Source organism: Artibeus jamaicensis, unplaced genomic scaffold, assembly GCF_021234435.1.
Source record: "Artibeus jamaicensis isolate MK-2021 breed Jamaican fruit bat unplaced genomic scaffold, CSHL_Jam_final scaffold_1019, whole genome shotgun sequence".
Lineage (NCBI taxonomy): Eukaryota > Metazoa > Chordata > Mammalia > Chiroptera > Phyllostomidae > Artibeus > Artibeus jamaicensis.
This window is the reverse complement of record NW_026522025.1, coordinates 30,237,420-30,369,885: the sequence shown is the minus strand read 5'-3', so window position 1 is coordinate 30,369,885 and position 132,466 is coordinate 30,237,420. Positions and strand designations below refer to the sequence as shown.

General features: G+C 44.9%; 1 protein-coding gene across 1 annotated transcript; it reads left to right on the top strand.

The window, feature by feature from the left end:
* The first annotated feature begins 14,784 nt into the window (after nt 1-14,784).
* LPAR3 (lysophosphatidic acid receptor 3) lies at nt 14,785-84,554 on the top strand. Its single transcript, XM_037163958.2, has 3 exons — nt 14,785-14,865; nt 38,418-39,174; nt 82,816-84,554. Exons 2-3 carry the CDS (start codon nt 38,439-38,441, stop codon nt 83,139-83,141), a joined length of 1,062 nt encoding a protein of 353 aa, XP_037019853.2. The 5' UTR covers nt 14,785-14,865; nt 38,418-38,438; the 3' UTR covers nt 83,142-84,554.
* The last annotated feature ends 47,912 nt before the right edge of the window (nt 84,555-132,466 follow it).

Sequence of the window (132,466 nt, the reverse complement as noted above, 5' to 3'; positions counted from 1 at the left end):
ATAGCGACAGGCACATGATATTGGCGCGCTCCTTGTGGGTGATATTTATTTTAGTTGCTCAGGTAGGATGTGGTCTGCCTTTTCTATCATTGTGGTGGCCATAAAAATGTGGGGCTCAGATCCCTTGCGTTGAAAACCATAAACTGGCAGCTGCTGGCCTTACAGTCCTGCGTGGAGACCGCCCTTCCCATTGGCTGCTCTCAGCCAATGAGTGACTGCAACAGCGATCCTGAGGCAAGCTGGGTCCTGACAGACAGGGGGACCCCTCTGATGGACTCCTATCAACCTGGCTGAGTTCCTCCCAGGACCATGCTGCGTCTAAGACTCTCATACCCAATGCTGCATCTTTTACTCTCTTCCTTGAAGGCGAGGCCTACAGCACAGTCTGACAGCCCTCCCTGCCCCCCCACCCCCACTCCCTTTTTCCCTCAGGGGATTCTCCCTGCTCCAATTTCTTCTTAGCCACCTGCTTCTTGGAGGGTCTGCACTAACACAAAGGGATACCAAAAGAGGTTGGAGAAAACAATGGTAGATGGAGATTTGGGACTGGTTTACTGGTTGCTCGTGGGTAAAGAGGAATCTATCCTGGGTATCAGGTGGGGTACAGATGCAAGCTGGTAGCCTGGGTGGCAAACATTTCTGCTGGCGACCTGGAAAAGTGTCCTTGTGATAGGGAATGACATTGCAGCTGTGATGATTCTGGATGATTCCAGCATTTAGAAGATATGGGTAAAGGGATGCATACAAAGACAGAAGAATTGGCTCATTACTATTAAGTTGATTGACACTCCACAGAGGTATGAGAAACCGAGGGCTGAAGATGGGTAGTTGAAAGTGAAGTATGAGAACGAGAGGTCCCATTGGTAGCTTACAAGGGGGTCCTGTCTCCTGCAGTGCAAGAGCAGACAGACTGAGCAGTAGGCTAAGCGCTCTGACCAGTAGATTTTCCTACACATATTTTATTTTATTTATTTTTTATTGATTCATTTTATTTTTATTAGCATTTAGTCTCCTTATACCCTCCTCCCCCCAGCAATCACCACACTGTGGTCCATGCCCAGGAGTCCTTTTTCCTTTTTGCTCAATCCCTCCACCCCTTCCTCTCCCTCCTCCCAGATGTCATCCGATCCTCATTTATGAGTCTGTCCCCATTTTTCTGTTAGTTCAGTTTGTTTATTAGATTCCACATATGAGTGAAATCATATGGTGTTTATCTTTCTCTGACTGGCTAATTTCACTTAGCCTAATGTTCTCCTTGTCTATCCATACTGTCGCAAAGGGTAAAATTTTCTTCTTTTTTATTGCTGAGTAGTATTGCATTGTGTGAATGTCCCATGCTTGTTTTATTCACTCATCTACTGATGGACACTTGGGCTGCTTCTGTATCTTGGCCATTGTAAATAATGCACAATGAACATAAGGGTGCTTATGTTCCTTCAGATTAGTGTTTGGGGTTCCTTCAGGTATATTCCCAGAAGTAGGAAAGCTGGGTCAAAAGGCAAATCTATCTTTAATTTTCTGAGTCATGTCCATATTGCTTTCTGAAGTGGCTACACCAATCTGCTTTCCCACCAACAGTACAAAAGGGTTCCTCTTTCCCTACATCACTGCCAGCACTTGTTGTTTGTTGATTTATTGTTGATAGCCATTCTGACAAGTGTGAGATGATATCTCATTGTGATTTTAATTTGCATTTCTCTAATTATTAGTGACATTGAGCATCTTTTCATATGTCTATTGGCCATCTGAATGTCCTCTTTGGAGAAGTGCCTATTCAGGTCTTTTGCCCATTTTTAATAGGGTTGTTGGTTTTTTGGTATCGAATTTTCTAAGTTCTTTATACATTTTGGATAAAACCTTTTCTCAGATATATTGGTGAATATGTTCTCCCATTCTGTGGGTTGTCTTTTCATTTTGTTGATGATTTTTTTTTTGCTGTGCAAAAACTTTTAGTTTGATGAACAAAGTTGGAGGAATTACACTACCTAATATTAAACTATGCTATAAGACCATAGTAATCAAAACAGCGTGGTACTGGCATAAAAACAGACACATAGGTCAATGGAACAGAATAGAGAGCCCTGAACTAAAGCCAAACCAATTAATATTCAACAGAGGAAGCAAGCATACAGAATGGACTAAAGATAGTTTATTCAATAAATGGTGTTAGGAAAATAACACCATTTGGACAGATACTTGCCGAAAAATGAAACTGGACCACCTTCTTACACCACACACAAGAATAAATTCAAAATGGATTAAAGACTAAAATGTTAGACTGGAAACTATAAAAATCATAGAAAAAAACATAGCAAAATCTTGGACATTGCTTGTAGCAATATTTTATCACATGTATTTCCCCAGGCAAGGGAAACAAAAGAAAAAAATAAATAAATGGAACTACATCATACTCATATTTTTCAGACAAGAAGATAAAGACTCATAGAGATGAAGTAACTTGCCTTTACTCACTCAGCTTTGTCACAGGTCTGCCTACCTGCATAGCCCTCACTCTTTCTGCGGCTAATGTGTGTGGGGCTGACAGAAGAGGAAGGCCATGGCCTTGGGGGGAGGGGAACGTTGCTGTATTATATTCACTGTGTATTCTATCTCAATTCCTTTTCACTACAATTTTGAATAATTTTTTTTTGCCAGAGTAATGTCCTCCACTTCAAGAGTCCAGGGTTACCTAAATAAGCATAATGGATTGAATTGTAGCAAAGTATGGCAAGACATTCTAGTTATGCTCGCAAGAGCTAGAAAAGCCACTACTAAAAAAATATGTTTGTTTAAACACTGAAATGCAGTTCCTTCTTTTTAGGTGCACACACAGCCCTTGCTGTGCATGTCCAGTGAGAGACAGGGGCGTGCTGAGAACTGTTTCACTGGGCCAAGCTTGGATTTGTGTAAATACCTGAGTGGGAGTAGTTTACAGATTAGATAAAGCACAATAACAGATCATTGAGGATTGGCGAGTTTGTTTAAGAGATGGCGTGGAAAGCTTTTTAATACTAACAATCTGTCCTAGGACTGTGGATGCACAGTAATGCCTTACACTGACACGGTGCTAAAAAGTTTGCAAAGGGCTTTCTCCTGTATTATTTAGTTTTACTCTCACAATAATCCTTCACTAGGTAGAGCAAGTTCTATTACCCCTATTTTGTATGTAGTAAAATTATATTCTTTCACAAACAGAAAAACTGAAGTTAGCTGAAATGCCCTTGCATTGTAAGAAGTCTATCTGAAACCTGGCATATGAGAAACACACTCTCTGAAACAACCTACGGCTCTGCCTGGAAATGTCCATTTATTTTATAATATTTAATATTTAATATAAGTGCTAATACACTGGAGTCAGTGTTCTCAACCTGCAAATAACCCTCATGCAAATCTATAATTCCTTTCACTGCTGTTTGCAATCAGAAGTCTTTTTCCTTTGATGATTAAAAAAATTTTCAATATCTTCAAACCCTTTAGAGTATCATGGGATTAATTAAAAAGGAGAGAGAAAAGAACCAAACCTAATAATTCTAGATCTGATCTATTAGGGAGGTGGGATTAGTCTACTTCTCTGAAGGGTTGAAGGTTTGAGAAAAGCTTTATAGACAAAAGTCTGCTTTTTACAAAGTAGCTTCCTGGAGAATTATTTCTTTTGTATATGTGGTGATTGTCTTTATCCCAAATAGCACTTTTTGCCTTAAGGTTTCTTTTGTTTGATAGTAACTGAGTTACACGGGCTTTTTTGTTGTTGTTTTTTGCTTAGTTTATATTTCTTATCATTATGACTTAAATATATCTCATTCACACAATATGTAGGTAGATTTGTTGGTTCGATTACTGTGCAGTATCTCCATCTTTGAATAAATTCATTATTTTGTTTACATCATTGTGATAACAGATATATTTGTGTTTTCTATGTATCATGCTCTTTTTCTTGTTTCTTTCCCTTTGCCCTTCCTTCTGGTGGGTTAATGGAGTTTCTCTTTATTCCTTTCTATTTATTTTCTTTTAGTAGGTACTCATAACTTTTTACCTAAATTAGAAAAAACTGAAGTTAGTGGGAATCTCTGTGCTACTCTTCAATAATGTAAGAGTTCTAGATCTTTTGCCTCGAGTCACCCTCAGTCTTCGTTTATTCTGTCTTACATGTTTTTCTTCTCTACTATTTTAGTTCCTTTTTCTATCTCCTTTTCCTCCTAAATTGTTATTTTTTACTTCTTGTCTGGCATGGGCAATGCTTATTCAGATTTACTCATGTTTTTACCACTTACCTTAGTAAAAGCACTTTTTGCAAACCACTTCTTCTTTCTGGGTTGAATTTCCTTCCTTCTTTGGTAGCTCTTTTATTGAGGCTCAGTCTTCATCTAAAAATATATCATTGTTTCACCCCCAGTTTTCAATAATTCTTTAGCTGAAAATTAAATCCTAGGTTGCCCACAATTTTCCTTCAACACTTTGGTGAGGGCCTTTACGTTGGTTTCTGTTGTTGAGAAGTGTTATCAGTCTAAGTGATCTGCTGGTTCTTGCTGGTTGCTTTTCAGATTTATTAGTTTTTAATACTTCATTGTGTGCATGTATGTATTTTAAATTTTTAATTGTTTGAGGTCATTATACTTCTGCTATCAAAAAATCTTCCTAAGTCCCCATCAGTAAATGAGTGGATCAAAAAGTGGTACATTTACACAATGGAATATTATGCAGCAGAAAGAAGGAGCTTCTACCCTTCAGGACAGCATGGATAGAACTGGAGAGCATTGTGCTGAGTGAAATAAGCCAGGCAGTGAGGGACAAATACCATATGATCTCACCTATAAGTGAAACCTAATCAGCAAAACAAACGAGCAAGCAAAATATAACCAGAGATGTGGAAATAAAGAACAAACTGACAGTAACCAGAGGGGAAAAGGGAGGGGGATAACAGGACAGAGAAGGGGAAAGGTCATCAAGGAACAGGAATAAAGGACTCAGGGACAAAGACAGCAAGAGTGGGGGAGGATTGAATGTGGGAGGCTGGGGTGGATAGGGTGGGGGAGAGTCATGGAGGGGAAATGGGGATGATCATAATTGCACACTAATTAAAAAAAGGAAAAAATAAATAAATTGATGATACATTGAGGGAAAATTGGTCTGATATGCCAGGGTATATTCATCTTAATATTTAATGTATTATGAAGTATCATTTATAAGTTGATCATATAATTTGATGTCAGAAATTCATGAAAAATATTCATGTCTTTCTCTAATTCTGAAAAATGCTGAGTTGTTTGTTTTTTAAAAACATTATTTCCTTCTACCCATTCTCTCAGCTTGATTTCTGCAGCCGATTAGGAACATGCCGCGCCGTCTTGCCCTTCCTGCCGAGTCCCCTAACCTCCGAGTCACACCACGGCCTCTTTTCCCTTCCCGCTGCAGACTGGTGGGCTTCTTTCCACACATCTCTCAGCTCCTTCGTTCTCTCTTCAGCTGTTTTCAGATTTGCGCTTAAGGGGTTCCTTGAATCCTTTTTCAATTTCAATGACTCAGTTTTTCATTTCTAGGAGTTCTTTTTGGTTCTCTTTCTATGCTAACCTCTTTCCCTTCTAAAGTGTTTTACTTATATTTTCAGTTTCTTACATGAGCTACACTCATTAAGATGTAAACAGAATACAAATTTAATTTTTTCCAACTGTCCATTTAAACCTGGTATATGCCTGACTTTTTCCCTGCTTTATGGATGAAAGCTTAGCCGTCTCATAAATGTTCTAGCTATTAATTGTTGGATGATTAGGTGTCTTGTGGTTAGTGTTAGACACAGAAACAGTTCTATTTCAGTCATTTTAATTCCCTACCAAGTGTATTAATTAAATTTCTGAATTTTATTCGAAGTTAAAATTTTCCTCTTTCCAAGGTTTGAGTTTTTCTGCAGGGAAAGCCTGAAGTGGGGGAGCGGATCTGACTGCCATTGCTGTTTCTATTCCTTTCGGTGCCTGGCTTCTCAGTTGTGTTGGTTTCTAACTTCTTCGGGGGGAGCCCACGAGGTTGGGAGAATAGAAGACCGGGCACGCTCTTCTGTGGCCGGGCCTGTCTTCATCTGGCTTCAGGGCTCTCGGGGTAGCAAATGTTCACTAGCTGCCTCTTCATCTCACAGGAGGCCTTTCTGGGTCCTTCAGAGCCTGCCCGGAGCCCAGTCCCAGAGGCCTCAGGCTGTTCTAGCTGCAGCTCTCAGGAGTGGGCAATGCCTCTCTTGGAGCCGGTTCTTCCTTCTCCAGTCCTGGCTCTGCCTTTCATAACTTTTTACTTGTATGTTTATTCCCGCACATGGACCACTGTTCTTTTTACTGATTCTCATGCCTTCTTCCCCTCATTGTTATTTGCCTGCACAGCGCGTGTTTCCGCTGCAGCAGTAGAATCAGAGTAAGCTGTGCCCCAGTAAGGAACAGGAAACTGGGACCTGAGCCTCCTGGAACGTGTTTATTGTAGCGAGGTAATTTATCATGATGTGTTCTCTTGCTTGTAAGTGAAATATTTATTGATATTTGCAACACATATAAAATTATGTGATGTCACAATAGGTTTCTTCCATAAGATCATAGAATGCTATTTTATGTATTTATTTGGTTTTAAATTTTAGAACATTAAAAAGAAAGCTGAAAATTCAAGCTCTTGATCTTTCATTTTATATGAATCCTCCTTCTGTTTTGTACAGACTAAAGGTTAACAGCTCAGATTGCCTTTATACAGTATTCGTGTCTTACTCTATTGTATTAGTATCCAAAATACAAAAACATTAAATATTTATCTGGTCAGTATTCATCAAATCCAATTAAAAAAATCAATCCAGGAGATGAGATGTTAGTGTCATATTACAGCTGTCTTTTGCAAAGCAAGGAAAAAAGTTTAGTGCATAGGATGCAGAAAATTCTAACAAGATTTACTTATAACTATTTTCTTTTTCTTTATCAGGTTTACCAGAATAAATATTTGCACAGCTGAAAGTGTTGCTAGTAGCGAGTTGTCAGCGGCTGCCTAAGGCAAGGCAAATACCTTGTCCTAACTGGAGGATCAGGTTCCGGGGACGTTAGCCTATTATGTAAGGTGTTATCGCTGTTCACATGTGGCCTCAGCCTCACTTAAACACCAAAGTTTGTGATTTGCAAAAGGTGGGTTCTCTTTTGCACCCCACACTTTCAATACATGCAAACTCCGAGATGCCCTCTTCAAGTATCTTGGTGTAGTACCTACACATTTCTCAGGTTGCAAACTTTGCCAGCAAATGTATAACTATTTTTCTGCATATGGGCCTAAGTTGTATCTTGAACTTCCTCTTTCTGTCACTGACTGAAAATTGAATTGTCTTACTTTCTTGGTAAACTCATCAAATTCAGCAGTCTTGGTCATTTGACGTTTGTACTTAAGCTTCTGCCCCTCACGTTTTCTCCCTGTTGTGAGATTTGATTCTGAGTGGACTTTGCTGTGTTCAGGTGCTAGGGTGGGGTGGGTAGGTACACATGCCTGGTTCATGACACCCTTTGAGAAGTGACTTTGGCTCCTAATTCTACTGGCCTCTCTTCCTGCTGCATCCACAGTCCATATTTCCCTTTAGGTACTTTTCTACAAAGAACCCACTATAGCATGTATCACTCTGGGGCCCAGAGAAAACTCAAGATTTGGTTCCTCCTATGCCCAGCTATGTCATGTCACCTCTTCATACTGCTGTTCCCACATCACCATGGCAAGGAGCACTTATGCATGGATGTTTTCTACCCAAGTTGCAGATAGGCAGCCGGGTACAGTGCCACTAGTTAGAATAGGCTAGGTTCCTCTGTGTTGACAAATGTTCCCCAAATCTCAGTGGCTTAAAAAGACGAAGGTTTATTTGTCCCTTGCATGTCACCATGCCTCCATCAGCCTGGTGCTGCTCCGTGCCCTCTTTACTCCTGGGGCCAGGCTGATGGAGTGGCCTCCATCTGCCACACTGCTGGCATCAGGGCATAGGGAATGGGAACAGAAGGAGCCGTGTGCTGGTGAATGGGCTCCCACTTCGTTAGCCAAGCAGAGAAATAGAATTCTCCCCGAGGTAGTGGCAGCGTGTATTGTAAAATAGTATACTCCTGCACTGTTCCTGGGTTTCTAGCTTAAAGGGAGGATCTATGTTTCTCTAGTAACTTAGCCGGAGGCGTGGAGAGGGTCAGAAACCTCGTGCCCATGTCTATTGTTCTTTCTTCCCTCCATCGAATTCTTTTCCCGAGTTGGGAAACCTTATCTAGTCTTCAGGGAGGGTGGTGTGGTTCTTCAGCTGTTTTCTTCCAGTTGATTGTTTATGGAAAAAGAAAGTTTGTGTTCAGCTTCTGTCAGCATTTCGCCCTTTGAAGCTCAAGAGAACCCACCTTTCGCAAATCACAAACTTTGGTGTTTAGATAATTTTTTTACTAGTTATGAGTAACTATTTAGGAACCTGGGAGCTGAAAACTGTTTTCTTTTATTCTTTTGGGGTTTTTTTCCTCTTAAAGATTTGTTGTTTGTTTGTTCTGTGTCCTCCCTCATTAAAGGCTCTGCAAAACAGTGAGTGCTGAGGGGTCCAAGGGACAAAATAAGCAAAGATAGTAAGAGAAAGCCTCAATTATTATCTCCAAATGCTATTTTTTCATAGTTGTAAAGCAAGTGAAATGTTGCTAACATGAAGCCTGCTCGGAGGAGGAGAGATTTAGGGTGTTACCATCCTGAATGAGAATTTGAAGTATGCTTTCCTCGGTGGTGGCGGATGCCCACTTCCCACCCCATGATCTCTGAGGCTCATTGTAAAGGATGTTTGTGAGCAAGTAACAGCCTTAGCTTCCTGGCTTTTGCCCGGGATCTTTCGTCTGAGAAATACAAATGTGTACCTGTTTGGAAACTAATCCTCTCCCCTTAAATTCTGGTATCTCAGACCATAGAAAAGTGAACAAACCCTCAAGTCTCAATTTGACTATATACATTTTTTATCCATAATTATTTGTTTAAAAAGGCATGTGATCCAATAATAAATGTATTACTTTTAGACAATTCAGGCCATAAATGTCAGACATGTTCATGGCAGAATTTTGAAATTATGAAATAGCATACAAAAAATAAAAATATAAATATCCCACCTTCTCATAATATCTACAGGTAATATATAGAGATATTTATTTGGGGTACTTTATACAAACACATGCTTAAAAAAGAGAAAAGATTTAGTTATATAATGTTGCATCCTATTTATATAAAAATTCGGTATAAAATGATGAGCATGTTTCTGTCATTAAATATTCTTTGAATGCATGATTGTTGAGGCTGCAAACACTTATTCCTATAGATACATGATGATTTATTTGATCGGTTTCCTACTGGATTTTTAGGTTAAATGTATAGATTGTTCTTAACATGTCAACTGTATAAATAATACTGGACTGTTGATATTTGTATTAAAATCTTTGTGTACCTTCCCTGTTATCTTTAGGTTACCTTTCTACAGGCAAATTTACTGGGTCAAATGGCATGAACATTTTTAAGGTTCCTGATATATCACAGTATATTATGCCCAAGATCTCATAAACTATAAGGCACACAAATATTTTATGTAACATAAAGAAAAGGTTGCCAATTAAATATAATGCTTTCTTTTCACATATGCCTGTTATATTGTAATTTTTGAAAGAGTTTTTTGGACTTATTCAAACATACAATCAGCTTCGAGATTATTCCCATGTATCCATAAAAGAGAAGCAAAAACCCGGCTGAGGTTTTCACTCCTCAACTTTCTCATTTTTTTGGAGTCACTTTTTGTATCTGTGTGGTCCTTGGCCTGAGTTGCACCAGGAGAACTTGGAGGAAGCTTTAAAAAAACAAAACAAAACAAAACAAAACAAAACAAAACAAAACAAGGCCCTCACCGGTGTGGCTCAGTTGGTTGGGCGTCATCCTCCAAAGCAAAAAGTTGTCAGTTGGATTCACAGGCAGTCAGGGCAGTTGCCTAGGTGACGGGTTCAGTCCCCAGCTGGGGTGTGTGCAAGAGGCAACTAATCAATGTTCCTCTCTCGCATCAATGTTTTTCTCCTTCCCTTGCCCCACCTCTAAAAAAGGGGGTGAAGGATGCTTTACTTTTTGCTCCAGGATTTTCTTCCAAAGGTTGGCATCCATTCTTTAAAATTTGGTATGCCTGGGTAGGAAGTAACAGACTACGTCCCAACAACTGCCCTACTAACAGTGACTGTAAAACACGTCTCAGTTTAGAGATACTAACGTGTAAGGGGAAAAAGCAGTGTTTCTGAGAATGATTGAAAACTGCTATATACAGCAAATCGTCCATCAGAAAAGCTTTACCAGTGTGTATTCCCAGCAGCACTACAGGAAGGTGCCCATTTCCCCGAAACCTTGGTCAGTTTGGGGAATTCCTAAACTCAAAAACTTTTGCCAATTTGATAGGTGACAAGTACTATCTCACTTCAATTTACACTTATTTTACTATTAGGTCAGTTGCAATGTATTTTTATATATTTTTGGTCATTTGTTTTTCTTCTTTTGCTAATTCTTCATATACGTGACTTGTTTTTTGTTTTGATGTTCATCTTGTAAATATTGTGTTTCCTCAAAAACAAAAACAAAAATGAACTAAGCAAACAACTGGAACAGGAACAGAATCACAGATATGGAGGGTTATCAGTGGAGGGGGGAAGTAGGAGCAAAGGTACAGGGAATAAGAAGCATAAATGGTCGGTACAAAATAGACAGGGGAAGTTAAGAATAGTGTGGGAAATGGAGAAGCCAGAGAATTTCTATGTATGACCCATGGACATGAACTAAGTTGGGGCGAGAGGAATGTGGGTGGGAGGGCAGTGCAGAGCGAAGGGGAATAAAGGGGAGAAAAAAATGGAATAACTATAGTAGCATAATCAGTAAAATATATTTTAAAATAAAAAAAGGAAATATATATTGTGTTTTCTACATGGCTCCCAGTGAGTGATGGGGGGCAGGTGTTCATCTTCTACCTATTGTATACTGCAAATAGTTTTCTCCGCTAGTTGTTAGTTTGACTATTTATAATAAATTTACAGGATTATTTTATATGCAGAAATATCTAATTTGCATACAGTCAAGTTAATTAGTATTTTCTGTGGTTTCTCCCCTTGCTCTTATGTTTAAAAACATTCACCCCAAACTTCAAATCAAATAAATATTAATCTTTACTTTCTTCTAATTCTTTTATGGTTCTTTAAAAAAAAACAACACTTTAATGCATATGAAAATTACTTTAGTAAGCATCCAACCTTATTTCTCCCCAAAAGTCTATGAATAAGATCAGGGCCACTAACTAAATAAGCCTTCCCTTTCCTGCTTATTTAAGATGTCAGCTTCTTTAAGTATAAACATTTTTATATTTATGATATGTATATAAGGCAGCTCTTCTGGTGTTATGTTTCATCTAGTTTTGCACCATCATTTCGTCTTAATTATTAATTAAATTCACTATATAATGTATCATCCAAACTAGGCTGCTTTTGCAAGTGAATTATGCCTGGATGACAAGCATAGGTCTGGGCCCTGGGGTACCCTAGTTATTATGGGTTTATGATAAATTTTCATATCTGCTAGAATAAGCGTTCCATCATGACTTTTTTCAAAATTTGTCACTCTTTTCTAAAAAATATGCAGAATTAAGCGGCGATGGGATGAATGTGCAGGAAGTATTTTTAAAAGACTCACAGATGTCATGTAAAAATGGTTTGTTCAATTTAAATGAAATTAAGTTGATTTTGATTTTTGATTTTTTGGTCTTTGTTGACTCTCTCTGTGACTTCTTGTTGCTTTTCACTTGAAGGTACATGCAGTTGAGAGAGACACTATGGGCCGTCAGCTGGCCTAATGCCATCTCTCTTTTTCTTTGATTTCTGTAGTTAACCTTTTGCTCAGTTTCTCCTCGGAACCTTCCAGCTGACTGTTACTTCAGGTACCACTTACATCTCTCACTCCATAGCTACCATTCCACTTCCTCATATTCTTCACCTGCCGTAGTCATCCTTACGGCTAATTAGTACAGAAGGATGGGATGTAAGTGAAGTGAAGTTGTGTTACACTTCACTTCAGATATTTCAGTTCAGTTATTCATAAAGTTATGAATGCAAAATCTATGAATTCCTGTCCATTTGATCAGAGGTCCATGCCAAGTTGGAGGTAGAGAAACATGGGCCTCTTTCCATAAATCCAGGAAAGAAGTTGGCTGGAGTCCCACGTAGCTTCTCACTGTGGCAGGAGGCAGGCCTGGTTTTAATTTAATTACTTTATTTATTTTGCAGCATTTATTCTCTGCCAAGTAAAATGCTGGCTGACACAGGGTCTCCAAGGCCATCATAATTCTTCCCCACCGAGCATTCTGAAATGCTCCTTTTGTCCATTATAGAAACAATGTTATAAATCTCTGTGTCTCCAGGAACATAAAACACAACACCATATACAGGGAACTGATCCGCAAATGTCTGTTGAAAAAGTTTTGAATGACGTTCCAGATGGTGGTCTTTAAAACAAAGTATACCCTCAGGCTTTGTGTCTGCCATTTCTGATATTAATTTTGAACTTGGTTTTACTAATAAAACATTTTGGTAGAGCCTGGCTGGTGTGGCTTAGTGGATTGAGTGCTGGCCTGAGAACCAAAGAGTTGCCAGTTCAATTTCCAGTCAGGGCACATGCCCGGGTTGTGGGCCAGGTTCCCAGTGGGGGACGCGTGAGAGGCAACCGCACATTGATGTTTCCCTCTTTTTCTTACTCCCTTCCCATTTCACTACAAATAAATAAATAAAAACTTTAAAAATAAAACCATTTTGGTAGAGAACTGAGACACCACACCCCTACAAGGACTCAAAGAAGGTTCTGGTGGATAATCCTTGGGCGTCTTTCTAAAAACTAGGACTTGAGCCCACAGCCTTATTTGTACTTATCCTTCGCCTCTCCTCTCTCCTTTCCTATCCTTGGCTGCAGTTCTCTCTGTATGTGAGTTGGGCGGTCTCCTTGCCATCTTCTCTTTGCATCTTTTCTCTAGATCACTTCCTGGCCGTCCGCTCAGATATGACCCACATCTACATGAAGTATCTTTTTCTTTTTGCAGCACAGCTTCCCATATTCCCTTCTCCTTTCTTTCTTTTCTCCTTTTCTTTTTATTTATTTACTTAGGATTTATATGTGAAAGGCAGTCACATCTGGCTTCACAGACTCCCGGTTCTACTTTACAATGGCCAGGTTCAGGAAGTTCCCAAGTTATGATAATGTGTTTCCAAACTGCCTTTGCTAGTAAGTTGTTTGGAACTTGGAACAAATTTTTCCAGCAAAAGCAGTCCCTGATGAGTGTTTGTAGTTCCCAGTCCAGCCCACAACAACTTACTCAACATACTACACATTTGTTGAGTCAAGCATTTGCTAAGTGCTGGTGGTTGAGAATTTTTTTCTGTTACCAGGTTGCCCTTCAGCATCGAGTGCTATTTCAGTTGAGCTGTTCACTCCCCTGACCTCGTTCTCATATGTCATCTGCAAGGTTTTTGCTTGTTCTGGTAAACATGATCTTTCTGTGGTACCAGCTTTGCACGTTGTAGTCCTCTGTACACAGTTCATCTGTAAGGCACCACAGTCATTTTCTGAACACTCAGGTGAGGCAACAGTAATTGTCCAACGTTGATCACCATTTAGGCACATCATTATGACGGTCTGAGCACACCAGGCTGTCCTGGCCTATGGCACGAGGTCCACTGCATAAGGAATACAACATCATTAAAACACGATCTTCAGAGAGAGCAGGATTTTTTTGATCATAGGGGGCAGACCATCATTCAGGTCATTTCCTGGAATAAGGTTCCTAGCCGGCATACAAAAGTTGAGTGAATGAATGAACAGCAAAGGGTTACAGGCAGTCACATGTACTCAGTGTTTCCTACGGTTCTGAAGCATGAGGACTTCACAGCACAGTATTTCCCTTCTGCGTGGTCACCGGGCCCAACTTTGAGCATGTCTGTGACCTCATTTTGCTCTGCAGAGTTCAGAGAGAACAGTCTCCATGACATTGTTTTATTTTACATCTATCTCCTTTGCCAAAGGTGGGTCAGTGGAGGCTTTATATTTCAGCTTTGAAAAACTACCCCAGGAGGCCAGGAAGCCTCTCATAATTTAAAATATTTTTTGTTTCCTGTTTCAATCAAAAGGTGCCGGGTTATGCACCTTTCGGTAGCAGACTAGATATACGCGATCATCCTTTAGACTCTGGGGCTGCCTGCACCCTCGGGTAGCTTTGCGTTCAAATTTTACAACAAACGTTTGTCCTGGCAGTGAGCCTACTTCCCGCAGGGGTGGAGGGTGGATGGGCATGGGCTGTACTTCCATGCAGCCTTTTCAAAAGAATCTGAGGGATGGAGAAGGACAGCGCTTAGTACGGAACTCCCAGGTACGGTTCTGTAAGGCCTGCGGACGCTAGGGTCCTTTAGTTGGCTCCTCATCCTCCTTCTGGAGGACCACCCAACCTGAGGGCCATTCCCAGGCAGGAGAACATCTGCAGAAAAACCCAACCGTGGCGCGCCGGTGGGGGGCGCTCTCCCGTGGGAACTGTCAGACGCCTTGGGCAGGGCGGGGCAGGGAGGGGCAGGGCGGTGGTGCGGCCCCTCCGCCCCCTCAGCTCCACCCCTAGCTCGGCCAAACTTTCCCTGGACTCCAGACGCGTTGCAGCGGCTGCTGGAAAGTAGGCACGCCGCCGCCACCCGCCGTCGTCCTCCGCTGCTCCTCGCGCCCGGCGGGAGCCGGGCACCTGGTCGCCCCGTCGGGCAGGTCCCGAGGGCATGCGGCAGCCGCAGGGGCCCCGGTTCCCGGGCTCGGCGGCGCGGGCGAGCGTGAGCGGTGAGTGGAGCGCCAGGCACCGGGAGGGTTCCCGGGGCCGCAGACGCCCGGGGCGCGCGTGGGGAGGCCGGTCCGCTGGGGCCTCCGCAGGGTCCAGCTTTTCGGGGTTGCCTGACTTCTAGCCCTGGACCCAGATTCACTCCAAGCACCTGGGACAGGACCCTCCGGGCTGAGTGTAGCGCACCTTGCCCTTTCCCACTTTTTCCCCCGAAGAGTGAAAAGCAATCGGGATGCCAAAGCCGCTTTGCGTCCGCGCCCGCTGGGGGCTGGTGGGCTGAGCGCCGGGAGCGCCGAGAGCGCCTCGAGGCTCCGCTCTGCTTTTGCACAGGTGCTTCTTTTCTAAACTGTCTTCCTGCCGTCAATGAGAAAAACAGGTTTTCCCCGCGGAGCTCGGGGATGTAACCTGTACTCCTGGTACAATGGTATGTCTCGGAACAGCACGAACCATGCAAGGCATCAAAAAATTCGGGGAATAGTTATTATTAACTAGTAACACTGTTGGGAGGTTGTGCTTTGTGAGTTAAGTGAAGGCCCCGTGGCAGACAAAAGTGCTTTGTTCTGTAGCAATGTTACTTTATTGCTTTCCCTCAGCAGGCTGCAACTACCCAAAATTGCTCAGAAATTTCTCATGCATGTAATTTGAGGAGTGATCGTGTGACTGTGAGTATTGGAAACAATTTAACCTTAGGGTAATCATTAAAATGGTCCTCCAAAGTATGTGTAGGTCAGTTTTTGAGTACCTGGTTTCCACGATATGGCCCCCTCCCATAATTATTTGTTGTCGTTACAACACATTTACCTCCTCCCCCCTGCCACCCAGCATATATTACCTGGTGTGGGAATGTTACTTTAGAGGCTAAGGGATGCCTAACCTCTCACCGTTCCGCCTTGGGTTTTGTTTTTTGTAAGTTGGAGAATAAAGTAAATGTTCACCACAAACAGCTGGGCTCTTTATAAGCAGGTTATTATTCCATGCACTGCCCTGCATTTCATCAGTGCACGAACTTCTGTATTGCTGGGTTGTCAGTAGTTGCTATCCCTGCTTCCTAGGAGACATTGGATCTACTTCTGTGTGGTCCCAGTGCAGTAAGTAGAATTTTCCTCCCCCATCCCTGCCCCTGCAGAAGTGATACAGTTAGAAACGTACAACCTTGGCTCTGTTCTGCTTGTCTAAACAAACTGGGCTACCCAGCAAGCACACCCTGCCAGTGAGGCTTATGTGTCTGAGATAAGCTTCCAGAGTTGTCTTTCGTGCCTTGAGGGTGGGACCCACTGTCATGACCACAGTGCCTGGACCAACTGGACTTAACTTGCATCGATGGTCACTGCCACATAACCGGAAAAATAGATCATTTAGGTACATTTTTCTTGTTTTATATTTTTTGTCTTTAGAATTCAAAACTAGGTAATTTTGCTTTAACTACAAATGACACACCCTCTTTTCTAAATCTGACAAATGCATACAATCAACTACCAGACTCTTAGATCAGATCTGTTTTAGGTATCTGGCTGTTTTACAAGACGTTTGCTAGAACAGATCACTGTTTTCTATAAATGAAGACTGAAAAGACAGCACTAAAATACGGGATAGTAGTGTTTTGTGTATGTTCATCAGAACCTGTTTGAGAGTCTACAACATGTTCATTCTCTCATTTTTCTAAAACACACACACACTCAGGAACAAATGTGCACACAGCATTGTAGGCACAGGCTCTCAAAGTCATGTCCACGTGCCTGAGGCTGGCTGCTTCTCCCAGGTTTTCCATCTTCCTGCTGAGGAGCAGAAATCCACCATAACTTCAGCCCAACCTCTTATTTCTTTGGGCTAGGGCAAGAAGAATCGCTGTAACCCAAATGGGAATTACTATAGCTTAAATTACCCATTAGCCATTCTCCTGGGAGTATACATTAGTTCAAAATGCTTTCTGGCCTGTGATTATACCCAACAGGGTGGTTAAGTCTGATTGCAAGCTTCTAAACGGCAGAGTCCAGGCCCAGGGCATTAGGAATGTGGTACGAAGAGAAGAGCGGAGCTTTGCAGTCAGACCGGCCTTCATTCCAGGCCAGCCTTTGTGACCTCAGGTGCATTGCTTTGCCTTGCTAAGCCTTCATTTCCTTGTCTGCAAAAATGTAGTTTATATCCACCTCCCAAGATTAAAAGAGAAAAGCACTTAGTATGGTCTCCAATAGACAGGAAGTGCTCCTTAAATGCCGGTTACCTTCTCTTCTAGATGAACATTTAAGTATTGACATTTCTGGAACCATGGCTGCAGGTGTACATTGTTCCAGCAAAAAGACAGGTCCCCAAGCTGTAGGGGACTTCGGGAAGTTCTGCACACTCTCCTTACTCGCTTCCCTCTTTCCTGGCAGTGGTCCTTTTGCTCTTTTCCCCCATCATCCCTCCTGCATCCCTCCTGCATCATCCCACTGAGCCGCCTCCTGTCTGGCCTTGCTGATCCTTTGTCCCCAGTACTGGGTTCTGTGTGTGTGTGAAGGAGTCCCCTGGAACTTGGTCCCACAGCGGATGGAAAGCCCTGGAGCCTGTGCTTTTATAATGCTGGGTTAGAGAGGTGGTCGGAGTACAGGTTCTAATCCCAGCCCCACTTCTGTGAGTTCTCGTGCCCTTGAATAAATCATTTGTCATCCTCAAGTCAGTTCTCTCATGTACACAATGGGGGTAATAATTGCTTTTCTACCTACCTGTGTGGACTGTTCTTGGGTCCCAATAAGTTATGTATGAGAAGGAGCTTTGTACCCTGTGAGGGCTGTACAGGCATTGGAATTGAAGATGCAGGACCCCCAGAGGCGGGGCACCCAGGCGGGGGCTGTATGGGGTGGTAGGACTTCCCTGTGGGTGCCGGGTGTGCCGAGTGCACATGGCTGCAGTCCTCTGATGTCGAGGAGACATCAAGGAGGAAATCCTGCCAAAGGTTCAGAAACCGCTCTGTGGGGAATACAAGAGGAAGATAAGTATCAGGACTGAGATTATCCAATACTGTGTAATAGAAGACACAGGGCAAAGTTCCAAAGAAGCTTTATTTCCTTCTTAGAATTACCTGTACTGTCTGCTCATCCCAGGTTTCGGGGACAAAAACCAAGAGTGAGCTAATCGGCCAGTATGTCCGAGGAGAGTGTCGATGGCAGTGCTCAGACATTGAGGAGGGGAGCCCCAGGCCGGCCTCCTGCCCGGTGCCTCCGGCTAACTGGGGCCTCTGCCGTTCACTCTGCAGAACACTAAACTGACTCAAGGCATTTCCCCTCTCAAACAGTTAAGCTAATTATTTCATTTGATCCGAAAGGCATGTGTTGCTGTCTGTCTGACCTGCCTGGTGAGCCAGGTGAGTAGGAGCCAGCCAGAGGAGGGTTCTGATTTCCTGGGTTGTCTCCACCCCCTCTTCACTCCCCAGGCTGATCTCCTCCTCATTCCTCCTGACCAGGCCTCTGCAGTGCCTGGCGCCCAGCTCCTGTCCTGCCTGCCTGCTGCCTTGAACGCCTCCCTCACCTGTTTCCCAGTACCGTCCGAGCCCCATGGACCTTGCCTCTTCTCAGATGTGAATCGTTCACACACCTCAGGCTGGGCCAGGCTGGGTGTCACTCTGGAAATCAGCCCACCCAGTACAGCCTACCTTACCCCTTCCGAAGGACATTTGTCAGCCCTCCTAGTTCCCTCACCAGCTAGTCCTATGCCTTCATTGTTTCTGGGACATTAGGTGGCAGGTTTTACTTGCCTTGGCCTTGACTCAGCCATGTGCAAATTCAGTGGTATCATCAAGGGATGGCTTTCAGGTGGCAGGACTGGGTTGGAGGGCACTTTAGCCCTTCCATAAGCTGTACCAGTTTGCCCAAAGGCCCTCCCAACATGAGGTCTACATTAAAGCACTGTGCTTGCTTTGTTACTGCAGCTTGAAGGCAGCCCCCTCGGGTCTGAGCCTTCCCCTCAGAGTGCCCTGAAGCCCCTCCTCTGCAGAGATTCTGGAGCTGCCCCAAGATAAACTCAGACTAGGTAGCTCAGAGGTGCACTGTGGAGTCAGTCGGAGTCTTTCACGCCCCAAAGAGAGCTAGACATGCAAAGGTAGGTGCAGAGTCCTTTGTCATAATTAGTCATTGAAGGGATCGGGTATAGAAAATCACTGTATTAGTTACCTCCTTGCCCTGGTTGATTTGTAATAGGTCAGTTCTTTGAATGGGGACTTTCCCCCCCATTGGACTAAACTGTAGCATGGATCTAACAAAGGGAAAATAAGTATAATCCATTTCTATTTCCCCATGGCATTTAGATTCGTCAGCATTTGCCAAAGAAACAGAACCAATAAAATATATATGTTATTTATGTATAGCTATGTTAAACATATTATAGATGTTATTTATATATAAATATGTTATATATAGAGAGAGAGAGACAAGAGAGAAAGAGAGAGATTGATTTATTTTAGAAATTTGCTCTAGAGATCAGGGAGGCCAAGAATTCCCACAATCTGCCATCTGCAAGCTGGAGAACCAGGAAAGCTGGTGATGTAGTTTGGTCTGAGTCTGAAGGCCTGAGAACCAGGAGCACAGATGTCCAAGGGAAGGAGAAGACCTACATCGCAGCTCAAGCAACATGGCAAATTTGCCCTTCTCCCTTTTCATTCTACTCAGGCCCTCAGTGTTTCACAGGAGGCCACCCACATTGGCCAGGGTGCTCCTCTCTACTGAGTCTGCTGATTCAGTTGCTAATCTCTTCCTTGAACACCCTGAGGCACACCCAGACAATGTCCTACCGGCTGTCTGGGTATCCCTTAACCCAGTCAAGTTGGCACATACCATTAATCATTGCATGACTGAATCAGGAAACTGAACCTATGGTACCACACTACCGTCCAATCCACAGAGCCCATTCATATCCCATCAGTTTTCCCCCCAAATGCCTTTTTCCCTGTCTGACCTGGATCCATGTTAAGTTTGTCATGCCTCTCATGTCTCTCCTGGAGCAGTTCCTCAGACCGTCCCTGTTCCCGAAGTCCCTGCAGTTGCGCAGGTCTTTGCTTACAGCTCTTACAGCTGTAGGATGACGCAACCTGAATCCAGCAGGTATTTCTTCAGAACCAGACTCACGCCATGTGCTCTTGGCAGAAATATGTACTCTGCTCTTCTCAGCAGGTAACATTAGAGTCCAAAGCACCAATCTGTCCCACCACTGGAGTACTGGCCTCGGCTGCCTGGCTGTGTTGGTGTCTGCCACATTGTCCCACCTGAAAGTCACCATTTTGCCCCTGGAAAGGTATACCAAAAAATTTGTAGGAAAGTATTCTAAGGTTACGCTGACAGCCTGCTCCTCATTAAACCTCTATCTACAGCCTTATCATATTGATGACTTATGCCTGAGTCAGCCACCTCTCTGAAGGCTGCCAAATAGTGATTCTTTATTTCCATCACTCCTATATTTGTTAGTTGGCATTCACTCTAAGGAGCAAAGTTTTTCTTCTTCATTTATTTTTTAATTTATATTAGGAAATATTTGTGGATTTCCTTTGTATTCAATATGTTGACATCTTACTGTCACTGTTTATTTTGATGGTCACATGGTCCTCATCTGGGCCCATGGGAGTCCCTTCGCACTGGCCCTTTGACATCCTGTATCCTTTTGACATTGCTATCCTTCCCCGAGCACTTTAAACAATGTCCGGCACTACAGGATATTCCAGACTTATCTTGCACTTTCCCTGACTTAGTACTTCCTCTATCTTGGTGGAGAATGGTATTTAGAAACCAAGCTATGGGAGGCTGATGGGCCCATTGTTACTGGGGTGTCATTGCTTTAGGTCTTTGAGAGAACAGAGCTAGGAAATAGAAACATTTATAAATTTTCTACATGAGACCATGTATTATAAAATCATCCATTCATACTAATAGTGTACCTCCAATTCCAACCCAACACCCAGAGATCTTTCTGTTCTTTCCATGTTATATCTTTGTACATTTCTTCTCTGGAAGTTGGAAACTCGATCCCATTATCGTTAATATTTGTACCTATTTGCTCAAAGCAGCCCATCCCCCAACAGCGAAGGCCATCCTGCCTCCTCCGTGTCCACCTGCCTTCCCACTGGCTCTCGTCCTCGGCTGCTTGGCCTGCCAGCGCATGTGTCTTGTCGGCTTCATTTTCAGCCTCCTGTCCCTCCAGGTCATTGCTCTGGGTGGCTTCCCAACCAAGTTGTCCAAGGCTCTGTGCAATTCCCCAAACTCCCTCCCATCACGTTGCTTTCTCTGCCCCGTGCTTATGCCTCAGTTCCGGAAAGGGAAGGAAAGAGAAGGCAAAGCAAGAGAGAAGATAGGAATGAAAAAGGAAGCAAAGATAGAAATAGTTTATGCATTTTTAAATTGCCCTCCCCAAAAGTGGTATCAATTTTTATGCTCAGCAGCATGGTCCGAGAGTGCCATTTCCCCTACATCCTTGCCAGCACTGAATTTTACCCTCCTGTTTAAATGTGGTCAGTCTGAGCGCACTTCACTTTTGTCTGTCTTACCGCCCGTGCCATACCCGCCCCCGTGTTACATTTCATTCTGTGTCTCGCTGTACCCTGTCAGTCAGGCTTTCTCAGCCTTGGCACTGCTGACATTAGGCTGGACAGTTCTTTGTTGTGGACTGTCCTGTGTGTGCCTTGTAGAATGTGTAGTGATTTCGTTGACCTTGAGTCACTACCTCAGCTATCTCCAGATACTGGGAGATGTCCCTTGGGAAACTGGAGGATTAGCCCTGGCTGGATATGTGCTGCTGTAGATTATGAGCTTCCTGAGTGCATTTTACATCTTTATACACGTTTTTGTATACCTGTCCTTCCCCTGCATATAGTGAACAGTGGGAAAATGTTACCTGGACAGGGAAGGCAGGAGTCAGTGGTTGGGTCGACTCTGCTGTCATTGGCCCAATGGCTCTCGCCCATGACGTGTGTGCAGCTCTCCACATATGCCAAATCCATGAACGTCAGACAGAAGGAAGGGGACCGCAATGCTAGCAAGGATTGCTACTAGGTCGTTACTAGTTTTCCTCTGGTAATTTCCAGTCTGATTTCTTATAGGCAGATAAGGTTGATGGGGAAAGTAGCATGCTTAAGGAGAAGGTGTTTCTTAAATTACATCATTCCACATATCAGAAGTAAACCATTTGCTTGCTTTCTCCTCTGAGCTTTCTCTAAAACAGGCAAACTGGCTAATCATTGCCATTTTCTGTCATGTACTTAGAGTTTTATTCTGTCCTTTTTATTTGATTATGTGAACTTTCCCCCCATAAACTCTTGTCATAAATTCTAAGTAGAGATACACTTACAAATTTTTATTGACATTTACCATAATCATTTTGTATTTCTTCTAGAATCAGTAAATGTTTGTAAGAGGCATTAATGTTGTTATAGGGGACAAATCTGCGTATTTCACTCTCGGGGGGAAAATAGAATTAACCACTGAAAAAAGGCCATAGTGGTCAGTGTGGTGACAAGATCCCCGGGCCAGAATGATGGCAGCTGGCCAGAGTGAATTCGTCTCTCCCAGGGTCGGTTTTCTTCTCTGAAAAACAGAGAATGCTGCCCTGCCCATCTCACCACGGGAGCTGATGGAAAAAGAGGTGTGAACTCACTTAGAAAGTCATGCAGTGGTATGTCAGTGGAACTACTCTGGTGGATTACTCTAAGATCCACATGGAGTGAGAGGTCTAGAGGAAGTATAATAATAGAATCAGAAAGTTAGGCATGAAGCTTTCAACTCAGCCAGCTCACCTCCTTGTACACATTTCATCCAGGATTAACGGTTTTCGGTGGTGGTGAGAAATACCAGCTAATGACTCTGGACAGGGTAGTGGAGGAGAGAAGGCCTTGGCTTCGGGGTCTATGCCAGGGACCCACCCAGTCTGAGGGAGGGTGTTTCCCACTTTGGTCTCCCCTCCCTGGTAATCTCTATTGGGACCCTTTTTCCCCTACTTCTTGGGAATGAATGGGCTTGTTCTTTTGCTTAGTAGACTTGCCTGACTCTAGACCCAGAAGTGAGCCAAGGGCTTTATGTCAGCTCTCTCCTTCCCTTTGTCCCAATAACCCAACAGGTTAGAGTTTCTCTCCCTTTTGCAACAGAGGAAATTGAGTCTCAACGAGATTAAGTAACTTTCCTTAAGCCCACTGACAAATAGCAGTCAAGAAATTGAAACTATGAGTCAGAAGTCGTGCTAAGCATGCTATTTAAATCTCTAAAGAGTCTCAGTGGAAGATTCTCTTGTGATCCCATTTTATAGGTGTGGAAATTGAGGCACAGAGGTTAACTGACCTGCTGGTAAACAAGGCTCCAGACTCAGGCCTGCTGCCTTCAGAGGCTGCGCTCTTTGTGTGCGGCTGTCTACTTCCCCCCAAATCATTTGTTGAAGAGACTATCTTCTCTCTATTGTTTACTCCCAGCTCCCTTGTTGAAGATCATGTAACTGTATAAGCAAGGGTTTATTCCTGGGCTGTCTATTCTGTTTCATTGGTCTATATATCTGTCTTTATGTGAATACCACATTGTTTTGATTACCGTAGCTTTGTAATAATATATTTTAAAATCAGGATGTAAGAGGCCTCCAGGTTTGTTCTTTCTCAAAATTACTTTGGCCCTTGGGGATCCTTTGTGGTTCTATATAAATTTTAAGTTTTTTTCTGTTTCTGTAAAAAAATTCTGAGTTATTTAACTTTCTTGGGAAGTATTATCTACCATTTCCTAGGCATCTTGCTAAGCACTTTATAGAAATAAATTTAATCCTTTCAGCAATCCTTTATGGTAGGTGTAGTTACTATGACATTTTCAGAGAGGAAGAAAAAGCTCTGGCTGGATCAGCGGGGTACCAGGTTAGAGTCATTGCTGAAAGCGATGAACCTGCATCTGACTCAGACCCAGCCGATGCGTCTGTTCCTTTCCCCTCACTGCCCCGCCCCTCCCTGTGTATCACTGGCCACTGTGCATTCCCTGGAAGGGTCGAGTTTACCAGAACTCCCCAGGTCTGGCCTTCCCTTCTCCAAACTCTAAGTACCCATGCTAAAATGTTTGTTATTTCTTTATTCTGACTGAGAAACATCATTATATAATGGAGGAAAAGAAGCTAGAACCCTCCCGCCCCCCCCAAACCAGAAACAAAAACACAAAACAAAGCTCTCATTCAGAAGAATGGGAGATAGATGTGTAGCAGCCCCAGGTGCCTGCAAATGAAGCCCTGCTGAGCAGGAGTGATTCAGGCCTCCCTGCCCTGGCTGCTAAGTCAGCTTTGTGGCAGGTCCCCCTTCTGTCCTTAGGGAGTGGCCTCCCCGGGGCCAGCTCTTCCTCGTTCATTACCCTCTGTGTCAGGATCTGACATCCATATCAGAAAGTGTGTGCTTCTTGGAGGAGAATGAACACAGGCCTTTTCAAGCCCAGCCGTGGCTTCCAAGGCAATATAATTTGGTAAAAAGGTCATAGGCTTCTGATGGGTCTATTCGTGTCTAGTCCATCCCGTGTGCGAGTTACCACATCCAAATTCTGTTTCTGGCCCGGCGTGCCTTATTTCCCACCTTCTGTGCTGGCCTACCTCCCTCTTCCCTTCCTCACTGGCCTCTGCCTTGAGGTGCTGCAAAACACGGACTTAGGTGGGAAGCTGCAGCCTTTCTCCTGTATTCACTGAAGGCCCGTGTTCCTTTTGGGCCACGGCATCGTCTTATCGAGAGACCTTTGAGAGGCTGTCAGTGGCGATACTGTTTTCTGCTCTTTGGAGTTCCAGAAGCAGTTAACTTCCCTAATCTTCCAGGGCGCCCCCGTTCTAGATGCTGTGTATTCCTTTCCACCTTTGGTGACAAATTTACAAACAGTTCTGGCTTGAGCTCATCTCTTTCTTGGAAGCCTGGCTAACGCTGCACTAAGCAGCTGCCACATACTCACATTCTGCTTCTTCCCAGCACCTTCACCTAGAGCCACCGTCTTCTTAGGGAAAGATGCCCCAAAACAGTGACTTGAAGAAAACAAGAACAAAAGTTTATTCTTTTCTCATTCACAGTTCTGAGATAAGTGGTTCAGGTTTGAAGGTTTTCTCACCTCTTGTTTTCCCATCATCTGCAAGGGCCATGCTTCCAAACTCGCATTGTTTAAAGACTGGTTTCTTTATGTTCAGTGTGCCAAAGACCAGTACCCACGGGTTTATACCCACGGATCATCCACTCGTATTTTACAGCAATGTCCGGGTGCTGTGAACGTCTCTAAGTGCCTATTCACAATTTCTGTACTCGTCTTGTGGTTGATGGAAACTAGTCCATGCACCACTTTGAGTCATACTTCTGGGACTTTGCCTGGTCTGAGTGATCACAGGCTGTGTTCCAGCTTGCAGGCAGACAAAAGAGCGTGGCGGAGCCCACACTCGGTGTTTCAGGGCTCACCCAGAAGTGGCACACTTCACTTACACTCACCTCCGGTTGGGAGGAACTTGGGCACATGGCCATCCTAGCTACAAAGTCTGGAAAGTGAAGTTCATCACTCTATAAAAAAAGGAAATGCAATTTAGCAGTCTCTGCCGTAGAATGTAAGGCTAAATAATGATACAAAAAGTAATCACAGGAGAAGTCGCAGGGTATCGTACAACAACTATTCATGACTAAGAGCAGGAGCCGAGGTCAGCGCCTCACCACACAGAGCAGGATTTCTTAGGAAATAGAGTCTGGGGTCCTGCTGGCCCTTTTACTCATCCTGGGGCCCAGAGGCTGGTTGTGTGGTGAGGTTAACAAGGGGAAGTTCACGTGAAAAGAGTCTGAGAACCCTTATCAGGGGGAGGTCCAGGAACCACATACCCTGGCTTGGAACTGAGTTAGAATCCACAAGAGTGCTGGGCAGGAGCATCTCTGAAGGCCTGCAGCGTGACAGTAGTTAGGGCCCGGGCGGGCACCAGGGAAGGGAGCCCCAACGTTGTACCCTGTGCCCAAGCAAAGCACCGGGAAGAGGGAGAACTGACCCGTGTGAGTGGGATGAAGCCTCTCCAGTTCCAAACCTCTTCACCAGCTGGTGAGTGTTGAACTGCGCACAAAGAGTGAGACCTGCAGCCAGCATCATTTTAGCCGCCCACATTAAAAACCTGGTGTTTAAACTGGAAACGTTGTTCCTTATTGTGGCTTCATGATCTCCAACAGCGGACTTGAGGGAGATTGAGAGTTCTCGCCTACATACCTGCTACCCTTATGGAGACTTAAAAAAATTTTTTTTAATTTATTTTTAGAGAGAGGGGAAGGGAAGGAGAAAAAGTAGGAGAGAAACATCAATGTGTGGTTGCCTGTCATGTGTCCCCTACTGGGGACCTGGCCTGCAACCCAGGCATGTGCTCTGACTGGGAATCGAACCAGTGACCCTTTGTTTCACAGGCCCCGTGCTCAATCCACTGAGCTACACCAGCCAGGGCCCCTTATGGAGACTTTTATCTTGTTTATCTGGAATTTGGGAGCTTAGCATGAGAGAGAGAGAGGACATGCGAGGTGTCAGGGCTTGAGATAATTATTTGGGAGACATCACATAGAGGAAATAATGTAAGCAGTAGTGAAAGGAAATTTAAAGGGGAAAAAAGAGAGGGTGGAGAACTGACTCTAGGGTGCATATACTTCAAGGATGGTGGCAGAACAGGAGACAGAAGTCAGTACTGAGCACGGTGGGACAGGATCCAGGAGAGGGCACAGTCAGAGAGGCTTGGGAGGGGAGTTTTCAGAAGGGAATAACTATCAATTTCCACAGTGTAACCAAAGAAAAAGGGCTGGAAACAGGATTTGGGGAATTATTCAATCAAACTTTATTTCTTGCCAATTACAAGCAAGTTTTGGCGTTTGTGCTTCAAAGAACAGGGAGACGAACAGATACCAGTTCTGCTCTCAGTAGATTTCGAAGTGAGGTTAATGCAAATATTTAATAAAGTATATTGAATACTGTAGGAGAGTTTCCAAGGATTTTATCAGCCAAATTTCTTGAAAGAATAGCCTATACTTTCTTTCTACTTCCCTATCACCCAGGCATTACTCAATAGAGTGTGATCAGGTTCCCATCTCCTCTCCTTCCAACCAGCAAATTGAAACTAACCAATGGGGGAACAAAGCGTTTGTTGTGCATCGATGGTGTGCCCCCGTGTTGGGCATCGGGTGCACAAACGTGCCTGAGAGACTCTTCTAGTAGAAGCTCACAGTCTGGAGGCAGAGGCTGACACTGAGGCAGAGAATGCTTCTACAGTGCCAATCAGAGGATTTCCCTCTCCCCCAGTGGCTGAAAGAGAGTCTGAGTCTGGTAAATAAAAAGGCACTTTAGGAGAATCAGTGGATGCATGTATGAAAGTCCCAATTGTATAGATTTGTATAGGTTCCAGATCGCCTCTGATGTGTGTATTCACATTGGAAGAGCAGAGGTGAAGAACCCTACAATAAAATGAGGCTGTGCATGGAATAGGGATGAGCTTATTCCTGAGCACTCCTCCCCTGCTCCAAGGTTTTTTGTCTACTCAGGGATTAAGTCTGGCTCATGCTCCTGGGTTTCAAGACCTATTGCATCTATAGCATCTCCAATAGGGCTACAGACTGCAGCGCTTCTGGGAAAGCAGCACTCACTCAGCATCCCTCATGGCTAGCCATGCCACAGAAAATGCCACTCAGGAGGATGCATCAGTGGTACCCACCAAGATGCAGCCCTTGTAGCTACTGTTCATGTTGCTTTTGCTTCACATGAGGCTGCAGTGCCCCCTTGGCTCATTACCCTCCTCCTTGCCCTCCTCGCAGATCTGCTAAGGAGCAGTCTACTGCTTTTTTCTCTGAAGTGTCTTGTTTCAATCCTGGTTAATCCTTAGGCCCAAATTAACACTTATATCCATGTCATTTAGTTCCATGGTTCACAAGATTAAGAACACAAGAGAGAGTTGGAACTGACCCTGCATTGCACTGGACCTCTGAGCTAGACTGCACTGTGCAGGGATCTGCTGGAATCCAGTGCAGTCGTCTTTGTTTTCTATAACCCCTGCAACTGTGGGGAAGTCGCTCATTTATCGAAGCCCTGTGTGTAGAGAAATTTACTAGGGTGCTGGTCTGTGTAAGGGGGCATGGAGGGCATCACAAGAATTGTGCTGCTGGTCCACACCCAGGGTTTATTCCTCTTTCCTTCTCTGCGAGTTGTTATGTTTATAACCAGAAAATGTTATGTGTGCTAGATCTTACTAAAAGATTTAAGAAACTCCATAACATACTAAAACCTTAAAATAACACTTTCTGTTGTATTCCAATGTGCTGTAAATGACATCTGTACTACTCAGAGTTCCACAGGAAACCAATGATCCAGTCCAGCTGGTACTTGGAGTGGGGGATGGTCACTTGGTAACTGGGGGAGGGCAGAGTTCGTGCAAACCAACAAGAGAGGTGCAGCTACAGTACCCCAGAGCTAGAAACAGCAAAAAGCAATCAATGCCCCTCAACCTGAAACATGAGGGAGGGAGAGGACAAGTGGCCTGATGGGAGCCAACCCAGCCAACCTACAGTGACCAGGTAGGGAGGGAGCAGGGGAAATAATTTTCTCAGCCTCCTCTCTCCTCCAGATGGCTTGCTGTACCTCTCACCGTACCTGTCATTGGTAGGAGCCGGAAGGTGAGCGAGCCTGTTGATGCTGTCCCACTGGGTAAAGACCAGATGGAGAAGGCTGGAGAGTGGAGCTGGAGGGGCCAACGATGGGATCAGACACAGCATTCAAATGCCTTTTACGTGCATTGCCATAAGCTGGCTGTCTTTACACAGATGTGCTGTTTTACCACCAGTCCGGCCCGGGCTGGGAGAGTGAGGCAGGATGGCAGGGCGGGCTCTGAGCCTCTGCATTAACGATGAACCTGCTTCCTGACCAGTGTGGAATTCCTGCTGGGCCGCGCCTGGTTTGTCAATAGCACCACGTTCCTTGCCAGCCTCCGAAGCCTTGATTGAAACAACTGTTTTCCACTCTGGCCACATCTTTGAAAACATGATTTTCCTTGCTATGTAGTGTTTCAGGGTTCAGTCAGGCACTAACCTGGGCTGGCACGGTGCCCAAAGCGTGGAGGGATCTCTATAGGTCACTGCCGACCTACCGCTGGTAATGAGGAGGGATTATTTGGAACAAACCATGTAGAACAAGACCCTTGAACAGTGTCAGAACTGCAGGCAGAGGACAAGGGCATGAAATGGAATAAGCGAGGGAATGCAGAACCATGCTTAGATCAGAACGAACAGTTCGGGTGAACATTTTGTTGTCAATTTCACAACATAAAGACATCTTATTTTCTTCTCATGGGAAGTCATTTGCTTTGAACAAGCACTTTGAAATTTCTTAGAATATAGTTTCACTGAGTGACAACATTCTTTGAGTTTTGGCATTTTTTCCTCCTTCAAAGCTACTGACATGATTATACAACAGTCTGAGGATCCTTTTCTGTGTAATAGAACATATGCAGTTATGTTATTTATTCATATTATTAATTTTGAGGATTTTTAGTAGCATTTTTCTTTTAAGAGGGCCAAAGGATAAAATATATCTGATGAATTAGATGAGATTGAAATTGTATAATTAGGGTGGTGAACACACAATACAGTATACAGATGATGTATTATAGAATTATATACCTGAAACCTATGTAATTTTATTAACAGTGTCACCCCAATAAGTTCAATAAAAACGTGTAAAAGTTTTACACTAGAGAAAGTAAACACAATGAAATATTTACATTATATTTGGATAAACTAAGCCAAGAATTGCTGATCCATATAAAATCTGGGTCTCACCTCTTTTATTTGATTTAGTTCTATATGTTTTCAAGTTTGCTTTCCTGTTTAGTCAAGAGGTTTAAAATAGTCCTTAGTCATCAGTGAGATCCCAGGGACAATAAACTTGATTGTAGTTGTTTAGTAAACAAGTCCCAGGGTAGAAGTCCTGTGGCCCGTGTGTGTGTACACCACAGCCTCCTGTAAGCCCGCCCACTCAGTGGGAAGAGAAGGCGCAGCGGTTGACCCAGCTGACGGACCACAGACTGTCCTCCCTACCTTCAGGGCTCAGAAACGGGTGTCAGCCCAGTAACCTGTTGACTCCGCTAAGCTCAGGCGGCAGTTTTCCCGTGTGCCACCACCTCCAAGCTGAAGATGACTTGCAGCTTGGAAGTTTCTCTGTTCCCCAGTACAGCCTGCCCTTGCCCGCCTGTCTGTGCCGCTGTGTCTGTTCACCACCCAGCAGAGGTGCCGAGTGAACTGTGGGACCTGTTTCTGTGGAGAGAACGGAGGGCTAAATCAGACCAATGTAATGTGCCTGAGATTACCACAAATTCTTAAGCAACAGAGTAACAAAACTTTAGTACGTGTGAGTTTAGCTTTCTTAAATGATCTAGTGCAGGGGTATCCAAACTTTTGGTGTCTCTTGGGCCACACATTAAATACACAAACATTAATGAAAACTGATGAGCAAAAAGGGGTTTTAAGTAAATGTACAATTTTGTATTGGGCTTCATTTATAGCCATCCTGGGCCACACGTGGCCCGTGGGCCATGGGTTGGACACCCCTGATAGTGTATTAAGGTAACAAACAGAGCCCTGCACTTAACAGGCACCCCCAAAGTGAATATATGAGCTTTCCCTAATAATATCAGAGGCTTACAATGCTCTAATTACAGACAATATCCATTTAAACTGAATCTCAAACAGATTGCTACTCCTCTGTGTATTTTACATAGCAGAGAGTAAAGGAACTGCTCATGAAACATATGGGCTTTATTTATTTTTAAATTACTGCAGTATAGTAGAGTTGATAGTATCCTCTCCCCTCATCTTTAAAAAAAATTAAAAATGATTTGTAGAACAGTTTTATATTTACAGGATAATTGAGCACATAGTATAGAGTTCCTACATTATACCACCACTTCTGCACACAGTTTTCCCTGTTATTAACATCTTACATTAATGCACATTTGTTACAATTAATGAACCAACATGGATACATAATTATTAACATATCCACACCGTATTCATATTTCGTTAGTTTTTACCTCATGTCCCTTTTCTGTTCCAGGATCTAGGATACATATCATTTTTAGTTGTTTTGTCTCTTCAGCTCCCTCTTACCTGTGACAGGATCTGATTTTCCTGGTTTTTGGTGACCGGACGGTTTTTGAGTCCTGGTCAGGGATTTTGTAGACTGTGTCCCAGTGGGGCTTTGTCTGAGGTTTTTCTCACGATCGGGCCATCAGGCTGGGGCTATGGGTTTGGGGAGGAAGGTGAGGTAGTGCAGTGCCATTCCTAACCCATTTTATTAAGATCCCAGACGAGCAGCGTGACTCCTCCTGGTTGGTACTGACCTTGATCACTGTGCTTGTCAAGTTTCTCCAGCGAAAAGTGACTGTTCCCTCCCTCACCTTTCCATGCTGCCCTTTCGGGAGGAAGTCGCTGCGCACAGAGCACAGCTAAGGGGTGGGAGTTGCAGCCCCTCCTCTAGGGCGCGAGAGCTACATTTATTTGGATTTCTTCTGCGTGGGAGGTTTGCCTCTCCCTTCTCATTTATTACTCATTTATTATTTATTACTTCTCATTTACTTATATTAGTATGGACTCTTGGATGTTTCTTTTATAATGCTTTGATTTTGTTGCTCAAATTGTTCTAATTGTGGCCATTGAATTCCCTCTCTTTGAAATTTTGTTCCGAAGAGGGGCTGTAGTTTCTGATGTCCGTACTGACGGTGGGGGGTCTCATTGTGGGACTGCCCTTCAGACCACCCTGTCTCATTTGCTCTGATGAAGCTGCTGTTCAAGGGTGGCAAACAGCCACCGCCCCGCCCCACCAACACCTCTCAGTCAGCAGGGCTTGGAGCCAAGTCTCTAGAGGGAAATGAAAGAGTTATGAGACCCAAATTAGAAAGTATGCAGAAGAAGAAAGTAATAATGCTCAGTGTGGGTAAACGGTTAGGGTGCATGCAGGCACATGTGCACAAGGACACTTCATTGCATTCCCCACTTAACAAGTGCTCACTGAGTGCCCACTACGTCCTGGGCCGCATTCCAGGTACAGGGGATGCACCGTAACAGCACAAGGTCCCTGATGTCCTCTGCGCATGGGGAGATGGACCATCACCCCAAGTAGACAGCGTCAGGTGGTGAGAAATGCTCTGAGGAAAAATAAAGTACTAAAGGGCAAGAGTGCAGCAGGGTGGGGCAAGGTGCTCTTTCAGACAGTGGCAGGGAAGGGATCGCTGATGAAGTGGTGTTTGAGCAGGAACGAGGTGGAGGTATGACCTCTTGGGGTTTCTGGGGAAGAGGCTTCTGGGAAGAGGAAATGATAAGTTTGAAGGCCCTGAAATTAACGACTAAAATGAACCTGAAGGGTCATATGTGGGTTTAAATCTCCGATGCTATCCTGAATTTGCCATTAACGTGAATTATTAAAAAGAATTCAGTGAGCAAACGTGATTGCTTTTATGCAGGAGTGATCTCTTTCCTGTCGTGAGCATACAACTTACCTAACCCCGTGTGACTGGTGTTCCCAGAAAGCAGAGGACTGTTTTCCATCTGTGGACCACAGGGAAAGAGAACATGCACAGCTGCAAGGGACCTTGTTTGGGCTCCGCCTGATTCTTCCTCTGAGGAAAAGAAGACTTTTGAAAGCCAGCTGAAAGGCCCGCAGCAACTTGTCTCCGATGTAGATAGGAATAAAAGCTGCTTGAGTGGTTTTCAAATGTCTTAATTTTCGTAATTGTTCCCACATTATGGGCTGGCTGGACATTTTTTTAGAGCATCAAGTTTGGGAGAGTCTAAATGAAAGCTTTGCTCATGAAGTTTTCATTTGGATTCCACATATAGACTTTCTAAACCATCATTTTATGAAGGCTTAAATTACTGAAGTTTGAAGTTGTGGTAATAGCTCCAAAGTTTAACATCTTTTGTTTTTGGGTCAAAACTACTCAAGTCCTCTATACTTTTAGTAAAAAAGGGAAAAAAAAACCAGCTTGAAATTTGGCAGAATTAAAGTTTAGTGATCTTAAAATTGTCTTGATATCGACCATATTGTGTAGTCTATTAGCATAAAATTTGAAAATATATGTTCAGAAAAGTGTGTTTTCTGTGCTTATTTGGGTTATTAAAACAAAACAAAACAAACAAAAACCTCAAAGACTACTTAGAATACCCATTTTTTTTTCATATAGCGCAAGAGAGTCTTGGAATGTCATTTGACTGGGTCATTGTACTTCGGTAATTCTGTAGTGATCTGAAGTGTGATGCTTGGTCTGTCTGGCGTTTCTTTGTCTGCGGAAGGTAGTGCGGTGTTGCGGAGAAGCACGGGGGCCTGGGAGCACCGCTGCGTGAGTGGAGCCCAGGGTCTTCCACTCACTAGTTGTGCGGCCTCGGGAAAGGGCACTTTAGCTTCCTCATCTGCGAAATGGCTGTGATACGAACGCCTCCATCGCTGCGGGAGAGTTCAGTGAGATGACCCGTGTGAAATGGTCATCTGGCTCCAGGCACAGAGTAACCACTCAAAGATTAGCAATTAAAAAATACGGTGGTGATTCATAACGAAGTAGAGATAATCCAACAACACATAAGGAACAAGTGAAGGAGTTCTCTAACTGGCATAGTTGGTAGGTGATGTGTAAGTCAGCAAAAGCATTTAATTGAACCTTTTCATTTTAGTGGGGGAAGAGATAATGTAGGAGAGAGACTCATTCACTCATTCCACAAGTAGGAGCATAAAGAGCATGGCACCAACTCTGCTGGCGCAAGACTGCTCTAGGGTGGAGGTGGACATAAATGCATAAACACAAAAGAAAATGTGTGACGGATGGTAGTTGCTCTGATGAAGATAGAGCAGGGCTCTCTGACAGTGAGAGCTGTGTGGCTACTTTTTCCCCTCTCCCTTTTGACCAGCATGGGCTTGTTCTCTATGTCTATGGGTTTATTTCTGTTTTGTTTGGTTTATTCATTTTTTGTGTTTTTAGATTCCGCATATAAGCAAAATCATATAGTAACTGTATTTCTCTGTCTGACTTATTTCACTTAGCATAATGTTGTCCAGGGCTATCCATGTTGTTGCAGGTGGTACCATTTCATTCTTTTTTGTTGCTGAATGATACTTCATTGTATATATAGGGTGGGGCAAAAGTAGGCTTGCAGTTGTTTATATGGAAAATAACATAATAACCAATATATACTAATACAAGAATCAACAAGTGTGTTTTGCACACTCAGAACTGTAAACCTACTTTTGCCATCCCCCATCTTGTAGATACCACTTCTTTGTTCATTATCTATTGATACATATCTGGGTTGTTTCCTTATTTTGGCTGCTATTAGCAAAGTTGCAAGGAACATAAGGGTGCATATATCATTGCAAAATAGTGCTTTTGTTGTCTTTGAGTAACTGCCCAGAAATGGAATTGCTAGATTGTATGAGGGCTGTATTTTAAATTTTTTGAGGACTCTCCATACTGTTTTTCATAGTGGCTTTACCCATTTGTAACCCCACCAGCGTGTGGGGTACCCTTTTCTCCACATCCTCACCAACACCTGATATTTATTGAATTATCGATGGTCGCCATTCTGGCAGGTGTGAGGTGATATCTCATTGTGGTTTTAATTTCCCTGATGATTAGTGATGTCAGACGTCTTTTCATGCGTCTGTTGGCCATCTGTATGTTCTCTTTGGAGAAGTATCTATTCAGATCCTCTGCCCATTTTTCTAATTTGAATTGTTTGAGTTTTTTAGAATAAAGTTGTATGAGTTCTTACATATTTTGGTTATTAATCCCAAATATACATATCTAATAGATATATATATATGTCAATTACAAATATCTTCTCATTTTGCAAGTTGTCTTTTTGTTTCGTTTATGGTTTCCTTCACTACACAAAACTTTTAGTTTGATATAGTCTCATTTATTTGATTTTTCTTTTTTTGACTTGCCCCAGGAGACATATCCAAAAAGATATTGCTAAGAGAAATGTCAGAGTTTACTGTCTATGTTTTCCTCTAGTTTTATAGCTTTGAAATGTGGGGGGTTACTTGGGATTGGTCAGAGAAGGTATCTCTGTGAAGGGCATGTTCAGGCTGGGATCACAGAATCGTATTTTAAGGCTTGAGAGGGGTCAAGAGATGATAAATCCGATCATTTGTTGCAAGTTCGTCAAAGTTTTTGGTCATTTCCACTTAAGAAAATACAGTGATCTGTAGTTAATGTGTACTGGGGACTGTCAACAACCTTGGCAGTATATGGCAGAAGAAAAAAAATCAAAAGTAGCAATTTACAAAACTTCCAGTTATTCCTTTTTGGAGCTCTGGGGCAGTTGCATTAGGAAATGTTTTCCTGGGGAGCTGGGGGGAACGGTGTCCTGATTTGGTTAGCTGTCAGAATATAAGGGCACGTGGTTACCTGAAGCTCTAAGTAGAAAACCGTTTTATTTTCATTTTCACTGAATAACTACACTGTGCTTTGCTAGTCAGTGTAGTAATGAGAAGCGTAAGCGACTCCTTGAGTCTTTTCCTTTGAAGGTCAGTTTTGATGTCGCAGACTGCAGTGGTCAAAGAAAAGCACAACACACCAAGTGGAATTGCGCTCCTGAGACAGAATCGGTAAAGCAGCATTTACAGGCCCACTTACTTATTATGCAAAATGTGGAACAGAAAAATCTGGAAAGAATTTTTTTAAATGACCCACAATTCCATCATTCTTAATATTATACTTGGAGACTTTTTTCTTATCTTTTTTCCGTATCTTTAAAAAAGTCAAGACACTATACATATTTATATGTCTATGTGTGTATATGTATATAAATATGTGTGTGTATATAATTATTTGCAATTAAAATTATGGCATATGCTTTTTCTTATATTACCACAACTTTATGGTAATTGTGATTTTAAAAGGCTGCATCTAGCCTACATAATACTTTTTACCAATTTTCTATATGAACTTTTTTTTTGGCTCTTATTGTCTGTTTTACCCAAAAGTAGAATTCGAGGCTGAGAGGCAGAAAGCCGTTGGCAGAGCCTCTGGATGTTCGTGGTTTCTCTGCCTTTTAAGACAAAACTCCTTCTCCGTCTCAGGACCATTTTTGTTAAAATACGTCTAAGAATGTGCCATTTTAATTTGCATGGGGAAAGTTGAACTTGAAGATTTTTTTAGGTAAAAGTCATTGAGGTTTTTAGGATATCATATCATTACAAATTCAACCAAATTTGTGAATCAAAACTAAAGTGCTAAGACTCCTTTGAAAAGAAGTTAGGAAATTTTAAAGGGTTTTTTGGGGTAGTATTATAATTCCATAATTTTTCTTACATATTAATCTTCATATTGCTGATAAGTTAAGGATAATATAATTTTAAATTAGAAATGTGTTTCAGGTATCTACAGCAGATAGCAAAATAAAACATTATTTTTCAATAGTGAAAGGACACATTAATTGCATCATTAAATTTTTCATGTGGTTCTTTGATATTTTTCTTTTGAATTTCTATATACTTTCAACATTTTTGCAAGCTGAATATTTTCCTTGGATGTTTAAATTGAATTTTACTAGATTAGAATCTTCTACTCAATTCATACACTACTAGTAAGATTATAAATGCAATCTGTCTCAAGGGCAGTTTGATAATACGAATCAGAAATCCTGTAAACAAGTTTATGTCCTTTACTTCATCAACTTGAAATCTGTGGATTAGTATTAAGGAAATAATTGGCCAAGTATATAGAGATTAGTGCACAAGAATGTGCACCTTGGTTATAAAAGCAAAATACTGGAAACAATGTAAGTGTTCAGCATTTAGGGATTGGTTAAATAAAGTGTAGTATATTCAGCTACTGAAATATTAAGAAACTATTAAACTGATCAAATATATCTATACTTTAATTTGGGGAAATTATCACATTAAACTGTAGCTATATTGGCCTGTTGTATGGAGTTACCTGATACCGGCAACTAAATACTGGTGAATGTCTGTGAGAGTAACTTTTGTCATTATTAAAATCGAGTCCCCCTTCCTCATAATTGAAAGGCACTGGAACTATTTGTCTCTTGAGACCACGCTCAGTTGGCTATTTAAGCATGTAAAGTGGAATTCTTACCTTCCATTTGCTGTGGCAGAGAGTTATGTGTCTACTTCACTTAACAGTATCATTTTATCATTAAAATGTAAATTAAAAGGAAGACTACCTAAGATACATTTTGTACTACTTCAAATTGATATCCGATACCCGATACCCGTCTCCTGATTCTGCATGTGGTATTGGATTACAGAATTTGTAAGAACCTTAAAAGCTGTTCAGCTTTGGCTGTCAGAGCCACCTCATTCCCAGCAGTGAATGCCCAGGTTCTGAGCCTCCTGGGTCTCCAGCAGATAAATTGCAGCCTCATTCCGTGTGCTGGAGCCCATGGTTATCCTCCCCAGAAGCTAGATTTCCTGGCTTTCAGCCCATTTCCTTTGATAGGACCTTTCAGGCCTATATCCAGACCCTTGCGAGGCAGAACACCTGGTCTTCCTGCCAAGCATAGGTGGACGGGCAATCTCAGAGCCTCTGCCCAGCCTGTCCCTGGCCAGAGTCCCTCACTTTTGGGATCTAAGAGGTCTCATCCTGAGATTAGTATCTTCCCTGTCTGCCTGATAGTCCAGTTTGGGGTCTGCTTTCAGACGTGTGTCCAGAGGACTGGCCCTCACTTGGCAGGTATGTTCTCATATCCTTGGATGTCTGCCCACACCCCAGATCTCAGTGCTGCCAAGGGGAGGCCTGCCCTTCCGCCACCGCTGTGTTAAGGAGAGCCCAGGGAAGGAACCGGACCCACAGTGACCGAGTTGGAAAATCCAGCAAACAAATTCCCATTGGTACCATTTGGATTAAGAGAATAAGAAAGGAATTTTTAAAAAGGTCAGGAAGGAGTATTGCGACCAGTCTCCAGCCCTGCCCCACATGCTTATTAACAAGCGATTGTTGTCATGGTAGCTTGAAACCAAAAGATGGCAAAAGGAATCAGAGTGATGGAAAACTGATCTCACAGGGAAGCCATTTGGTCAGGTGAAAAGTAACTCAGCACCCGTTATCTTGGCAGCAGTGTGCCTGGCATTACCAAGCCGCCTTTGATTAATGAACAGAACCCATGAATAAGAAATGAGCTGGAAACCACCAGGAGGAAGCATTACCATTCTGTGCCGTAACCATCACCAGTGCCAAGTGGATATGGCAGGGCTTAGAATATTTGACTCACTGCTGCCTCCACCATCGTTTATTCGTTGATTCATTCCGCCACCGGTCAGCCACCATCCAGCAAATACCTGCTGGGAGGCAGTCAGGGCAAAGGGGCCCTGGGATTATAATGGGGACACTGAGCTTGCACCTGGCCTGGGACGCAGACCCAGTTACCAGTGTGAGGTGAGTGCTGTGATAGGAGGCCCAGAGCTTGGGTCTCGGAGCAAGGGACATTCACTGAGATCTGAGGGACTGAGAGGAAGTGGCCAGACCAGGGGCTTAGCAGTGGCAGCGGGGGCGGTTTATCGATTGATTTTGCAAAGAATGATGTTTGTCTCTTCTTTGCGTTTCTTTCCAGGATGTTCAGCTCTTCTCCACAATGAATGAGTGTCACTATGATAAGCAGATGGACTTTTTTTATAATAAGAGCAACACTGACACCGCCGACGACTGGACAGGGACAAAGCTTGTGATCGTTTTATGTGTTGGAACATTTTTCTGTCTGTTCATTTTCTTTTCTAATTCTCTGGTCATCGCAGCGGTGATTAAAAACAGGAAGTTTCATTTCCCCTTCTACTACCTGTTGGCCAACCTGGCGGCCGCGGATTTCTTCGCCGGCATCGCCTATGTGTTCCTCATGTTCAACACGGGCCCCATTTCAAGGACTTTGACCGTCCACCGCTGGTTCCTCCGCCAGGGGCTTCTGGACACCAGCCTGACAGCCTCCCTGACCAATTTGCTGGTGATTGCTGTGGAGAGGCACATGTCAATCATGAGGATGCGGGTCCATAGCAACCTGACCAAAAAGAGGGTGATATTGCTCATTTTACTTGTCTGGGCCATTGCCATCTTTATGGGGGCGGTCCCCACACTGGGCTGGAATTGCCTGTGTGACATCTCTTCCTGCTCTTCCCTGGCCCCCATTTACAGCAGGAGTTACCTCATTTTCTGGACTGTGTCCAACCTTTTGGCTTTCTTCATCATGTTGGTGGTGTACCTGCGGATCTACATGTACGTCAAGAGGAAAACCAATGTCTTGTCTCCACATACAAGTGGGTCTATCAGCCGCCGGAGGACGCCCATGAAGCTGATGAAGACAGTGATGACTGTCTTAGGTAAGGGGAACCAAGCGAGCCAATCTTCCCATGCATTCAGCAAATATCTATTGAGTACCTACTGTATGCAAGGCACTTAGTAGGTAGCAGGAATGCAGCAGTGAACAAGAACAGACCCCACCTGCCTCAAGGGTCCACTCCAGTAGGGGAAGACAAAATGAGTATTCTGATAGGGATAAACCAAAGAATTTTATTATAATGTTTATAAAGTAAAGGGTTGAGGAATCTAATTGGGAAAAATAAAGCAGAGAAGGCAGATGAGGAGTGCTAAGCAGGTATAGTTTGCAGTTTTAAGAAGAGTCGTGAGAGGCAGCTTCATCGAGAGGATGACTTTTAAGCAGGGACGTGAAGGTGGTGAGGGACCCGAGCACGTGGGTGTCTGGGGAAGGGTGTTCTGGGCCGGAGATGCAGTGAGCATCGGTCCCTGGACAGAAGGCCACTGTGGCCAGAGTGGAGTGAGGAGGGCCAGACTGAGAGGAGGTGAGGTCAGAGATACTGGGGAGCAGGATGGGGCCACTCAGACTGTGTAGGGCTGTGCACTTACTGTAAGGACTTTGGCTTTTCTGAGTAAGATGAGGAGCTGTTGAAAGGCTTTGAACAAAGGAGCGATGTGGTTTGACTTAGATATTAATGGCGCCTCTCTGGCTGCTGTTTTGAGAAAATACTGTAGCGGGCAAGGACAAAAATGGAGAATTTCTTACAAGGGTATTTCAGTGCTCAGGAGGGACAACAATGGTGAGGGCTGAGGGCGGCTTGGAGGTGATACGGTATGGTCCGCTCCTGCATGTCTCTGAAGGTAGAGCTGAGAGAATGTGCTGGCTGGTAAGGTGTGAGGGAAGGTGAGAGGAGGAGGGGAGGCGGGGAGCATTATTTCTGAGATGGGAAGGCAGAAGAGGGGCATTTGCAGGAAGGCCAGGAGTTCGGTTTCGGACAGGCCGAGGTTAGGGTCCTATTAGGCATCTCAGTGGAGTCCCTGGGTAGGCAGTTGGGTGTATGAATCAGGAGAACAGGAGTAGGTACGGGCTGGAGATTGATATTTGAGAGTCATTGAGGGGAGAAACAGTAATTTAAACCACAAGACAGGAGGAGCTCGTCATGGAGAAAAGAAGAGGACCCAAGAATGAGCCTCAGGACACTCCAGTGTGAGGAGGAGGGAGAGAGGGGGCAGCCAGCAAAGCGGTCCAGAAGGACTGCTCAGGAAACCCGGGAGAGTACGGTGTCCTAGGAGGCAAGACCGGGAGGCCCTGAAGGAAAGGGAGGGTCGGCGGTGGTCATCCTCCTGAGCGGGGGGTTTCATGAGCCTGTGGGGTTGAGCGGGGCTTAGTGATCTTGAGGGGAGGCTGTGCTTAGTGTAGCCAAGAGCCCGATCCAAGTAAAGGGAAGAAGGAGAGGGAGGAGAGGCTCTGGGGCAGCCTCGGAGAACTTTGCTTTGCCTCGTGAGCCCCGTACCACCAAGCAGAAACATTGGGTGAGAAGAATTTTCCCTTCATTATGTTTCTCTGTGCTGGGTGGTCTGTTGTCCCTCAGTTCCAGTCCTGGGTTACAGGCAGCATTTGTGGCACGTGGGTGGACAAGAACGTCTGTGGTTTTACGGGCCTTGTCGTCCCTGTGAAGTGGCTGCAGCAACGGGGACCCTCGGTGAGAGATCCAGCAGTGGATTCCTGTCAGGTCCCGATGCAAAGGACCTGTAGGATGAATCCTTGGGAAACGGTTTACATCCGAGGCTGCAGGGTGTACACAGCATGGTACAGGACCCATCACGATACCTCTAAGTCCTGAACCTGCTGGTAAGACTCAGAGACCAGCAGACACGCAGCGTGATGTGAAAATAATTTCCACCTCAGGATTGATTTTAGTTGACAAATATTTATGTAGTGTTTAATAGATGTCAAACATTGTCCTAAGACTCTTACACATATTACCTTATTTAATACTCATGGCAACTCTGGGGGGTAGGTACCCCCATTATCCCATCTACCAGATGCAGAAACTGAGCAGAGGGTTCAAGCCGTATGCCCAGGGGCGTTCAGCAGCTATTACTGCTGGAATCATGACCGACCGGATGGCCTTCAGAGTCCACCCTTTATCACCACGCTCTGCAGCCTGATCTGATTTGTTTGGACTTTTTACTGGTCTCATCTCTGTCCTGTTTTCTGCTTTGACCACCTCATTCTTCTTCAAGAACCTTCACAAGGACATAGGCAAGAAAAGATATTTCTGGTAAAGAGAGAAGTTGGTTGTTTATTGGTGCAAATGAACTCTGCTCCTCTCCTCGCTTAACTTGCAGATGCAATCATTCGCTTGGCTGTGTGTCTTGAGAAATCACCTGCCTGATAAAGGAGAAAACTTTCTTTTTCCAGCATATTATGTCCACATACAGCATGAGCTCAAAAAGACTTCTGTAACCCCAAGTGGAAAGAATAGGACTCTTTGTGAGGCAGTCACGGTCACTAGCTTTGGTTTTGTATGTAACTTTGGACCATACAGAGGATTTAAAATAAAGCAACTGTGTGGTTTTGGTAAGTGTGGTATTAGATAAGGGAAGCGCTGGCATAACAGTGAAATTGCCAAGTAAAATAAGAGAAGTCGTGACATCAGGACGGAACAATATTGGGGAGTTGGTTAACGACAGGAAGGCAGTTTGGGGTTGGGGTTTTGGATACGTTCCTCAGTGGTGAGACAGGGATCTGGTGGAAGACAGGAAGTTTGTGGACAGGGGAAATGAAACTGAAGAGCCAGGTGGTGTGAGGTTTTCAGACTTCTAACTCCTGATTTCTTTGGAAAAAAAAGATTTTGGTTTTAGCCCCAATGCTGTCATTTTCCACAAGGCTGATCTGAAGCACATTAGCTCACCGTTTTTTTGGGGGGGGCAGTTAAATTTTTTCACCTAAGGTGGAATAAATAATTGTTAGGGTCTTTCAGAGTTATAAAATTCAATGGTCCCATGATAACACAAAGCAGCTGAGAGAGGAAGCCCCTTGGCTGCTCTGTCTCGTGCAGGTGGCGTTCAGTTGCCTGAGGCGGGTGTCGCCCACCTGAAAGTGTTTCAGAAGAATGAGCAGTGCTGACATTGACTGCCATGACTGTCACAGGTTCTGAGTATGTGGAAATTAATAGCTTAACACATTTCTATAATGATTACCTGATTTAAATATCTTTATATTAAAATGCTGAACCTTTCTATTTACTCCTTGTTATGTATGTTGTAAAAAACATTCATTTAAGATTGAGGTTTCTTTTAACATCCTTTAATAGGAAGTTAATCAAATATATATTAACTGTTTGTTAAATGGCATTTAAAAGGCCAAAGACTGCTGAAATCCAGTGAGCTGAATCTCATTTGAGAAAAAGGGGAAGGGATGGCCTGGTCTGCGGGGTTTGGGAAAGGCTTCTTAGAGGGCTTGGATGCGATCTGGGAGGGTAAGCGGGGTTTGTATGGCAGGAAGGGAAAACATCCATGGTAGGAGACACAGTAGAACCAAAAGTGCAATGGCAGAAACCTCTAAAGCTTTTGCACGTCCCCAAGGACAGCCACATGGAGCACGGCCGTGTGTTGTGGTACAAAAGGAAATAGTTCAGCTGTGTGCTGGAAAGGTTTAGTTGGCCGTCCTCTTTGGGAGGAGAGTGGTAGACCAGATGACCTTGGTGCTTCTTTCCAGCTCTGGATTCTGGTTGGACACAGCAGTATGTAGAGCTGGGTGGGGAGCAGATTCTTTCCTTGCTGAGGGAGGTGGTAGTAGTGATAATGGTGGTGTGAATTTTAAATCTGCGCATGATTGGAAAGGCATCTAATCATCGTGTTCCCATTTCAGCAGCCCTGAGGCAGAGTGCTTGCTTGCTCACTTCTGGGTTATGATGTGTCATGGGCCCTTTACGTGAAAGAAGTTGCTCGTTGAATGTCCTCATCGAAAAGACACCGGGACATATGATCTTACTTTCACAGCGCACCAGGGCCTGGCTAGGGGAGAGGCCTGTTTGTTGAAAGTCAGCTTGTCAACGTGCCTAATCACCTGCAGCAACCAAACACAAGAAACCCCACACGGAAACCTCTCATGTGTTGTCAGGCAGCGCACCCTGTGAACGGTGCACCCAGGGGCATTTTGTTTCCCAGAAAATGGGCTGGACTTGCTTCTATTTGGCAATGTCTTGAAATGCAAAAGAAAAGAAGGGTTGAAGGGCTTTGTGAACCACACTTTTGAAATCTTCAATGAACCCTCCTGTCTCTTAGGGTGGTGTTTTTCGAACTGGAGGTTGTGACCCATTAGCAAATAATGGAATCAATTAGAAGATCATAACTGACACCTTTTTAAATGACATAGAAGAGAAAACTATCTGAGTGCATTGCACGTAGGTATTAAGGAATGTTTTATAATGAATGGGGTGTGTGTGTACTGGATTATGGTATAAAATGTATTTCTTACTATAGGTTATGGTCAAAAACATTTAATACGCCATGGTTTTAAGGTTAAAGTTTCTTTTTTTTCGGCCGATAAGAACTAAACTCTTCTAAAATATGAGAAACATTATAGTTAAGGGCCTTTAAAAGGTTTGTGGTCATTGAAACAGAGAGCTGCGTGGTTTTCTTCTCATCTCTCCCTCCCCCGCACCTCTCCATTTAGGTCAATGCCAGGTCCTCTTTGCCTTCTCTCAGGGGGAGGAAGAAAAGGCGAGGCGATGGTGACAGAAGAAACAGTGCTCAGAGTTCTCATGCCAGGACGCGGGTAAAACAAAGCACCGCTGTGAGTCTTGCTAGAGCGCTGCTGACAAGCATACATGGCATTTCTGCAACACCATTTGCTTCTCAGAGTTTTAGTTCATTGTTCTCATTCGTTCTCACAGAAATCCTGCAAGCGGGGATGACGTTATCCTATTTTCCCGCCACTCCCCTGGATGCACCCTGTACTCAGTGATGATTAATTATTTACGGTTCCTAGTTTTGCATCCCTAAGCCTTTGCACTTGCTGGGATACCTTTCCTCTGGTTTTGCCTGGGAAACTCCCATTCATCTTATAAGACTCAACTCCAGGGCCTGTGTTCTCTGGATCTTTCCTTGTCCTACCTAGGTATTGTAAATCTGATTGCCACCTCCTTTGGGCCGCCTCTGTTTCATCTATACCATAATTAGCACACTAAATTGTCTACATGCTTTTATGTTGAACTAGGATGTGCATTCCTTGAAGTCAGGGACTGCACCTGACCTATCTTTGCATATCTGATGTGCAGCGCACTGTCTGTGACACACTCATTGAGATTGTAATAGAATGGATAAGTAAGGAAATCGAGGTGTAGGGAAGTTAAGAAGTGGCTTTCAAAAGCTGGAAGGGTAGGTAGAACCCAGGTCTCCTCACACGCAGGCTGGCCTTTGGCATGAGGTCGCGGTGGCTGGGGAACGAGTGGGCATCTCGTTGTACAATGTGAGAGACTGAGGTCTCAGAAGACTAAGTGACAGTGCTACGTTGGGGAGAGGGAGGAAAACAAGTGGATATTTTGTGAGTGCCTCCTACAAGGAGGTCTGCACGTGACATGCTTATAGGGTTTTCTTTCACTTAATCCTCAGAACAACTTTGCAGATCTGTTTATAGGTGAGGAAACTTGAGTGGACTTAAGTGTCTTGCCCATAGACCCATACTGGTGTAAATAATTATAGTTAATCTTCATTTTGCGATATGTGTGGTTCTGAGCATTTGTGTGTTTTATTTCATTCAGTCTTCCTGACAGCTCTGTGAGGGAGGCTCTGTTATTATTACCAGATGAGGAAACGGAGGCCCAGAGGCGTTTGTTGTCTTGCCCATGATTGGAAGAGACCTGAGATTAGAATCGAGCAGTTTGGCTCCAGGACCCCATCTTCAAGGTTACTTAGCAGCCTCTTATAAGTGATGGGGCTAGAATAGCATCCATCAAAGGGAAGAAGTATGTAACCTGTATGTCCCTTGATTTCTAGTGAAGTTTATTTCTCTGAAGTCACTTGATCTCTCAGAGTGTAGCTAAAGATTTTGCAGCATGATTGTCACAGTTAGGACAGTGTCTCCCAGGAAGGACAGCTCCACTGTCCTCAAACTTTATGCTTATTAAAGTAAATTGCAAGAGGTAGGGACTTTGGAATAGGGAGGGAACCAGATTTAAATGCTTTGCCACTTCCAAGTTGTGAGACTGAGCAGTGCACCTACCTGCTTCGTGACTTAGCATTGTGCTGAGCACATAGTAAGTACTAAGCAACTTTTATAATAAGTGCTAAGCACTAAGGAGAGTAAGCTACTCCTCTTAGGCCTTAATTTGACCCTGACAGGTCTTGCCCAGCATCCAAGCCGAATGCCCTTGCCACACCCCTGTAAATCCACAGGTGCTGTAGAGATGGAGACTAGAGACCTACGTTGGTGCCATCATGATGGCCAGTTTTGTAGTGGGGACAGGGAGGAAGCTAACTGGTAGGCTTTGCAGAGGCTGCCTGACTGCTGGCAAATGGTACCAGCTTGGTTCCTGGGGATCAGGGCTAATTGAACATGTGGTCACCACAGAACTGAAAAGCTCTGCACTTGCAATGCTAGTCCCTATAAACGCCCCCACTGCAGCCCCAGTGAAATTCTGTTAATGATTCCTGTCTCTGACAGATAATCTTTACATTAATAATTCATTTCACTTTTGCAACATTTATGAATAAAACATTATAAGCGAGACCCTGACCATCAACTGTTAGCATAATAAGAATCCCATAATACAGCATCAGTATCTTGTGCATAGATCTACAAGACAGTTCTCATAAGAAACTACCCTCATCTTACTAATGCTTCCTGCCAGGATGTCCAGTTAATCAGGTGCTGTTAGCGTCATTACTACGATTGGAAATTTGCCCTTTGTCTGAAAAGAATGGGGACCAAGAACCCTTTGATTAAATTTCTGTTTCTGGCCTTCCTCAATGAAATGCGCATGCTCCATTTTTAAAAAGGGGGGTGCACACACACACACACACACACACACGCTCGTGCACACGCAAAACCCCAGAGTCTGAAGAGGCTCACCAGAGCCCCTGGGGATTCTGAAACATTTGTTTTCAGCTTTGTGGCCTTCTAGTGGCTTCTGTGATACAGAAGCCTGAATTCAATATTTGCTGCCTTGCTTGCTTTAGCAATCAAATATCTGTTTAAAAAAACTAAAGCTTTGCCTTAAGAAATGCTGAGTGAGACGATCAGATTGTCGGCACGCAGGCACTCTCTCGTTGTGGTGCAGTCGTATCGGAATGCCTGATGCTTTTCAGAGCCGAGCCACCCAGGCACCAAGACTCAGAACATTGAGTCCAGGGATGCTCATACTTCTGTCTTGAGCCAGCTAATCCAAGGAGCACCTTCAGCTTTTCCTGTGCGCTTCACGGTGTTGCAGCACGGCCCTCAGGGAGCGAAGCATTTGTTCCAGGGCAAACTGAGTGAGCGGGCGCAGATGTGTAATCTCCTCACAGACACTGCTCCCAGAAACACTGTTCCACAGACCCTCCACTCTGAGAGGGGTGGTGGTGGTGGAGAAAATGTCTGATATTAGACGGTAAACACCTTCAAAATTTGTTTTAAAGTCCCGTGGTCGCATGCCACTCTACCGCACCCTTTCAGATTGTCTCCACTTCTTGACACCTTTCCACCACCACGGTTTTAGCTCTGCCCCTCCCCTCCCGCCTCTGCTGTATGCAGCCCTCTGTTGTCTCATGTCAGGCCACCAGCTCTTCTCCTTGTCCCCTGCATGGGTGTTGCAGGGACCTCCCTTTGCAGTCCGTTCAAAAGTCATTTTCCCCATTCATGGTCCTTGTTGCCAGTGCAGTCCTGCTCCGCCTCCTTCCCCCATCCCCCACCCACCCCACAGGGGTGCCCGTCCCAGTCTGCTCTGCTTCTCTCACCCCCAGTCACTCTCCCACCTTCAGAACTTTTTTTTCCTGGCTTTTCTTCTTCATAGAAACCTACAACCCTCTTCTTTGGCCAGAACAAATAAACACTGACTATTTCCTGAGTGCGGGGTACAGAAACACCTCTCAGATTCTACCTCTTTCCCAACCCCCCACATTCCTGAAATCACTGACAAGTAAAAATGTATGTATTTAAAGTGTACAACGTAATTTTCTGATATATGTGTATGTTGTGGAGTGATTACCAAGATTAAGATAATTCAACAACCATCACCTTACACAGTTATTCTGTTTTGTTGTAGTGAGAATACTTACTGTGTACGGTCAGCAACTTGCAAGTATGCAATACTGTATTATTAACTGTGGCCATCACGACGTGTGTTAGATCCTCAGAACCGATGACCGATGTTTTGTACCTTGGACCGACCTCTCCCATTTTCCCTCCCCCGCCCCTGACAACAGCCTCTCCAACCCGGAAACCTCTGCTCCATGTTTAGTAGCTCCCTCCTTCCTCTCAGCCCATCCGTACCCTCCAGCTCCTGCAGGGGTTCTCATTCTGGGTTTTTTTAATTGGCTTTTTTTCTTTTAGTCTCCACATGTAAGTGATAAAATACAGTGTTTGTCTTTCTCTGGCTTATTTCACTTAGCAGAGAAGTTCTGTTATCCACCTACATTTCCAACCCTTCTACCAGCACCCGGCCTCCTGGAAGGGTTCGAGTTCCAGAATTCAGGAATCCCCCCCCCCCCCCCCCCGCCACAGGGCCTTGATTTCTGCTAAAGGAGAATGTGATGATCACCTGTCCCACCTCCGGGCTGACGCCTGGATTAGCATGGTGTATGCTGACCCATGGTAGAATTTCCTCAAATATGTGTGAACATTGTACTTTTAAAGTTTGTGCTGGGGACGTCTGTGGCTTGTGGGTACATAAAGCAAACAGGTTGGTAGGGAATAGGGAATAATGGGTGTGTGCCGGAATCCCAGCCTGTCACAGACCTTAGGGGTCCACACGGAAGCTGGGAGAGAAAGGGCAGGCGAACCCATGGTATTGGCTGGGGGACACCGCAGGCAAGCAGCCCTTCCCCTGGCTGTCCCTTCAGTCCAGCCACCTGCTCTGCCTCCCCACCAGGTGCTTATTGGAACTCTGCAGAGTGTGAGAAGGAAGGATCCTGTTACCTCGAAAAACCAAAAAGTTCACCTTGTCTATAAATCACTGCTAGCGTCGTGGCCAGAGATCCGGTCTTCCTAGTTCCTCCTTCTAGGGGGTCTCCCTTCTCGCTGTGGTGGACAACACATGGCCTTGGGTGATGCCTCAGTGACAGTGACACACAACAAGGCTTGGCTTTTTCCATCAGGTCAGAGAGTTTACTGCCCACCAGCGGGCCTGTGTTAGCCTTTATGGTTTTGGAACGAGAAGAGATTTCTGCTGTTTGTACTTACTCATCATAAACAGGTGCTGAGCACCTACTAGGTGTTTGGCAGTGCGCTCACTGTAAGATGTGGCTGCTGCCCCGAAGGCACTGTGACTCTGTGCTTGCTCTGATGTTTAGTAGATGACAGCAGAAGGCCAAAGTGTGTGAGTCAGTGGTTGGCTCCCGTGTGGGGTTACCCAGGGGCAGATCTGCTCTCTGTGGCTTTTCCTGTGTACAGCCCACAAAGAATCCTTTTAATAAGCTTATCGGAGGAAATAGGAAACTTACCAAAGGAAAAAAAAGATGACAAAGGAATAGACACAAGGGCCACAGGCCAAAAAAAAAGAAATGTTGTGAATGGTCTGTAGAGACCCTTGAAGAAGTAAGATTTGAGCCAGAGCTCAGAATGACAAGGGGGGGGGAGAGGGCAAGGCGTTGCAGAGAGGAGGACAGCAGGGTGGGAGACAGGTGTGCGCATGTCTAGGGAGACCAGACCAGGGCCTGGGGTGGGAAAAAGGGGGCAGGGGGGCTGCTTTCTGGAGTAAGGGGTTTCCATAGTAATTGCAGTCTGGTTTGAGAGGCACATGGGAGTCAGAAAATAGAAGTCCTTGAATCCAAAGATTGTGTGACTTTATTGTCAGACACCTGCAGAGAGCAGGTAGATTTCATTGGTGTGTGAATTGGGCCTGGGATGGGTATGATGCAATAGGGAAGGGTGGCACTTGTGGCTAACTGGATATATCCAGCTTTCACTAAAACATTCTGCAGGTCGAATTAAATAGGTCTGTGGCCAGTCTTCAGCCTATAGCTACATTGCCTCGCATGGCAATGGAGAGCACCTGTAGGGTCTCGAGGGGATTGGTGGGTTGGGAGGAAGGTGGGGGCTGCTAAATGCAGGGCAGAGTTTTAGAAAGATGGGAGGGGTGTGGGAGGGAGAGGTCACAATGAAGACTGCTGGGACTGGCACAGGGCTCTGTGGGTCACAGGTGGCTCAGGAGCCAGAGAGAGGCAGAGCTGGCCTGTCCAAGCAGGCACTGTGGGAAGGCACATCTATCAGCAACAGGCTGATTCCTGGAGGAATCAGTGGAGTGTGCGTTCTGGCAGGAGGCAGAGCTGGAACAGGCACGTGACCAGAGTCAGAGAAACCTGGAAGCAGGAAGCAGGTATCCATCCTGGAAACTAAGACTCCTTAAAGCCTTTGGGCTTTCCCTAGCTGACATCACCTTCCTGCTTCATTCTCACTGAGAAAATAGAAGTCATCTGGCACGAACGTCCCTAGCTCCCCTCCCTTCACCAGCTTAGCCAACCCGCGAAGGCTCCCAGCCCTACCTTTACCTTTCTAAAGCCCACTGCTTCCAGCCTTCCCAGGAGCCTGCTCTCATCCTGATTCTTCCACTCCTGCATGTTTGACCATTAAAAATTAATCATAGCGCCTGACCTTACCTCCCCTTCCTAACTACTGCTCTGTCTCTCTCCTTTCCTTTCTTGTCCTAGTAATAACTCAAACTGGGGTTGACCAGCTCTGCCCCTACTGAGACTACGCTGATGAATCCACCATAGATCACCTAGTCGTCGAATTTAGAGATCTGGCTTGACCTCCCTGTTGCGTGGCTGCCTGCTTCATACTACGGTTTGATGGTTTCTCCCCCCTTCCCCCACTTCTCTGTCTCTTGTCCAGTCTCTCCTTCTCTGGCCATCCCTGAAATGCCCTTCGCTCTCTCGACTCCGCAAGTTCTCTCCAGGTGATCATGCTGACTCCCGTGGTGTGGACCGAGGCCTCTCTGTGAATGCCTCCCAGAGCAGTGTCTCCATCCTCAGTCCCTCTCGTCAGATCCAAATCTGTTTCCAGGTGCCCGTTGCACACACGCCTGGACATGCCTGGACCTGTGCACTTCCTCTTCCCCCGTGAACCTGCTCCACAGGTCGAATTGGATGTTTGCAGTGCAGGTCCCATCAGCCTTGCCTTCCGACATGGATCGCTAGGTGTGGCCCCCTGTCTCACCACCTATGTCCAGTTAGGGAACAAGCCTGCTGGAGTGGTACCTCAGATTTACCACATCCCTTAGACAAAGCCACGCCATTCTGCCGCCTGCCACAGTCTCTGTCTGGGTTCCTTCCTCTGGTGTTTCTGGCCTCAGACCTTCTTCCCTATCACCAGCTAAAGCATTTACCTAAAAAGCACAGTTAACACTGCATAATCTTTTCTTGGCTCCTCTTGCATACTAGATAAAGCCCAGATTCCTGAGCCGGTATTAGAAGCCCCTTCTCAGTTCTGTTCCCAGTCTTCTTTTCCAAACACTTCCTTCCCAAGCAGCCGTGCTCGGGCCATGCCGAGCTTCTCCCCATCTGTGTCCTGGAATGCACGGCCCCTGGGTCCTGGTTCTCACCAGTGGACTTCTTTATTGAGGTGAAGGGAGTTTGAAGAGAGTACCAGGTAATCCTGGGGCTAGCATTGACTTGGTGAGTGATGCTAAGGCAAAAAAGATTTTTTTGTTTGTTTGTTAGGCGTGGGACTAGAGGTTGAGGGACCTCCAGAGAGTTCCTCGTGATTATTACCTCTTTAATTCCCTCTTTCACAGTTAGCCAGTTACTTGGGTGGTGGTTACATTAGGCCTGATGACAGGACTGAGATGCTTATAAAAAAAAAGGCAGGAAAATGTACCACTAAAGATGCTAAGTTATGAAGTTCTTTACTTTCACCCTCAGTTGGTCGGAGTATCGTGCTGTACACCAAAAGTTGGGGGCTTAATCCTCAGTTGGGGTGCATATGGGAGGCACCCAGCTGATGTTTCTCTCTCTCTTAGGAAGAGAGAGAGAAAATCCCCTCGTCTCTCTCTCGAATCAATAAACATATCCTCAGATGAGGCTAAAAAAAGAAGTTCTTTACTTTCTTCTGCGTATCTTCTCTGCTCACCCCACGTTCCATTATCCCATTAGTCTCCACTTATAAAAAATAAGTTCAGAGATAAAATTAAGTTTGGATTTCAAGATAGCCACAGCAGAGCTCTAAGCCAAGTGAAGGGTGGGTCCTTGTGAGGGCAGGCCCTGAGTGACTGGGTGGGCCGCGTGCACAACTGTGAGGCTGGCCGTGGCTGCTCACTTCAGCCCCGTGGCCTTAACTAGCCCAGGACCAAGTTACTATGACGCAGGGCACGTTGGGACTTCGTCTCATCAAATTCGCTCCCCCAGCCATGTGCCTGTTTCCAGGGTGAGGCTCCATACCACCAGCTTGAGCCCTGACAAGATTGAGGGCATGGCTGGGACAGCCCCAGGGCTCCCACTGACAGCTTATACAAAGTGGGTTCACCGGCGAGTCAGGGAAGGGTCTTTTCCTGCCCTGTGTCTGTTCTGAGCCTGCCTCTGCAGGTCCAGGACAAGGCTGTGCAGGAAAGTATTACAGCTGGAACAGTCTGTCTCCTGACTGCCCTCACCTCAAGGACCCCATCAGTGAAAGGTCAGGACTTTTTGCGTGACTTGAACAACTCCTGCCTCAGAAGGTCAGTGTTTTCCTCCCCGGAATGTGTTTCAAACTCTTGCATTCTGGGGCTTCTTGAAGTTGTCTCTGATGTTCTGTGGAAGGGTCTGGACTCCAGAGCAGTTATACTGAATTTGTTTCTGAGGGTTCAGAAAACTGGAAAACATGGAGCAAAGTTCCTAGGATCTGCACGGCCTCTTGTATGTCCTGCTGCAACTTTTCGGATACACGATGGACTTAATGAACGCCGTCCCAGAGTGGCACTCAGTGTCCTCTTCTGGGGCCAGGGAACCATGGAGGATGCTGAGGTGGGTGGCAGACCCGAGCTTTTTCTGGGCATGCCAATTGAATCTTTGTGCAGCTTAGAAGCTAAAACTGTGGCTTTTCAGTAGCATTGGATGGACCCTCAGAAGGGCATAGAGGTGGTCCTCCAAGAGGTGAATGCTAATTTCTGGGGTAATAGCTGGACTTCCTCCATTTGTTCTAACGTGGGGCAGAAATATTGTTCCTCTATTTTAAGGTAACTTGCAGTCAGGAAGGGTAGCAGTCGTGTGAGCCTGGAATGTCTTTAGGCTTCCTCATTCTTCTTCGCTGGCTGCTTTATAATGAGGGATCAGTCATGCAGACCCTCCTGACGAGGGGAGTCTCTCTGAATGCAGTTCCCAGGGACAGTGCCAAGAACCAGTCACTGGATTCTGGACTCTCTTCATCTGGGAAGGGACAATGGCTAGCCTGGAGCCCCACATGGACAGTCTGAAAGTTGTCAAATTGTGGGCTTTCTTGGAGCCCCTTAAGCTCAGGAATGAGGTAACACAGGAGAATTCTCTGCTGGGGGCAGGGGGAAAAGTCAGATCTAGACCTGGCCCAGGTGGGAACTCCATGGTCAGGCTCAGCCTGAGGGGCCATGGTCTTCAGGATCTGCCAAAGAAGGATGGGATCTCTCTCTAAACTGAGCAATTTGCTGTTACCTGGCTCTGTGGCCCCTCTGAAGGCCCTAGGGTTAGGCTTTAGGGCCCTGGAGAAATAAGATCTGCCTCAGGAGGCTTCAGAGCCTCAGGGTAGAGCAGCATTCTCGGGTCATTCAGAGACTGGCTTCACCTGGCACCGGATGTTCAGAGAACACAGCTGAGCCAGGGTGCATGGGGCTCACCAGCCAGGGACAGCCTTGGACACGGCAAAAGAGAGTAGACTAGGGTTTGAAGGTTCTGTAAGAGAGCTTCATTCCCCTGAGGTTCTTTAAGGACTAATTGGAGAACACCGATGCATGTCTTAGACAACATTTATCTGTGAGGGACAGCGAGCTGAGGCAGCCTTCGTATGGTGAGCGTGACAGGTGAGATGCCAACCTCATAGCCCTCTTGTCTCCATAGGAGATACATTCTCTAGGGTCTCGGGGCTCCCCTCGAGTTTCCTAGGAGCTCTCTGAGCATTTCTTGGCATGTGGGCTACTTCCTCACCTCTCACCAATGGCCCCCTGGGGTCTGGTGACCTTTCTAGGTGGAGTTTCTCCAACACACCAGACCAGGAAAGGGTCACCAAGTGATGGCGGGACCTGCATTTAAAGTTAAGGAAGTAGTACACATGGGGGCTGGCCACATTCAGTTGGAAAGCACCTGTCCCCTTCGAGCTGCCACTGTCCGAGCTCTGCCGCAGATGAAAGGCCGGGGCGGCTGGCAGGCTGGGCCAGGTTGTTGGAGAGGCTCACGAAGGCCAGTGCCTGCAGTTTAAGGCAGTGCTGGGGGAGTGCCACAGACACCTCTGTGTAAAGTGGCAGATCCTGGAGGGCAGTACAGCACAGCAGCATGGGCCTTAGGACAGTGCCCAGGAGCCAGCAGGGAAGGGTTGGGGTCCAGGCAGAAGATCTGGGGACAACAGATGTCACTTCTTCTGACAACCAGGTACAGGAGGCCACCTTGGGGTCAGCAAGAAATCAGAGTCAGGAGAGCCTGGCTGCAGGTAGTGGGGACCTGGTTTCCTACCTGGACCAGGCTGGGCAGGGATCAGGATGGGTGGATACATCCTCTGAAAAGCCAGCAGGTCCCTGAGAGGGTAGGGGTAGTTGGGGAGAGGCCCAGCCTCAGCAGACCTGGAGTACCAGGCGGCTCACCGTGGAGACCTCATTAGCAGGGTGGGGGTATAACAGACACCAGTATTAGGGCTAAACTGAGGCTTGAGGCTTGTCATATTTCTCCTGACCAGAGATGGGGTCTACCGGGCTCCAGGGCCTTGGTGTGGAGGGCTGCGGAAGCGGGCCCCAGACAACTCATTAGAGAAGTGATTTCTGGAGGCAGTGTGGTGCTGTGTATCAGGACCCCCAGCAACATTTTTGACATGTGCACGAGCTCTCGCCCCTTCCATACGTGCAGACCAGTTTCTAAATCAGGGGTCTGCTGTGCGGCAGAACCCTAATGTGCCTATTTGAAAGAAACTACCAAGTTTTCTGCATATTCTCATTTCATCCGGAAACCCTTGAGTACAAGAGTTACTGTGATAACAGTGAGAAAGGGAAAAGGAAAATGGATTTAAAGGACATTAAAGCAATAGGTGCCTCGGGAGGTGGGCCTGGGGGAGCAGCCAGAGGGTGGATCCAGCTTCAGACTTCTACTTTTGGATGACTGAAAGAAGAAAGAAAATGGCAGTTTAGAGACAGAAGAGGCTCAATGAAACGGAGAGGCCCAGAGCCGAATCTCTGATGTTCCTTAGAGAACCCAAGATAGCATTTCTTTTAGAACCTTTGGAAAATACACACCCAACCCTAATCCCTAGGAGAATAAACCACGGGGTAGCCCCTCAAAACTCTCAGCACATTGGTACTGTGTAATTGCTTTAATAGGACCCATCTATTTAATACATTTCTTCTCTCTGCCTATTGTAAAGAGACTTGACTAATTTTTGACATTGCCTGGTTCTTTCAGTTATTAGGAATACACTGTTTTGTTAGGTTGAAATTAGCCAGGTTGAGTCTGTGTCACATCTCATTTGCTTTGACACAAGTAGTCCCTCTGTGGGTAATGAAAACCATTTAATGGTGTGGTCCGAAGGAGAAAACAATATTGCTCAAGCTATGAACATGGACTTCTCGCTGACCTCTCTCAATGGCCTGCAAACGGTGCTTCCAGTATTATCGCGCTCTGGAGGAAGCGGGGAATGAACTCCTGCCCCAAAATATTTTAGAGAAGGCTGCATATGGAAGACTCATTAAAATCGAAAGCAGAGAAATATAAGGAGCTGTCAGTGAGAGGGTAGGAGGGCCTCCTAAACTTAACCATGTGGCGGGGTCCACTGGTTCTGGGCTCCTGGTCCTCAGCAGCCGTGAGTCTGAGTTGGGCACAGGAGCCTGTGCTGATGGCACGTGGACACTCAGAATGGCCTGGGGACTCGGACTTTCAGAGAAGTGCAAATTAGGCTGATAATTTCTCATTTGAATTCTCCATGTCAGGTGGAGAAGTTTTCGAGGCAGGGACCAGTGCGTCTCATTTACCTTTATGCCTCCCATGGTTGGGTGTGGGGAACGTTTGTCAGATTGAATCACCTAAGCAAAGGAGTCTTCAAGAAGACGTCTTTAATTCTGTGAAACCCCTGTGGCTGACACTCCCGAGGAAGAGAGAATAATCATTATTACCTGAGAAGTAATGTCCAGAGGCAGTGTAATTGGTAGGTGCCCATTGTTTCGGCCACGTAACTGAAACGCCTTTCCAATGCCTTTGTCAGCCCTAAGGAAAATGTACCTGGGAAGTCTGTTTGATAATCTTTTGTGATCAATAAACTTACTATCTTGTTTACTTTCTCACTAGACCTCTGGTGCTGGAAAATTAATAGAACTTTGTAATACTGGGCTAAAATGTGCTTGTTTGAAGCTGAGGGAATTGGAGCCCACCTGCCTTATTTGGAAACGGGCCCTCTTCTTTGAAGCCTTGGTAAGAGTAATGACTCTTAGGGTTACGGTGACACGGAGCAGGTGGAATGTGTTGTCCGGCCCTCCTGTTCATACGCCTTACTTGTACATAATGGCAGCAGCGCCATAGCCAGCAAACCGTTAGGGATTCCTAGTTCACAGTCTCCCCTCCTGCTGCTTGGTGGGGTGAAGCGTGACATCTGCTTTCTCCAAGTCCTGTATTCCCTCCAAGTAACAAGTTTTGTATCAAAGTCTATATTTTTTCATTTAAAAAAAACCTTGAATAGTCTAAAGAGATTTTCCTAACCTGTTCTTGTTTCTTGTTTCTTATGTCTTCAAATAGAAGCAGCAATGCATTTATTTGAGTGCAAGTGCAAGATCATCTGTAAGGATGGACCAACACGCTTGGCAGGATAGGAAACGTATAGATTTGCTGTGCAGTTTTATTTTACTGTGCAGCCCCAAGGGTGCTTCTTACTGCTCCTGACATGACCCCGTCACTTTCATCATGGGGGGCTCACAGTTCCAGAGCCTTGGCCCCTGCCTTCTCTCTGGGGGGTTAGCAGGATGGCGCACGGGCTTCGAGTCCGAGCATTTGGTTCCAGCTTTGCTCTCCAAGCAGAAATTTACTTCCCTCCCTCCTAAGTTTCCTCACCTGTACAAATCCTAACACAAATGCCTCCTAGGAATAAACAAAATGCAATGCTAACAAGAAGCTTAAACAGTAACATGATGGCTTCTTGGAATTCATGGTTTTAACATGCTTTTAAAATTTGCCCTATGAATTTGATTTAGCTACCCAGTAACCCTGAGCAGTAGACAGGGCAAGAGTTCCTAGCCTCCTTTTATGGATTAAGAATAAATAAAGCCCAGGGAGGTGACAGAATTTGTTAATCTGAACATTGAGACTAGAGCTCAGAATGTAGGTAAGCAGTTTTATAAATATTAAAATGCTTTGGCTGCAACACTGAAATGATGTTTAAAACCTTTACTATTTTTATCAGTATGAATGTAATACATGTTTGTTGCTAAAACTTATACATTATGGAAATTTATGGTGTAGGGAGTGGAAGTCCCCTCAGTCCTCTCTGTTTGGAGAGACCAGAGCACAGTCAACAGTTTGATGCGCTGCCTTACAGACGCTTTTCCTGAAAATAATGAAAGTGTGTGTGTACCGCTCACACACACTTAGTGATGATTTTTGTACAGAAGTGTGCTCTTCATATTCATGCTAGCTCTCCAGTGTGCCTTTTTTCATTTGGCAATGTATCTCAGATTGTTTGGAGGTCGGTATCTACATACCTAATTCTCTTCAGTGACTGTGCAGGATTACACTGTACCCCACACTCGGTGGTTGATGTTTTATGGGCTATTTCTATCTCTCGCCATTACAGATATTGCAGCAATGAGCATCCTTCTGTGTACATCTTTGAGCATTTGTGAGACTATTTTTATGAACTGTATTATTTGAGAATTTAGTAGGTCAACAAAATGCCTGTTTATTAGATTTTTCTAAATTGTCCTCCGGCAGATGATATCAGTCCACACTCCCACCAACAGTGCAGGGCTCTTTCTCCTTCTGCTTTCCATCAACACCAGATTTTGATGATTCACATACCTTGAAATGAAGCATCTCTGCTTTGGCACAAGACATTTGAAAGCATGAGACCTATCCATCTATCAACCCCTGTCAGCAAACCGAGGGCAGAAATCATAGAGTAGTAAATTAAAACCGACAAGGAGGGGAGCACATGTTATGCTAGAAATTGAGATATTTGGCTTCTGTTCCTGTTCGCTCATTCCAGTAGGACCCAGCGAGGGCCAGGGCCTACTTAGGCCCTGGGAATAGAGTGACACACAAAACAAAGTCCCTCCTTCAGGAGCTTACATTCTAGTGTGGGTGAACGGTGAACAAATAATTTGGAATATAAGGTCAAGGAGTGTCAAGATCTCAGATGCAAAATAAAGCAGGAGAGGGGTATGGGGCAGAGCTGGCAAAGCTACTTGAAATCGGGTGGTTCTGGGTGTTTCTCTGCTGACATGATGCCTGAAGAGAAATTCAAATGTGGTAAGAGTTGAGCTTGGTGATGATCTGGGGGGAAGTTCCAGCTACAGCAAAGGCCCTGAGAAAGGAGCAATTTAGAGGTTTCAGAAATAGCCCCAAAGTTTCACTGACTTTTGATCTGTCGGGAGAGGATAATTGGGCTGCTTACTTTAAAGAAGGCCACGTTCAGGTGCATGGACATGGGAAATGCCCGTGTCTCTGTAGAACAGCGGTGCCGTTAGTGTAGACCAGGATCCGGACCAGTGAAGTGCATCAGTGAGTGTCCGCCGATGTTCAGCAGGAGGGGAGCTGCGTGCAGCCTCTCTCCCTGGCAACACGCCTGCCTGTGTTGGAACTTACAACAGTGCAGAGCAAACCCACTGCCCCTCCAGCAGGGAGAGGATAAGCCCAACACACTCTTACGACTGAGAGGCCCTTCCTCCTGTACCTGGGCTTCATAAGAGCCCAGTTTATTATTAAATGTATTTTAAGACAACTGGAGAGAAGAAATCACGATTGAAAATGAAGTCTGACAGGAGGTGGTCACAGAGAAGTTGCCACTCAGGTGCCTGGCGAGTTCCTCCTGTGTCTGAGGCTGAGTCACCACCCGCCTTCCTGCTGACTTGGGGACTCCAGCATGGGCTGAGAGCAGTAGCTAGGAGATAGAGGGGTGGCTGTGTGGATGGGGAAAGAGGACATGGTGAGAGAAAGAAGGCAGTTACAAATGTAAAGATGAAGACAGGAGTTAGAGTTCTCTGCAGGCCAGAGCCTCCATGGGTGCTGGACTTGGGCTGAGCCCCGCCACTGACCCACACTTGGCTTACTTCCAGTCATGTGAACACCAAGACGGGGGCTTGCTTTCTCTTCAGCACCTGGTCCTCTCCTCTTACACCCAATCTTTTAAGGAAAAAAACCGTAATCGACTTGATAAAAAGTTTACAGAGGCTGTGGCAATGCTTACTTACTGGGCGGATTACGCTCACTGCTCACTAATTTCTCCATGTCTCAACATGTAGTGAATCTTTTTCTTTGCTCTCCTCCGAGAGTCTTATGCAAGAGGGCTCAAACAAGAAAAACCTCCTTGTGAACAAAGCAGCACCCCTGGAAGACTTTGAAATCCATGCCAAATGTGATATTGAACTTGAAATTCAAACGTAGAAGTGTTATTATTATCTTCTGCTTCTAAGAGGAACTCCCAATGCTACCCACATTTACCTACATAAAGCAAAAATGTGCTTACTCATAAATACTTTAACATTTTTTTAAATTTGTATTTATGGATTTAAGAGAGAGAGGAAAGGGGGGAGAGAGAGAGAGAAGAGAAAAGAGAAGAGGGACATTGATTATTTGTTCCACTTACTGATGATTTCATTGGTTGATTCTTGTATGTTCCCTGACCAGGAACATACAAAAGTTGAACACACAACTTTTGCATATGGGCCAGGCTTAACAGATAACTCTTAAATGACAATTTTTAAAGCGTTTATGAATAAACAGACTGATGAGGTTTATAATATGCACAAATTTTCATTTCATTAAAATTAAAACAAATCTACTTAAGTGCATTTCTTTAATACCTCTCTTCAAAGCCCCAACTTATGAAGCTGATGGAACTGTAAGAAAAATGATTTCTGCCATTTCATTTACATCGTTAAAACTCCTCACATAGCCATCTATTATGGAGTGTTTTTTTTTCTTCAAACTCTCTGGGAACCTTTTGGCTTTTGACCAGTGACTGAACTTCTTTTGTCTGAGACTCTAAAATCACTGCAAGTGATTGATCTGTTGGTGGTGGGTACAGCGTATCTGGAAGAAACTATATATTTCTTCATTTTAGGTCCTATACTTAAATATGGAGTCTATTCATGCATTAACTGTCCTTTTGATCCCCCAAACAGCAATGGACTCCTCTTGCCTAAGTAAAAAAGGAGAGAACCAGCAGTGTCCAAGAACCCAAGGGTGTGTGGGGCACCAAACCTAAGGAATAGCCTGAAACCGGGGGTGGGACTGCACCTGGGGTTAACCAGGAAATTCTGTTCACTTTTGTGCTTACTTTATCCATACTTTCCTCTGCAAACTGTATTCCCCCCTTCCCTGCTCCTCCTGATTATCTGGTACAAGCCATGATGGCCAGTGGTTCCTAAGTGCATGTATCAAGGTCTCTCTGTCTCTCTCTTTCTCCCATTTACAAATTTTCTGGGAAAAGACTCAACTGTCCCAGCCTGAAATTATATGCCGACCTGGCCAGGCTGTGGCCAGCTGTGACTATGCACAGCTGGCCAGGAGCTGAGGTCTAGGGAAGGAATTTTGATTGATCCATTCCGGGGTAGGGACTTCGAAGGAACCGGTTTTGGTCAGGAGTGAAATCGGCGGTGCCAGGAGCTTCACCTGTGTAACCAGGTGGCTGGAGGGAGTGTGTGTGCAAATGAGAGAGACCTAGACAGGTTAATTGAAAGGGGTGCAGTCACTCCTAGAAGCAGTCTCCAGAAAAGAGGGAATCCTGATTGTAGGTGTCCCATTTTAGTCCCCAGACATGAAGCAGTACACACTGACTGACCTGCAAATATAGAAGTAGAAGCTGGGAGAATGACAGAGGAGCACTGAGAATTTTCTAGAACCTCATGGGAGCTTTCTCCTTTTTTTTTTTTTTTTTTTGCCACTCAAGGACAAACTCTACTTTAATGGAATACAAGCACTCTCCTACCTTTTAGTTGTTTCAAAATGTTTTTATTAAGTTGATGAATAAAACATTCTTTGTCATAAGGCACCATTTTATTAAATTAATGAATAAAACATTATTTGTCATAAAGCACCATTGTCTTTGCAAACCTCTCAGGCAAATAGAGACTTCTAAGATTATGTTTTCTCTTAAGTAGGATTTTAGTCTCTACCATGAAAACGAGAAATAGAGTTTCAGGCACTCATTTGACCTGTGATCTCAAAAGAAAAGATGAACCTCGGTGGATACTTTGTCATTTCTGCCACCAAGCATTTCCAAAGTATGGGGTCACTGTGGGAACCGAGGGGTAATGTTTATGGTAACAGTTCTGGTTGCTGTTTCTTCAGGAGGAAATTCTAGTGGGTATGTAAATGGGTCGCAGACGTGAGGATGAGGGCTTCGGGTTGGTTGCTCAGCAGAAGGCCAACTCTGAATAAAAGTTTCCTATGGATCCGTGCCGCAGCCACCCTTTTCAGCCCGTGGGGGCTCCATTTCAGTGATTGCTGAGCAGAGACAGAGCTCCTAACAAAGTCCTGGCGTGGGGTTATATCTTTTTCTAAACAAACTTGTTTTAATAAGAAATCTGCTTTGCTTTTAAAAGCACACAACTCATTTCCCTGTCAAAGTCTGAAAACACAAGTTTTTTCAGTCTTAGTAAATCCTACAGGAAATTTTCTCTATAAAATGGAACTTACTTGGTCCTAAAAATTCTCACAAATCTGAGGTTGTACTATTAGTATTAGAGTACGTTTTTTGTAACTGTCTTATAACCGTGGTCCTCGTGCGTAGAAGTTTATATAAGGAAGTACATGCTGTGAGACTTCTGGGTCATTCCCTCCTTAGAGCGGGTTAGGGGCCTACTCATTCATCCGCTGGCTTTGTTGTTGTTTGTTCAAGAGTCTACTTACTGTTTGGGTATTTTGTAAGGGCCCATTAAGCTATCTCTCTGATGCCTTATAAAAGATCTTTGGACAATATTTAATTCTAGGAACAGCATATATTTGAATATTGTCACTTTCTTTGATTCAGTGCCCCTCGCCTGTAAAATTGAGCTAATGATATTCATGCCATTTTACAAGTGCTTTTAGTTCCTTCATTAGCATGAACGCTAATAATAGCAAACACATAGTCCTTATATGTTTTAGAAGCTCACTGAAGCACTCTATAGAGATTAACCTATTTAACTCTTATAGGAATTATGTGTTATCATCATCTCCATTCTAGGCAGAGAAGTTAAATAACTTGGTCAAGATCACACAGGTAGTCATCGGAAGAGCTAGGATTTGAAAGCAAGCAGATTAGTTCTAGAATGTGCTCCTAACCCATAAACCATATTCCTAAGCTTTGTCACCCTTTATGAATTCAGCAAACATTCCTTGGCCTCCATCTACGAGACCACCAGAAATTAGGTGTTCTGTTCCCTTCAAGACCTTCGGGAAAATAGACCATGGTGGGGAAGGTGGGTGCAGTGATAAACGCAGCGCTCTGGGGGCACTTAGAAGAGGCACATAACTTAACTTTGAGAAATCGTGCAAGCTTGTCTATAAAAGGGGAACATGATAATACCTACCTCAAAGGATTGATGTGAGGATTAAATGACCAAGTGCATAAAAATGCTTTGAATAGAGCCCCTCACATCAAGTGTGAGCTGCTATTTTAAACCAGGCACTGGAGGTGGTGCGGTTGTGCGAGAAACTGTACAAAGCATGCTGAAGGCGGAGGGAGCTGCAGGGACAAAGACCCAGGTGTGAAAGCAGGCCAGCCAGGTTGGGGCAATTCAAACAAGACAAGGTGGGAACAAGGTGTCTGAGGAGCAAGGAGGCTGGCAGGTCGGTTGGGGCGAGGTCGTGAAGGACCTGCCTCTCAGGCTGAGTGCTTTGGGATAGTCTTGAAGACTTTTAAGCGAGGAGGTGTCTCTGTCAGACTTGCCTTATATACAGATGGCTGACCACACTTCGGAGAATGAATTAGAGGGAGTAAGACTGGAAGCAGGAAGGCCATTTGGAAGGCTATTAAAAATGAATCCTGGCTAGAGATTATGGGAATCGGATCTAAGGGAGAGATAAAATGGTTGGAAAGAAATGACTGGATTAGGGAGATATTAAAGAGGTAGAATTGACAGCACTTGGCGGTTGTGCCCATGTGAGGGTAGGAAGAAGTCAAGGATGACACCCAAATTTGTGGCCTGGACAACTGAGTGGACAGTGATCCTTCTATAACTCAGGGCACGTAATCCATGTGTAAAAGTGTGGGTTCTGGAATCACGGAGAATGGGACCATGAGAGGGCGTGGAGTACGCAGTGAAAGAGGGTGACCTGTGAAGGAAGCTGCCACGGACCGGGCGTTGGTACTGGGTGGCACAGACCCTTTCCCATTCGTGCAGAGCGGCAAGAACCCATCTGTTGGCAATGGCGACCCTCATCCACAGCCTCAGATACATTTTGCTTCAAGGACCCCCAGTTTTTCCTGTTGTCTCCAGTCCCTTCCCAGGTGGAAGGTGAATGCAGCTTGTTTCTCTCGGAGCTGGCCTGATGCTCTTTCTGCCCCATCACATCTAGAGCTCCTGCATTCTCGGGAGATTTCAAAAGCCACGTTGTGTTACAGTAGGGGCTGCAAAGTCCACCTGGTTCCACCAGCCCAGGAGGGTGTTGCACGAGTGCACGTGACAGTTCTGAATGTCTTCTCTGAGTCACATCTTTTTCTTCTAGCTACTTTTTACTCTAGTTTCTGGGCAGATAAGGATATAAGTTTTCCCGAAGGAGGAAATCATTCCCCATTGATTTTACTGTGGCCCAGAAAGGAAGGGGTACGTAAAGCATAGTGAAGATAGATTACAACCTGCACAGACTCTCCCCAGTTTCTGTATCTCGTTTCTTTCACGGGTATTTCAGTTTTCCTTTTCTGTGGCAAAGGACAGATACGAACAACATTTGTGTGTGTATAGCACCTATAGTCAAGATTTTGCTAATGGGCCTTATTTCCATGTTTTATGGTAAGAAAGTCCTGCTGAAGATTGGCGTTTTGTTTACCCTGCATTGACTGCATAGGAGTAGATGCCACTTTGGTTTCTTCTCTGGATGCAAAAGGACCCCAGGGTCTCCTTGCCGGCCCCGGCCTGGCTACCTTCACGAAAGCACACTTGCTGACGATGTGGAATCAGCCTAGAGGATTTTTTCTTTAAATAAATAAAGTGATGTGTTCATATTAAGTGAGGTTTCTTAGATTAATAAGTGATAAAGGAGTGATTTTCTTTCAGTAATAGAATTCTTTTTAAGAATACAGGACTTTTAATTTGCAGGAGAGATCAGCCTTAATTGTATCATTTGCTCATAAGATTCACTTAACGCCTCTGGGTCTCAGTTTCTTTAACTAAAGAATGAGGCAATTAGAAAGCACAAAAGTGGCTGTTCATTCTGAGATCTGTAATTTTAAGATTTTGTTCTAATTTTCTAAATTAAGTCCCACATAAGCTATTATGGTTGATTGAAAATGAATTGTTATTATTCTTCCCTACTACACAATGTGTAAGTAAAAAAAAGAACATAATAGTTTTGAACTTTAGAACCTTATGTTTCATATTCTGACCATCTTTAGAAAAGTTCTGAATATTTTATAAATATGAGTGGTTTTGTATGAAGTCACAAAATAAGTCATAAATTTATATTGCTTAACTTTTAATGTTTGATGAAGAATCTTGTATGCTCAGCAAAATTGTAGAATAGATTTTTAAGGAAAAAAAAGAAGTGGTATTCATAATACACTACAAAAATTAAATAACAAGTTAACCACCCAATTTACCTTTTGCAATGAGGCTGTGAGGCCAGTAGGTAAGGAGAATGCTATACACAGTGTGTGTGTCGATGCTGGGCTGACCTCTGATTATTGGGGCATAATATTCTGGTGATCACAAAGAACTGTGGTCGAGGTGATTAAATGATTAAAGTGCTGTGTTCATATTAAATGAGGCTTTTTTTAATTAGTCAGTGATAAACCAAGTAATTTTCTTTCAGTGGTATAATTCTTTGTAGGAATATAGAACAGTCAGGAGATTCACCAATAACTGAACAGTTACACCTGCAGGCTGGTGGTTAGTGATAGGATTGATGTCAACTTAGCAAGAATCTCCAGGACTGCTGGAGAACTCTGCAGTTGGTCTGTATTTGCTCAGCAAAATGTCAATGACTTGGAGTTGTAAAGAACATTCCTGGCAGGTGGGAAATATGTAGCGGACAAAAAGAGGAAAGAAGAGCTAATATGTTAGGTAGGAGGATCCAGATTCAAACAGCTGTCACCTGAGTACAAAGACACGCCAAAACGATTATGAACAGCATTTTGTAAGAAGACAGTTTATACTGACCAGAAGTACTGTGGTGTAGAGGACCTCATCCTGTGCAATTGTCAAAAAGTAGACGGCAGTCGTAGACATAGGAACCAAACATGAAGACTCCAGCATGAGAGAAGTAGGCCTGCTGTCTCTGGTCACAAGTCAAGTCCCCAGTGGCACAGTGAGGCCAGCTCTGGACATCATGTTTTGAGAGGAATATTTCAGTGCGGTGTGTATCTAGAGGAAGGTGATTGGGTTTAGAAGGGTTCAGAATAGATGAAGGAATTAGGGAAGTGTCACCAATAAGAGTAAATGAGAACCTACCTAACCAGTGATTTTAAAACAGTTTAAGAATTGTTACCTGGAAAAGGAATTATATTATAGAGGTCTGGAAGTTAAAGCTGGGATCAAGCTGTCAAGAAATGACAGAAAGGATATTTTAACTTATTATCAGAAGCATTTTCTAAAAGTTGAGCTGTTCTCCAATGGATCTGGCTGCCTAGTACAGTGGGGGCTGAGTGCCCCCTTGTCAGAGGCGGTAGGTGGATGTTGATGACCCCCAAGTGTTGTGTTACTTAGGGATGCTTTCCCAGGGTAGGAGGATAGATAGATAGAGAAACCGTGAGAGCTCTTGCCAGCCTCAGAGTCTGTGAGTCTATTAAAAAAATGTTTCATTAGATTTATTGATAAGATTTTCTTACAAGCATGGGAAGATGACTTGATCTCTTTTGGACTGGGCACAAGCATTAAATATTTTAATTGCATGGGTGTGTATCATCTACATAAAGCAAACAGCCTTGCCAAAAGCCCCGTGCACTACATTAGCTCTGGCTGGGCCGATTGGAATTGCCAAACAAACAAGATGATTCATAATGGAAGCTTCATACGGCAAAAGCTAGGAACTGCGAAACTGAGGTTCCAGGTTACGGGAACGTCGCTCCTGTTCATCTCTCTCTTCTCGTTTAGGATTGGCTTCTACTGGTGACCCCAGAGTCAAGTTCTGCTCTGTTAGTATTGAATGGTCTTCTTGCCCTCGGACAGATATCTACACATAGCTTTATTCTTTTATTCACTCATGAATAAACATTGATTAAGTGCCAGCTTTATGTCAAGCACTGTGCTAAGAACAGGGGGTGCAACCGTCAGCTGCGCTTAGTCCTCGTCCTTGAGGCGCGTACGGTCTGGTGGGGAAGACGGGCATGGAAATAAAGAGTATCTGCAGCGTCTCTGGTGCTGTAACAGGGAAGCTGAGTGGAGAGGCCTCCACACCTGCTTCTGCCACTCCATTCTTCTCCTCTTAGTTCCATCTGTACGGCTATGTCCTAAAAGACATAAATTTTGTGTTAAAAATCATCCTTCTGGGATTACGTAGAAAACAACAGGTGGTTTCTGTATCTTGAATAATGCTAGTTAATGAATAGCTTCCCACCCCATGCCTGACTCTTGAGTTTGACCCTGACCGTCTCTAAATGTGGGAAGCAGGGTCAGCAGCAAGGAGGGCTGACCTGTCAGGTCTCGCTCAGTACCGAGCCCTGCTCTGGGTGCTTCACACGCCAGTGGTCGTGAAGCCCTTGCAGTGACCCCGGGAGGTGGGTGTTCTGAGTATTTCCATGTTACAGATGAGGTGACTGAGGCACAGGGGGCCTCAACAGCTTGAGTAAGTGCCCAAGAGTACCCAGAGCAAGTGGTGGCTCTGGCATTTGAACCCAGCAGTCTGGCCCTTGAGGCCAAGCTGTTAAAACTCTATACCGTACCGCCCCTCTGACCAGTGCCATTGCAGGCCTTCTAACTCACAAAAGGCCTTCCCTAGAGTGACCATAGGAGGTCACAATCATGGTGATGACCCGATGCTAAGCTGGCCACCTTGGATCTCAGCTCTCACGCAGGCCACCCCAACCCCAGGACGGGGATTTTGTCTGTTTACTTGACTAGTAAATCCTCAGTAAGTGTGTATCAAATTAGTCATGGTACACAGTAATAAGTAAATACATTTGCTTCAGGGAACCAAAAATTGGTGTGTTGAAAGAGGAAGTGTTTTATGTTTTTCTCGTGGGTGAGGGGAGAATCGATAAGAAGATGGACTTTTTATTATTTGAGTATCAAGATGTCTTCAGTTGCACAGCTTGAGCGAGACAGTGTCCCGGACTCCTGGTATCTGCCCCTTATCAAGTCTAGGGTGCTGGGTTTGTCTGCCCTCCTGGACCAGGGTACGTGGGTGGTCTCCAATTCAGAGGTGCGTTCCTTTAACCTTTGAATGATCTTTCTCAGCATCTGTACATGTATGATTTTTAGATGTTTCTTCTTCACTGATTAATGATTAACAAATCCTGTGTTATTGTTTACACATCTCCTGTGTAATGAGATTAGTGTAATCTCATCTGATTACTAGGATAGGAAAGGTATATAAACAGTAGATTCTTTCAGACTCTGATATAATGTGGTTTAAACGTGTTTGATTAACCCAAATGGGGAAACACGTGGACTATAAGAAAAAGTCTCAAACTCTTCTATTCTAAATTGCAATAAATCTCCCCAAATCAGTAGGGGAGCCTTCGGCATACTGGGCACCCGCGATAGCGCGCTTTGCAGCTGCTTTGTGTGACCCGTGCCCTGGGGCTGTCCTCGCTTGCTGTGACCTGCATGTTGTGGCGTCTGATCCTGAATTTCTGTGTCCTGTGTTTGGCCAGTGGGTCAGGGGACCAACTGAGAGTGTCCTTCCTACCTAGTGATTCAGTTACTGCATTTCTTTCCCAACTCCCTTCAAACCCTGTCTTCTCCATCAGTTCTTCATTGTTTGCCCAACCTGTAGAAATTTCTTCTCTAAGTCAATTTTATCATTTGCTCATTCCATTCTCTTGATGGATGTCATTTACTATCTAATGATAGTTACTTTTATGTGTGTGCCCTTTTTGCCACACTACAGGACAAACCCTCTCTGGGCATGGACTGTCCCTTAAACCATGCTGTTTTCCCAGGCGTAGTACAGAGACTGGCAAGTGTGTTGATGGCTGTAGGAAGAAAACGGTCCCCTTGCCTGCAGGAGGATGTGGCGGCCACAGCGGGGCAGCACCGTTGGCACCGGCAGTCCGCACGGGGAAACACGCTGTCTGTTTCCAGGGTGAAGTGATGGAGACTAAGTTCAGTCTAATTTTCAGTAAAAATAATACTTTAAAGGGGAACTGTGTTCCCACCCAAGGGCCTGGAATGTTCATGCGCTCTCTAAAGGAAAATTTTTAAACTAATACTCTATTTTATCAACCATGAATAAAATATTTGTACATAGCAGAAAGCATGTATGTGTCTTTAAAGTGTGTGTGTGTTTGTGTGTGCATATGAATTGCACAGGGTAACTAGAGTAAGCAATTGTATGTTTTAAGATCGTTTATTTTCGAGTACAGAGGTGTAAGAGGTATGTGGAGTTCCGGGGAAGGACTGGGGGTCTTGAAGAAATGACCAGGACTTACCTCTAACACCCTTTGCAGGAAGTAGTGGGGCAAGGAAAGGCTCACGGTTTGGGAGGAAACTGTTGGAGGTTATTTCAAATCTCAGCAATGGTCAAGAAGGGTGTAACTGACCAAGAATAAATCAGTGAAAAATGACTGCAAATTCAGTTGCTGTGAGTCCAGAATTGCCTATAAAGTAGTTGATGGTACATGGGCTTGTACGAATGACACAGAGCCCCACGGATCAGCTGCGCTCATGGCAAAGTGTGTTCGGAATTCCAGCCGACCAGCCTGGAAAGTCTGGGAGCAGAATTAGCCGTTGAGTGCATTCGCAAGGTGGGTCTCCTGCGGTGCCAGAGCCTTGCACTCTCCTCGATGGCATAGCAAAGCGACCAGGGCCTGTCGCTTGAGGAGTGTTCTGTCTGAAACCAGTTTGCTGGAGTGAGTCCTTCCAAGTGGAAATCCAGCGAGGTCATGTGTAAGTTCCTCTGTGTTTCCTACCTGTGACATGTCAGTTTTCCTTCTCTGCTTCCTTGAAAATTGAACCCCTACTAAGCATACAGCCCCAGTTGGGTGTTGGGACCCCAAGGTGAATATGGCAGCATTTCTGCCCTGAGGTGCTCTCAGTCTAGCTGCAGGTAGAGGGCTAATCCGCTAACGGTGTCTCATTTGACCATAAGCGTGTAGAGAGTGCCATGGAAGCATGGAATGGGGAGCAATGGACCTAACCTGAGGCGAGTGACTGGGGAAAGCTTCGCAGAGAAGGTAACAGATGAGCTGTCCTTCACAGACTGAGGACAGGTCACCAGGCAGTGAAGGGAGTAGACGGAAAAACGGGAATACAGCGTGGGCATCGGAACTAATTTGTCGTCCGCCTTCCTCCCTTTGGCCTGCCCTGTCTGTAGATGGCAAGTGTGTATGGGCATGTGGGTGTGCGTGTGTGTGCAATGAGCTAGAATGCCCAACGTAGTTATTTAGACTAAGGAAACATAATTACCAGGGAGTTCGTATACTCAATACATGACAAGTCCAGTTGCAGTCAGAGGCTGCCTTTTGCACAGAATCAGAACAGTAAAGACATGTCCCAGACATGAGAACGCAGTGACCTTGACAGAGAACTTTTCTCCCTGGGAATTGCATAAGGTCCTTCTAGGCATTCTGGCTCTCGTGACATTCTTTCTGCTAAGATGTTACCGCCTTCAGTCAGATTTCAGTAAAGATGTTGCAGGTCTGGGAACTAGTGTAAGATCTCCTGAAGGAGACTTTGGCTTAGAGCTTAACCTTTTGTGTCTCAAGTCCGGGTGCCTGTGGGCTACCTTCACAGCCTCTCCACTGCTGCTCACAGTGTTCATCCTTCTTTCCGCCAGCATCTTTTACACACATTCTATTTGTGTTTTCCAACCTTAATTCTTCTGTTTTCATCCTTACTGTGGACTTAAGCCACCCATTCTCTCATATTTCTTCCATCAAACTTAGAAAGTTTACTCAAAGTAAACTAAGAATATGTATCTAAATAACAGTTTTTCCAATTGCATAATTTGTTCATTATAGTAAACTATTATCTAAGTCATGTTTTACTGGCAATTTTCTTTTTCTTGAGTATGAGCCTGATGGATAACATCCAGATTCTTTGCCCCATTCCAGACTCCTAGAATCAGAACTTCCAGAAGGGAACTTGGCAGCACTGTGTGCATGGAAGTGGTCGGTAGGTGAAATCAGTGGGCACAGTTCCCACTTTTACACTTACTTTCCGATTGGGGCGAATTAGTAAATCGACCCACCAGCCAATCACTGGACCATCAGGTGCAGAGAGTGGTCCCAGGGCAACAGGCAGGAGGATGTCGGAGGGCCTGCCCGGTTGCTGCACTGTTGGCACAGGGCGGAGCCCGCCCAAGGGCCTTGTGGGGCTGCGGCCTCAACTGTGAGAAGGAACTGTGAAGTCAGGAGTGGGCAAAGAGCACGTGTGTGACCTGTTTACCTCTGTGGTCCGGGTCTTCGGCACTGTCATTGGCTCCTCAGAGGGGCCCAGTAAGCATTTGTTGACTGATGCATGAAATCTGGGACAGAATCTGAACAATAGGATCGAGTGAGTGCTGGTTAAGTTTGGAGGGGTTGCTAAGTTAGGTGGAGTTGTCATCACAAATAGGATACATGCAGAGTTCCTAAAGAAAAAGAGGAAATGAAGAAAATTGGATAGAGAAGAGCATTTGAGAATAATAGGTCATGGTGGGGGGGGGGTGGCAGCAGGGCAGCTAGGGGCCTGAGAAAAAAGGAGAGCAAGAGAAGTCCGTGTTTGTGGCTACCACCGAGGTGCTGCTGGGTAGTAGCTTAATTGGTAAATATTGATACATTCTTGGCATTTGAGCAGTAGGTTCTTACCAGCATTGCTTTGTATATTACAAAGTAAACAAAAAAAAGTCTTTAGAAAACAAAGATGGTATCACATTACATTCCAGTAAAGCGAATTATGGTAAATGTCAATTCCAAACGGCTTAGCGAAGGGTTAGGTAGGGTCAGAGGTAACAAGTGGAAGATATCTCTACAGAATGTGAGTGGTGCTGATTCCCACTTTTGCCAAGTTAAAACTGTAGATGTCCATCCCTTGGATTTTCCCCCTCTTAGCAGAAAGCAAAAGTGATGCAAAATGAGTATTGGAGAAGCTGGCTATTGAAGAATTAGCAGGGTGTACTCACAACAAAATATCTCCACACAAGTGTGCGTGTGTCCAATGCTTGCTTAGCTGCTTTCACAGGGAAGGCTTGAAATGGGAAAAAAGATGTGAATCTGTTTTCCTGTGCCCTTGTACCAGTTTTCAGATCTCAGATGAAACTTGGGAACTGAGCTACAAATGTGTCCTAATAACCACTTTGTTTGCTTGCTTTTTAAAAAAATAAACGTAATGGTGGTGAGCTACTTTTCATGGCTCATGGGAGTAAATTCTTAAAACCAGCCCATATAGATATGAATTGTGTTTCCTGGTGTCCCTGGATCTACTTAATCTATAAAACAATCTCTGGCACCTACCCCCACTATGGAGAGTATCCTCTGAACACAGATTCTTGTCTCAAAGCTTTTTAATAAGCTGCCCCGTCCCCATGTTGTTCATCAGGGCTCTGTTGACTTGATTCCACTGCCATCGTTACCGAATTCTCTCAGCCCACAGCACCTTAGACGCAGCATCCTGAAGGGCAGGGGGGCTTGCCAGAGGCACGGGGACAGGTGGCTGGGGACAGCTGGTGGCCTCCGTCCTGAGGGCACAGGTGGTATCACCCACTCTGGGGGTGATGCATGCTCCCGGTGGTGACACAGTCATCGAGAAAAGGCAGAGGTCTCATCACCAGGCTCCGCTTCATGAGGAAGGGAGAAAAGGCTTGTGTTTAAAAGGTTTTTAAGCTTCAGTTATCTGGGAAGTGGATTGTGTGGACCCTCACTCGAGATTACAGATAAACGAGGGAGTCTAGCCAGCCTCGTGCCCACCGTGTGTAACCTGCAGTGGTTTCCCTCTCCCGCCCCTGTTTTCAAGTGGAGACCAGCCACGGTTATGCTCCTCGGGAGGGGGAAGGGCTTGATCATTTGGGACACTTCTGCTCCGTGTACGGACAGCACAGTGTATTTCCTCTTCTGTACCTTTGCACTTTTTGTGACTAATATATTAACACGGCTAACAGGGACAATTTAAATTTAAATGAGCATCACAATGACAAACCTCACATTTTACCCAGTTGATTTTTACTGATTCCACTTCAAGGGTTCTGGCTTGGTTTTGCCATTAAATGACTTTCTCGTACTCTTGCTGGGCATTTTCTGTTCAGTGAACTACCTGTAGGTAAAATGGAAAGAAATTGCCTTTCAGAGATTCATTGGGAAAAGCGGCTTTAATCTTCTCATTTCTCAACTACATAGGATCAATTTAATGGTGCTTCTTGTAGAAGAAATCTAGTGCATGCAAGTGTACTTGTTCCCAAAATAGAAACAGAAATAGCTTTAGCAAGAGCTGATTATTTTTTTGTAAAGACATGCTCATGGCAAAGCAATTAAGGCAACAATAAAGGATGTCAGGAAGAAGGGCAGATCAGCTGGACCATGGCGCCTGTATCTGCTAGGATATTTGGGCATCTGTTTTGAGATTTTTCTAAGTGTATACGTGGTCACACACAAATGCATGCTTAATTTATTCTTTTCATCAGAATGGGATCTTAAAATTTATAGTATTTGGTAAGCTTTTTTAGTAAGCACAAGATTTTATACATTTTATACCAATATCATGCTTGTTTTCAATAGCTGTTTTAATAATATTATGATTGTTTTCAGTAATATTATTTTCAGTCAATATTACTGATTTCAATATTATTGTTTTCAGTTATTTCAACATTGTTTCAAAAATATTGTTTATATTGAAAACAATGTGATAGTATCTGCTATTCTTAACATTTCTATCCTTTTAAAAACTCGATCCATGGTGACCCGGGAGAGGCTGGTAATGCTACCCATTGCTGAGACCACGACCAGCATGCACTCACAGCATCGTGTGTGCCCCCTGCATGGTCAACATTAGCTCCTCTGTCTCCTTTGCCTTGTTATTCCTGTGATTAGCACAGTGCCTGACACTTAACAAGTGCTGTCTGTATGTTAGTTGAATAAATGATCAAATATCCAAGAGCGTTCTGGACGCCCCATCTCCAGATACCAGTTTCTGCTGGAATCATGGGACATGCATCTTACATTTGCCACAGACTCCTCCCTCTCTCTCAGCACCACACAGACCGTCTAGCTTTGCCTCCCTGCTTAGTTACCTGGACTACACATCGGCTATGCCTGGAGGAGGCTACGAGTGGAACCCAGAATCATCCTAGGGAAGCTTGCAGGCCATTCAGTCCATCCTCATTAAGATGCGGATGAAGAAACCGGGAGCAGAGAAGTAGAATGGACTTTTAAAAAGCATACTCTCATCCAACGGTCTGCATTTGAATCAAAATCCCCTGCTTCGTTGAACAAGCTGTTATTAGTACCTTCTATGTGTATGGCACTTGACTAATCACGGGGTATCTCAAGTTGAATAAGATCTGAAATGGATCTCCCCTGAGGAGTTGGTCTAACAGAGCAGCCAAACATACAGAAATAGGACATAGTGGAATAAATCATGTGTGTGCACACGTGGGCACGCAACAGCAAGGAAAGCAGCCCACCCGATGTGTTTATGAAGTGGAGGAAGTATGGCAGGGGAGGTAACCAGCACTACCTGAAAAGTTGTGTTTTCCATGTGGGCACTCTCCACATATTCTCTCATTGAATTCTCACAGAAATTCACTTGGTTCCTTATCAGCATGCTCATTCCATAGCTAAGGAGATGCTGGGAGGCCCAGGAAGGTGAATTGATTTGTGCAATGGGCAAAACCCAGGATTTCAACACAGGGTCTGCTTGATTGCATGCCTGTGGTCTTTTTACTATACAAGGATGGGGAGTGTGGTTATTTCAAAGGCCAGTTCCAACTGATTGCTAGAGGCCGTGTGGAGCACTGTTCTGTGAAGTGCTCCAGGCCATACCTGGGTTCAGAAGCACTTAGTGAGGTGGGTTAATGCTGCTGCCATGTGGCAGATGGAAAGTGGTGGCCGCTACGTCAGGACTCTGTAGCTCCTGAACCGTACCATGCGGTCACTCCTCCAGGCCCAACTGTCCCTAACTCAAGGCTCCCAGCTCCTGCCGCTTCCTGTGCCCTTCTTCTGAGTTCACAGTGGTGTTTCGTGCCATCTGGGTGTCCAGAATCTTGTCACCTATTCAGGTCAGCGTGCTGTCTCTTATGCTGTAACTCTTCAAAATTTTCAACCCAACCAAAGATAACCCCTCTTCCATTGCCCCAGGACCCTACTCTGTGCTAATGGCAGTTCATATGATAAAATATTACATGCTTACGGCTGAATATGTTAATGTTTTTAGGTAAAGGGCAGCAGAGGCCCTTCCTAATTTGAAGGAATGACTCCGGTGAGAATTACAGAGCCTTGGGCAGGCTAGTGGGGGTCTGTCGGTCCTGAAGGTTATACCAGGCAGTGCACCGACACATAGCTGACCTCACACCTTGTCTTAGATGCTGTAGAGCCCTCGAAATGATAGTTAATGAGGTGCTGAGGTATTGTTAGTCCGTGCCTACACTACTTAAAGAGGAATCTAAAGGAGGAGATGGTGTTTTCTTATGCGCTTTATGACTTCCAGCTGTGGCCCGGAGTTATACACTAGAATTAGCTCTAGGTTGTGGTTCTAGCCTCTGCTTTAAATTTTATCTCATAACCACTTGGCACCAACATTTTCAATTTTCCAAAGCTGACCATAAACTTGAAACAAGTGTCTAAAACCAGCTGTCAGAGTCCAGCAGTGGTGGCAGTAGTGTTAAATGAATCATTGGTGGGAGGCTTAACTGCTCATCAACTGTTTGAAGTGTCTTCGTGTTTTCTTTCTACAGTAAAAATAAGTCAGGTTTACTAAAGGTATACATTTTCATTCCTTTCACACATGTGCCAGTCTATTTTCTGAGTTATTGGACTTCTAAAACACTGCGGGTGAGTGAGGATGCAGTTGGATGCAAACCGCATGTGGACGTGTTATTTTTAAATTGTTGAATAAATCCTGTATATGGAAAGAGCATTTTCACTTGACTGTTCTATTAGTGTATGACTTACACATTGTAATGCTTCTTACCAAGGGCCATTTGCTTGCAAATTTTAGTTTTAAAGTTCTTTGCAAATAAAAAGAGAGCCTCCCTAAGATGAGGTTCACAACCTGATTTTTATGTAGAGTGTAATTTTCTATTTCAGTGACTCAGACAGCCCTGTGGCTGACTAGGTTAGCATTATTGCTTGTGCCCTGCCGCTATTTCCTGGACTAAACACAAAGAATAACAGAGTGAACATAGTTAAAATGTATCCTCCTCTTTGATGAAATGAGCAGTCCGTGTGCCAGAGGGAAACTGTTCTGTGTGAGTGATTGCTGTTGGTATGGATGCTTTATTTGTGTGCCACTCAGATCTCGAGATTTCTTTCTAATTGCATGTGTGAATTTTTAAACAGAGGAAAATATGGCTAACTAGTTGGAAGAGAGAAGTATGAGCCTTGAAGAACTAGCCCCATGCACCTCGGGGCCTCGGTGTTCTCTGTATCGGTCACTAACATCCCAGGAATGCCGAACTATCTCAGATGCATTCCAGTGAGGGGCCTCGCTCCCACACACACTGATCGTCTTCTTTCTTATTTCCTATACCGTGGAGATGAGGCATTAACCAGAGTATCATTTGGGGTATTTTGAAAACTTCCAAATAAGGGGGCGGCAGTTATAGATTATTTAAACGTAATGTTGAGTGGGGACTTTGGAAGATCTTTTATTTCACTTGTTACCAATATTTTCACGTGTGATTGTATCTTCCAAAGTGTTAGGCCTTTCTTACGTTGATGTTTCTGACTACCTTAAATTGCAGTCATTAAATATCACCTCAGTACTTCATTGAATATTCTAGTATATGATTTACTATACTTGAAAAATTAACAGTAAACTCATAATATTGGTTTGAGTAGAGCACTGAAACTAGTTGACTTACTCAGTAGAGGAAAGCTCCTTATAGTCTGTTTGCACTGTAAGTGCATCTCTTAAACAGGTACTGAAAGAGCATAGAACATCACTAAAATAGAGAAAATAAAAAGTGATTGCTTCTTATCAATATAACTAACCCATCACCTGGCAATAGAAGGAAATGAGAATTGCTATCCAAATACAGTCATTATGGAGACATTCAGTCTTAGTAGCTAGCCTGTGGCAGGTGGTTGCTGAGCAAATCTTCATTAATGGGAGGACGTATGGCTGCCACGCCCACCGACTGCCAACAACTCCTGTCAGCGGTTCCGTGTGGGGCTCTGAGACCTGACGTGAGGTCTGGCTGCCTTCCCCAGGGCTCTGCCTGGAGGAGCCCCAGATCCCCTAAGTGCCCGAGGACTGAAACTGACCACCTTCTCCTTCCAAACCTGCCCCCCCCACCGTCTTGCCCACTTGGTTGTCAAAACCACATGCTACCCAGTCACATGCAAAATTGATTTCACGACCCTTTAATGAGTTGCGACGGAGCAGAGTGTGAAAGCCTCTGATCTAGCCTTTTCCAGTGTAGTTCCTTTAGTCCTCACAAGAAAGGTATATGACTGTACCATACCATTCTAGAAGCTAGGGAGAAAGGTTAATCCATTACATACATTGAATACCTGAGGACATTCAGGCTTAATTTCCTTGGTAATCTCCTGGTTTTAAAAAAAAGTGGGGGGGGATCCCTGGCTGGTGTGGCTCAGTGGATTGAGTGCCGGCCTGTGAACCAAAGGGTAACTGGTTCAATTCCCAGTCAGGGCACATGCCTGGGGTGCAGGCCAGGTCCCCAGTTGAGGGCATATGCAAGGCAACCACACATTGAAGTTTCTCTCCTTCTCTTTCTCCCTCCCTTCCCCTTTCTCTAAAAATAAATTTAAAAATGTAAAAAGGCTTATGGGGTCTTATCTATACCATAAATCTAAACTCCTGAATATTGCCCACAGGGTTCTTCCAAATTCTAACCCAGGTTTATCTCCTAGGTTTCATCATCTCACTTCCTCAATTACCTACCCTGATTAAAACCACCTGAACTGTCTGGACCCCCCCCCCCCAAATGCCCCAGGTGTTTCTCACTTCTGCACAGTCATTCTCTGCCTTCAGCACGCAGCTCGTCTGAGTGTCATCCACCAGAGACCTTCCTGATGGTCTCTGTCAGTGCCTGACAGGCAGGACCATGCCTTGTCTGCATTAGCAGGTACTCCAGCTGGTATAGTACCTGACCCTGTGTGGGCACTTAATAAACTTCAGTTCTGTTCACCTGACTCATCTCCTCTACCATGGGTGTTGGGCTGCATTCTTAGGTCTAAGGATACAGACAGGCATGGGGCATAGCCCACCTGCTTAGGGAGCTTCGCACATGAGGGACAGAAGGGCCTATGTGTTTACAGCTACTTCCGGGACAGCACAATGCCCAAGAGGTTGTCTGGGGGAGTCAGACCTGGGTTCAAATTATGACCCTTCTGATGGTTGGCTTTTGGACCCAGGACAAACTCTTGAGTCACTCTAATCTTCCGATCCAGCATACGGAAGACCATAATAATAACAAGAGCAGTCACCTCGTAGGGCCGGGAGTTTTAAAAGATGGGTACATGTAAAGCCCTGAGCGCACTGTACGGCCCTGAGCTCTCGGGGCCTGTTGGAGCGGAATCGAGCACATGCTGTGCCCAGTGCCACGTGGGTGTTGTAGGTGGAAAGAACCGCAGGGGCTGAAAGGAGGTAATGGTTACTGTGGGCTGGGCGGGTGGGAGAGGCCTGGTGGAGGAGGTGGGATATGAGCTAAACTTAGAAAGAAAAGTAGATTTTAGATTAGGAAGTCAAAAGGCATTCCTGACGGGGTGAACCAGCAAACCAGCGTATGCCTGTGTGTAGACTAGTTTCACTACTAGTGTTTGTACATTTATTTATGTGTTTGATGTGCTCAAACATTTGTGAAATGGAAGTTAAAGTTACTGCTCTTGGGAGATGCTTTTTTTTTTAATTTTAAAGAATTCTGCCTCCTTTCTCTTTTCCATTACTTTTCAATAGGTCTGTATCGAGACTGTATTTTGCTGATATGTTTACCTTGGTTAAACCGTTCAGGGTTAGCGTAGAGACACGGTCGAGTCCCACAAAGTCCCCGTCCCACCCTGGAGATCATGACCGTAGGGGCCAGGGGGTCTGCATTGTTAAAGAAACAGCCCTCATGGCTGTGATGGCCGGTCAGGGCTGGGCTCTGCCAGCTGGGAGAATTCGACTTTGTCGGTGTTTAGCCGTGCAGTCTTGTAGGTGAATTTGGGAAACGGGTCAGATTGGTTTGATTTTTTTATGGGAAGTTGAAGCTTATAGTTTTATGGAATTGAGCAATTTTCTACCTGGAAAAGCATTCCAGTAGCCACTGCCTTCCTCTTGTTTGGGAAAAATCACTTCCCTTTGAACATCTCTGGATAATGTGGGCGAGGAAACGCCCTGTGTGATCGGGGAGCTCTGGTCTCTGAACAACCAGCTCCTCTCCTAAGTAGCTTCATTTTCTTAGAAGAGGTTTTACACCCAAATATTGCCTCTTTGCACTTTTCCATTTGTTTCAGAGGACCTACTGGACCAGGATAAGTCTGTCCTTCTCTTTCTATGTGATGGCCCATCATGTGTATCCTTAGCCCTTTCTTCTGCAAGAGAAACATACCATCTGATTTCCACTCCCATTTGTTATTGCCTGATTTTTTAAAAAAATGTGACTCAGGCTTGGCTTGCTCTCCTTGAAAACTGCTTGTTTCCAGCTTTTGTGGTCTGAGCACTGAGTCTACTAAAAAAATATTGTTTTAGTTTTTCCTTCCAAAGTTTACTGGAAATGGAGGGGAGATTGACTGATAGGTATTTCCCAGGATCCATCATCTGCTGCTTTTCTACGAAACAGCGCATTTGTATTGTTTCTGACATTTCACACATTCTCCAAGAATTCTCCAAGATCACAGTGTCCCAAGGCCACACCATTCCTGACACATTCTTCTCCTTTGAGATGCGTTGGGCGGCCTCCTATTTAGCTGCTTACATACAGTGAAAACGCCAAAGAATGAACTGTTCGCCGCGGCATCTCTGCTCTGAGGCGGGCTGGGCGGGGGGCCCCGCGGAGCTCAGTGGTGTTTCCCAGCAGTGCTGACAGTTCTCTCTCCTCCTGCCTATTCGCTCTCCTTCCTTCCTCCTCCTCCTCCTCCTCCTTTCCTTTCTTTTGCTCTCCTCTCCCTCCTTTTCTTCTCTTTCCCCTCCCTCCTTCCTTTCCCCCTCCCTCCTTCCCTTCCTCCTTCCTCCCTCCCTCCCTTCCTTCCTTCCTTCCTTCCAATGAGATCTTTCTGCCAGCAAACCAAAGAATGACTTATTTGTGATTGATATATGCAGCTTCACAGTCAGATATGACATACTGTGAATTCAACTTAAAAGGCCAGAAGTACCTCCCCTTCCCCCCTCTTCCATCACTCACTTTAGTAATAAGATCTTTTATGGCCCTCTTCTGAGCAGCCTAGATGTGGACAGGAACACAGGCTCTGGTGCTTGGTTGCCTGGGTTCAAATCCTGGCTCTCCACTTATCAGCTGTGTGGCTTTGAGCATATCACCTAACTTCTCTGTGCTTCACTTTCCTCAGGTTTAAAATGTGTTTAAAACCTATTTCCAAGGGTTGCTCTGAAGATTAAATGGTTAATTCATATTAGATGCTTAGAACAGTGCGTAGCATGTGATCATTGCTCAGTGACGTTTGTTAGGTGTTGATTGAGTGAATTATGCAATTTGATGTGAAGGGAAATGTATATGAATTACCACATATGATAAACAGAGCATAGATTTGAAAATTTATTTAGAATGTTTCAGTTCTCTGACTAATCCAAAGTAGAGCTTTATGCTAGAGGGGAAAAAAGCTTTTATGATTTTTTTTAAATCCCTTTAAAAAAACAGTTTTTAGAAAAACATATTGTCAATTTACTTTTATCCTTTTTTGATGTGTATATGTGTGTGAAATATATCAAACAAAATTATAGAAGATATATATACAGTTTAAAGAATTAAAAAATGTGAAAATGCCTGTGTACTTGCACCCAATGCAATAGAACATCACCAGTGTCTCCTGTGAGCCCCGGCCCGGTGGCCCCTCCCTCCCACAGAAATAACCCAATCGTAAAGGTCTGGTTCATCGTCTTGCTTTTTCCCATGGTTTTACCACATGTGGATGCACTGTGAAACCTATGATTGCTCAGATTCCTGAGCTTTTTAAAACTATACCACAATTAATGCCGAGTTTGGTTTCCAGTATAGTTGAATTCCTTCCCAACATCTTATTTTGTTCTTTATTTGCCCCCCTTGCCATTTTGCTTCCCACCTTCCTTTTTTTCTCTTTTTTTTCATGTGAGGTCTTTTCTCCTTTCCTTTAGTTCCAGTCTTCTCTCCCCATTGGTTTGGAAGTTACTTCCTCTATTAAATTCTGTCACGTGTATTTAACAAAGTATGAAGTTAGTCAATATTTTTTCCTCATTAGCACAAAGACCTTAACCTAAAGGGATTTCTTTGGAAATACGCAGTTTCACGTGGGAAGGACTCTTGACATCAAAATTGGCAGCTACAGCTTTTGCTGCCTGATTTCTTCAGTTCTTCCTGCTGGACAACATGGAATCACCTCTTGGGAACAGCGGACAGAACGAAAGTGTTGTATTATGTGCGGAAATACCCACCACTGGAACTGAATGGAGTCTTAAAGTTTATCTAAACTAGTATTTTTCAAACTTTCTGACTTGGCCCAACAATAAGAAATAATGTTTACCTCATGCCCAATATATACATAAACGTAGTTTGTAAAACTGAAACAGAAGTTTCATGAAACAATACCTTTCTTAGTCTATGTAGTACAATGTGAGTATGTCTATTCCATTCTTTTCTCAAATTAAAAAAAAAAAAACTTGTCCAAACCCATTACATTGATTTTATACCCACTAAAGCGTTCTGACCCACAATGTAAAAAACCCAGAACTTGCCCAAAGTCCCCCATTTGCAGCACAGAAAGCTGAAGCCCGGACCAATGGCATGGGTCTCCCAGACTTGTCAGCCAGTGAAGGGCTGGGACCCACATCCCTGAACTCTTATCCCTAAGTCCACTTCTTTATTCATATATGTCAGCCAAACCAAATATAGTACAGGATGAAGGAGGCCACTGGTGGGCTGCAACTGTGGAATGGAAAATTAAACTCCTCTGATAGCTCCTAGACATCTACTTTTGGCATCGCAAGATGGCCACTGCTCGTGAACCCAACTCACTGTCGGGACCACCTTCCATTACCCCGGCCTTCGTAACCACCCTCCACAGTTGCGATTATTATCCCTGTTTTATAAGTGAGGGAATGGAGGCTCAGATAAATGACTTATTTGCCTCCTTCATGGAGCTCATAAGATGAGGGGCTGGGTGTACCCGTCGGCTGACCCCATAGCTCATGGGGTTTCATGGCCTCGCACTGACTCTTTATAGTGCTTGTCTTGACTTGCTTACTGTTATACCTCTCAGAAAGAAAATAAAGCAATGATAGGAATGCTGTTCCGGACTGATCTGACCAGTCAGAGTAACTAGTTGGCGATGTGGTTTGCAGATTTGCTTGCTTATTCTCTCTCTCCCGTTAGCCCGGAGTGTACAGGCTTCACCTCATTGACTGTCTTGTATAACTCCTGGAACATTCAAAGCTCACAGTGAATGTTTATTAAGTGGATAAACAAGGGCATTTAGACATGATAAGGACTTTTGGATAAAGCAACCACATAACAGTTGGAGGCAGGTCACACAGCGACCAGGAGCATGGCGTATGGTGAAAGACTGCCTAGGTTTAATGTTAACTGGCTCTTATAAGCTATTTGATCATGAGCAAGTTGCTTAACTTCTCTTGTGTCTCAGTTTCCTGGGAATGTTAATGTTGCCTATCTCATAGTGTGGTTCTGTGCGTTACTACAGTAAAGCACTTAGACCAGGGCCTGGCTTGTAGTAAGTACTGTATAGTCACTGTTATCGGAGGTTGTGAGGATGTGAAACCTGTCAGGAAACCTGTAGGAAAACATGTCAGGAAGTTTAGAGGTAAGCTGAGTATAATCAGATGGCTAGAGAATCAGAGACGACCTTTCATATGCAATTGGGGCTAAAATTAGGCTAAATAAATAAATGTGCTAAAAAGCACACATCTCTCTCATCATGAAAGAGATTTATTCCTGACCAAAAAAATCCCTCAGTCTATAGAAGATTATTAAGCAGATGGCCTGTGAAAATGTTAGTGCTTATTAAGCACCACCACGGATTCATAAAATACAAAATTTTTGAGTAGGCAACTTAATTAAAAGACTAGGAGAATGTCCTAGATGCAGTGTGTCTTATTTTCAGGAAAGCATTTAGAAAATCTGCTTTAGAGAACAGCAGAGTGTTTGGTTCAGTGTGTGAGGCCTCCCCACCCAGGCCCCTGGATTTGGGCCTGGGTTTTCTCATTTGCAAAACGAGAAGAACAACTGCGGCCTCCTACTGAGGTTCTAAGAACCACCAGAGATAAGGAATGCGTAGGTAGCGCTTAGTAAGCAGGAGGTAAATATAGACCCTAATTACCAGGCCTGAGTAAGCAGATAAGAAGGTGGAATAGAATGTGCCAAGAGCCAAGAGGGTCTCAGCTGTTTGCCTCTAACAAGCCCTAGTCTCACTCACTCAGATGAAAGGTGGAAGTTTGCTTTGCAGTTGTCAAAACAAATTCTTAAGGTCCCTTGGTGCCACTGACAGAAAGCTGGGCCTTCTGTGCTAAACATGCAGCCTGAGGTCTGAGCACCTGTTGCTTGCTTTTCTCTCCTTCCAGGGGCCTTTGTGGTGTGCTGGACGCCAGGCCTGGTCGTGCTGCTGCTGGACGGCCTGAATTGCAAGGAGTGTGGCCTGCAGCACGTGAAAAGTTGGTTCCTGCTGCTGGCCTTGCTCAACTCCCTCATGAACCCTGTCATCTACTCCTACAAGGATGAGGACATGTACAGCACCATGAAGAAGATGATCTGCTGCTTCTCTCAGAAGAACCCGGAGCGGCGGGCCTCCCGCATCACCTCCACAGTCCTCAGCAGGAGTGATACGGGCAGCCAGTACACGGAGGACGGCATCAGCCAGAACACCATCAGCAACAAGAGCAGTTCCTAAACTGCGGGTGCCCTCTGCCCGCCCAGCCTCACTGGGGAAAGCTGTTGAGGAACCTGCCTCTAACAAAGCCCGTGTACAGTGTTATTCAAAGTCTGCATCAATCATTGCTACATTAAAAAAAGAATTGTTTCACATAGTTTAAAAGCATGGGCAGTAGAGGGAGGATACCGTGCATTTAGAGAAAATGCACAGGCAGAGGGCAGCTAGCGCCCTGGATTCCTGCCCGCTGCCCGTGCTGTGAGCTCCGCTGCCTGGACGAGCGTCCTGGGCTCTGCCGCCATCTTGTAGCCATTCCCTTTGTGTTTTAAAAGATGTTGGTAAAGGGCTTAGACCAAAATAAATAATATTGTTACTTGAGCCACTTTACATAGCTGCTTGGAATGCCTTATGTAGTGCTTTCTGCATGCATTTAAAAATTTTTCAAGTGCTTCAGCAGTGATTTTTTTCTCAAAGAAATTGTGGCCAGTAGCTAGATATTTAATAGGAATCTTGGAATAACAAATTGGCAAGAGCTCCAGGTAAAACTTGATTGTTAGCATAACATTCTGAGGATAAGGATTTACTTATCTCATAAGGATGTAAAGTAATAACAAAAAAGGTCAACATTGAAACTTTTTCCTGAAGCAAAAAAAAGGCCCTTCTTGTGGCCCTCTGATTATGCATGAGTGTGTGACTGCATCTTATATCTATACATTTCAGACTTGTATTTAAAGACATCAAAGACAGTGTTGATGAGATAAACTCACTGGCCACCTAGACATCCAAGTGTAGGACTGTAGCTGAAGAAATGACCTGTTGTGTTCTAAAAGATAAGAGAAAGAGGTGATTCATTTGAAAACAGACATTCAGCAGAGTTAAAGGTATATTGACAAGCAGGCTGAAGTCCTTGCATATAGGGTGAAAGATGAGCTTGATTCAAGTGCTTGTTGTCAGGTACCTCCACACCACTGGTGGCCTGTCAGAGGTAGTACGTGGACTAACATTCACATCTCATATTTTCCTCATGCTTATGAACATGCTTCCGGTTCTTGTCTCACTCATGGACTGAATTTTGATGGGGATCCTATTTTAAATGTTTCCCCTTCAAAGACCTCAGTAGGCAACATGAAAGGCAGGTCAGCAAGAAAACAAAAAAACCCATTTCATACACATAGGCTACTGACCAAAGTTTTCTGTGTAAAGCATTTAGAGTATATTCTGATTTTAAAATAACAGTAACTTTAAGGCAGATATTATAGTATTTATGTAGTTTGCAAAAGAAGTTTACATTTTTTTGCTGTTGTGATGTAACATGTATGTGCAAGAACTACTTGTCATAAAAGTATTTGAATAAAAGTCATGCTTTGAGATAGAATGTCCTAAAATAGAGAGTATTGTGATTTGAAGGTGTAGATTTTACAAACTCTGTGTAGTACCTGGGTCTATTTGAAGCTTATATCAAAGCTACCTGTAAAATAAAATTAAAAAAAAAAACTCTTCTCTTTTTTTAGGTGCATTACTGCCGTGTGTACTTTCTAAGTAAAAATATAGTTTGTGGTCGCTGTAGCACAGGTTTTTATTGCAGAAGAAAAATCACACTTGCTGTGAGGAACATACTTTTTTTGCTGCATTTTGAATCTACAGCTGGCCAAAGGGTGGGGAGCTGAAATTGAATTTTAGTCCCCGAATAGCTACTAAGGGATCTTTAAAGGTTTTATTTTGAAGAAAGCACCATTTTTAGTGCCGTGCAGCAGAGTGGCATATTCAGAGTGGTGTCTGGAGGGGATCCAAGTGAGAAAACTTGTGCTGCAAATATAGAGCTTTTGTCTTCATGCGCACACATATCTCAGATGGTGCAAGAGTAGAGGAGTCGTGTATGTTTGGAAATGATAAGTGGCAGTTGTCACAGGGCCACAGAGAACAACCCCCCTTGTAGTTGGACAATGAAAAAAAGAATGTTTCTCCTCAGTTCTAGGGCCCCAACTCATCTGCAGGCCATTGAGAGGATTGTTCTGAAAATGTGATTTATTTAGACCTTTTCAGACCAGCTCTTAAAGCACAGGCTTCTCCCTAGCCAAGCAGGATTTAATTGTCTTAGATTTATATGTCCAAGGTGTTCTGTTAAGTCTGTATTGGTGGGAAAATTAAGTCCTTCATGAAAACTGCCTGCTCAGAAAGAAAGATGTTTTTGGAAGTAAAATGTTGGCATTCTTGATGAAATTGTTTTAGAAGTGGGCGGTGGATTTGGGGCCATCACAGGACCTCTAGAAGCTCCAGGCACTGGAATGATTATGACACCACCCTCTCCTCGTGGGTGTAATTCCAAATAGAAACAACACTGAACGTGAGCCTCCATCGAAGCTCCGATTTCCCTCACAACCAGCCAGCACTGGGATGCTTTTTTATAAATACTAAAATTCAAAATTAGAAATTTGTGTGCCTCCGTTTCACCGCTGCTGAGCCTGGGCACAGCGCACAGTTGGATGGCCCGGGACCAAGGCCTGGGTACAGTTATCAGCTGCAGGCTGCAGGCTGAGTGCGGGGGCAGCTTCGTTTGCCTGCCAAGGCCACCTCACTAGACTCGGGGGCATGCCGTGCCCCAAGTGTGCAAGCTAATTTCCTCATGAAGTTGAAACTGTGTTGTGCTTATTAGCTCATTAATCCTCTAATCATTCAGGGAGGGGACAGTAAAAATGCTCGGCCCTCGTGTTTAATGGAATGAATAAGCATAATGAAAACAAGCCCTGTAAAGACACCCATGAAGTTGACTTAGCAACAGACTCAAGGCCAGTTTGTTAGTGCCTGGGGTAAAAATAACCAAAGTGTTATTCCACACAATGACGCCTTTCACCATGCACCTTAAAAGCATGCAAAAAAAAACCCCCCAATTTGACTTCTGAGATGCTTAGCAGAGAATTACATCCCCTTGGTGGACCACTAAATGTGATATTCAACTGCAAACCCTTAGGGCTTCTTCCAGTTTTACACATTGTCTTTCAGCCTAGGAGTTGGGGTTAGAATCATTTAGGACACGAAGAATTTTTAAAGTGAACCTGTGTTTTGTGTGTGTGGGGGGTACTCTCCTGAGCACACCCATGACTTAAAATACTTATAATTTAAGACTGGTTATCACAGAGGAATAATGTCAGGATGGGAAGTGCTGTTGCTGTGGGGGGTTTTGAATGGGGGGGCTAAGTCTACATTTTATTTTTTAGCATCCTCTCCAGTGCTGTTTAAAGTTTGCTCTCTCCCAAATTAGCAGATGGCAAACTACTAATGGCAGTGGCTCGGGGGTTCAGAGTGTTTTATTATATATAATTTCTGAGCTTGTAGAGCTAACAATAGCCCCATGGACACGAAAGTCGCCTGGAAAGGTTCCAGAGCACATCAATAAGCATGTGGTTCATGTCATTCTATACAATGGGGCACTTCTGTATGCCAGTTTGTGAACACGGCTTGCAATTCACTGGGTCAGCCAGTTTTGGAATTTACAGTTCCTGCCGGCCTTTTAGAGGGTTGCAATTTTATGCGGCAAAACTTTATAAAATTTTCCTATATCAGCAACTTCAAGTTTGCATAACTTAGATTTCCATAAACTGTATCTGTATTGTGTTTGTTATTAAAATTAGGGTCTGCACATACTCTTTTAATCATAAGGTTGCATTGAAGATGAAATGAGGGGGCTGCCTGTCACAAGCCCATGTCACATCTCTGTGTGTGATGGAAAATGGTATCCCTCCCTCAAGATGGTTTACTTGTGTCCAGTGGAAAATCATCTAACACAAATTTTGTTAGAACTTCACTGCTACCTTTGAGAAAACTGCTAATCCATAAGCAGGTCCTCAGTATGACTGACACGTAGATCTGTTCAGTTCACCACTCACACAAGTGTACGTGACGACCATCTTAAAGAAAGCACTAGAATTTCAGGATCGCTGGATTCTGACTTCTGTTCTGCCCTAAATTGCCTATGAAACTCTAATCTGATAGCTGATTTTGCGAATGAGTGTCTCACTTTGATCTGTAAGGACCTGTCCAGCACCCAAATTCTGTGATTCTGCATATCAACTCCCAGACAGGAACCCCAGGAAGAACCCTGTCTTTAAATTTTTTGAATTTTACTCCTTGCATAGGGATTTCAAAGAAAAGGAGTCCTGTTTTCATTGAGTGCAGCGGTTCTTGAGCTTTAGTGCGTAAGGATGACCTAGGAAGACCACCTAAAATCTGTGAGATCAAGGCAGGGGTGGAATGTGTACTCGTAAATTCATTGTGACTAAAGCGGAACTGCTGATCAAAAACAGAGAACCTAAAAGCTCTGGCTGGTGTAGCTCAGTGGATTGAGTGTGGACCTGTGAAGCAAAGGGTCACTGGTTTAATTCCCAGTCAGGCCACATGCCTGGATTGCAGGCCAGGTTCCCAGTAGGGGACATATGAGAGCAACCACACATTGATGTTTCTCTCCCGCTCTTTCTCCTTCCCGTCCCCTCTCTCTAGAAATAAATAAAATATTAAAAAAAAAAAAACAACAGAGAACCTAAAAGGCTTGGTGATTTGCTTATGTTTGCTAAAGTGAACTTGAATTTAAAATGTGTTCCCAGCAAAGCAAACAGAAAAACACACATTTTTACATTTAACTTAATCAACATGTTTGAACATTTCTTAGGTGCTAGGAAACAAACAAAAATTCCCTGCCTTAAAAGATTAGGAAAATCATAAATCAAACATACATACAAATAATCCAAGGGAAATAAAGTGAAAGGGAGCTGAAAATATTAATATTTTAAGAATATTTTAATATCCTAAAATATCCTTAATATTTTCATATCCTCACATACCCACATCACACATATTAAGAATAACATGTAATATAGCCAACCTTAAGGTATCACATGGAAGATTGGTATTATTGGTGTTGCTTTTTTTAGATCTGTGTAGAATTTTCCAAAACCTAGGGGAAGAAAAGGAAGTCACATAAATGTGTGACCTTTTGGGCTAAAATCAGCTTACAATTTATGGGCTCAGGATCTGCAACTGATGATCTATGTTAGGGTTGTGTTTTTCCAGTTAGATGGATGCCTGAGCGCAGGTTTGTATAAATTAGGAGATGGGACATATCGGTCATCAGTTAGAAGAACAGACTGGGTACTTGAAGCAGGAAAGTATTTAAAATAGGTAGGTTCTTAGGAAACAGTTGGAAATGCTAGAAGAGCAAAGATAAAGGGAGCTCCCAGGTCACTCTCATATGTGCAACGAACTTCCAGAGAAGTATCACCATGCAGGTCAGGACTTTCAGGGAACAGCCTCCAAGGCAGGTAGTTAGTGGAGGGAGGCCCAGGGTCCACTGTGAAATCTCTAGCTTCCTGCTACAGGAACAGCACGTGCAGCTTCTTATCCCTTCTACCTTCCACATTCTCTCATAATCATCGGTCCCTGACAGAATCTACACTGAGGTATTTGCTAGCTTTGTATTCTAGGAAATATAGGGTGGGGCAAAAGTAGGTTTCGGTTGTTCGTATACAGAATGATACAATAATTAATAATATAAGAATAAATTGTTTTGCATACTCACAACTGTAGTCCTACTTTTGCCCAGCCCTGGATAGTTCCTAGGCTTTCAACCTTTTAAATTCAGGAGAGAGGGCAGAGAGGATCAGCAATACAGCTGACTGCCTATCGATCGTCCAGCACATGAGGAAAAGGAAAAGGCAGGGAAGGCGTCTTCTTGGCTTCTGAGACGTTCCCTTTTTTGAGATATGGGCCCTATTAGTTTGTCTCTTACTTGGAGTAGAAGATAATATAACTATTTCTAGAATAAGGGGTTAAAATTCTTTAAAAAACATGTAAAGGAATTCTGGTCAAGTTGGAGGCATAGGTAAACATGGCTTGCCTCCTTGTATACCCACATCAAAAATTACAACTAAACTTCAAAACAACTATCACCCAGAATTGTCAGAAAATTGAGCTGTATGGAAGTATGACAACCAAGGAATTAAAGAAGTCACATTATTCTGGATGGGTAGGAAGGACAGAGACATGGAGATGGGTGGAGTTGCATGGATACACGGAATGGGTGGTCCTAACCCATGTGTGGTGGATAAAAATCTGGAGATACTGTGGGAGTGAGAGATCCCAACCCCGTACCAGACTGCCCAACCCAGGGTTCCAGTGCCAGGAAGATAAGACCCCATAACTTCTGGCTGTAAAAACCAGTAGGGGTTGGGGATCTCAGGCATCTCTTCCTAAAGGGCCTACAGCAGACTTACATCTTATACAGACTCACTCCCTCTGGGCTCCAGCACTGGAGCAGCAACGGGAACGGCACCAGTGGTGTATGGGGAGAAACTGAAGTTTCTGCCATCAGGACAAGTGCCAGGGGACTGCTTCCTCCCCAGCAAAACTCCAGAGGCCAGGTGGTAGCATTATCCCCTTTCTGAGCCCTCTCCCATACAGAGTCTCGGAGTAGTGACACCTTATCAGAGACTCCACTGACCTGGTTCACATGGGTTACCCTGCCCTGGCGATTACCTAAGGCTCTGTCCCATTCAACTTACTGGTGCGCGTTTCTACAATAGGCCACGCTAGTAAGACAGGGAGTCAAACAGCTCTACCTTATACATAGAAACAAACACAAGGGGGCTGCCAAAATGAGGACACAAAGAAATATGGCCCAAATGGAAGAACACAACAAAATTCCAGAAAAAGAGCTAAACAAAATGTAGATAAGCAATCTATCAGATGCATAGTTCAAAACACTGGTTATTAGGATGCTCAGAGAACTCATTGGGCATTTCTACAGCATAAAAAAGACTCAGGCAGAAATGAAGTTTACACTAAGTGAAATAAAGAAAAATTTATAGGGAACCAACAGTGGAGTGGATGAAGCTGAGAATCAAATCAATGATTTGAACATATGAAGAAAAAGAAAAGTTCAATCAGAACAGCAAGAAGAAAAAAAATCCAAAAACCAAGGACAGGCTGAGGAGCCTCTGGGACAACTTCAAACATACCAATATTGAATCATAGGGGTGCCAGAAGGAGAAGAGGAGAAGCATGAAATTGAAAATTTATTTGAAAAAATAATTAAAGAATACTTCCCAATTTGGTGAAGAAAATAGACATATAAGTCCAGGAAGCACAGAGAGTCTGAAACAAGATGGACCCAAAGAGGACCATACCAGGACACATCATAATTAGAATGCCAGAGGTTAAAGGTAAAGAGAGAACCTTGAAATCAGCAAGAGAAAAGCAGATAGTTACCTACAAAGGAGTTCCCATTAGACTGTAAGCTGATTTCTCAAAAGAAACTTTGCAAGCTAGAAGGGACTGGCAAGAAGTATTCAAAGTGATGAAAAGCAAGGACCTACAACATAGATTACTCAATCCAGAAAAACTATTACTTAGAATGAAAGGACAGATAAAGTACTTCCCAGACAAGGTAAAGCTAAAGGAGTTCATCATCACCAAGCCATTATTATATGAAATGTTAAAGGGACTTATTTAAGAAAAAGAAGAACAAAACTATGAACATTAAAATGGCAATAAACTTATAACTATCAACAATTGAATCTAAAAAACAAATTAAGCAAACAAGCAGAACTGGAACAGAATCACAGAAATGGAGATTATTTGGAGGGTTATCAGTTGGGAGGGGGAAGAGGGAGAGTGGGATAAAAGGTACAGGGATTGAGAAGTACAAATTGGTAGGTTCGTAATAGACGGGGATGTTAAGAACAGTATAGGAAATGGAGAAGCCAAAGAACTTACATGTATAATCCATGGACATGAACTAAGGGGGTGATTGCCACAGGGAAGAGGGGTACAAGGAGATCCAGGTGGAGGAGAGGGAAGGGGGAATAATTGGGACAACTGTAATAGCATAATCAATAAAATATATTAACAAATTTAAAAGTCTAGAAAATAGATAAAATTTTAAAAATAGGGAAAGTGTCCACACATACAATTTATGGATTCTGCATGATTGCACACAGATATTCTGAAGACTGAACAGGAATAAGACAAAAAAGGAACATAAGAGCATAGCTTCATTATTATTGGCTACTCATTATCCAAGCCCATGATGTCAAAGTTAAGATTAGAACATGAGAAGCAAAGTATTTGTGGTCACAGTTGATATACAACCTGGGCAAATAAAGCTCTACTTAACCTTTCCTTCAGGTCCAGGTGGTGGTGAGTCAAAGAGGGTCTTGAAGCAATATGAGTGAGCCAAAGTAGGGAGGTGGCATCCGACAACTGCTTGTCCAATTCCAACGCGTGAAGTTATTTAAATTTCAGAATTGAGTGTTCTTAGAAAATATTGATGCAGTGGACTAACCCTTTTTTAGAGTGGAACAATAATAAATCTAAGTTTCAGAGTTTGTGATTTATTTGGGGGAAAGTTATATGAAAGTTTCTTCTGATAGAAATAAGGGCCTGATTTATGCATCCTTGTGAGGAAGTAATGTAGGGATTATCTTAATTTTACAGTTGAGGAAACAAGTCCATAATACTGAATAAGTGTTTAAGTGACTAAATCAAGAATCATACTTAGGTAGTTTCTTCTTTGGTCTGAAAAATTTCCTGGTAATGGTATCTAACTTCAGATTTCAGAAAGCCAATGTTTGCTAGTGATAGGTTAGCCATTTTAGGGATTAAGGATGTTTAAGCACTTTGAGCAATTCAGCCTCTGAGAACATATGCTAAAGAAGTGATTCTAAATTAAGAAAAAGCTCTGCATATAATGGTGGTCCACACAACATAATTTACAACCCTGGAGACTTCGAAACAATGTACACATTCAAGTGCAGGATAAGTGGAAAGCATTGTCGTCAAGCACGTGACGCTGGAATCAAATTACCTAGATTTATATCTCAGCTCTTTCACTTCCTAGCTGTGACTCTGGACAAGTCCCTCTGGGCCTTCATGTTGTGCCTATAAAATGGGTCTAGAACTCCACCTATCTCAGACAGTTGTTGTGGAGATCAAATGATACATGTCAAGCACCTGGAACAGGTCAGCCACTGGGTATGTGTAGTTATTTTTACTGACAATGCTATTTAGCGGTTTAAAGTTATGGGCGTGGATCATCTAATAATATTGAGAAACACGTATGATATACAAATCAATTTGCTGATGGACTGGACATGGTAGCAAGAAAGGTCTTAAAGTCACTTCCAGGGTCTTGATTTAAACTACAAGAGAAGTGAAATTTCTTCCTACTGTGATAGAGAAGGCGGAAGATGTCGTAGATTTGGGATGGGGAGCGGGAACCAGGAATTCTGTTTTTGTGTGACATTCGAGGTCGAAGACCAGGGGGAGATGTTAAGAAGGCAATTGGATAAATGAATCTGCAGCTCAGGGGAGAGACCCAGGATGGAGATGTTGAACTTGGAGTCACCATTATAGAAATGGTATTTAAAGCTAGGCTAAGTCACGTGGATGGTAAGTGTAGAGGGAGATACAACACCTCTGGGAACTGAACCCTGGGCGTTTGTGACATTTGAGGTCAGAGAGATGAGGAGTCAGTTGAACCGACTCGTGGTGTCAGGAGTGAGGGAACACAGCTCGTGGTGTAAGAAGAAAACCAAGAGTCAGGGGAGGCCAGAGTGATCACTGTGTCACATGCTGCAGCTTGAGGCTTCAGAATTGGGACTAATTTAGTCTTGCAGGTTTTCAGTGACTTTGACAAAGCTGTTTTGCTGCAGTGGTGGTGACGAAAGCCTGATCGGAGGGGTGCAGTGAGATTGGGAGGAGAGAATTGGAGACCTTGAGGACTAGCTATTTTGACATTGTTGTTTTCTTTTCCTAAAAAGGAACCAGAGAAATGGGGCAGTAGCTGAAGGGGCATGTGAGGCCAACGGGGCAGATTTATTTCAAGATGACAATTATGACAGCATATTAGTCGTCGGTGGAAATGACCCAGTAGAGAAGGAGTAAGTAATGATTCAGGAGAGTCATGGTGATGATTTGTGGACAGAATGGGCTCCAGTGGAGGATCTGGCCTTTGACAGCATCAATTGCATCCACAGTAAGAGGGTGGAAGGTGAGTATGCATTCAGGGAGTTGGGAGACGGACTGGAGGGGGAGTGTTTACTTTTTTCTCCTATCTTCTGAGTAAGTGAGCACTCCAGATTCGTAGCAGTGAGTAATGATAAGGCAAGTAGAGTTGGAGGTTTGAGGAGGGAGGAAGAGGTGAAAAATCAGGGGACATAGGACAGTGTGTAGACCAGGGAACTTAGTAGGTCTGCCAGACCAAGGCCCATCTAGTGAGGCTGCTGGGCACAGATTTAGGACAATTGCAAAAGTTTGGGTGTTTCTCTTCAGCATGTCTTGCTGGCTGGCTGTCGCTGGGTTGTAGACAGAGCACTGAATTGTTTGTTGAGCAAAGTCTGGGCTCTATCCCAACCAATTAAGTCCGAATCTCTAGGACCCAGCCTCTGGTGGGTGTGACCAAAGTGACTGCCACTGCAGTGGCGGGGGTGGGGTGGTCAGATAAAGGTAAAGCTGAAGGGAAGGGTCAGAGGAGAGCCTGAGATCCAGGACATCCTGCTGCAAAAAATTCAGGGTCTGCTTAATTACCTAAATGTGGGCTGCAAATTTAACTGAGAAAGGAAGCCAAAGAGGAGAAACTAAGATTGAATGAGTACATGCTCTGGATTACAATTGTGCTGTAAACTTCATATACTTAGTGCTGTATGAAATAAGAATTGTAACTTCTACTTTAGGGCAAATAAGCTGAGACGTAGGTGCGGCAAGCAGCCTTCAGCTCCACCAATAACAAGTAGTAATATCAGGATTGGATCCACAACCCATTTACTCTGAAGTTTTTGCTTAAGACTTTGTGAAAGATGTGAGACTTGAGCTGTGTGTTAAAGGAGCAGTAGGGTTTTTATTTTGGAGACTCAAGAGGGCTCCCCGGCGGGAAGGATACTCTGAGAAGAAAAGGCTAAGGACAAGAAAGAGTACAAGGAATATTCAGGGAGAGGGATGCCTCTGGTGGCCCAGTGGGTTGAAGTATATGAAGGAACAAATGATTCGACCAGCCAACCAACAAATAAATGCTCTGTGAAGAAGGTGTCCATCTTCATTAGCCAGAGAGCAAGGCTGCCTGTCAATATTTTGGCTTGGCCAAAAAGTCCCTTTAGTTTTTTTCCATAAAATAAGACACATTTTTCATTTTCACCAATAACTTTGTTGATTTGTATATTCTGAGTTTGTCGGCTATTTCCCACGTGGTATAATGTTGATTGTTCTCAATTAATGTCTCGATTTGATCGCTATCGGCTTCAACTGTTCTCCCTAACTGTGGAGCATGGTCTAGCAAGAAATCTCGAGCACAAAACTTCACAAATCACTTTTGATGTATCTGATCAATTACAGCACTTTCTTCACACACTGCACAAATAGTTTTTTGTGTTTCAGTTGCATTTTTACCTTTCTTGAAAACAAGAAAGCATAATATGCCATAAATGTTGCATATTCCATCTTTAATGTTAAAATGGCAACACAAACATTCACCAATTTCTGTATTTTTAAAATGCATGCTGATATGAGAGTTGTGACTATACAATCTAACAAAATTATTTTGAATGAAGTTAAAGACAACTAAGCCTACTAGAGCCATCTCAGGGAAAAAACAAATGAACTTTTTGGCCAACCCAGTACTTGGGGCCCAAGGAAGCTGCATTTTGAAATTGTTAAGCAAATGTCCCTTGCATTGTTTATACAATTCATTATTATTTTTTTAAATGATAGCTCTGGGGCTCCACTGAGATAAAAGATGGCCTCTGAGTCTGATCTCATTTTCATCTGTCACCGTGGCTGGGGACCTTTATGCATCCACAGAATCTTAGAATCTGTATTTCTCTAGCTTTAATCTCAGGGTCAACATCCCGACACAGAACCGCTCCTAATAAATAGCTAGTAGTAAATGATAAAGAAGGCTACTATGTTTTATTTTGTTTTTCAAGCCAATCAATTTTATAGCTGTGTGTTTGAGTGCTGAAAAAATTCTGGAGACAGCAAAGAATTATGAAAAACTAGAACACACTGACCAATCGAATCTTTATCTCCAAGCTTCCCCCGTGGGAAGAGGCCCCAAGCAGACTGTTGATTAGCATCTAACAAGGCGCTGCTCCTGAAACGCTCCTTTTGACTGGTTTGTGAGTAACTCGATTTTACGCCTCTTTGGCCACCAGCAACTTCTCATGTGCACCTATGTGGCGTACACAGTGATAATACCAGTTTGTTTGCTTTCTCGCAAAGATTTTTTTGTTTTGTTTTTACTTTGAGAATATGGAAAACCATAATTCCTGAAATGGTAGCAAAAAAAGAGAGATGGAGAATAAAATAGCATCTCCCCTCAATAGTAGTGCTGTCTAGAATGGTGCATTCCACTCCCACCACCACCCGCTGTGGCCTGGATGCTCCTTTTGGAAATGAATGTGATCCAAATAGGGTGGAAAGTATCTTGTCTGTCCTATGGAAGAAAGCCTACACTTGGAAGTTTTTATTTATAGAAAAAAATTTAATCCAATCAAAAACTATGCAATGAATTCAATAGAAAAGGTAATTTTCAAGTATAATTTTTATACTTGTATGAGTTTCAGTTTCTGACCAAGAAAGTCTTTTTAGTTCAGGTAGTTCATTGATGCAGCTGGCACCACCCATTTCATTCATTGAGCAAACTTTCGTAGAGTATTTACCCTGAGCCAGACAGTGTGCTGGGCACTGAGAACAATACCCAGGAAAGTGAAATGGGCCCTGAGCTCAAAAGACCTCACACTAGTGACTAAGGCTCTTCCCACAGGTACTCATGGAGAAAGAAAGGGGCTAACTCAGGGGTTGCCCACACTGTCCAACCAGATTTGTGACTGTCCAGAAGTGCCATCTGAGTCATGTTTGCACAACTTGCAGGGTATGGTGTAACATTTACTATTGCTATGAAACCTACTGGAATTTTCCTCAAAACCAGTGACCACAAGGGCCTTTGTGTCTGAAGTGCACATTTTATGGTGAATATGTGAATTAGTCATAGGCATACATTAAAAAAAGTATTATTGCTACCTTAGGTGTATCTCTTGATTTTCTTTCCTTAATTACTAAAATCCATTTGATTTCCCTGCAGAAGTCTTTGCAGAAAGGCAAAAGATGTTCTATTAGCAAGCAAGAGCTGGGGGAAGCTGTACGGGCTGTGACCAGTGTCACCTGGACTGCTGAGGGGCTTGCTGTTGTCCCATGACAGATGTTTCAGAGTTAAACACAGACTGTAACCCCTTAAAGGACACAGCTCCTTGGCTTCCAGGACACCACATTGCCTCAGCTGCCACTTCTCAGTCCCTTTGCTGGTTTTGTGCTTCTCCCTGGCTTTTCATGCTGGAGGGTTCTGCCACTGGTCTAGTTTTCTCTTCCATCCACCTTAGCTCTCTTGCTCATCTCTTCAAGTCACATGGCTCTGAACACCATCTATTGTATGTGATGGCAACTCCCAATGTAGATCTGTAGTCAAGACCTCTCTTTCTTGCTCTCAAACTCTAAACTCAGATATAAAAAATTCCCCTTGAGTATCTAGTATTTATTCCCCGCCTCCTCAGACCCACTCTACTCCAAGCCCCGCCCATCTCAGCTGATGGGGACACCATCCTGCAGTTTGCAGTTGGCTCAGGTCGCAGTGTTGGTGTCCCCCTTCACTTCTCTCTTCCTCACACCCCGCATGCAACAGGTTGACAGTTGCCTTAGCTCTTTCCAACATGAAAGCAGAATCCAGCCACTTTTTACCAGCTCCAGTGGTAACTCCTGGTCTGGGCCACCTTCATCTCTTGCCTAGATTCTTAAACACCATCTAATTCATCTTTCTGCTTCTTCTATGCTTCTCCTCCTACAGTCTATTCTCCACACTGTGGCCAGAGTGACCCATTTGAAATCCAAGTCCAATCATGTCATCCCTCAGCTCTTAAACTTGCAGTGGCCCCCCACCTTATTAAGTGATGCCAGCGACCTTCATGATCTACACTGTCACCCCTCTACCTCTTTCCCATCTGTCTCCCCTTCACTCACACCCCTCCAGCTACCTCATCCTCTTGCTTGTCCTTGTGCATGGCAAGGATGCTTCCACCTCAGGGCCTCTGCACTGTTCCCTTTGCCTGAAATGCTGTCTCTTCTTATGTCTATATATAGCTCGCTACCTCATCTCCTTGCGGGCTTGACTCAAATATCTCCTTCTCTAAAAAAGAAGAAAATCTTGTCTTTCACAACAACATGGATGGACCTAAAGGGTATTATGCTGAATGAAATGCACCAGTCAGAGGAGGACAAATACCATACGATTTCAATTATATGTGGAAACTAATGAACAAAACAAACAAAACAGAAACAGACTTATAGATACAGAAAACAGACTGACAGCTTCATTGGGGCTTGGGGGGACTGGGTGAGATAGGAGAAGGAATTAAGGAAAAAAACCCTCATAGGCACAGACAACAGTATGGTGACCACCAGCGGGAGAGGGGGTTGGCGGGTAGAAGATGGTGAAGGGGGTAAATGGTGACAGAAGGAGACTTGACTCTGGAGGGTGAACACACAACACAATATACAGATGCAGCATTATAGAACTGTCCACTTGAATCCTATTTAATGTAACCCCTCTCCATTAAAAATAATAATTAAAAAATCTCCTCCATTTGACCTGCCCTGACCATCCCATCTAAACTGCAGCCCACCTCACTCTGGGCACTTTGGAGTGAGTCGATTGGTGGCCCCTCCCCCAGAAGATATGTCCATATCCAAATCCCTGGAACCTATTCATCTTACCTTATTTGGACAAATTTTTGTAGATGTAAGAAAACTAAGGATCTTAAGATAAGATCATCCTGTCTGGATTACCAAAATGGGCCCTAAATCCAAAGACGCATGCTCTTCAAGGAGATGGGAGGGGGGACACACAGAGAGGGTGATGTGAGAATGGAGGCAGAGATTGGAGCGAGGTGGCCACACGCAAAGGAAGCCATGGAAAGCCTGCTGCCACCAGAGCAGAAGAGAGCAAGGAGTCCCCCTCTCGACACCCTGCTGTCACCCTGCCAACACCCTGATTTCAGACTTCCAGGCCCCATAGTTGTGACAGAATAAATGCCTGCTGTTTGAAACCAACCAGTTTCCAGTAATTTCTTACAGCAGCCCTAATAAGCCTGTGTAGCACTTAAGCATCCCATTCAACCCCAAACTTGTTTAGATGTAAGTATTGATGTGTTTAAGGAATAAACAACCTGTTGTTTATTAATACTTTGTGTGAAGGAGAAGCACATATTTAGTATTTCATGTGCCTGTAATGTTTAAGACAATTTGGCCTAATATTAAAATTAACATATTTTTAAATCCCAATATATGATGTGCGAATAATTGCTTAAGATTTTTTAAGTTACATTTTTTTAAGTTTATGTACAGGATTAAAATATTTCAAATAAGCTAAGGTTAACCCTATTTATAAGTTTGATTTCTTTTTTTAGTTTTCTGTGTTATTTGAGTACTCAGGAAGTTATGCTACAAAACATTGAAGTCATTAAAAATACAAATAGATTATATCGATTTATCAATGCAATTTAAAATGCTTGAAGTTATGCTCTGGCGGGGTGGTTCAAGTCACTGAGCATGGTCCCGTGCACCTGAAGCTTATGGGTTCCACCTCCAGTTGGGGCATGTACGAGAGGAGAGTGATCGAGGTTTCTCTCTCACATCAGTGTTTCTCTCTCTCTCCCTCTCTTCCCCTCTCTCTAAAACCAACAGAATGTCCTCAGGAGAAGATAAAAATAAATAAATACATACGTAAACAAATAAATAAATAAATAAAATGCTTGAAGGTATTAACTTCATTGAGCTTAGAAATAGTATCACATGTTAATCAAAGGCTCTTAACATAGTTATAAAAAATATGGCAAGCTCTACGTAATGTTCAAGGGAAAATAAGATTTGATGCAGAACTTAAAAGCTTCGGGAAAATGGATTTTTTAATCTGTAACTTTAATAAATTAAATATTAATTTTTAAAAGCTACAGTAACCTCTGAATAGCTTCTACTGCCTCAGACCCACACAAGGGCACCAAAAAGCTCACATTTAGTAGAAAAAAAACATAAAAGAAACTTTCTAACTCTGCCATCCTCAGGAACTGGGCCGGGGAGGCGGTCCGCAGAGATGAATCAGTGCCAGGACAGCATCAAGGCCATCTGTGCGCGGTGGCAGCTGCGGAAGGCCATGACCCTCGCTGGCGGATGCCTTTGTTCTGAGCCGCAGCGTTCCCTCGTGGGGAGGAGCTTCAGCTGCGAAGTCCTCTAGTGACCCAACAGATAACACTCCGAGTTCCCTCAAAGCCCTACTCTGCTCATCCCTGCCTCTCCTCCCCACGGCAGAGCCGTTAAGGGTAGCATTCAGGCAAGAGTTTGATGATCTCCTTCTTTATTAGTTTAATCTGAGGTATCAACTCTCTCCCCACAGAGAAAACCACAGAAAGGTCATTTTGAAGTGGTAGCCAGCTCTGGTTTCAGTACTTTACTTCCCATTCATTGCTGCAGGTATCATTGGTTTCTTTCTTGTGTGGCTGTTGGTCCTAAAATTTCAGTTTGCTTCCAAGTTGGCCCACTGGTCAGGTCCTGGCCTGGCAGACAGAATGCTGGTCTTAACTCCACAAGAACTCTGGTCTTAACTCCATAAGAACTTTGGTCTTAACTTCACAAGAACTCTGCGTTCTTGTCAGTACACAGAAGGATCGCAGTAAGTGACTTACCACCTGTAACATGGAAACCATGAAAAATCTCTAAAGAAGCAAACATGATTTTAAATGAGGAAAAACCTAAGAAGAGATTTGACAATCATCTTAAAATATAGAGGGTAGGGAAAATAGATTTACAGTTGTTTGTATGGAAAATAATGCAATAACTAATAAATAATAACAAGAATACACTGTGTTTCATGTTTTGCATGCCCACAACCGTAAGCCTACTCTTGCTGACCACTTGTGAAGTGTATGCTTGTGTGCTATGCTGTATGTACACCTGAAAGTAATACAAGGTAATATTGAATGTAAATGCTAATTCCCACCCACAGTGCATGAGGCAGTTCCATTTTTAAGTTTCTGAGGTAACTCCAGACGGCCTTCCACAGTGGCTGCACGAAAGCCGAGCCACGAGCCATCGGACACGTCCCCACGTGGCCACGGAGGACCAGCACCTGACACCCCAGGCCAGCCTACAACTGCTGCTGTTTTAGCAAAAGCTTTGGAGCCACCAAGCAGAATTTTAAATGATGACAGACTTCCTTTAATGTTTGTTTGCTTGTTTATCTTTCAAGTAAAATGACAAAATGAGCAGCCTGCACCTACCACCCAACTTAAGAAACAGGATGTTCTAAATATCAGTGAAGCTCCCTGTAAGTGGCCAGATTTAGCCAAAAACAAACAACAATGAAAAAAGTATGCCCAATTAACTTCAAATTTCAGATGAATATAACAAGTAAGTTTTTGTTTAAGTATGTCCCATGCAAGATCTGGGACATACCTATACTGCAAACCTTGTTTATTGTTCAAATAGCAAAGCTACCTGGGCCCCTGTATTCATCTGGCAGTGCCACTTGTGAGATCCTCACAGTCAGCCCTGGTCCCCCCGAGCAGGTGACCAGTGCCTTGAAACTTAGCCTTATCATCCTTTTGCTATCATTGCTTTTCTTGCTTGTTTTCCAAGTTTCATGTATTCTTTTCCTCTCAACATTCTGTTTCTGAGACTCAGTTATATAATTGACTCATTTTCATGATTACAGTCATTTTATGAGTGTACTACAATTGATTTGTCCGTTCTGCCATTGGTGAACATTTGAGTGGTGTTGAGTTGTTTGTTAACAGAAACAGTGCTGCCTCAAACGCATCATCTGGTGCTCACGTGCAAGGGTTTTCCTAAGGCGCCTGCCTTCTCAACTGTACTAGACCGTGGCCAATTATCTTTCAGAGTGATTGTTGTCACCCATCACTAGCATTTAGGAGACCCATTCACTGTACCTTGGTCTCTCCAAAACTTAAAGTTGTCAGACGTCATTTCTGCTTGTGATTTTATTGTGTTTTTGCTTGATTACTGACATAGTAAGCTATGTTTTGTATATTGATCGGCTGTTCATGTTTCCTCTTCTGTGAAAAGGTTTTTTATTCTTGTTGCTTATTTTTTTTTCTGGTGGGGGAGATATTTTTCTTACTTATTTTTAGGAGTTCTTCATGAATTCTGTGTATTGATTTTTTTGTTAATTATATGCATGGCAAATATGTCCTCCAAGTTTTTGGTTTATCTCTCTTTATGGTGTCTTTTATTTTTATTTTTTAAAATATTTCATTTATTTATTTTTAGAGAGATGGGAAGGGAAGGAGAAAGAGTGGGAGAGAAATTTCAATGTGTGGTTGCCTTTCATGTGTTCCCTACTGGGGACCTGGCCTGCAACCCAGACATGTGCCCTGACTGGGAATCGAACCAGTGACCCTTTGCTTCACAGGCCTGTGATCAATCCACTGAGCTATACCAGCCAGGGCTTTATGCTGTCTTTTAATAAAAATAAATTCATAATTCAAATTTCTCTAAGTTATCAATCTTTTCCTTTATGGTTTATATTTTCTGGGTCTTGTTTAGAAACTACTCCTTATCCCAAGTCATAAAATTATTGATATATAAAATTTTTAAAGTTTTTTCTTTCATGTTTAAATTTTTAAATGTATTTTATTGATTATGCCATTACAGTTGTTCTATTTCCCCCTTCATTCCCCTCCACCCTGCACACCCCTCCCCCATCATTCCCCCCCTTTAGTTTATATCCATGTGTCACAAATTCTTTAGATTCTATATCTCCCCTACTATTCTTGCCCTCCCCTGTCTATTTTCTCCCTACCGTCTATGCTGCTTATTCTCTGTACCTTCTCCACCCTTCTCCTCCTCCTCCCACTCCCCTGTTGCTAACCCTCCATGTGATCTCCATTTCTATGGTTCCGCTCCTGATCTAGCTGTCCTCTTAGTTTGCTTTTGTTTTAGGTGTGGTTCTTAATAACTGTGAGTTTGCTGTCCTTTCACTGTTCATATTTTACCCTCTTTTTCTTAGATAAGCCCTTTTAACATTTCATATAATAGGGGCTTGGTGATGATGAATTCTTTGAACTTGACCTTATCTGAGAAGCACTTTATCTGCCCTTCCATTCTAAATGAAAGCTTTGCTGAATAGAGCAATCTTGGATGTAGGTCTTTGGATTTCATGACTTGGAATATTTCTTTCCAGCCCTTTCTTGACTGTAAGGTCTCTTTTGAGAAATCAGCTGACAGTCTGATGGGAAGTCCTTTGTAGGTGACTGTCCCCTTATCTCTTGCTGCTTCTAGGATTCTCTTCTTTATTTTAATCTTGGCTAATGTAATGATGATGTGCCTTGGTGTGTTCCTTCTTGGATCCAACTTCTTTGGGACTCTCTGAGCTTCCTGGACTTCCTGGAAGTCTATTTCCTTTGCCAGATTGGGGAAGTTCTCCTTTATTATTTGTTCAAATAAGTTCTCCACTTGTTGCTCTTCCTCTTCCCCTTCTGGTACCCCTATACTTTGGATGTTGGAACATTTAAAGATGTCCTGGAGGTTCCTAAGCCTCTTCTCATTTTTTTGAATTCTTGTCTCTTCATTCTTTTCTGTTTGGTTGTTTCTTTCTTTTTTCTGGTCCACTCCATTGATCTGAGTCCCAGTTTCCTTTCCATCATTATTGGTTTCCTGTGTATTTCCCTTCATTTCACTTAGTTTAGCCTTCATTTGTTCCTCTACTTTGTGACCGAAATCAACCAGTTCTGTGAGCATCCTGATCACCAGTGTTTTGAACTGTGCATCTGATAGGTTGGCTATTTCTTGGTCACTTAGAAGTATTGGCTCTGGGGCTTTGAGCTGTTCTTCTTGAGCCATAATGTTCTGGTTTGTTCGGGCCTGTTGTGTATGAGGGGCGGAGCCTTAGGTGTCCACCAGTGTGGGGCTACCCAGGTCACTGGGTTGTGACGCTGTATGTGGGGGCAGAGTCAGAGAGGGGCAATGGCATCTGTCCTGCTCTCTCTCAGATTCTGGTCCCCTCTGTTGCTTCCCGCAAGCAAATTGGGCCTTCCTAGTGCTGGTTCTGTGTGTGTGGGCTTGTGCACCCTCCAGGACCCTGTGGGTCTTTCCAATGAACTCTCTGTGAGCCTCAGAGCTTCTCCCGGCACCTCAACTCCAAGTTCTTCCCAATTGGTACTTTTAGGCTTTAATTCCTGGCCCTGGGGCCCTGGGTCATGTAGTCTGTCTCACTGCTCACCCCTTCACCTGGTTTATCTGCATGAAAATGTGTATCCTTTGCCTTGTCCCCTCACTAGGTCTGCCCGTTGCCACCCCAAACCTGGGATCTGCTAACCACCCCCTGCACACCTGGGTCCTCCGGCCACCTTTTCCTGCCCGACCCTGCCCTGCCAGCCGCTGATTCCGTCTAGTCTGGCTGAATGGTTCATTGTTGTCGGATTTTTGTACACTTCAATTTCCTGTGTTTTGGTTGCATTTTTGTTACTAAAACTTTGTTGTCTTTAAATTTGGTTGTGCAAGGAGGCAGTGTTTCCTCCTATGCCTCCATCTTGGCCAGAAGTCCATGTTAAGTTTTTTTTTCACCCTGATTTTATTGTATATGTGGTGTGAGGAAAGAACAGAATATCATTTTTTTCCAATATGGATAAACTCTTTTTTATAATATATTTTATTGATTGTGGCATTACAGTTGTCCCATTTGCCCCCTTCATTCCCCTCCACCCTGCACACCCCCTCCCCCCACATTCCCCCCCTTTAGTTCATATCCCTGTGTCATAGGTTCTTTAGTTTCTACATTTCCCACACTATTCTTGCCCTCCCCCTGTCTATTTTCTCCCCACCATCTATGCTACTTATTCTCTGTACCTTCTCCCCTCTTCTCCTTCTCCCACTCCCCTGTTGCTAACCCTCCATGTGATCTTCAATTCTATGGTTCTGCTCCTGATCTAGCTGTCCTCTTAGTTTGCTTTTGTTTTAGGTGTGGTTCTTAGTAACTGTGAGTTTGCCGTCCTTTCACTGTTCATCTTTTTTATCTTCTTTTTCTTAGATAAGTCCCTTTAACATTTCATATAATAAGGGCTTGATGATGATGAACTCCTTGAACTTGACCTTATCTGAGAAGCACTTTATCTGCCCTTTCATCCTAAATGAAAGCTTTGCTGGATAGAGCAAACTCCCAACATGGATAAACTCTTGTTTCTGCACCATGTACTGAACAATCGATCCCCTGTCACACACACACACACCCAGTGCCCCACAGTGCCAGCTGGTCAGTCTTCAGATATTTATGAACTTGTTTATGGGCTCACTGTTCTTTCCTTTGGTCTATTTGTGTCTCCCTGTTTCAATACTATGTTGTCTTATATACACAGATACGTCAATATTGCTATTTGTCAGGGTAGCCCCCTCCTACCCCCTCACACACACACACCTTGTTCTTATTCCTCAAGACTATCTTGTCTACTCATGGACCTTTGCCTGCCCATGTAAATTTCGGAATCAGATTATTAACATCTATGATAAACTATTGAGACTTTAGTTGAAATTACATTGAATTTGGGGAGAGTTGACATTTATGATATTGAGTTCTTCTACATATGAATATACTATATCTCTCTGTTAGTATAGGTCTTCTTTAACAATTTTCAATAAAGATTTTTCCATTAAGGTCTTGCCCTTATTTTATTAAAGTTTTGTTCCTATCATAATGTTATATTTTTAAATTATATTAAATATATGTTATATAGAACACAACTAGCTTTTGTATACTAAGCCACTTTGCTGATTTATTTTCTTAATTCTAACAATTTGACTATAGATTCTTTTGGATATTCTCTATAGGTAATTATATCATCTGCTAATAATAACAACTTTCATTCTTTTCTTTCTAATTTGTATGCCTTTTATTTATTTTTCTTTTTAAATGTTACTAATAGGAATCACAAGGAGAATGTTGAATACAATGATGATATTAGGTGTCATCAGCTTATTCCTGACTTTAAAGGGAAATGCTTGGAAGTTTTACCATGAATAGTATCTGCCATAAGTTTTTGTTTTGAATTTTATCCTATGAAAGAAGTTACATTCTTAAATTGTTATTTTCAGAGTTTCTATCACAAATTGGTTTGCTTTCCTCAAATTCTTTTTCTGCATCTATTGAGATGACCCAATGGTTTGTTTTTTTCTAATTTGTTAATATAATGAATTACATGAATTATTTTTATAATGTTAACCCATTTTTTTCATTCCTGAGATAAAACCAACTTAGCATGATGGGTTATCTTTTTCATATTCTGCTGGATTTGGTTGATAATAGTTTGTTTTTGCAACTTTGATTATGAAAAATATTGGCCTATAATTTTCCTTTTTAGTCCTATTTTCTTTGATTTTAAAATCAAAGTTACACTAATCTCATAGGCTGAATTGGAAGAACTCAAGATTGGTGCAAAATGTTCAATCAGGTTCCGTTTGGAGCACTGAGAGTTAAAGAGATTAAACTTCCAAAGCGAGAGGGTGGGCCAAGATAGCCTTTTCAGAGGAAATACCCAGGAATTAGTTCCTGGACATTATCGACTCTTTGTGTGGTGTAATGGCTTGAGAGCAGTGGAATTTGACGGAAATTTTTCTAGATTTTTGTAAAATGTTACTGGCATGAATTGAGCAAAATGGGGTTCAGTGGTTCCCTGTGGAGAGCCCCACATGTGTCCTCTGCCTCTCGGCGGGTCCAGTGCACCTGTGCCTGGCTGTCGTCAGGAAGGCAGAAGGCAAGAAAGGGCAAGGCTGGCCAGCCCCTTTGGTGATGGAGTGACGGGAAGGTGCTGCCGAGCTGAAATCATCTTGCATTCCCCAAATTTGCCTGGGCAAAGAGTGAATGAGTGTTTCCTTGGGTCAAGTACAGCCTGAAAGGCACAAAAGAGCTGGCATAGAGTTATCTTAGATTGTATGAAACAGTCAGGTCATTTGGAGAGGTGAACAGATTTCAGTACAGGCGAAGCTGGAGGTGGACTGTACTTTTTATTTTCGGGGGGGCATTAAATGGGGGTTAATAAGCAATTTCCAGAAGACAGTGCATAGGTTCACCTGAAAGCTCTCCGAAAGAGAGAGAAGCAGCTTTAACAACCCAGCAGGTCCAGAGAAAGCAAAGCACTCTGATAATAAGTAATAGCAGGTAAGTAAGGACTTTCCATTCCCTGACCCACCCCATCTCCCAAACCTGGAGAGGGTCAGAAACAACAGTGAGTAAATGGGCGGGTATCAGCTGTAAAGTTACCGTCTTTTAGCTCCAAACCCACCCTTTTATTCTCTGCTCTGTGATGCTGGGGCCATAACCTGGCAAACCATGTTTCTGCTTTGCCAGCTGTTCCTTCTTGGCCTCCGCTAATCAGGATGCTAGAGGGAGGCTGGAGGGCTGGAAGAGGGAAGGGATGTGCCCCTCCCTCTTCTCTCCTGTGGACTTTCTTGTCTGCTGGCGGTCCCTGTGTCTTCCAGACTCCTTTCTTCACTCCATCAGTGGCAGCTCCTTCCAGAGCAGCAGCCAATCCAATTTGCAGTTTCTCCGAAACTGACAGGGCCAGACTCATGGCACCCACCCCTTTACCCTGGACAGGCCCGCATGCCGGCCAGCTCCTCCTTTTCAGAGTCTGAGTCCCGACTCATGGGCCTCTCTGAGCTCAGACACACCAGCACTGGTGAGCATCACTTCCTCCTCAGCATCAGCATCCCTTGCCCAAGCCCTGAGCTGTTAAGAACTTAAATCTCTTTCTTTTATTCTCTCAGCCCTGGGGATGGTAGCTGCTTCTTAAAATTGCTACCTGCATGATGCCTTTTCTCTTCCTGTCTCCTCAGTTACCCGGTTAGTGAATTTATGTTTAGTTAATAATCCTTTATATTCGATTTGTCCTCAAATAACTGTCGTGTCTTCTACCTCCCGATTGGACCCCGAGGGATGGGGTGGGGGGGTGGAGAAGATGAGAGAGAAAAAGAGAAGACACTGACTCCATTTCCTGCCCCCAACAGGTGGCCAGCCTGCCACAGCCCTGGTTGGGGGAAGAGAAGGTGGAACGGTCTCAACATTTAAATCGAAAGCCTAGCTTATTACATTGTCCTGGACATTTGCGTTACTAATTTGAGTCTGAGTTTACCCTCTAAAAGCAAACGTTGGCATTTTCATTACTCAGCAGTAACCATCAACTCAAGGAGCTTGCCTGAGTTTCTACCTGGTGGCAGGGAGGGAGGACCTCCACTGAGAAGATGTATGGGGACAATCAGAGACAAAAACGCAGTGACTTTCTTGATGACAGCCCACGAATCTTGCTTACTTAGCACGAATCTGAAGCTGTAATTGAAATGTTTTGTAAACGCACAGATATAACTCTCAAAGCCTTGGATTTCTTTTGAGGGGAAGATTTTTTTTACTACAGGTTATATAAGCTTTCTATTTCTTTTTCTGTCAATTTTGGGAATTTATGTTTTTCTAGGAATATTTCCATTTAAAATGCACATTTTCTAACTTATTGGTGTAGGTTTTGCATCTAATATTTCTATTATCTCTTTTGTCTTTTTATATTTTCCTTCTTTATTCTTAATATTATTTGTTCCCCCTCTCTCTATATATACTTTATTTCCTTGTTCAGTCTTTCCAGGGATTAGTCTCTTCCAAGAACCAATTTTTTATTTGGTAGATCCTTTGTTTTATTTATTATCTGTTTCTTTAATTTAAAATTATTTTCCTCTTTTTACTTTATTTGAGGACATTCTGTTACTTTATTCCTACCTTCTTTTTTCTTTTTTTACCTTATGTTTCATGTTTAGCTTATTAATTTTAAGCTTCTTTTCATAATTAAATATTTAAAGAAGTAAATTTCTTTTCACATGCACCTTGGACAATCTATCTATCACCCTCTGCCGTGGCTGATTTCCCTAGAACTGAATGAATTCCCTGCATACCATACATTTTGAGTGCACTATCACGTAGTTCTTGTTCTTTACACTTACAGGGTAACTTTTCTTTTTGACCTATGAGTTAAGCAATGAGTTTTAAGCTTCATACTCTTTAATGAGTCATAATACAGAAAAGGTAGACATGCCTACGTATAATAGAGATATGTGACTATGTCACAGTGCCCAGCTTGAAAGAGTTCTGCAAACTAATTACCCACGATCCACAGACTAGGACTTAAACCCAGAGATACAAGCACTTTTTAAAACTGAGGTGAAGTTTGCCCAACATGAAGCTGACCATAACGGAGTGTGCAGTTTAGTGCACTCCCAGTGTTGTCCTGCCGTCACCTCCGACTTTCCGTTCCTGGCTTTTTAAGTAACGTGCTTTTAAATTTCCAAATGTATGGCGGTTTTAACTTATAATTTTCACGGCCTTCTAACTTAATTGTATGCAGTCTTCTAGGCTGAGTCTTTGAAACTGGCTGGGATTTTTATTTGCCCGATGCCCTGATGCATCACCAGTTTTCATAAATGCAACATGTGATTTTGGGGAACAGTGTGCCTTCACCGACGTTGGAGTGCAGTGCTCTCCACATGTAAAGTCCTGTACCTCAAACTAGTTCATCACGTTGTTCAAAATCTTTCCGACTTGACTGAATGTTTTGGCTGCTTGATCTATCAATGACTAAGAAAAATGTGCTAAATAGCCCACTCTGATCACGGATTTGTCAATTACTCCTTGAAGTACTGTCAGTTTTTGCTGTAGTGATAGACTTTTCAGACAACACAGAGACACACTAATCAAAGCAGAAACTTCAAATGTGCTTTCTGTGCAGAAAAGACTCCCAGCTGCCTCTGTCTTTTCTGCCACATTAACCCAGTCTGGTCGAAGTCTTCCCAGAACAAGGCGGTGCTTGCTCTCACTCTAACTCCTGCCCCCACTTTCCCTTCCTCCCATCCTAGAAACTCGTATGTTTAAAATACAAACAATGGTCCAAGAAGATGTTGAATAAAAATACTCTAAATCCTTGGAATTTCTTGTTTCATTTCAGCAACAGAGTCAAAAATATCTGTAAATTATTGTTCACTAATGCTATACAACCTTGTGGTTCTGCATTTTCTATAAGGGTCACTGTGCACCCAGGGCAGCCCTGGACCGAAGGTGCACCGGGCACTGTTGGCATTTCACGTCTGTGTGGTCTCGGGACTGCGCTGTCTCTTCAGGCAGTGAGTGATGAATTGTGATTCAGTCCACGGGATGGGGGGGCATCATCCAACAGCTGCCTTGTGTTTACTCACCACCTTAGCTGGAACAGGCACGAGAAGCACATGTAGTAAATCATTGGTCTGGGTCCAGCATCTTTATTCCTCACTACCTCCTACATCTAATACAATTGCTAATTGAAATAATTACTGGCTTTGCCTGAAAGCAAAATTCTATTTTGCTTAGGAGACAGGTTGACTGATGTGCTTTGAAAAAGCAGCAAAACGTCTTTCACTGTGCTTGGGTTCATTTCCCTTAGCGGATGATTTCTGTAACTTCACATCATTTTTCATTGGGCAAGTCAAGGGAAGCCAAGTTTTAGGAGAAATAAAGCTTGTTCCTTTTGAGTGGAACAGCGCCGGGAAGGTGAAACCATTTCATTTTCATGCAGACACACGTGCCCGTCCAGGTCCGCAGGGAGAGAGGGGCCTGGCTTTGCTCAGGTCAACTGCGGCACTCACACTCATCGGCTGTTTGAAATGGGCTGCCCGGCTGGCAGCCGTCTGGGCCCTGGGCCTGGCGCTGGAAGGGCCCCGGGGATGCTGACTCATTTCTCTCCCCAGGACTGAATGGTCTATTATTTGGAAGGGAGAATGAGCCAACCCAGTTTGCCCCAGCTTGCCCGTGGCTGACCTGGGAAGGGGGCCGCCTATCCGAGCCTCCCTTTACTTTGAAGAAGTCATTTGCGACTCAGAACAGTAAACAGCCTGCGGAATAGGTGCTGTGTCTAGTTCCCTTCAGACTGGAGGTCAGGGAAGTTCAAGATGGTAAGCTGGGATGAAGGGTCAGTGGGATAGTTCACATTATTTCGGGTTAGCTATCCTACCCCCAAACCCTCATCCTGCTCATTCTCCTGAAACCCGAAGTAGTGGCAAAGAAAACGATGGTGGAACACATAATTATTTGCCAAATACTGTGGAGATTAATATTTCAGCATTCATTTACAGAACCTTGTGTGCAGCCAGTTAATCTAGATATATTTTGGGATCATCTTTTATTAACACTTCCTTTGGGCTAACCTTCATCCCCACCAGACAGGCACGCTCTACTCGGAGGGTCGGGAGGGTCGGGAGGGTCGACCTGGGTCCAGCCCTCCTCCTCCTCACATCGGGGAAGGGTAAAAACAAGGGTAGGCGTTAGCAGCCAGGGTGGATCCAGGAGGAAGATGGGGAAGCAGGAAGGGTGGAGGTTTGAGTCACAATCCAAAATGCTCTGGCTGGTTGTGTGATGACCCGTGTGGCAGTTACTGTGACGAAGCCCAGTGTGGAACGCGGGAGAGACGGAGCCCCCCGAATCCTGAAGCCCACTGTCTGCTGGGGGTTAACAACAATAACACAACGAGAACAGGAAACTCTTATGGAGGGCTTCTCTAAGCAAAGCATGGTTCCAAGCACTTTATATATTCGCTCAATAGAAATAGCCAAGAGAAGAGTCGGTCCAGGTCTACGCAAGAAGCTCTCTGAAAATGCTGGCTTCACACACAGGACGGAACTGGCTCAGTCTCAAGTACCTCCTCCGGGGAGGTCAAGATTAGAGCAAAAGAGAGTGTGTGTGACCCTGAGGTTGGCCTTGAAGAATTAAAGAAGCCCCTGGCCTGTGGCCCTAACCTGGCCCAGCAGCCAAGACTCTGGCAGGGGGACCTTTCAGGCCCTCCTCTCGGCAGACTTATCTGCTGCGCGTCTCAGGAAGCTCAGGGAGGCTCTGCCAGCCCCTGGTCCCTGGAATCTGCCCGTCAGGATTACACTCCCCGCTGGGAGGAATATAAATATGGATGAAGCCCGGCGTCTTTAAACAGTGTACAAGAGCAGGGGGACACGCAGATCCAAATGATAATATTTTGAAAAGCCACAGGGAGCCTCTGCTGCTGCGGAGTGAGAACTGCTCCTCTTCTGTGTGATTAAAGAAGCCCTCCCGGGTTTTCCTTTTCCTCAGAGGCTCGCCAGAGGTTCTCCCCTCCTGCTACAGCGCTGATTGCTTTTTAAGGTTTCTAAGTGCACTGCATTTACATGTACTCCTCATTCTCTAAGTGAAAGGCAGGATGAGGCGCATTAATGAGCCTTCTGATTGCTGCAGCCCTTAAGAAATTAATTAACGCCAGTGCAGCACACACTCAGCATGCCTCCTGCTCTGTGACTTGGGGGGGGGGGGGCAGGAGCTGCACTTCTCTCCACACCCAACCAAGACCCCCAGGGTGTCCCCAGCCAAGAAGAGACTCTTCCTGGGCACATTTTGGACTGCTGGTCCCAGAGGATACACAGTGTCTTGGATACTTACGAGATAGTATCTTTCTCATGGCCAGGAATTGTGTTCCCCTAAACTAGGTGGTTTTAGCTGGAAGTTCCTTGAGTTTGTCTTGTTTTTTTTTTTCTTTTTTTCCTCTTTCCTTTTGTTTGTTTTCACACACCAGTATTAAGCACCAGCAGCACTTAAACAGTCCTTTCTTTATACTAATAGCCCGCACTTAAATGTTGCTTAACTTGTCAGGGACTGTTTGTATGTGTAGGCACACATGTGTGCACGCTCACACATTTACTTATTACATCTCACAAGAACCCTGGGGTAAATGCTGTCATTATCCAAAGGGTGAAATAAAGGTACAGAGATGTCAGTTAAGTCACTTAAGGCAACACAGGTAGCTAGGGCCCCTCTCTGACCTCAAAGGGGTTGGTTCAACAGCCATACCTTAACCATGAATCACATCTACGACCACTCATGCATATATTTGTGTTTTGGGTCATTTGGGGTTTTAAAATTCACACTGCGTTTATTGAGATGATTTCCTACTCATCTGACTCGGTATTTTTCATGCTGCTTCTGCTTCAGGCGACATCCTTCAGGACCTTGCTTTCGCTCCTGAAGAGGGTAAAGAGCCAGCCCACGCACAGAACTACTGTTTGAACATGCCTCGCCACCCGGGTGAATTCACAGCACCCAGGCGTTTCCCGCAGGAGACGGGACTGGGCTCTGTCCCCCCGGCTTCACCCGTCCCCGCTCCTGCAGGGAGAGGGGGGCTCTCTCACCTGGAGCGTCTTCTCCTGGGGCCGTGGTCACCGCTGAAAGGGTGGGAAGAACAGGGCCCGGCCACCCCCATTTTTCAGTTGAGGACTCTGAGGCTGACTTACCTGCTTCAGATCATGCAGACTTTTTTTCTTTTTCCTAACTCTTCAAAACTGCAAGCTTCGGGATTCCAAGTGGCTGTTCTTCTGACCACACTGCACTGTGGCCTCGTGGTTCTGCCGAGTGAAGCGCTGACCCCTTCGATAGTCATTTCTGATCTCGGGGCTCACATCGGAACGACGGATCCGACCCAAGGCGAGTTCCAGATGCCGGGCCCCTGAAAGAGCGGTGTACCTTTGTGGTACCGCCAGGAGGCCCCGAGACAGAGCTGCGGACCCGAGCGCCGGCACAGGCGGGTCCCCGGCAGCAGCCACAGGTGCAGCACAAAACAAACACTGAAAGGCGTCGGAGACTCTGGAGCTACCTGGGAAGCAGCTTTGGTTGGATCATATCTCCAGGTAAGAGAGAGAGAGAGAACAGCCATCAAAGGAAACAATCCGTTGTGAGCAAAGCCCTCCCCAGGCAGCGCGCAGCGGGCCCTGGGCCTGGGAGTGCTCTCCGATGGAGCCGCAGGGCGCACTTCGTCTCCAGGGCCTGCCGGGGGCTGGGCGGCTTGGAATCGGACCAGACGAGACGCAGGCTCCAGCCTCAGCCCTGTCCTGCCCTGACTGTGCTGCGAGGCCGACTGGGTCGTCCTCGGACTCTGTTTCATCATCTATAAAATGGGAGGGTAATTGTCCCTATGTCGCAGGACCGCTGTGACAATCGGAAACAATGTATGTCGGGAGCACACAACAGTCCCGATGCACACATAGCAAGCACTTTGAGTCCACAGTGCTCTTTGCCAGATTCCTCAGTCCACCCCGCATCTGTGGTCCAGTCTGAAAGGCTCCCCCTTTAGGACTTGGCTCAGAGGGCAGCCTCTCCCCAGACAGTCCCTGACCTCCCCCACCACGCCAGCAGCTCAGACCCTCCCACCCGCTTCCTGCTTTCCACGGCACAGATCACACTACCAGATGCTACCTATTGCTTACCGTGCTTATCTGTTTATTGTCATCTCCTCCCAAAGGGCAGTAGCCTGGTGTTGACAGCAACTGTGTTGGGTTCACTCCTGGATGTTTGCAGCCCAGAGCAGTGTCTACCCTGTCCTATGAGCAGTCAAGTAACTATGTATTGAAGACACGTGAGTACAGGGCCTCTCTTGTGACCAGGTTATGATTCCATAGGATGAGCCTAAAACTGGACGTCGGGCACAGGAGCTGTTGTGTAGAGACAAACAAGCCTTGGGTTCCAGAGCTGCCAGCAGATGCCCGAGAAAGCCGACCCAGAGCCACGCTCTGAGCTGTGGTCCCAGGAGCCAGCCCTCCAGCCCTGAAGTGCAACGCAGCCACCAGGCTGGAGGGGGTCCAAGCCGCTCACCATTTTCTTTCCTCAGAAAGTTACGGCCTGAGGTGACCTTGTGGGGTCTCCCCTCCCGGGAGCGAGGGGAGCACTTCCTGTCCTTCTCCCTCCTTCCCTCCCTCCAGGGTCATTACTGGGTGATGAGTACAACATCCTCAAGGACAGAAGGCGTATCTGCAGAGTAACCTGTGGCAACGGATGCTTTTAAACCCAGGAATTATTTTTCATGGCAGCGCATATCCCAGATCATCATTTTCGATCAGTACTAGCAACTTGAGGCTTGCTCCTGGCTCTATGTTCCTCATGTCCTACCCCAGGCGTGGCACCTGGCGGGGGTCCGCATGGGGGCATTCTGGACCAAGTGCCGCCTCCTTCCTGCTGGTGCCTGGGAAGGGGCAGAGGAGCCGGGGCTCAGGGAACGGGAAACATTCTGGCACCTGCCTGCAGGGGCTCCTGGTTCACAGGCCCATTGAGATCCAGAGAGAGAGACAGCTGGGTGCAACAACGTGCCTGAGAGCCATCAGTGCAGATGGACTTAGAGGCGCCTCCAGAGGGCATGGAGCTTCCCCAAAGTGCAAGGCCTGTAAATTCTAGGCACTTTTGGAGGTTGTAATATGTGATGGGTGGCCTTCTGAAGCCTGCAGGGAGCAGAGAGATCTAGCGAGGGGAAAAAGTGACAAAATGAAATAGCAAAGAGCAGAGTGTGCTCCTTGCTCGAGCAGTTCCAATGGTTCATGTTAGAATTCGGTGTTTCTGTGTCCACACTGAGCAGTTGGTGACGTGAGGATGAAGCTGCCTTTGGCCCTTAGCTGTGAATTGCTGTCTGTGACGTAGACAGTGTTTCCGTGTTGATACACGTGGTACACGACACAGCTGTGACAGGCTGCTGGACCGGGAGCAGGGAGGGACCAAGTCAGTAGGAACTGTACACCCTGAATCACGAATCTGCATGCTGGGACAGCTCAGACCACCGGGAGGACGTGGTAGGGTGGGCTGGGGGTGGGTGCTGAAGTGCTTTTTTCTTTTTAGCCGTTTCACAGAAAATCACAAAGTGTGGCTCACTAGCCAGATTTCCTAGGCAATGTTCAGGCCTCTGACCATGGGTGAGTTGCTTCTTCTGTTTATTTACTTATTTTCTCCCCATCTTGAAGTATTTTGTAGATAAACATAGCTCTTAATGAGGAAAACCTCTATCTGGGATTTCCTGGACCAGGTTCTGCCGAAGTGGGAGTGGCCTCTCCCGAAACAGCTGTGCTCTTTCGCGGGCGCTGACAGTGTGTTGTCCTGACCCGCCCCTGGGAGGTTGGAGAGCTCGGTCCCTGCCCCAGATACCGCCCCGCTAGGCTGGGCAGACAGACAGCCTGCGACCCTCGGGACCGAAGCCTGGCCAGCGGATCTAAGGGTACGTGGAAGAGCTCCATGTTGTAACATTTATTCCCCAAACAAGTCCAGGTAGTGGGAAGCTTCCCCCACTCCTCCAACTTCTTCCCCAAGGAGGAGCCATGGCCCCTGCTTCGTGCCCAGTCCTGAGCTGAAGAGCACCCTTCTGTGTGGCACCTGCAACATACTGTTTTTTTTCATATGTGAAAGCTTCTTGAGGACCCGCAGGGGACCCTGTGCCTGGGGTACCTGGAACATAGTGGATACTCAGTACATGCTTATTCACGTATTTGTCTGAGGGCCCTTCCTGCCGAGGATGTCGGGGGTGGCTTTATACATGGCGATGGCCTTCACCTGCAGTGAAACGCAGACATTCGTGGTGGATCTGCATGCTAAATGGGGCCAGGGGGATAAAGAAACCCAATCAGACGGCTTCTGTCAGAATGCTCACAAAAACATCCTGACCCCATTCCAAGGTCAAGGATGCTTGACCAGCTGGGACTCAGCTTGGCCTGAATGACAGAGTGTCCCCTCCTCTCCAGCGCGGCCCCCATGGAACCCCTGGAGACAGAAGCGAAGTCCTGGGTCTTCGCTGACTGACCGTGAGTCTGCCTTGGACAGCGATTCCAGGTCCCTTGGGATCCAAATGATGCTTGGTTTCAAAGCCTGTGTTGGCAAAGTCCACTCGTCGGCCTCTCAGGGCTCCCCTGATGGAGGAATGTGTGCTGCTGGTGGCAAAGAAAGGAATGACCCTGCGGAAGAAAAGCAAGGCCCCTTGGAGAGGCAGCGGTAACTGGATTTCACCCACTGCTGGACGACGCGCCAGGGCCTGGGAAGGCTGTTACTTTGTTAGCTCAGGCTGGTGGGAGCTGGGCCGGCCCTGAGTGTGACGGAGGGGGAGTCGCAGGAAAGACCTTGTCCAGGTGCGGACTGGGGGCACACTCCCTCAGACAAGAGAGGCTTTGCCCTCCTGAAGCCAGGGTCCGGAGCCCCTTTCCCGGCGGCTCAGAGACTGGGGCTGTGTTGTTCGTCACCTCTGGAGGGGGGGGCTGATAGAGTGTCAGGGGAAGCCCACATCCACCAAGCCAGGCCCAGGCCTTCCCTGGAGGGGGGTCAGGGCCCACAGAGCTGCAGGAATTCCTCCCTAGCAGCATATCAACTGCACCTCTTTTACCTGGGATTCTGGCACCGTGGATGCTTTTTAAAAGATTAGATTTCATTTCATTGCAAACACAAGGGCATTCAGGCTCCAGGGCCCTGGACAGGTGCCAGTGCCTCCCAGGCCCAGAGCCTAGGCTGCCTGCTCTGCCCAGGCAGCACCCTCCCTCCTGAGCCTGGTAACCGGCTCCCTGCACACACTCAGGGCGGCTGCGCTGCCTCCTGGGTGAAGGAGAGAAAGACAGTGGACCGCCGCAGGCACGCCTGCTCTGTGGGAACGTAAAGCCCAGGCATCTGCTCCGGGCAGAAGCTCCAGGGTGCCCGTGAGAAAGCCACCAGGGCCCTGGGTGTGCAGTCAGGGGCAGCTGATGGGCTGGGCACTGGCTACCAGCGGGGAACACAGAATGCTCCTTCACAGTACAGCGAGTCCACCTGGGCGCAGAGCCCCCGCCACGGCCGGCCCCTCTGGGACTGTGCCCTTGCCACTCGCAAGGCCACGAGCCATCATTGTTCATTCAGATGCCCCTCTGTGGAGGCAAGAAGGCTGGCCTCGTTGTCCCCCTGCCCTTGCCTCTCCTTTGTCTTCCTACCGCATCCTGGGAGCCTCTCCTCCTGCTGCTACCTGTCAGGTGTGCAAGGCGTATCTTCTAGAAGTCTCTCTTGGGACTGGCCAGGAGGAGAAAGGCACATTACTAATGGAGACATGAGTCTTTAGAGCATTTATTAAAGTCCCCCCGGTCAGTCTCCTGCCAAGTGTTAAGGCTTTCTGTCCCACAGAAGGAAAAATCACGTATGTAGGGTGTATGCAATTTCTCAGAGAGGGCAGGCAGAGAGCCTACTGCCACAGTGCCATCCATTTCTTCTTCGTCATCATCATCATCAAGAAGCATCTTCTAAGCAGCTGATCGCCATGACACCCAACAAGAGGGAGACGTGGGTGGGATGCAGCTGAACGTGGAGGAAGGAGGCCTCGACTCCGCCCCTTCTCTGCCTCTCAGCAGCCCTGTGCCCTTGAGCACGTGTGGTTTCCCTCGAAGCCACTGCTGGCTTCCATTCTCTACTGCTGTCACAGATGGAGCCCTGGGCTTCCACCCTTACCCAGCCTGTGCCCACGGCAGACGTGGCTGATCCGTCAGTCTCCCGTGGAGCCTTAGAGCGTCGGCTCAGAAATGTTAACACAAGCTCCCGACAGCCAACACTCACCCAAGACAAAACATGTGGGTCATCACTGCCCAGGAGTTTTAACCTGGGAATGGAATTCTGTGCCAGAGGACAGGCCAGGTCACTCAGAGGGAGAGAGAGAGAGAGTTTAAAAATCAATAAAAAAATAAACCTACCTGCATGATCTGACCTGGCCAGGTGAATGATACTTAGTTACTTAGCAAAGATATTCTCACTGAATCACTGTATGTGGATAGATCAGGGTTAGCGGTATTAAAACGCACAAATCAGAAATATGCCTCTTCCTTATACCCATGGAGTTTTGGAAGGCAAGGAGCCTTCACCCACACCTTCCTTTCTCAGATGAGGGAATGAAAGCCTTGGTGGCTGTGATTTCCTGGCGGTTGACCTTGGTGGTGGCCATGTCAAAAAAGAATCCAGCCCAAGTGCTCCTTCCACCCACTGATTACATCGTCTTGCTCTAAGGTACAGGCAATGGATGGTTTTCAATAGTGTTTATCGTGAACATTAACAATGGCCCTTGACACCATAAAAAAATTCTCACTCAATAATTGAGCAGGGAGTCAGAACTCCTTCGTTCTATTGTAGCTCAACCACTCCCTGTTTGGATACCTGCGGAGAGTCACCCAGCCTGTGTCTGACCCTGGTTTTCTTGCCTGTACAATGGGCACCAGTAATGCTGTCTGTACTTGCCTCACCTGATACAGAAACCAAAGGCAAAGCCACGGAACTCCCAGGCACCAGGAGAGGGTGCTGAGCCATCAGGTGGTGGCTGTTCTTTCCAGATCAGCAGCAGCATTTGGCAAATGCCAGGGTCAGTGAGAGAAACCATCACAGCTCAAGGACGATGCAGGGGATTCAAACTGAGGGTCAGGCAGGCTTCAGAAGGGAAGCCTTATTTTAGACGGGAATGTCTGGGAAAGGAAAAACCCAGAGGGCCCTCCCAAATGTGGAAGGATTGCTCCAGGATCAGCAGGAGATCCATGAGGTCTTTCCTCCTTTTTCTGCTGCAGGTGTCCAGAGGAGAGTCTGACAGCAGGGGATGGCCCGGGATGAAAGCGTTGCATGCATGCCTAATGAGTGTTAACTGGGGAGCAGCTGAAAGCATTAAGGACCAGCAGGTAACAGATCAGCATGCAGGGAGAAACCCAAGCACATCTCCTCCTGATTGCATTTACCAGAGCACCTCGCTGGGTGTTCCTGACATCGGGAGCCTGGCTTTGGAACCACAAGCCCAGCACACCAAGGCCTTTGCCATAGGAAGTGGCAGTGTGCTCACAGAAAATAACTTTCTAGGACATGAATTAAACATGCATTTCTCCCAGGTCTGGCAGTTTGCCGCACTCCTGCAAAGGAGGAGCTGAATTGGCTTTGTTCTCTTGCTTCAGTTAAGCTCAGACCTCTGAACAGAAGTCATATTAGGGAGAAAGAGGCCTCTGAGTTGGCCACTAGATGGCGCGAGAGTTCTACGGATGAGACTGTGGCAGGTCCAACGCCCTTTTAAAAGGGAAATTCTGGAAAGGAATTTTAAGCTTCCAAGAATTTCAAACAAAGCAGGATAGGGCCTTAGAGGTGATCTAGTCCAAACCTATCATTTTAAGGCCAGGTAGGTTTTGCCTGGTGTAAACAGCTAGTTAGAGCAGAACTGACATTAGAAACCAGGTCTCCTACTTGTGTGTGGATCAGTCTCCTTCAGTCAGGCCCCCGTGTTTTCCTCTCTCTAGTTCTGTGTGTCTTAGACTCTTGGCCTCTACTGAAACGGGCGGCACCCTGGGCGTTGAGGGTGAAACACAGAAAAACAGGAAGAGAGCGGCATTGTTACGTCTCTTCCCCAGCGGTGTGGATCGGGCCTCACAGGGACTGAAAGGGGTCAGAGGATGGCACACAGAGCAGAGGCTTCTCCTGGGATGCTGCCCAGGCTGTGCCTCCGGGACACTGTCACCCGTCCCAGGGCTGTGGTTGGTCACACAAGGAGGGTCAAAGGCAGATGAGCATTCAACCCGGAGATCTCGGTGCAAGCGCTACTCCGCTCACCACTCACCGGTGCCAGTGACGGAGGGTGGCAGAGGGAGGGCGAACTCTGACCTCCAATTTCTATCCAAGACCACGGGACCAGGAAGTGAACCTGCCACTGTCTATGTTTTTGTTTGTTTTTACAAGGACACCCTACCATCTTCCAGAAAGAAATTCTTGCACAATTGAACAGTAGGTATAGTTTATTAATAGAGACAGAGATCAAGATATATTTAATGATAATGAAGATTCATTTAGCAAAGGTGATCCAAAAGTATTTCTTGGATGCCAAGTTTGTTTTTATAAATGAGTCTATTTTATTTGACATTCCATCAACCAGAAATCACTTATTTGGCACTTCTGCATTTTTTTATGCCAATTAATAATCCCTATTTATAATAAATGAAGTTTTTGCCTATTGGAGAGGTTCAGAGTACAGGATGTGCCCTGGTTTGAACCTTTTCTGCTACTTGTGGCCTGGGTGGTACTGGGCAACCATGTAACCTCACTGATCTCTATACTTCTCATTTCCAAAATCGGAATCACATTTGGACTCTAAACTATCTTCCAATGATATTGAATGCCACCTAGCAGGCAAGTTTTGTCTCTTCATGCCCTCCTCCAACAAAAGGAGCCAGAGCCCCTTTCGAAAAGTGGGTGATTTTAGGACCGAGGCAGGGGAAAATCCAGAGTATGTCTGGAGTCCTTTACAGGTTCCAGAAAGTAAGGGAGTGACACCCTTCCTCCCCCATCCCCTGGGACAATGGCATGTCAAAAGGACATTCGAGTTCATCTGAATTTGAGCAGTGAAATAATGATAGTATTGGATTGAGATTCATAGAATAAAAGAAATATCCCTGAGGCAGGACTGATATTAATTAAAGGGACAAATATCCTTTACAGAAGAGTTACAATGATAAGTGAGGAAATGAGGGTCAGATAAAAAAAAAATCCCTTCCACATAGGCAAGATCCACAGATGGATGCTAAAATTAGTGGGCAGAGGTTTGAAGGGAACAGGTTATCGGAAGGAGCTCCCTGTCAAAGCATCTCCACAGACACCACCCTAACAAATGGTCACGGTCAACATCAGCAGTAATGAGACACCCTGACATCAAGTATCTCTGGGAGGATGGACTGAGAAGGGCACGGCACATTCTTGACAGTTTAGATTTAAAAAATGCATAACCTCAATCTAATTATAAGATCACATCAAACAAACCCAGTCTGAGAAATACTCTAAAAAAATAACTGGCCAGTACTTTCCAAAGTGTCAAGGTCACGAAAGACTAGGAAGGACTGGGGAACGGGCCCAGATTGGAGGAACTGAAGAGACGGGACAAGCAAATGGACTGGGTTGGAGCCTGGGTTGGAGCCTGGAACAAAACGAGAACATTAGCTTTCCTCACTCAGGGGGCAGCAAGAAATGCGGCCGAAACGGGCCTGGCTCAGCTTCTGTGCAGCACAAATATGAACATTCTTCACATGAGCCAGGATGGGACGAAGGCAGTGCTGAGAGTGGAGCCGGACCAGTGGTGAACCTTTCTTCTGCCCCTCCAGCCCCCCGGGGCAGGCTGGCGAAGGACTCCGTGCAGCCTCCGGTATCCGTGACCCCCAGACAGGGGCCGTGTGTTCTGGGCAGACCCCAAAATCTGCGGGTGCCCCCTTGGGCCTCATTCGATTTTCAAGGGATAGTCCAGGATGTACTGCACATCCTGTACATCGCATACAGTAGAGCTGGAAAAGCTCTGAGTTAAAACACACCTGAGTTTAAATCCCACTCACAGCTACGTGATTGTGGGTCATTTACTCTCTGTCATCTTTGGTTTCCTCACCTATAAAAAAAGGATTAACAAGGGCATTTACCTCTCAGGGCTGTTCGCTGAAAGGATTAAACGAGACATGCTAAAGCCTCAATTAGTAGGTTGTTTGCCTCTTTTTACACCTGCATCTTTGGTGGTGCTGGCAAACAAATGGCAGGTTGCCTTGGAGGCTCTCAGTTTCTGTTTTACGTGAGACTGCAGCCTGGCTGGATGGAGTTGCTCCATCCGTTCTGGGTCAGGTGCATCACTAACAACACCGCAAATGGCCCCTCCACAGGAAGAGTGAATGATAAACACTAAAAGCAAAACACTGATTTAAGGAAGAACCAAAACCCAAACAGAGCAGATCAGAACTCAGGTAGACCTTGAGGGCGAAGGAAGGGCAAGCAGAGTGAAGACGAGACAAGGCACATACTGATTGCTTCTACTCAATATCCATTCTTCCCTGTTTTCTTAGTAAGGAGACCACATTTCCCAGCTTCCCTGGCATACAGTTATGCCCATGTGACCGATCTCTGGCCAAGAACATTTAAATGGATGCTGTTAGGTGGCACTTCCAGGGAGTTTCCTTAAAAAAGGAAAAATAGTTGAGATGCACCCCTTTTCTCTTCCTTTTTCCTCTTGCTTTCTATCTGGAAGGCAGGTGCAATGGCTGGAGCTATTGTGACCACATTTGAAACATGAGGCAGCCTCCCGGTGGAAACCACGGGTGAGAAACTGAAAGAAGAACCAAGTTCCTGATGACACCGCAGAATCACCAAACCAGGACGAGACCACCTCTTTCCAAACTACGTTTATTACACAAACATATCCAGTCTGTTATTAACGACTAATAGAAGTTTCTAACTGACGCAGGGGTATGGAAAGACACAAACAAAAGTAAAACCTGACGATCAGTGCTGATCATTACAGCACAATGGGGAGAAGAAATCCCCTTGGTGGTCCTGGCCTGTGAAAGTTCAGTGCATAAGGAAGCAACGTTGGAGGTAGGAATGAGCTGCACACACACACGCTGACTCGTTTTCACAGAGGAGCGGTTTCAGGCTCTGCAGGGAAGAACAGGTGATATTCGCTGGACTAATTGATCGGAAGCTTGAAATGAGTGTGTGGCATTATTCCTCAGCGTATGCTTCAGCACCTGGTTCCAAATTTAACGATCTCTTCAGGAAACAAGGGAGTAGCTACATCCACTTAGATCCCCGATTAACTTGGCTGGTAGGAGTCCCAACAGAAGTTGGTTATCGTGCATTTTCTTTTTTCTTTTTCTCTCTTTGGCCCTGATGGCATGATAAAAACACCACTTTTCCTTTGCACTAAGCAGTTTTCTTAAACCTCTTCTGCGCCAGTCACCTCTTTCTTCCTGGAAAAAAACAAGTGACATTCTATAAAGGCCTTAGAGTATATCGAGATGTTTTATCAAAGCAACAGACAGTTTTGCTCATGCTGGGCCGGGAGCACGTTTCGGTGTATTCTTATCCAAAGTAGAAACCTCCCTGGGTAGACTACAAAACATCACTGGTTAGAGGTTTAAGATCAGAAGTGCCGGATCCCCATAAAAATCTGATTTTGATTTCTTTTTAATGTTACACAGGACAAGAAACTACCAGACCTGATATCAAGCCAGAGGGGGGTTTGCGGAGGCTCTGGGGTTAATCTGCTTGTCCATCCACCTGCTCATTCATCTACCACCCATGCGAGAACATTGCTCGGGGCTCTCTGTGCGCCAGGCTTGGAGCTCACTGATGAAGACATTCCCGGGGGTCCAGGTGAGGATATAAATTACTCAACAAATATGGAACTGGTGAGACTTCACCTCATTTCCCAGCACAAGCATAAATTGGTGTGCTAGTGATACCGAAAAGTAGAAAGTTAAAAAGCAAGTGATAACAGATCCTTACTTTCCCCAGGTACTTACCCCGTAATAATCACAGGCCACCACTTATGGAAGGACAGTTTGTGTCAGCCACTGGCCATGCAGGGTCTCAGTGTGTCTTTACAACATTGCTGGGGAACGTTGTCAGCTGAGACCGGAGGAGGTTACAGTTACGCTTGTCCGAGTCACACAGGTGGAAATGCCAGAATTCCGATTAAAATTCAGGCGCAGACGGAAGCACCACTGGCTGCCCCACGCCCCACCCCCACCCCGCACCCGCCTCCGGGTGCACAGCTCGCCCGTGCCTTGCACTTCCCTGCTCTTCCAATCAACTTCACAGTGAGGCTCAAGGTGGGAAATTCTTTCCTGAAGGCAAAGAGACACGTGCAGCATCTCCACATCCTGGCAGGGGGACGGAAGCTACCATTGAAATAATAAAATTCCAGGAAAGGAGCGATTTAACAGAGCGACGAGGGAGGCATTTGTGCGGAGCAGGCAACGCAGTGAAGTCGTAAGCTCAGCAGTGATGCTGGAAAACTGGCATTCAGACCGGGGTGGCGATGAACGTTTGCTATCCAGTAGCATTTTTGTCACAGAAATGAAGTTTAAGGTGAAGGTCATTTCTCAGCCATCCAACAAACTTGCTTAACACGTAATGTACCTTGAGCCTAGTGTAATTTCAGTGGTTTCTCTCCGTGATTTTTAATACTGCTCTGTGCTCACCGGAAAATGCATTTTAATTTCTGACAGGCTATGCGAGCACTCAAATACCCCATGTTGTCATGGTGATTCAACAGCTTCTTCTAGCAAGCGTGTGAGGAAGAGTGGGTGAGGAAGAGTAACTTGTTAACTCTACCCAGCAAGCTGCAGGTGGGGAGCCAAGCTGAAGGCATAACAGAGAAGAATCATGCCTTGGAGGACCTGAACTCGTGGGTGTAAACGGAGACGGTCCCAGCTGCTCTGTCACCCAGAAGGTAGCGGAAGGGCCAGGCCGTCCCAGAGCTGCGTGCAGCTGGGGAACCAGGTGACAGAAAACCACGTGGAGCGGAGGATGAAGGGCTGCAGTGAAGAACTGCGAGCCGCTCAGTCTTACCGGGGAAGAACTACGGCACCGCCAGCACCCAGTCAGTCCCGCTGGGCTCAGCTTCCCCCGACTCCTGAGCAGTAGCTCCCGAGACAGCTGGCATCCCTGCCAGGCTGGAGGCTGAAATTAGACCGTCGGGGACGCGGTAGGCAGAATAACGACTCTCCTAAAGTATCTAGTCCTAACCCCAGGAAACCGAGATTAAGGATTTTTATTTAATTTAAAAATTTAAATTCTTAAATTATTAATTTAAAGAATTTCTATTCTTATTGATTTTAGAGAGAGAGGAACACAGATTCGTCGTTCCACTTTCTGACCTGTTCATTGGTTGCTTCTCGTGTGCGTCCTGACTGGGGATCCGCCCTACCACGAACTGAGCTACTCAGCCAGGCTTTTCAGATGGGGAGATTATCCTGGATTCCTCAGGTGGGTCCAGTGAAATTACCAGGGTCCTTATGGGGGGGGGGAGTCAAGAGGGTCGGAGAGATCGGAGGAGCCTGTGCTGCTGACGTGGAAGACAGAGGTAGAACGTGAGCCAAGGAGCGGAGGCAGAAACGGGTTCTCTCTTGGTCTTCCGAAGGGACCAGCCCTGCAGACAACTTGGTTTTAGCCAGCTAGGAGCAGTTTCGGACTTCTTGCCCCCAGAGCTGTAAGGGAGTGGGTGTGCTGTGTTTGGAGCCGCTCTGTGGCACACACAGCAGCAACGGGGCTCTGACGCACAGAGGTGGTGGTGGCGCCCCTTGGGCGCCCGCAGACAAGGGTGAGATGGCCCCGGGGCCAGGACCAGGCAGGGGCGGTGGGTCTGTGTGAGGACACTGTTCCGGCCGCCTGGAGCCTCCGTGCTCCCCCCGCCCCCCACTGCTGTCTACATTTGTAAACTATTCACATCCCAAGGGCCCCACCTCTAGTCTCTGTGCGAGACATACACAAAACAGCTTCTTCCAGGGCTAAAGGGCTGATGACCGGCCCTGGTGTCAGGGGCTCTGCCCATCTGCTGGGCCACACTGAATGGCCCCACTGTGTTTCTCTTCCAAAGTGTTTTCCTTGTTCTAGTTTTAAATGACTCTGCAGATGGTACTGCTTGATCTCTCTCTGCTTTCCTGGGAGTCTTGGTTCATTATGTCCATTAGCACTTCCCCAGTCCTTCCCAGCAGATTTGCCGAAGCGTTAGCATCAGCCGGCTCGCCTCCAGCAGAGCCCTGGCATCCTGGCTCCATTCTGGTTCCCTCCGGGACCTTGGCAGTGAGACGTCCCAGGTGGCCTCTCTACATTTCCCAGGTGGCCTCTCTGCATTTCGAGCCACATTTCTGGTAAAACCAACGTCTGTGCCCTTGGGCTTTAGAAGAACTGCATTCCTTTGCACTGGTTCTTCTTTGGCTGGGAAGATAATCACTTGCAGACCATAAAGAAAATGAAAGAAAAAAACCACCCAGAGTGTATAACTCGGAGCCTCCCTCATCTCACCTGAGCTGACTGCGATCGCAGGGCTGAGTGGACTGCCGGCTCCATGAGGCCCCCTCAGGGAGTGGCCAAGCAACGGCAGGGACCCGTCTGAGCTCCAGACTTCTGCATGTTGCCCTGCGGCGGGTGGGCACCCAGTCAAATAAGGATGCGAGGAGGTACCTTTGGTCTTTTACAAGAGCATTTGCATCCCAGTTTGCAGGATGTAAATCAAACTGTGCTTCCTTGTTAAGCATCCAGGACACGTTACAGCTGAATGTAGAAGACAGCATTAGGGCGGGCTAGCTATACAGAAATCAGCAGCATTTGAGGCTCCGAACATTGAAAACCAAGATTACACATGATGATAACGCTTTAATAATTCTAAATACCAATGGAAGCTATTTAATCCAGCTGCATTTTCTTTTCAAGACCTTGTTTTTTCTCATTATCTAGCCAGAGCTATGAATGATAGGAACTTTGATCCAAGTGGAAGCTCTCAAGAATCTATGGGCCAAATGCAGATGAAGTCAACTGGGAGGGCAACAGACAGCTGAAAAACGAGCTCACAATGACCAAAACATATTATTACATTAATAAAAAGTCATAAACAACCAGAACTACATTACATTAACTAAAACAAATGCGTGTGTCCTTTGAAAGCCCCCAGTGCAATGACGGGAAAATGCCATGCCCATCCCACCCCCTTCCTGCGACAGTGGCAGACATCACTAATCAAACACCATACTTGTCCTGCTTGGCCAAAGTGTCACACTGAAATCCTTCTCTGCATTGTTAGAAGGTGGAGGTTTTTGGCATGCAAAATAAAATCCTAGTCTGCAACTTAGAGTCACCATTAGCAATTTAATTTAAAGTCTCTCAGATTCTGAGGATTTCAGTCACTAGGATACCTTCACAGTGAGAGCAATGTGCTAATCACTGAGAGAACAGGGATATGATGGATGTGATGGATGTTTTGTTGAGCTACACAGAGTGAATTTGTAAGATAGGGGAAATCTCTCCAGGAAAGGTCATATTTGAGCTGACCCTTTGAAAGGAAGAGGGAGTAGAGACCAGCAGCAAGGAGCAAGAGCATGAACAGCCCAGAGACAAAAGTACATTTCTGGTACCTTCCAGGAGACGCAAGGCTGAGGTGGGGGCTGAGGCCAGGGAAACGGACTGAGTCATTCTCTGAAGGGCCTCGAATGCCACACCAGGAGTTTCCCATAGCAAAAGGAACATGGGTGATGGTTTGTGAAGAGATACCCAAGGCTGTCCGTGTTTGGAAAGGTGAGGCTTTCCTCTGCACACAGGAGGGTTTGCATGGGGTGAGCTTGGTGAAAAGACTCAAGTATCTTAAAGGAAAGGATGTAATCCTATCATCTCCCTTCCTCCCTGCCCACATTACAGAGCCTTACGGTCAGTTCATTTCTGGGTTGATGGCCGGCCTTTACACTGTTCTAGGGGCTTCTTCCTGAATTCTGGGAGTCCCTCTTCTGCCTCCATTCTCCCCAGGGTCTGGAGGCCTCTAGTGACCTGTCCTACTCTGGCTTGACCACCAGATTGACAGCTCACAGAGGGAGGGCAGGGACCAGGGAGAAGGCCCTGCCGTCCCAGTACCTGGCCCCGGCAGGTGCCCCACAGACCCTTGTTGAACTCATTCACTGTGGGATATTCCTCTTTTTAGTAAATACATCCCTACAGTGTGTTCACCCTAGATGAGCAGATCTGGATGTCTACACACAGGAAAGCCGCTACCCAGCCTCCTTTCTTTAGCCCCCTTCTACATGAAGAGAAGGGCTTCTCCCCTCCAGTCTTACAAACACAGTCCACATCCATTCCTTCTAAGAAGAATATTCTGAATAATACATAGACCTACACCCCATTCCAGGCCCTGGGGGTGCACTCACTAAATGCCCCTGCCTCCGGGGAAGGTTTTACTGCCCCTTCTGTCTCCGAGGGCTTTGTTAACCCAGAGTAAGGAAATGCCATTGTAGAAGCGACCACACACAGCCAGCTCTGTTCGAAGCCCTGCTTTCCCTGGCCTGTGAGCTGCAGAGTCAGAATCCACTCAATTCCGACCTTTCCACCAGCTACAACAACTCTCAGCTGCCCCTCCTGGCCACCGAATGCGTGATCCATGGGCTTTCCTCAAGCTCATTATGGAGGTGACAAGCATATATAGATTATTGACTTTGAAAGAAACATTTTTTCCCCAAATAAAATCCATTGTACTCTATAATGGCATGGAACAATTTTTAGGCGGTGGCAGTGCTTAGAGGGCATGTGACTGTGTCATCTCACGGTGTTTGCGTCAACCCCAGTCCCAGTCACAGCACTGGCAAACGCGGTCCATACAGGCTGCCGCCGGAGCAGCAGAGTTCTCGACCAGGCCGCCTGTGTGATGTAACGGTCACAGAGCCCCTGGCACAGGGCGGGCCTGGCCTGTTGCTGGGTCTCAGACTGGTTATTTTACTGCTGTTCGTGTTTCCCGATGCTGTAGATCAGGCCTGGGATGTTACCATTCACCCCTGAGGGGTCCAGGAGAACGCTATTTTGGAGTGGGGAGGGAGGGCCACTGGACTGATGGTGAACAGGAGAACTATCGCTTATTGAGTCCCAGCTCCGAGCCAGGCACAAGGCCAGAAACTGTGATATCTCACTTAGACATCTCTCTTTTGATTGATTTTAGAGAGAGAAGGAGGAGAGAGAGAGAGAGAAACATGGTGTGGTGTTCCACTCATTTATGAATTCATCGGTTGATTTTTGTATGTGCCCGGACTGGGGACTGAGGCCACCACCTTGATGTATGGGGACGATGCTCTAAGCAGCTGAGTCCCCGGCCAGGGCAGATATTGCTCTGTCCCTCCCAGCCCCCGGGAGACAGGCATTGTCGTTCAGGTGGACTTTATTAATGCTAGTTGTCAGTTACACACCACTGCTAGGAAATTTGTTGTAAATTGCATGTTGTGTTCATTTGTTTATCTTTGCATTATGCATCCTGTTTAAGAACATAAATCATTTCAGTAATGGATTTCCTTTCTGTAAAAGCAGTTAATAACATTTCCTACTTAATAGTGTGGTCATGAAAATTACATGAGGCAATGCAGCTCAGATGCTCCAGTCTGACTCACAGCAGCACCCACTCGAAGTTTCCTTTTAAATTGCAATTACTACAATGATGATGATTGATGCCGTTTTGGTTTATTTGAAGTTACATGTTTTGTTTCCTTTTGAAAATGAAGCTATTTCTTTTGAATAACAAAAGTAATACATGAAAAAGAAAAAGTACAGAGTAGTGATGAATAATATTTAACACTTTTAATGCATTAGTTACATTATTTTTTATCCTTTTTGTGTACCTGTGCATATACATACAAGTACACACATACATTAACCTGGAGGAGGTTGTGGCTCACCTGAGAGATACAAACTCCTTCTTAAATGTTGTTACATATATCAGCTGCGTAAAGTCAAGGTCATGACTAGCTTGAACCTTATGGCTTAATATCAGTCATGTAGAAACATCTGTGTGCCCAATACACAAAGTCTGTCCAGAAAAAAACCCAGCCATTGCTAATAAAACAAGATGATTTGCATGGCTTCCATGTAACCTGGCAGCCAAGGAGAGTGGACTGGAATGTGCACATGTGTGAATGATGACAACTTCACTGTACTAGTCAGTGGGGGTGGTAGACGCTGTTGAGTGAGCATGTATACTGTGTAGCCATAGCACTGAAAATGACTGAGTGAGTAGAGCAATGAATCTGCATCAAATTTTCTCTTAAGAGACTTCCGCCAAGATGGAGGTGTAGGTGGAAGCACTGCACCTTCTCACACAACCAAGTGTAAAAATACCAAAGTTTTAGCAACAATAACGCAGCCAGACCACAGAAAATTGAACTACATGGAAGTCTGACAACAACGAACCCTTCAGCCAAACCAGTAAGAGGGGCAGAGCCAGCAGCAGAGCAGGGTTAGGCAGGAAAGATCCACCGGATCAACCTGGGCACTCGACCCAGGTGCACCAGCAGCCATGGGCAGATCCCAGGTGTGGAGAATCAAGCAGACCCACTGAGGGCTGATCTCGGTCACACATTCATGCGCAGCTAGACCGGTGGGGGAGCAAGAAGTGAGACTGACTGAAGGCCCCAGCGGCGGGAAGTGGCAAAGGGAACCGCCATTGTCCCTCTCTGACCCCGCCCCCACATACAGCATCACAAACCAGCGACCTGGGTGGCCCTGCCCTGGTGAACAACTAAGGCTCCACTCCTCATACATAACAGGCATGAACAGATCAAAACATGGTGCAAGAACAACTCAGAGCCCCAGAGATGATAAATCTAAGCGATGAAGAAATAGCCAAACTTTCAGATGCACAGTTCAAAACACTGGTGATCAGGATGCTCACAGAACTGGTTGATTTTAGTCACAAATTAGAGGAACATATGAAGGCTAAACTAATTGAAATGAATGGAAATGCGTGGGAAACCAATACTGATGGAAAGGAAACTGGGACTCAAATCAAGGGAGTGGACCAGAAGGAGGAAAAAAATGACCAAACAGAAAAGAATGAAGAAACAAGAATTCATAAAAATGAGGAGAGGCTTAGGAACCTTCAGGACATCTTTAAACGTTCCAACATCCGAATCATAGGGGTACCAGAAGGGGAAGAGGAACAGCCATGAGTGGAAAACTTATTTGATCCAATAATAAAGAAGAACTTCCCCAATCTGGCAAAGGAAATAGACTTCCAGGAAATCCAGGAAGCTCAGAGAATCCCAGAGAAGTTGGACCCAAGAAGAAACACACCAAGGCACATCATCATTACATTAGCCAAGATTAAAATGAAGGAGAGAATCCTAGAAGCAGCAAGAGATAAGGGGACAGTCACCTACAAAGGACTTCCCATCAGACTGTCAGCTGATTTCTCAAAAGAGACCTTACAGGCAAGAAGGGGCTGGAAAGAGGTATTCTAAGTCATGAAATCCAAAGACCTACATCCAAGATTACTCTATCCAGCAAAGCTTTCATTTAGAATGGAAGGGCAGATAAAGTGCTTCTCAGATAAGACCAAATTCAAGGAATTCATCATCACCAAGCCCTTATTATATGAAATATTAAAGGGACTTGCCTAAGAAAAAGAAGATAAAAAAGATGAACAGTGAAGGGACAGCAAACTCACAGTTATTAAGAACCACACCTAAAACAAAAGCAAACTAAGAGGACAGCTAGATCAGGAGCAGAACCATAGAAATGGAGATTACATGGAGGGTTAGCAACAGGGGAGTGTAAGGAGGAGAAGGGGGAGAAGGTACAGAAAATAATTAGCATAGATGATAGGTAGAAAATAGATAGGGTGAGGGCAAGAATAGTATGGGAAATATAGAATCTAAAGAACTTGAGACACATGGATATAAACTAAAGGAAGGAATGGTGGGGAGGGGGTGTGCAGGGTGGAGGGGAATGAAGGGGGGAAATAGAACAACTGTAATGGCATAATTAATAAAATGTATTTTTAAAAAATTCTCTTAAGCTTGAACATTCCTCTGTGGAAAATATTCAGATGATTCAAAAGGCTGTAGCTATGGGTAACTGGTGATTGGCAGGTTCATTGACAACCTACCCGCTCATGCATCATGTCTCATGCAGAGTTTTTGGTGAAACATCAAATCACTCAGATGACTCAGCCCCACTACAGCCCAGATTTCATGTCCTGTGACTTCTGGCTTTTCTTAAACTCAAATCACCTTTGAAAGGGAAAAGATTTCAGACCATTAATGAGATTCAAGAATATGCAACTGGGCAGCTGATGGCACTTGGGAGAACAGTGTGAGATGCCAAGGTGCCCACTTTGAAGGGGACCGAGGGGTCATTGTCCTAGTTGCAATGTTTCTTGTATCTTGTATCTTCTTCAATAAATACCTCTATTTTTCATATTAACATGGCTGGATACCTTCTGGGAAAATATGTATGAAATAATGTTTAAGAAAAGAGTTTGTATCTCTCTGATCAGCCAGGAATTGTGTTTCCAAAACACAGCTTAAGCTATCAAGAATTTATCTAACCCTAAAAGCAGTCATTCATGTAACCACTCATCCCCCTATCCAGTAAAAATCACTGAGGATTTAGGACATGCCCAGCACTGCTAGGACTGGATAAGACAGTGAACAAAGCTGTGATGTCTTCAGATGCTTTTTACAGCTTGAAATGGGTGACTTTGAGAAGCATGGAGGCTTTCTGTACACAAAACACACCTGGCTGGCAGACAGCAAGACAGACCTGCAGGGTCCCTCACCTGAGGTTCTTTCCTCAGGAGCTTGAGTCCCCTCAGACCCTGCCCCCACCCCTTCCTGCCTGCCTCTAATCCCCTCCCCAAATACACACAGCGGGTGAGGTGGTGGAGGCACCCATTGCTCCAGAGGACTGGGTAAGAAGATTTTTAGGCTGCATGAAAACAAAGATCTAAATTTTCATAGAGAAACATGATTATTTCAGCAAAACGAACAACAAAAAAAACCCACCTCATTCACTGATTAAATATGAGCAAAGCCATAGGAGTACTATTTTCTGTGGGCAATTAATCAGACTCAATCTATCTGGTGGCCAAGGCCAGCACTTGTACCCAGCGGTGTTCAGGGAATATTTG

Excerpts from the sequence above, each read along its gene's own strand:
- LPAR3 (XM_037163958.2), top strand. The coding sequence starts at position 38,439 with ATGAATGAGTGTCACTATGATAAGCAGATGGACTTTTTTTATAATAAG. Across the intron at positions 39,175-82,815 it reads GACAGTGATGACTGTCTTAG|GGGCCTTTGTGGTGTGCTGG; the intron begins GTAAGGGGAACC and ends CTCTCCTTCCAG.